Source organism: Schistocerca gregaria, chromosome X, assembly GCF_023897955.1.
Source record: "Schistocerca gregaria isolate iqSchGreg1 chromosome X, iqSchGreg1.2, whole genome shotgun sequence".
NCBI classification, from domain to species: domain Eukaryota; kingdom Metazoa; phylum Arthropoda; class Insecta; order Orthoptera; family Acrididae; genus Schistocerca; species Schistocerca gregaria.
In genome coordinates, this window is record NC_064931.1 from 226,888,463 (window position 1) to 227,032,641 (window position 144,179).

General features: G+C 40.4%; 1 protein-coding gene across 1 annotated transcript; it reads left to right on the forward strand.

Moving 5' to 3' along the window:
* The first annotated feature begins 90,594 nt into the window (after positions 1-90,594).
* On the forward strand, positions 90,595-91,260 carry LOC126297988 (uncharacterized). The gene has a single exon (XM_049989301.1). The coding sequence runs from the start codon at positions 90,595-90,597 to the stop codon at positions 91,258-91,260; it is 666 nt and encodes a 221-aa protein (XP_049845258.1).
* The last annotated feature ends 52,919 nt before the right edge of the window (positions 91,261-144,179 follow it).

Consider the following 144,179-nt stretch of genomic DNA (forward strand, 5'->3'; position numbering starts at 1 on the left):
ATCTTAGGATAAAGTTAGAGACTGAAAAATCTCCTTGCACTGTCTTTGACCAACCCGCCCTGCAGCGCCATTACCGATTTAATCTGCACCTGACCAGAAGTAGATCACTACATTCTGCGTCTCGTGAATGAACAGAGCCGAAGATTTCTCCAGATGCGCGAATGTCGAGTAGGTTAGCAGCCCTTATCGGTGTATAGTAGTAGATTTGAAAGTGCTGTGGTGTAATAACAGACGGTTAACAAGAACATGAAACGAGTGGTTTTTATGCGTGATGGAGCTCAGGACAGATGGACAGCACCCCTTATCGGTGTATAGTAGTAGATTTGAAAGTGGTGTGGTGTAATAACAGACGGTTAAGAAAAACAAGACGCGAGTGGTTTTTATGCGTGATGGAGCTCAGGACAGATGGAGTTCGAAGCATTTTACGTAAATCAACTACGCTATCAATTCTAAAGTATTGTTTTTGTGTCTGGAACCAGTACCAGGAAGACATTTGTAAGAGCGAACATAAACACATGCACTCCTAAGGCTACACGGTTCTGCACTTGAATTAGGCTATAATGTTAGATGACTGCAGTTTCTGACCTATAGTCATGTGGAATGCAACGCCGTTAATATTCCAGTGTAAGAAATATATTTCCAGGGCATGACACGCATCCTTCTTGCGGGATTCTCTACGATAACCTATGGTAAAAAACTGAAAAATGAAAAAAACTGCTTCCTTAAAACATCGATTCTGTGTGATACATGCACAATATATCTTTCCAGATATGTATAGCGTCCACTGCTCATATCCGATCACGGTTCAGAAATTACACTATGCCCACATAAGTTCTTTATAAAATGATGATTAGTAACGGAGAATACCTCTTACAAGGGAACAGATAAATGCAAAGCAGTGGCGTTTGACACGTCATGCCGCCACTAACTCTGTAAACAGGACATCTGTCAAGCAGATGTATGCGTGGGGATTCCAGTGCCTTACAAAAAGCTGTCGCTATATTTGAATCACCTTAGTTATGAAACTGAAGTCTCGATTTTATACCCAATATGAGACAGTTGAGCGGATTGCGTCACATAAATCTTCGTTCATGTAGAGGAACGTGTGGAAATAGGATGTTCACGTTTCATTACACATGAGATGGAAGTCCACTGCGGAGCGAGAGGTTTGCTGTTAACGATCGCAAGTAGAAAGTGCTCTGAGTCACGCACAGATCACATGCGCAAAGTTGTAGCGCTGGTGGTGCAGAGACTAAGGGGCAGTTGCAAGATGCATAGGGACTACCTTAAACCACGTTGGAATTTTACTGTAGTAGACAGGTTCGAAAAACGTGACTCGTTTCGAGATATGAGAGTGCCACAAATATAATTCACTAGTGGCAGTAATTATTAAAAGAGTTCTCCATAGGATCCAACGCAGGTATGTGGTTGAATGGAAAGACTTAACTCAAAATCGCAGACAGCATCTCTACCGGAAAGCGTAGCACTAGCGATCTGAAAAGCCTGTGTACATTTCTTACGACCTCAATCAGCACAGAATCTGCTGTGTGTGATCATTCTCAATCAACCATCGCCTATAACCCAGGGATGTGGCATCGAGATAGACTGCGTTACAAATACTGGAGGAATATCTAGCGGTGGCATTAGGGAGTTCCAAATACCGGCTCCACACCGCGTTCCTTAGCCAAATCACTTTCTAAATTCGGTGGTTTTATTACGAGCCTACACCGTCTATATTTAGTGTCGCAGTATTTGTGCGTAAAAACCACTTCATTCGGAGGTAATGCCTTACCAAGAATTATAAGGCTTGTATAGTTTTTAACATGGAATAGTTAGCGATACTTGTGAGCTCCTTAGAACCAAGACGGCTTGTGACAGTAACATAGTCGTTGCCATCGTATTTTTAACATCTGCGGGCTTGTAAGACAATTACGCCTCTCTTTCTAAGACACTGTGGTACTACTCACAAGAAAAACTTATGAGGCCTGTCGATCCATCCCTGATTTTCGCTCAGTGTTTTTTCGTATCGCCAGCCATCAGTTATTGGCGAAGTATTATACATAATAAGAGGGGACGCATGCCTTGAGCATCAGGTTTATAAAGTGTGTGTGTGTGTGTGTGTGTGTGTGTGTGTGTGTGTGTGTGTGTGTGTTTTCCGACATATGTAAAGAAAATCATTTATGTCCCGTCGTAAGGGAAGGTATGGATTTGACGTGGAATAATAAGATAGCCACAAAGGGAATGAAAGATTTTTTTTTACTTGGAAATATATGTCATGTCATAAGAATGGTACAGATATTTCTATTTCCAGAGCCACAGCCGTAAGCAGCGGGTTTTTTAGATACTTCGCTCATTGCCGAATGAGACCGCAATCGTAATACTTAATTGTAAGTGTAGTGATGGAATATGTATTTGGCTGATTTCATAGGACGAATCTGTCTGGGGGTGTGTGGCGCGCAGCGGCGGTGGCCTGTGGCGCTACAGTCTCGAACCGCACGACCGCTACGGTCGCAGGTTCGAATCCTGCCTAAGGCATGGATGTGTGTGATGTGCTCAGGTTAGTTGGGTTTAAGTAGTTCTACGTTCTAGGGGACTGACGACCTCAGAAGTTCAGTCCCATAGTGCTCAGAGCCATTTGAACCATTTTTGTCATTGGCTACTCGTTTCAGTTTCACATAATTACCACAACCTATACTCTGCTCGTTATCTTGCAAATAATTAATCCTAGACTGTCAGAAGATAAGTATTGGCGTTCTGGGAAACAGATCATTGTTGCCAGACTACTCCTCACTGTCCCACTATGATGTCATCGATGACATGCATTGTTCCCAGTTTCCTCCTAATCTCCCAAAAGTGCTATGTACAGAATGGCAGAAAATTCAATAATTCACAGGAAATTCAAACATATGCAGAAAATTAAAAAAAAATTGTCTGAATTTTCAAACCGTACAGTTGTGGTAGTGGGTTCCCCCTTTCCCCCCCCCCCCCCCCACCTCACCGCCCCTCGCATTCCTATGATGTCACTCTGAAACCAAGACTGTTGTCCTAAGTATAAATTGGTGCGACATTAAAGAATCCGACATGGAACATTGTGATATTGGTCTGCAATTCAAAAGTTGAGGATGGCGTTCCAAGATGGTGAAATTTGTGTACTAGCACAGGCTCCACGAGGTCAGAATCCAAGATGGCTGACCAAGGATGCTGACAGTCTGCGTTGTTGCCAAATTTCCTGAATTTTTCCCTGGTGTCACTAACATGCCTCCCAAGATTGCCCCCCTTCCTGTGTACCAGATATAGGACAAAGGGCATTGTCTTACTGAGGCAAAGGATCTCTTTCTGCAATGTACGAGGTGCATTCAAGTTCTAAGGCCTCTGATTTTTTTTTTCTCCGCACTGGAAAGAGATAGAAACATGCGCATTGTTTTAAAATGAGGCCACGTTCATTGTCAAATGCGTCCAAGAGATGACAGCACTGTACGGCATATGAAATTTTACCGCAGGCGGCCAGAATGAGAACGGTTTTAAATACTTAAAATGGCGACGTTTTCCTTACTTGAACAGCGTGCAGTCACTCGTTTTCTGAATTTGCGTGGTGTGAAAGCAATTGAAATTCATCGGCAGTTGAAGGAGACATGTGGTGATGGAGTTATGGATGTGTCGAAAGTGCGTTCGTGGGTGCGACAGTTTAATGAAGGCAGAACATCGTGTGACAACAAACCGAAACAACCTGAGGCTCGCACAAGCCGGTCCGACGACATGATCGAGAAAGTGGAGAGAATTGTTTTGGGGGATCGCCGAATGACTGTTGAACAGATCGCCTCCAGAGTTGGCATTTCTGTGGGTTCTGTGCACACAATCCTGCATGACGACGTGAAAATGCGAAAAGTGTCATCCAGGTGGGTGCCACGAAAGCTGACGGACGACCACATGGCTGCCCGTGTGGCATGTTGCCAAGCAATGTTGACGCACAACGACAGCATGAATGGGACTTCCTTTTCGTCGGTTGTGACAATGGATGAGACGTGGGTGCCGTTTTTCAATCCAGAAACATAGCGCCAGTCAGCTCAATGGAAGCACACAGATTCACCGCCACCAAAAAAATTTCGGGTAACCACCAGTGTTGAAAAAATGATGGTGCGTTCCAAAGTAACAGGTGCAGCCTACGAAAATGTTTTGAAGAAAAAATTCCTTCCTGCACTGCAACAAAAACGCCCGGGAAGGGCTGCGCGTGTGCTGTTTCACCAAGACAACGCACCCGCATATGGAGCTAACGTTACGCAACAGTTTCTTCCTGATAACAGCTTTGAAGTTATTCCTCATGCTCCCTACTCACATGACCTGGCTCCTAAAGAAGCCTTTGCCGCTGCCATGGAATCATGGCGTCAACGTTGTGAAAAATGTGTACGTTTGCAGGGCGATTACGTCGAGAAGTAACGCCAGATTCATCGATTTCGGGTGAGTAGTTAATTAAAAGAAATCGGAGGCCTTAGAACTTGAATGCACCTCGTAGGTCCCAGCTTGTCTACTGTTTACAGCCAGAATGAAAGATGTCTGTTTCCGCTGCAGGTACATGCCTGTCTGATAGAGTTAGACAACGGATGGCAGTCTGAATTTGTTGGCTACATAAGCGTGTTTTGCACGCAGCAGGTAGAAACCAACCTGAACTTAGTTGCTGATCTACTTACATTTCAATTCGAATTGGGTTCAGTTTCAATTCGCATTCTGTTCACTTCTAATTCAATTAAATTTCAAGTTAATTCTATAGAATTCAATTCATTTCAGTTCTCTTCCAGTTAAGTTTCAGTTTAGTTATAATTCAACTCAGTTTCAGTTCATTTCTAATTCAGTTCAATTTATATTTGAATTAAATTCAATTCTAACTCAATTTAATTTCAGCTCATTTCATTTCGAATTCAAATAGATTTCAGTTCAATTTCAATTCAATTCATTTCAAAATCTGAAGCAAAGTTTCCCTGAGTTTAACAACGTTCGTAGCCCAGCTGTCCTCAATTTAAACAATTGCTCTTCTGACTAAGTTTAATAAACTTCCCCCTGACATCGAAGTTTAAACAATTTCCCCCTTCCTGCTATGTCAAAATTTCAACAATTGTCAATATAAGTTTGGGTCTGACGTTTCCTACATTTAAATCCTCTTGCACTATGCATGGCAACCGTCAATCTGCCAATGGACCCTTGTTTCCAATAATCGCATAGAACACCATTGCAGGGAGGCTGATTCTACCTGTAGGTCTGGACTGTACTGCACCATCACTTAGAAATGTGGACAGTTCTTTACAGATATTGTGCTCTCAGGCAATGTACCCCTATCACAACTGATGACATTACTGCGCACTTAAACCTAGAAGTGTACTACCGGGTCACTTTGACCTTTGAGTTTTTTTGTTTGTTACTGTGCATGCACCACTGCACATACTTCTAATGGCCACAAACGCCAAATGTCACAAACGTAAATTCAGTAAGTATTGAGTGAGACCTAGTAGAGGATGGATGTTTGAAGTTTTGAGACATTGTTATTTACTTAATTTGACGGAAATATTTTCTGAAGGGCACTGTGACACTGGAGTACATATTGTGTAACTGTTCTGTTGCCGAGTGTGAAATACATTTAGGTGAATGTCGCACGCTGGAATGACATTTGGCTGACGGAAGATGGTATACGGGAAACACTGTCAGAAGAACTCAATAGTGAAAGTAATGTAAGTGACTTTCTCAATGAAAGTGATTCTGCAGACTATACTCCTGCAGCACTTATGGACAATGGCGAAAGTACCTAATTTTAGACAGGGATGAAGAAAATACAGTCGTCCACGGAAAGAATGGTCATTGTTGGAACATAGCTGTCCCTAGTGGAAGAGGCCTGCCAGTTGCCTATAACACTGTAATCCATATTCCAAAAGCGTGCAAGTAACGAATGAATCTATTTATGAATAACATGGAACACCTCGACATATTTGTGTAATATGTCCGTTTCATTAAATGAATAGCGCGTTCATCTAATTAAACTGCATATAAAGTATTTAGAAAAAGTGGACTTTAAGGTTTTACCGTTGAAAATTCTCCATGGCAGTATTTACTTACTCTCGAATTTTGGATGTATTAATACCAATACTGATTGGAAAAGTACATTACATAGGTGAAATAAAATGCATTCAGCATGTGAAGTTCAATTTCATTATAAAATATTCTATATTCAGACAATTTGTAAACCAAATAATTTAGGGACTCTGTGACCCTGATGTAAAGTTCATGTAACAATTTCAGAGATGTATACTGCTAGGATTAAGAATTGTAAGGAATCGTTTTGTGTTGTGTACCAGACCTCTTCTGCTACCATCGCAAGCGAGCTCGTTCACCGCGCTCCTGTTTCTGCCCACATACACCCAGCACAACACGGTGACAGCGTCTTTCTCTGGCGTTTAAGGGCATACAGGACCATACGGAAGCACACAATGGATAAGAAGTGCCAGGCATTTAAGTCACAGCCACAGTTCGTTATGCATGAGAATTTGTTGTGTAGAACGATGAGATGTGGACCACATGTGGTGGTTTCAGAGTGTTTTCTGAAAGAAGTTTTGCAGCACGCTTACGATCAAATGCTGTCAGGCTATGGTGGGCAACGTGCAACAGACAGATCTGTAGCAGAGAAGTTTTGGCGGAGGAACAGGAAGCATGACATGGAGCAGTATGTTAAGGACTGTGTGCCATGCGCGGAGAGAGTCGACTTACGCATCAGAAAACGCCGCTGCAGAGTTTACCATACGCGCCCAGTCAATTTTATATGTTAGGGTTGGATGTTCTCTGGCCATTTAATAAAACACCTGCAGGATATAGGTACGTTCCCACGATCATCGATCATTTCTCTCGATTATTGGCAATGGTACCGAGAGAGGTACTCAAGGTACCCTCCGCCACACACCGTCAGGTGGCTTGTGGAGTATAGATGTGGATGTAGATGTAGATGTAGATGCCGGACTAATGGGCTAGTACCGTTGCGCAGGCATTGGTAAACAATTGGACAGTAAAGCCTGAGGTGCCAGGGTACGAATTTTGTCTCAGATTTAATGAAACAACTATGCCATGTGTTACGTTTACAGAAGTTACGGACATATCCGTGTCATCAGCAGACCAGTGGGAGAACAGAACACGAACACTAGACAGTTTCAAAGATGTTGAGCTATTATGTAGGTTCCAGGCTCGACGATGGGGACGCCTATGTACTTTACGTACAGTGTGCCCATAATTCTAGAGTTCATACTGTTATGGGCTCGTCACCATTTGAGCTGGTGTACGGCAGTAAATTGCCATCTCGCTTTGACGTTTTGATTCTTAAATTAGGATCGGATGGTGAGTCGCCGAGGAAGTTTCCCAGAAGAAAAAAATGGCTCTGAGTACTATGGGACTTAACATCTACGGTCATCAGTCGCTAGAACTTAGAACTACTTAAACCTAACTAACCTAAGGACATCACACAACACCCAGCCATCACGAGGCTAGCATTTCCCAGAAGAATTAGGGAAGTTTGGATGAGTGTACAAAAGGCACTCACAAAGGCACTACAACACTAGGAATAACCGAAAGGATGCATGGGCAAATTGCTGCAATACCGCGTGGGGCAGTGGGTAATGGTCACTAGTCCCCATACGTCAAAGGGGAAAGCGAAGAAATATTTAACAAAGTATGTGAGACTATACCAGGTCGTGGAAAAGACCACTCAGGTCAACATGAAGACACAGTTCCCCACAAAAACATCTGTTATACGGGTCAGTCGCATAAAACCCTTTGAAGGAATGGTAGAGGGAATACCACAGTTATCAGCAACCAACAAGGGGGTGAAAGCTACAAAGGATAAAAAGAAGGAACCTAGAATAGGTAAGCAACGTAAGGTGCATAATGTGCCCTATAGGTTAAGGTCGCGTAAGTAAGATGTATAACTATAATTTGTTTTTTTGTTTGTTTAGCAAATCAGGGAGTATGTATTTTTATTGCCATACGAGTATTTGTCTTTTTTTGCGGATTTGTTAGTATTTCATGTTGTTATTACTGTTATTGTTTTTTGTGGTTTCTGCGTTCTCGGAAGGAGGGAGGGGGTAACAGAGTAATTTTGTTCTACAGGTGACGAATATGTACGGACATCTTGGAGAACGAGGATGGTCATGCTGTTGCTGTAGGTCTACAAGGCCGAGGCAGGACAGGTGACGGTCGTACAGCCTCTAGAGTCGGGTGTGATGTCCTCGAGACAGCCGAATGTGTGGCTTACTAGTCATAAATGTACGGTAAAAACAACAGTGGCGATCTGGGAGATTAGGAATGACGTGCGTAAGTTGGAGGCTTCATTTTCGCAACTATATAGGGAGGCACAGGGGAATGACCTACTTAGGGAAATAAAGGGAAAGTACCAGGAGCTGCAGTTCAATTACAGTAAATTAAAGCGCGGTTGTCGCAGTTGGATGTGGTTCCTCAAGCTAGGAGTAGGTGGAAGAGAGGCTGGGTAAACACTGGAGGAAAATTTTTAACGACGCTCTTTGGAACACTAGACGAAGAGGGAGTGCAGGAATTAATTAGCACAGTTGTTCACGTTCAGCGGATGGCAAGTTCTATAAAGGATGCAGTTATCGTACTTAGAACAAGGGGTGTTGAATAACATGAGAGTAGTTAGGAAATCAGCAAAAGGTAGCTGCTGAATAACGATTTGGAGAAAATACATAAGCAACACTGAGTGCGTTGTAGAACGAATTGAATGTAGCGAGGTTGCTGTGTGGGCTAGCGGACCAACTTGGATATAGTAAGAGAGAAGTGGCGATATCACAGGAGGCGATGTTCCATGTAGTGAATGGGCAGCTTAGTCCTGTATTGGATACACCGAGGATATTCATGACAGGATTGCAGCGGCGAGGAAGCCAGTTTCCCGCTCAGTTACAGCATATAGCTTAAGTGTCGCAGGAGAGTTTGGTACTGTTCTTTCATATAGCTAGGGTGTAGGTGGAAACAGATGGAGCCAGGGTGCACACAGCAATCCGTGTTGCACGGAGAAACTCGTAATTTCACTGCTACAGCATTCACCTGTGTCTATTGAAATGGGGGATATTAGGGAAGTGGATGTAAGTGAGAACATGGGAAGTATTACTAGCCTTGAAGGGTACGCAGGCTCACGTGGTAACGTCGCAGGCAGAGTAGGAAAGGTGTGTACAAGGCAAGGTTTTAATCTCTGGGTGGCCAACTACGGACTGATATGTGGACACGTGAAGTAAGTTTGTTCCTAGGGAAAGCAAATGGGACGAGTTGTGGGAAGAAGTTTCTGGCAGCCCGAACATACTTCCAGAGGATGGGTAGACATTAGGTATACTCCATATTCACAACGGACAGTATATGGTTGATCCGCTACAAAGGTGGCAGACCGGTAGGTCTGAAAAACCTTGAGCTCTGAAAAAGTGAAATGATCGTTAACGACACGACTTGTGAGGTAGTCCGGACAGATTTTCGTCTGCCGGCTATGCATACAGGCTGAACTGCTATGACATTGTCGCGGAATATATTATATTCGCGAGAAGGTTTTCTGAGGGTATTACCCATACAAAATTTAATTTATTTATATGGCACGCTCAGTACAGAGCTTTTGCAGTCCTTGGTCAGATTAATACACTCCCAGCAAATGGGAATTTCGACGGAACAAATGTGACAGCAAGTACAGCATTTCCAGGAGGAACAGGAGCACAAAGTATTTGTGGTGAGCGTATCAGCCACCAGTTGTGGCATCTTTCTAGCAGGCTTTTGCGTGCTGTATTTCTGGGAAAGATACAAGAGCGCAGAGGCAGTGAATATGCCAAACACAGCAATTACCGGTAGAATGGCTGACCAGCATTAGCTGTGGAAATAACTACTTTTAAGGTCTTAATGAGGGTATAAGGCTACCATAAGGAGTTCATGGTAGCAGTAAAGTGTGAGCGGAAGTCCTGTATGGTGAATCCTGGAGATTTTCCCCAATATGTAAATTATTAGAGTTACGGTATTAAAGTGGGAGCACAGTGTTAAATATTGGAAATGAACCTTCTTGAAAGGGAGGAGGTATGCTGCGCCACGAATAAGTACAGGTGTGGATTTGGGGATTTCTTGCAAATTTCGTACAGCTATGGCTGGAAGGTAGTAGCTAAGGAAGCGATTGTCACATCGTGTGGCAGTGTTGATATTTAACAAATGGTTCTGCTAGGCAGGTTGACGACACCACTTGCAAGCGAGAAGGCATAACCCAGCGGGCACTATATACAAGTGTGAAGTAATCAGGGCAGTACAAGGCACTAACGTGTGGTGAAGAACCCATACGTTGCAGTTACAACAGCACTTAGTGACCTGTGTGTAGGGGCCAAAGCTGGATGAGGATAGCTAACGATGTAATTATTAAAGGGTATTCCGCCAGTCCGCTCCACAGGAACTACGTCAGTGCCATAGGAAAAAGACGTATAAATGAGCGAGCCCGGAGGCTGAAATGGAGGGACAGTTATCTACATCTACATGGTTACTGTACAACCCACACTTAAGTGCCTGGCAGAGGGTTCATCGAACCATTTTCATTCCGCAGCTCGTGGTCGTGCGGTAGCGTTCACGCTTCCCGCGCCCGGATTCCCGGGTTCGATTCCCGGCGGGGTCAGGGATTTTCTCTGCCTCGTGATCACTGGGTGTTGTGTGATGTTCTTAGGTTAGTTAGGTTTAAGTAGTTCTAAGTTCTAGGGGACTGATGACCATAGATGTTAAGTCCCATAGCGCTCAGAGCCATTTTTGAACCATTTTCATACTACCTCTCTACAATTCCACTCTCGAATGGCGTGTGGGAAAAAGGAACACCTAAATCTTTCCTCTTATTTTATTATGCTGATCATTTCTCCCTACGTGTGTGGGTATCAACAAAATATTTTCGCATTCTGTAGAGAAAGTTGGTCATTGAAATTTTGTAAATAGATCTCGCTGCAAAGAAAACCGCCTTTGTTTCAGTGACTGCCACCCCAACTCGCGTGTCATATCAGTGACACTCTCACCCCCATTGCGCGATAACACGAAACGAGCTGCCCTTCTTTGCACTTTTTCGGTATCCTCCGTCAATCCTACCTGGTAAGGATCCCATACTGAGCAGCAATATTCCAGCAGAGGGCGGACAAGTGTAATGTAGGCTGTCTCTTTAGTGGGTTTGTCGCATCTTCTAAGTGTTTTGCCAATAAAGCGCAGTCTTTGTTTCGCCTTCCCTACATTTATTATCTATGTGGTCTTCCCAATTTAAGTTGCTCGTAATTGTAATTCCTAGGTATACAGTCGAATTGACAGCCCTTACATATGTGCGATTTATCGTATACCACGAATGTCGCCATTCTGTCCGCGTATACAGACAGAGAGAAAGACGATTGTTTAAGTTGCGACCAACCACCGCTGCACGGACACGCCTTAGCCTTGGTGGGGCGGGCCGCACCTTGGCGGTGCACCGGCGCAAGGAGCGATAGGGTTGCTAGCCTCCGCTCTCTGGATGACATCGTCCGGCGGACTGCAAGCTGCTGGACGAGTCGGGGGCGTGAACTTTCGGCCTTCCAGAGCTGTCTGCGGTCACCGACCGAGCTGTCCTCGGAAGACGGTAGGAGCCGCTAATTCAAACTACAGTGACGGGGGTCGGCTGTTTCCCTTCGGTACTCTACATATGATCCACAAGTTGTGCTTGAGGGAGCAGTGAGCCATGTCCCGGGCTACCAGCACAGCCAATACCCTTAGCGGCCACTTTGCAGTGGCGTGAGTAGTAGCAGTATATCTGCAAGGCTGGGCGGCCGGACGCTGACACTACAGATTTCTGCACTGGCATTTGCACTGACCCACACACGCACGCCGCGCGGCGCCACCACTGGAATCAGTGTAAGGCCCACTGTGTACCTCCGATGCGATAAGGTCAATGTCACACTTGTCGGTTTTTCTCAGCATACTTCAACGTGAGTCACGCCTCTCTCCCAAACTATATCTCTTGCTCTTTCTAAGCTTGGGAGGTTGTAACAGTTGTATATTTTCTTGGGTGTTTAGTCTCAGATTTTACAAATAAAAAATGAGTCTTTGTCTATAAGCCGAAACTCATTAAGTGAAGTATTCAATAGCTCTGCAGAAATCCGTGGTATATTAATCCGTTAATTTCACAAAAACATCAGTGACATTTACGTTACGCTTGGGAAAGCTGAACAGTTTGTTGTTAAATTTATCGAGTAAGGTAGCGTAATCAGAGGGTTTTGCCTGGGAAATGGTCATAAATCTGTTTAAAAGTTGTTTTCTATTCGGCGTTTAAGTTACAAGACAACGGTTAGTTCTCAGCATATTATTTATGACAAATTTCATTGAGGAATAAACATATTCTGAAGCAGCAGTTAGTACCCTGAAGTTCCTTTATTACTTTTCTAGTGGACATTCTTGAGTTCACACCACAATTACACTGACAGAAAAAAAGGTAGCAATACCAAGAAGGAGCTGTGCGGCATAAATGAAAGTTGGTAGGCAAGTTTCTACATCTGAAAGATGATGCCTATTCAAATTTCGCTCCAGTCGCATAACAGTGGCGCTAGTAGCCCCACTAGAAAGATGCAAATCGGGTTTGCTTTAAATACATCTGTTACGATCTTGAGTGGTATTTACCTTTGAGACTGGATGTGATGAGTTGGCGACAAAGACGCCATTGTCAATACCTCACTAAGTTTGAATGAGTCGTGTGAAGGCTACAAGAAGCTGGATGTTCTTTCTGCGATATTGCAAAAAGACTTGGTAAGAATGTAGCCACTGTACATGATTGCTGACAGTTGTGGTCACGAGAATGTACGTTCGCAGGGTGACTGGGCTCCGGAGGCCATGTACCATTACCAAGAGGGAATGCCATCGTGTTCAGCGTATGGCTCTGACGCATCGTACTGCATGTGCAGCTGAAATCTGAGCAGCAGTTGGCACCACAGTGACACAACGAACTGTCACAAGTCGGATACTTCAAGGACAGCTCCGAGCTAGACGCCCTGTGACGTGCATTCCACTGACCCCAAACCACCACCATTTTCTGCTTCAGTGATGGTGTAGCGAGAGCTCATTGGAGGGCAGGGCGGAGGCCCGTTGAGTTATCTGATGAAATCTGGTCTGCCTCGGTGCTAGTGATGACCGTGTGTTATGAGGAGGCTCACTGAGTATCTCAAAAAATAGTTCCAATGGCTCTAAGCACTATGGGACTTAACATCTGAGGTCATCAGTCCCCTAGACTTAGAACTACTGAAATCTAACTAACCTAAGGACATCACACACATCCATGCCCGAGGCAGGATACGAACCTGCGACGGTTCCGGGCTGAAGCTCCTAGAACCGTTCGGCCACAGTGGGCGGCGAGTATTTCAATTCAACCTGTCTGTGGCCTACACACACTGAACCTACGCCTGGAGGTACGGTCTGGGGAGCAATTTCGTATGACAGCAGGAGCCCTCTCGTGGTTATCACACACACCCTTACTGCAAATTAGCATCTCAGTCTGGTGATTCTACCTGTTGCGCTGCCATTTATGAACAGCACTCCAGGGGGCTTTCCAACAGGATAACGTTCTCTCAGTTACCGCTCTTGTAACCACACATCCTACAGAGAGTCGACACGTTGCTTTGGCCTGCTCGATCACCAAATCTGACATCAATCGCGTACATATGGGACATCATCGAACGACAACTCCAGCGTCATCCAAAACGTCATTAACCGTCAATGTATTAACCGACCAAGTGTAACAGGCGTGGAACTCTGTCTCACTGACATCCGGCACCTGTGCAACACAATGTATGCACGATTGCATGATTGCATTTAACATTTGGCAGTTACACCGTTTGTTAATGTACCAGTATTTCACATTTGCAATCGCTTATCTCGCGCTTACATTAACCTATGATCTTGTAGTTTTAATCACTTAAATATGTTACCTAGTCAGATGTATTCCGAAATTTCATTACTCTACATTAATTATTTCTTTGGTGTTGCGATTTAATTCTGTCAGTGTAATTAGTTTTACATGCTTTTGAACTCGGAAAATTTTAGCTTTGCTTGATGAGTTATTCGAAAGAATTGTATTGTACGATATTACTGACTGAAAGTAAGAGAAGTATGCTAGGTTCTTTATTTTTCTGTCACTTATATCTGACAACAAGGCCATTATAAATAACTATTTGTAGGGTGTTTCAGTGGTTTTGCGCTGTTGTCCTCCGAATTGAATTTATTATCTGTATCTTATTACAAGAATTTAACACTGTCATCGTCTTCTATTGCTTGCCGTTATATTTTATCCATGTACTAAATTGCATACAGTGTGTTTTTTCGAGGTTTAGAGAGAAAGAGTTGACTATGTGCCATTTAGTAATGTCCATGAAAATTTCATTAAGCTGTAAACTTTGCTGCTTTGTTGCTGTATGGTAAAAGAAATGACGGTACTATTTATTATATTGTCTATTCCTGATCCCCTATTAGCTGGAATAAAAGTCTCGCCTGTTAATTCACTGTTGTCTCGACCGTAATGGCACCAGACTTCATCTCTTCTAGCTGTGTATCCATGCAGTTAAGTTTAAATGTATGTAAGTCTACAAGGGAATACTACGGATCAGAAGTGAAACAGGTCCGATAAAAACTTGAACATATTATTCCATAAATACGATAAATGCGAGGTAGCCTGTTACATTTTGAATAGTGATTACTCCATACACAGAATTAGTACAAACGTGACATAGAAAATGTTTTATTGCACGTCAAGACAGATTCATTGAAATCAAGTTATTCTTAACAGGAAAATGAATAATTCCTCCAGCCCCTTTCTTGAGAGAGAGAATGCAAAATGAAAACTACGACGGAAAGAACTTCTAGCCAAGAGATTGACGTTGACTGAAGCCCTAAGCACAGGCGGCACAAGTTTACTTATCGAGTAAGCATGGAAAGCTTCATCAAGCTAGCTGAAGCTTCACTAAAAAATCACGATCGGTAATACGTATCGTGTACCAACGTGACCTGCACTGCTCACGGCACCTATCAAGCCCCGGAATCATGTATCAGACTTCGAAAATGGCAGCACTATTGCGCTATTGCGGATCACGAAATGCTTTGCCAAGAACTGATGGTAAGTGCGTCTCCCGTCACTTTTGTGAATTCGGAACCCAAACCACACAGTATACGTCCTCCAGCTGAAAGAAGACTCCGTGCTCAGCCTAACCTGCCTGGCAGTTAACGATTTGTTCCGGCCAGCGAAGCCAAGCCACAGAATTGGGTACTGGGGTGACGGCAATCCTGAGAAGAACAAGACCGTCTAGTGTCTATCTGTCGCGAAGTAGCAGAGGCATGAATTTCCAACAAACGGCCCACAAGCCAGTGTAGAAGTTCCCCATCTATCAAATTATTTGCAATAATCAAACCGAGTTTCGGAAAATTTCTGCTCTCCCAATAGACGAGTTCAGTGTTGAGGCAAGGCCATGGTGGACTCTGACTGCTTTCATTGAGTTTTGAAATATTACTCTTAGCCACCTGTGACGTAAATCATTTGGTTCTTAATTTCAAGGAAAGTCCAAATCCACGATCGGAACTGTTAACTGAATTTTATTTTATTATCCTCTCTTTGACAATTTCACGCCTTGTTATAGGCCAGAAAAAGTCCGTGCTCTACGAACAGGCCTTCCTAAAATGATACTTGTTTGCAGTTTATTGTAATGTTTGTATCACCCGCAAACAAAACAAATTGGCATGTGGCAATTTTACTGACGAAAAGTTATTAATATGCACAAGAAGAATTAAGGACCATAACATGAACCTTGTGATACACAAAATTTAATTTTTTCCCAGTTGAATGACACCTGATAACTTAATGCGGGACTCCTTTCTATTGTCATCCTTGATATCCTGTTAGAGAGATGCGAGTTGAACCAATTTGCAGCCGAATATTCCTATTTAGATAAAAGTATACTGCGATGTACACGGTCAAATGCCTTTCACGAGTCATAGAATATAACAGTAACCTACAATTATTTGAAGGTGTGGCATCAAGTAGGGCGTCTTACGGAAACCTATGTCTGTTCACCTGAATCTGTCTATGTTCTGCTTCAGAATGTACATGAACATGAACGAGCAATTCTTCCCTGTCTGCCAATACACTTCGGCCTGCTGTCATCCTCGCCGGCCAGTTGGATGACACCTGATAACTTAATGCGGGACTCCTTTCTATTGTCATCCTTGATATCCTATTAGAGAGATGTGAGTTGAACCAATTTGCAGCCGAATATTCCTATTTAGATAAAAGTATACTGCGATGTACACGGTCAAATGCCTTTCACGAGTCATAGAATATACCAGTAACCTACAATTATTTGAAGGTGTGGCATCAAGTAGGGCGTCTTACGGAAACCTATGTCTGTTCACCTGAATCTGTCTATGTTCTGCTTCAGAATGTACATGAACATGAACGAGCAATTCTTCCCTGTCTGCCAATACACTTTGGCCTGCTGTCATCCTCGCCGGCCGAAGTGGCCGAGCGGTTCTAGGAGCTACAGTCTGGAACCGCGCGACCGCTACGGTCGCAGGTTCGAATCCTGCCTCGTGCATGGATGTGTGTGATGTCCTTAGGTTAGTTAGGTTTAAGTAGTTCTAAGTTCTAGGGGACTGATGACTTGAGAAGTTAAATTCCATAGTGCTCAGAGCCATTTGAACCTTTTTTTGCAGTCATCCTCACAAACTATACAGGCAGTATTGGGTGAATGTTCGGATGACCTTCATGGCTGCGCAATACCTCTGTATGATCAATCCAACGATAGAGACAGAAAGCACTAGAAGGGATTCCTGAAGTTTTCGTAGTCCATCCTAGCTATTTCTTCCACTATGAGTAAAACTTTTCATACTAGCGTTGGTAGCAAAGTCCTGATGTCGACCGGGAAATGTTCACGATATGCGTGTGAACAATTCATAATTCACCAAAGTCTGACATACACAGATATGACGAAGATGTCACAAGCTTGGAGGGGTTTCTCATACGTTCTCTCTGCCAGTCGTTCCATGTTTCCTTTCGGCCTTTTGTCAAGTTTGACCGATTTTTGCAAGTTACCTTTCTGTACTCGTAATACTGGCTCACAGTAAACCTCGGTTATCCCTGTTGCTGACATTTAAAGTTCGTGCCAGGACGGGACGTCTCTCTGTTCCAAGGTCGTGACGCAGGCTGGCGTTGACGCTTTTGGCGATTCATTTCCAGCGAAGCTAAAATAGAAATCGCTACATCATATTCTGAGAACACGCACATCGTTATCAAAGTAATACGAAGTCTCCACCAAACTGGTTAAATCTGCTTTGAAAAATGTTTATGCTGTCGTACAGTTAGGACTCTTAGCCAAATGAATACATGCAACTTGTGAATGGCTTGCACAGGAAGTTTTTAACTAATCACAGAGCAGCATAACGTTTAGATTTGCCCAGACATGTCAAGAGACGAAACCTATGACGTACTTTCTCCTATAAAGCCGCCTACATATGTTTTATAATTCTGACGTCAGGTTGTAAACACTTAGGCCAGTCAATAGCTAACATAGGAGAAAAACTGCGCCGGACTGTCTGCTATAAAGCTAACTACAGAAATTTCATGTTGCCGATGAAACAGTTGGTGTCACAGTGTGGCTGTTACTTATTTATTTTACTTTTTGCAGAGTGTGCTGAATAGTTAAGTAGAGACTGAAGCCCTGAAGCATGAGTTGGAAATTGCATCACATGGCCCCGTATATCTTGTATGACAGATGATTAGCAAGATGTAAATGTGGACCCCAGAAGAAGCGAAGCAAATCACGGCACTTTCCTCGCCTATGTATAGATATTTTCTGGGCACCACACATCGCAGCTGCAGACATTTCATATCCATGTACCCGTACATCTACATCCATACTATGCACACCACTCTGAACTTCTGGTAGATGGTGCTACCCATTGTACCATATATCATCTCGTCCCATTCCTGCCGAGTACGTGGGAGGTTGCTTAAATGCTATTGTGCAAGCTATTAATTAGTCTAATTTTGCCTTCGCTGCCCCTACAGCAGCGATACATAGGGGGCGGAAGCATATTCATGGATTTTTTTACTTGAATTCGATTCGTGAAACTTCCGTGACACTCTCTCGTGAATATCGTAACCCGTGACTATTCGCGCTGTCTTTCTTTGTATGTACGTAGAAATTCTCTGTTAGTCATAATCTGTAAGGAATCTACACAAGTCAGCAGTATCCTGAAATGGGTCACACGACTGTTTTTTAATCATCTTCGTATACTGACAACTTGTCTCCAATGTGGTTCGGAGTAAAATGTTTTTTGAAGTCACGAAATACTGATGCCCCGATGTTTTGACCTTTTGATCTCAGGATGTCAAGTGAGAAATGCGTGAGTTGGAATTGTCATGGCCAATGTCTTTGCAAGGCTGGCATGGAAGAGGTCCTTATGTTCGACTTATCTCATTACTTTTGAGCTCAGAATACGTTATGAGGTTCCACAACAACTTAATGTCTATGATAGATGACCGTAGTTTTGTGGATCATTTCTGGTAGGTTTCTTGCAGATGATTGTTATCTGTCCTTTCTTCCAGACAGTGGCGACAGTTCTTATTGGAGGGATTGTGATTAAGAGAGAAACTGACTCAGCTGCGAATTCCACGTATAAAGCGTGGTTGAGGACCTCACCGATAAACTTCGAGGGATCAATCATTCATCACATAAAGGATCACATACGTTGTGATCCTCCGTTAATGAGGTACATAAGCATGGTCATGATGCGCATAGTTATCTATCGATCTGCTGCGCAGCTTATAAACATGTAGCCATTCCGTGGAGTCGTACAAGTCCTGTCACTCAGCTTGCTTTGTTGCAATACTGTGTCTTCTTTAGCGTGCCTCTCACTAGTGTTGAATTCATGTTTGATGTTGTTAGCACTCAATGAAACAGGGAGTATGGATATGATGAGCTCACAGAAATGATTATTTGTTACGTTGAGGTGAGGGAAAATGGAAAAGCAGCTCGGTTCCCTAACAGAAGACACCTACATCACAGTACGTTTGCTGCGATGCTTGGACGATTACGAGAAACATAGTTCGCGTGCTCAACATGTTGATGGTGATAGGCATGACATGAGAACGCCAGATTTTGAGGGTGACGTGATGCGTAGATTTAGCAATGAACCTTCAAGTAGCATGGGTGTTGTATTCCTGCAATGGTAACAGATCACGTATGCGTTTGCAAAATACTACAGGAGTACAACTTACACGTGTACCATCTTCGAAGGGTGCAGCTTTTAGGACCAGCTAATTACCCACATCGTTTGCAGTTTGTGCAGTGGTTTATACACCGAAGAGTGAATGATGTTGCGTTCCACATACATGTCCTGTTTACAGATGAGCCCTCCTTTACACATGACAGGTATCTTAATAGCGTGAACAGCCACAGCTGAGGCTGAGAGAAAACCGTATGCAGTTGCTGTTCTAGAGCACCAACATTACGTTCTCCGTAAACAAGTGGGCAGGACCTATGAATAATCATCTAGGACCTGTAATAGTGAAAGCTACTTTAACAGGAGCAACTTACGTACAGTTCATGCAGACCACTTTTCTGGATCTGTCGGATAATACACAGTGTGCTGAGCACTGTGGTCTCTGGTTCCAGCATGATGGAGCCCCAACACGATTTAACGTTGACGCTTGGGCACAGCTAACAGTCGATTTTGGGGAACATTAGATAGGACGATCAGGATCCAATGCGTGGCCAGTGCGTTCCGCTGACTTGACGCCCCTTGATTATTTCCTCTGCGAACATTTCTAGAGTATAGTTTACATTACTCCAATTGCCAATAGCCCCAATGACTGATGCATTCCACCAAATCCGTCCACCTGCTTAGCTGGGTGATAACATGCTCGCCTCCTATGCAAGTGAGCCCGTGTTCGATTCCCGGTCGGGTTGGAGATTTTCTCCTCCTGGGTGTTGTGTTGTCCTCGTCATCATTTCATCCTCATCACCGGGACGCAAGTCGCCCAATGTGGCGTCGACTGAAATAAGACTTGCACTTGGCGTCCGAACTTCCCCACATGGGGCCTTCCGGCCAATGATGCCATACGCTCATTTCTTTTCATTTCCACCAAATCCGATCCTAATGTATTTCCAGAGTTGGACGGCTATTGATACGAACATGTGCATCATGCACTAAGGCACTGGGTGGATTGTTTGAACCATCCCTGTAAATTAGTGAAGAATATGCCTAATAATAATAAACGATAATTTTTGTGCAGTTGTCGTTATTTATTCTTATAACATTAAGGAAGCGTTCAATGCTACACGTTCCTTCATATTAATGATCCTCTTTGGGTGATCCGTCTTTCTTCACAGTTTGTCGGTGAGATCCTGAAACACCATATGGAGTCTGGCAGTAATTCAGTCGGGCCCTGAAGCCTTGTTTAGTTTTAGCTATATGAGCTGTTTCTCAACGCCGCTGATACTATTAACTGTATCACTCGTCTTTGAAGTAATGACAGATTTGAACTGGGGCAATAGTCCTGAGGCAGTATTCCTTTGTAAAGGAACAGTTTTGAAAGACATTATCTGCTCAGACGTCATATTGTCATACCACTATTTTATTTATCAGCAGCTGGAAATATATCCTTTATAAACTGCCAGAATGGGCACGGAATGAAAAGAAGTTCATTAAAACAACTCATAACACACTGCGGCTGAGGTCAGAAATACCAACACACAATCGACATGGTCAAAAATTACCTTAAACTGTGCATAATTAGCAGTGTATACGTACAGATGTGTAAGTATTACTTAACTGTCGTATACTGTGTACTAAAGTATACGGCAGTGAAATCTAAGAACTGCTCGACAAGCCAATAATGAAGCACTAATAACGATTTGCCAGTGTGACACTAGGAAATCTGTCATGTTTTTAACAGCGTACGTTTATTTAGGACTACGTTGTATGCGAGTGAACTATAATCAAATAACGGCATTTTGCGTGTGCCGATGTGCACAATTCAGTAAAAAATAGACTTGTCAAGAAAGCAGATGATAAAACGTAGTGATACAACAAAGACCTGATCAGCTATCAACAACAGCTATAGAGAAATATGTGAAATTAGAAAATATAAGCCATGAATTTACGAAACAAATGCTTTCGCAAATCATTGAATTAACGCTGTTTGTGAATATTCAAGAGCTTCTGGCATCAGTTTGCAAGGTAGGCGCCTGTTCTGTGCTAGCACGTATCTCATATGCGTAACGTACCCTGTCGCATTGCTTGGCGATGTTCAATATAGGCGTGGCGTGTCATTACCAGTGGATTTCCCGTTCTGACAGCATTTGAGATAGCTGCAAAATCATTTTCTGCTCATGATTTCTGTTCTGAGCACTTGCAACAACACCGCATACATATATGTCGATGTTCTCCAAACTTTGTAACAGAACTTGATGTTACTTTGTCGCTGCAGTCCTCTGTGATTCTTTTTTGCATTAACTATAATAGATGTGATTGGAAAACAACAGACATCCACACATAGCCGGCTGCCGTGGCCGAGCGGTTCTAGGCGCTTCAGTCCGGAACCGTGCTGCTGCTACGGCCGCAGGTTCGAATCCTGCCTCGGGATGGATGTGTATGATGTCCTTAGGTTAGTTACGTTTAAGTAGTTCTAAGTCTAGGGGACTGATGATCTCAAATGTTAAATCTCATAGCACTTAGAGCCATTTGAACCACACTGATGACCCACAACTTTTAAACTCAATAAAGTAGTGATTCTGTGTGGCAAAGATTATACAAGTACACGGCAGGTTTCCAGAGCTGTGAGGCACCAAATATCTACGCACATGTCATGCAGTTCTCGTAAATTATGATCCGGTGGTTCGTGGGCGCAGAGCTGGCGCCAGATAGTTTGCTAGAATCATTCCATTGGTTTCAGATCGGGCTCATTTGGAGGCCAAGACATCACCGCGATTTTATTATCATGTTCCTCAAGCCACAATAGCACGATTCTGGTTTTGTTCTGCTGGAAGATGTCATTATCGTCGGGAAAGACATCAAGCATGAATGGATACAGATGCATACAATAATGTTTACGTAGACTGCAGCTGTCATGGTTACTTCGAGTATTACCACAAGCCTCAAGAAACCCAGGTGAACGTCTCATATAGCATTATAGCGCCGCAGCGATCTGTATCAGTCGTGCAGTGCACGTTTTGGGTATCTGTTCGCTTGGACGACAGCGCAATAGGATACAACCAATGATGTAGTGCAACAACAAACGTGATTCATTCGATCAAGTTACTCGTTTCCACTCATCCACGATTTAATCTTGATGATCCTGGGGCTACCGCAGTCGTAATTGACCATGTAGTTGGGCCAACATGGGAACACTCTTAGGTCGTCTGCTGCGGAGCCCCATGTCCACAAGGAGCACTGAACCACGTGCTCCAAAATAGTTGTGACTGCACAAGCACTGTAGTCTGTCGTCAGATCTGCCACCTGCTCATCGTTCCACTGTCCTGTAAAACACTTTACATAGATGACCACGACAGCGGCACCTGAGTAGCCTACCAGCTACGTCGTTCCCGATTTGCGTGTTCCCAGACCATAACAACCTGCCCATTGTGAAAGTCGCTCATGTCAGAGGATTACCCATTTACAGCTCACATCGTTCCAAAGATGATACCCATTCGTCTGTGGTTCTGTTATATACCTTCATTGCCGCATTACATACCTATAAAACTATCAATCAGCACTATATCTGTCGATGGGTTGCGGTATAAATGTTTTGGGTTATTAGTGTACAGAAGGTGGACAAGAATATGAAAACACGAAAGTACAACACATTACCATGCCTAATACTGTGTATGAAAACCGTTAGAACTCAAAACGGCTTTCCATCGCCTCATAATGGATTAATACAAGTCCTGTATGGTAGTCAAGGGAAGCGTATATCTTTATTCCTGCAAAACAGTGGCAAATTCAGGTAACAAAGACAAAAGGGGGGCTAGCGACCACACACCCTTCCCTCCAAATTCGGCTGCAAAGGTTCAATAAGACTGAGATCTGTTTATTGTAGTGGCCTGGGAAGATGAGCTAGTTCATCTCCGCGCTCAGAAAAGCCAGCTCTGCGAACTGTGTGAACAGGTACCCTGTCGTCCTGGAATACAACTATCGACACTGTGGAACAACAGTTGTGCCATGAGATGGACCTCATCAGTCAGAATGGTACCATAATCCTCTACGATATTGCAGAGTAACCGTGGGGACCATGGAATACTACGATACGCCTGTCCAGCTCATTCCCTAACTTCTGTCCTGTTTCACTCTTGGTGTAATGGTTGTAGTGTAAGTAGTACGTCTAGGTTGAGCTCTGAGCAAACATACGCTTCCAACTTTTTATTTAAGAACCACATAAAATCTCAGTTTACAAAATGTAGCTAAAGTAGCTCTAATTTTGAATTAATCACCTGGATACTAAAAAATTACAACAGGGATTTATTGACAAATATAACACTTCCTCACTAGAAGCCGGATGCTAAAGATAATAGCAAGTAATCTAACCTCACCCTGATTCTACAACCCTAAAGATTAAGAGCAATACTAATCAACAACATTAAAACCAGATAATGAATATACACTATAAAAATAAAAAGCCAGATGGAATTCCACTCTACAAAATTTTCCATAAGCAGACTAATAACTACAATATTAAAAGCAGATACTAGATGTACACTGTCAAACTTAATGTTATGGAAAGCAGAGAATCAAATAAAATTACCCTATAGAATACAAAGGAAGCTCAGCCACAGGAATAGAGAGTACGGTGTTGATGATTTATGCATTGCGTATTAATCAGAACTGTCACAATTCATGAAATATGTCAAACAGTACATTACATCTGCATCTACATTTATACTCCGCAGGCCACCCAACGGTGTGTGACGCAGGGCACTCTACGTGCCACTGTCATTGCCTCCCTTTCCAGTTCCAGTCGCTTATGGTTCGCGGGAAGAACGACTGCCGGAAAGCCTCCGTGCGCGCTCGAATCTCTCTAATTTTACATTCGTGATCTCCTTGGGAAGTATAAGTAGGGGGAAGCAATATATTCGATACCTCATCCAGAAACGCACCCTCTCGAAACCTGGACAGCAAGCTACACCGCGATGCAGAGCACCTCTCTTGCAGAGTCTGCCACCTGAGTTTGCTAAACATCTCCGTAACACTAATACGCATACCTAATAACCCTGTGACGAAACGCGCCGCTCTTCTTCGGATCTTCTCTATCTCCTCTGTCAACCCGACCTGGTACGGATCCCACACTGACAAGCAATACTCAAATATAGGCCGAACGAGTGTTTTGTAAGCCACCTCCTTTGTTGATGGACTACATTTTCTAAGGATTCTCCCAATGAATCTCATCCTGGTACCCGCCTTACCAACAATTAATTTTGTATGATCATTCCACTTCAAATCGTTCCGTACGCATACTCCCAGATATTTTACAAACGTAACTGCTACCAGTGTTTGTTCCGCTATCATATAACCATACAATAAAAGACCCTTCTTTCTATGTATTCGCAATACATTACATTTGTCTATGTTAAAAAAGTGCCTATCCTCTGCAGATCTTCGTGCATTTCGCTGCAGTTTTCTAATGCTCCAACTTCTCTGTATACTACAGCCGCATGGAATTTCCGACACTATCTGCTAGGTCATTTATATATATTGTGAAAAGCAATGGTCCCATAACACTCCCCAGTGGCACGCCAGAGGTTACTTTAATGTCTGTAGACGTCTCTCCATTGAGAAAAACATGCTGTGTTCTGTTTGCTAAAAACTCTTCAATTCAGCCACACAGCAGGTCTGATATTCCGTAGGTTCTTATTTTGTTTATCAGGCGACAGTGCGGAACTGTATCGAACGCCTTCCGGAAGTCAAGGAAAATGGCATCTATCTGGTAGCCTGTATCTAATATTTTCTGGGTCTCATGAACAAATAAAGCGAGTTGGGTCTCATACGATCGCTGTTTCCTGAATCCATTATGATTCCTACAGAGCAGATACTGGGTTTCCAGAAATGACATGATACGCGAGCAAAAAACATGTTCTAAATTCTACAACAGATCGATGTCAGAGATATAGTCCTATAGTTTTGCGCATCTGTTCGATGACCGTTCTTGAAAACTGGGACTATCTGTGCTCTTTTGCAATCTTTTGGAACCTTCCGTTCCTGTAGAGACTTGCGGTACACGACTGTTAGAAGGGGGGCAAGTTCTTTCACGTACGCGGTGTAGACTCGAATAGGTATCCCGTCAGTGGACACTTATTTCGATGTCAGCCATTTTTTCGTTCGTGCGAGGACTTAGAGAAGGAACTGCAGTGTGGCCTTCCTCTGTGAAAAAGCTTGGGAAAAAGGTGTTTAGTATTTCAGCTTTGCGCGTGTCATCCTCTGTTTCAATGTCATCATCATCCCAGAGTGTCTGGATATGTTGTTTCGATACACTTACTGATTTAACATAAGACCAGAACTTCCTAGGATTTTCTGTCAAGATTTTTACTTTCGAATTCACTGAGCGCTTCACGCATAGCCCTCCTTACGCTAACTTTGACATCGTTTCGCTTCTGTTTGTCTGACAGGTTTTGGCTGCGTTTAAGCTTGCAGTGAAGCTCTCTTTGCTTTCGCAGTAGTTTCCTAACTTTGTTGTTGAACCACGGTAGGTTTCTCCCGTCCCTCACAGTTTTACTCGACACGTACCTGTCTAAAACGCATTTTACGATTGCCTTGAACTTTTTCCGTAAACACTCAACATTGTCACCGTCGGAAGAGAAATTTTCGTTTTGCATCTGTCAGGTAGTCTGAAATCTGCCTCCTATTACTCTTGCTAAACAGATAAACCTTCCTCCCTTTTCTTATATTGCTATTTATTTCCATATTCAGGGATGCTGCAACGACCTCATGATCACTGATTCTCTGTTCTGCACTTACAGAGTCGAAAAGTTCGGGTCTGTTTGTTATCAGTAGGTCCCAGATGTTATCTCCACGAGTCGGTTCTCTGTTTAATTGCTCGAGCTAATTTTCGGATAGTACACTCAGTATAATGTCACTCGATTCTCTGTCCCTACCACCCGTCCTAAACATCTGAGTTTCCCAGTCTATATCTGGTAAATTGAGATTTCCACCTAAGACTGTAACATGCTGAGGAAATTTATGTGAAGTCTTTTCCAGATTTACTCTCAGTTGTTCTGCCACTAATGCTGCTGAGTTGGGAGGTCAGTAAAAGAAGCCAATTATTAACTCAGCTCGGTTATTGAGTATAACCTCCACCTATAATAATTCACAGGAAGTATCCACTTCTATTTCACTACAGGATAAACTACTGCTAACAGCGACAAACACGCCACCTCCGGTTGCATGCAGCCTATCCTTTCTAATCACTGTCTGTGCCTTTGTAAAAATTTCGGCAGAATTTATCTCTGGCTTCAGCCAGCTTTCCGTACATATAACGATTTCAACTTTGGTACTTTCTATCAGTGCTTAAAGTTCCGGTACTTTACCAAAGCAGCTTCGACAGTTTACAATTACAATACCGATTGCTGCTTGGTCCCCGCATGCCCTGACTTTGCCCCGCACCCTTTGAGGCTGTTGCCCTTTCTGTACTTGCCCGAGGCCATCTAACCTAAAAAACCGACCAGTCGACGCCACACAGCTCCTGCTACCCGTGTAGCCGACTCCTGGGTGTAGTGGACTCCTGACCTATCCAGCGGAACCCGAAACCCCACCACCCAAGGCGCAAGTCGAGGAATCTACATCCCACACGGTCGTAGAACCGCCTCAGCCTCTGATTCAGACCCTCCACTCAGCTCTGTACCAAAGGTCCGCTGTCAGTCCTGTCGACGATGCTGCAGATGGTGAGCTCTGCTTTCATCCAACTAGCGAGACTGGCAGTCTTCACCAAATCAGATAGCCACCGGAAGCCACCGACACACATCATTGGTGCCAACGTGAGATGGGTGCACCCTGTACCCTGCATAGCATCCGGAAGGACCCTTTCACATCTGGAATGACTCCCCCAGGTATGCATACGGAGTGCACATTGGTTTTCTTCCCCTGCCTTGCAGCCATATCCCTAAGGGGCCCCATTACGCGCCTGACGTTGGAGCTCCCAACTATCAGTAAGACCACACTCTGCGACGACCCAAATCTTTCAGACTAAGGGACAACCTCTGGAACAGGACAAGCTGCCATATCCGGCCGAGGATCAGTATCAGCCGGAGGCAGAGCCTGAAACTGGTTCGTCAAACAAACTGGAGAGGCCTTCCATTCAGCCCTCCGGAATGTCTTTTGCCCCTGCTACACCTCGAGACGACCTCCCACTCTACCACAGGTGAGGGGTCAGCCTCAATTAGGGCAGTATTCCGGGCAGCCACAGCCGTAGTCCGATCAGGGGATGCATAGGACGAGCTGGCCGTCCCCGACAAACACCCGTCCGGACCCCCACAGTGATGGCCACTGGCAACAGCCTCAAGCTGTGTGACCGAAGCCAACACTGCCTGAAGCTGGAAGCGAAGGGATGCCAACTCAGCCTGCATCTGAACACAGCAGTCGCAGTCCCTATCTATGCTAAGTACTGTTTGTGCAAAGAACGTCTGAATTAATCTACAGAGAGCACAAACAATTCGACACAAAGTTTAAACGGTTATTAAAATACTAGATTACCTAGTAAATGCAGTAATGCTGCTACTTGCGCACTGCTGACACACTGCTCGGCGGTAATAGGAGATTACGCGATTTTACACTATTCAGGTACTAAAACGCGATGCTACATCTCTCAAATACTATAATACGCCCAAAATTTTGAATTAAACAATGCAAGTACCCAAAGACAAGCAAAGAAATTAAGAATTAAAGTATGTAACAAATAAGTGAGCTAAGAGTATACGACTTGCTGCTGGCAGCTGCTTATCCAACGGCAGCAAGGATTAGTCAGATGTATATGCAATGGAAGGAAAAGCACACTTTAATTCACTGAGAACCGGTACGTAAATGTATAATTGCACTTGAATCAGTCACATAGGCATCTCACAACAGCATAAATTAGTATAGTCAAACTCGCACAGAGTGATTGCAAATATGTGCCACACTGTTCTACCGCCCGCTTGCTGTATTTGTGATATCGCCCATGCAATAGGTAGACTTAGGAATATACACCAGACGCTAGAGTGAGCTGCAGATAGAACACACACAAACACACACACACACACACACACACACACACACACACACACACACACACACACACACACAGGCAGAAGACTAACATTAGTTCTCACACTGCAGTAAGTGCACAGCACAGACTCATTTAATGAAACCACAATGGACGTGCTCTTCTTGCTTCCATCAAACAAAACGCTCCACGCTCTTCTTCCCAGCCACTCACCAGCCAACGGCTATCATTGTTTACCGTTTGATCACTCGACAACACTCTGCCATCTGTTCTTCTCTGTGGTACTCAGCATTCTCTTCCACCGTCACAGCTGGCTCCGAAAGTTGGTTCCAGCTGGTGTACCGTTGCTCTCACTGGCAGTGCAGTCATGCAATTATGCTGGCGGATCTGCAGCTCAGTTTGTACGGGCTTTCAAATAGCCATGGCCATGTCATGTCCTGTGACGACAACTCCCCACCACAAAGTTAAGGCTTGCATGAAGGAATGAGGCTGGAAACTCCCACACATCATTAAGCAACATGAAAGGCTGCCGTAATGTCCACAGTATAAACAGCTTTCAAATTATAAGAAAAAACAAACAAATTCCTATTGCAGATGTCATAATTTTTACTTAACTGTTGCACTAAGTATCAAAGATTATTGCAGTAGACGTCCGTTAGGTTGTATGTACAATAAGAACACTGCGGTTACATCTTACAACGGGAATTCTCCGGTGGTGGGATCTACTTTTTGAAACCAAATACATGGTGATGTAGGTTAACCCTCGCGGAACCAAAGGGAGGGGGGGGGGGGGAGAGATACTTTATGGTCACCTTTTGAAAATATTTAAATCTTTATATTTATTGTCTTTAATGATGCCTTCTTCCATATACTATGATTGTTACATTTCTCGTTTCAGCTTAATCGGAAAATGTGAGTTTAAGGAATGTGTTCATAAAGTCTCCCCCCCCCCCCCCCCGCCCCCTCTCCCTTGGTAGTAGATGCGACTTCCACAACATTCGTCTTACTCCACAAATAATAGCATTACGTAACCTTAGAACACGTGGACATTATATTTCTCTGGGTTGACAGTAACTATGCTCTCAACAACGATTCATTTCCTTTTGGTTCTTTATTGTTTCCTGTTCAGTGCCACTTAGTCCAATGTAAGATACAACTGTGATTGAAGTTTATCGACGGTCGCTTACTGACAGAGAAATATCACAGATTTTGGAAGATTCTCAAATTGAATTTGATGAATCTGATGATGTAGTGAGTGGACCTCAAGAGGAAGGTGTTGTGTGCGAGGATGTGGGCAGTGATAGAGTACCCACAGACGCTGAAGATGAACTCTGGGCACCTTAAACTGACGACGGCGCAACTTGCGAGGTTAGTGACAAGTATATTACAAGCACTCGAAAAATTTATATCTCCAAACATCCTCACATTAGAAGACGAGTAGCACAACACATATTGGCAGAAAGAGAAGGCATAAGAGAAGAGGGTAAAGTAGCAACAACAAGAGACTCATTTGAAAAGTTCTTGTCCAGAAATTATCAACATCGTAATAAAGCATACCAATGAAGAGGGATCGTGACAGAAAATACCCAAAACAGACAGACTTGAATTCATGGTATATATAGGGCTACTTATTATTTTGGGGAAGGAAAACGACAGTAAGTCATCTGTTACAGATTTATGGTGCAACGCTGCAGGAAGGTTTGTTTAAACCGCTACCATGAGTTGCACTAGATTCCAGTACCTTAGTAAATCAGTATTATTTGATAACAGAGAGTCGCGAAGCGATCGCAGGAAACGTGATAAGTCTGCTGCAATACAAGTTTTTCATAAAATAAGTGAGTTACTGCCAAAAAATTGTTCTGTTGGGATTCACACTGTTATTGATGAAATGTTGTCAATGTTCCGTGTCAGGTGTCTCTTCAAGATTTTTATGAAAGAAAAGCCTGATAAATACTGTATACTTATTCACATGCTCACAGACGCTAATACCAGATATGTTATCAGCATGGAGCTCTATGCTGGCAAAAGAAAGGATGGTACCCAACAATCAATTTCCGCTGCAGCTGCGGTCAAACGCTAGGTAAATGGTTCAAATGACTCTGAGCACTTCGGGACTTAACATCTGTGGTCATCAGTCCCCTAGAACTTAGAACTACTTAAACCTAACTAACCTAAGGACACCACACACATCCATGCCCGAAGCAGGATTCGAAACTGCGACCGTAGCGGTCACGCGGTTCCATACTGTAGCGCCTAGAACCGCAAGGTCACACCGGCCGGCCAAACGCCTGGTGGTTCCTGTACATAATTCAAGGTGAAATGTACCACAGGCAGATATTACACTTCAATTGATTTCACCGAAGATCTATGGAGGAATCACAAGCTAATTCTCGTGGGAACATTGAAAGATAATAGGGAAAATATACCTCAACAACTGAAAGATATCTCAAGACGAGAATTATTTTCTAGTAAATTTGCTTTCAGTGATACTAGTACTGCAAATATTCCAATCACAACTGTTTCTTATATCCCCTGTGAAAAACCCAAAAGAAATCTGTTGTTTCTATCAGTTGAACTTTATGACGCTGTAATAGCTTCACTTACTGACACTAAGAAGAAAAGAGTTATAAATTTATATCATAATGAGACTAAAGGTGGCATTGACACGAGAGATGAGATGGTGAGGAAATATTCGCCTACTACGAGGGTCAGTCAAAAAGTAATGCCTCCTATTTTTTTTCTACGTTTAATTGTCAGGAAATTTAAATGCAATTACATAGGTTGAAAACCACAACATTGAGGATCATTTTGTCATTTTTCAATGTAATCTCCGCCCATCTCTACAGTTTTGGTCCATCTTTGAACAAGGGCATGTATCCCAGCACGGTAAAAATCACAGCTCTGCTTCCTAAGCCATTGACGCACGGATGTTTTGACGGCCTCCTCATCTTCAAAATGAATCCCACGATGAGCTTCTTTTAGTGGCCCGAACAGATGGAAGTCTGATGGTGCCAGGTTAGGGCTGTATGGGGGATGAGGCAAAACTTCCCATCCAATTTTGACAATCTCGTCAGAGGTGTGACGACTGGTGTGTGGTCTTGCATTGTCATGCAAAAGAAGAACATCTGCCATTGATTTTGTTGGGCGAACTCGCTGAAGACGTGCTTTAAGTTTTTTGAGGGTTGTGACGTATTGAACAGAATTTATTGTGCATCCCTGCTCCAAAAAATCAACCAGAATCACACCCTCTGTATCCCAGAAAACTGTTGCCCTAACTTTCCCTGCCGATCGCACAGTTTTGAATTTTTTCTTCCTCGGCGAGCTTGTGTGACGCCACTCTATTGACTGCCTCTTTGATTCGAGTTCAAAAAAATGCACCCATGTTTCGTCCCCGGTCACAATTTTTTTCAGAAACTCATCTCCCTCCAAACGGAAGCACTGCAAGTGTTGGGAGGCTATTGTTTTCCTTGCCTCTTTATTCTGATCGGTTAACATTCTTGGAACCCACCGTGCACAAACTTTTGAGTACCCCAATTGTTTAATAATCGTGATCACACTGCCTTTACTAAGAGAAATAATGCGACACACTTCATCTGCAGTCACCCGACGGTCACCACGAATGATGTCATTAACTTGCTGAATGTTGTGTGGAGTCACTGCACTCACTGGCCTGCCGCTCCGCTTTTCGTCAGTCAACGGTGTTTGCCCTTCAGCTTCCTTACAACGACGAACCCATCGTCTAACAGTGCTGACATCCACTGTCACAACACCATACACCTTCTTCAGTCTTTCATGAATGCGTATGGGCGTTTCACCTTCTGCATTCAAGAATTCAATCACACAACGCTGTCTCAAACGAACATCGATGTCGGCCATCTTACAAGCTTCTGCTGTGCTGCCACCTGTTGACACAGAAAGTTACTACTGCAGTGGATTGCAGAAGAAGGTTTGAGGAATGGCGCCAAATTCAAATTTTTCACTTAACTTAATTTTTTAAGTAGAAAAAAAATGGGAGGCATTACTTTTTGACCGACCCTCGTAGGAGCGTCAGTCTTGACCCGCGCGACCACTACGGTCGCAGGTTCGAATCCTGCCTCGGGCATGGATGTGTGTGATCTCCTTAGGTTACTTAGGCTTAAGTAGTTCTAGGGGACGGATGACCTCAGATGTTAAGTCCCATAGTGCTCAGAGACATTTGAACCATTTTGAAATATTCACCTAAGAGAGCTACAATAAGATGGCCGCTGTCTGTTTCCTATACTCTCGTGGACATAGCAGCGGTAAAGAGTTATACACTATTTTTGTTGAACTTCCCGGCTGGAAAAAGAAAAAGCTTAATAAGCGGCGACTTTTTATTCGAAAACTGGGACTACAGTTCACGAAACCATACATTGAACAAATGGCTGCAAATATTGCAAGACTGCCAAAGGATGTAGTTTCAGGCATGAAGAGTATTCTTGGACGGAAAGTGGAGCAGAACTTTGGTACAAAGGAAGCTCATGGAGGTAAAGGAGCAATCATTTGTGTGTTAATGAAAGCCGTTCAAACGCAGAAAAGCATAGCAAAGTGAACAAAACAACAATAATCTGCAACAGTTGTAAGAGATACATATGTGGTAAACACAGAAAGAAACTATTATGTTCCAAGTGTGAAGTAGCTTCCGAAGAAAGGGGTGAATAATTCTTGTCACAAAACTATGTTATTTACCTCAGCTATTTGTACACTACCTGAAGTTTTTGTAATAATTTATAATTATAGTAAAGTGTACTTCAATAGCACTATAACAAGTTTTCCTACTAATTTTTCTCAAGATAATTAGACTTAGTAAACTCAAATGACGAAGTAAGTGAAAGATATAAAATGCCTTTTTAAAAACAGTTTTAAAAGAAATATTCAGGTTCTGGATCCTGATTATGCATCAATAGATCTTTCAAAGGTATGTTATTAATGTAATTCAAGAACAATTAAGGAATTTTATTTAGTTTCTAAATTTTTTATGGTGGGTACGAAGTACCCCCCTTGGTAATACACGTTACTGAAATTGGCTTGGTATTGAGAGGGTTAAGATCCCAGGTATCGCAGCCATTCACCCTGGTGAGCCCTCGTTTGCGAGCAATTGACGAAAAACACTTTGGATTTTTGCGTGATGCTCAATAACATTAAAAAGTCGAATTACATAGGTTGGTTGCATGGTGCAATTAATAGCGTAATAGCTTCACATGCAAAGAGGTTGTGGGCTCGAATCTCGCTGGGTGCAAAAAAAAATTTTTGTTTGTTTTAAATCTTTATCTAAATGACTCTGATCATTATTTTCGTTTAAGTAACTGGCTTCAATCAAACTTTTTATTTCTATTCCTTTGTTACATTATTTTAACCACAGAATGAACCTTATTCAATTGTTTTATTTTTTCTTTACATCATTCTTTTTCCAATCGTAATTTGTTTGGATATGAATTTAACTATATTTATCTGTTATAATATTCAATTTTTTGAAAATTCCCATTTATCAGTTAAAACGAAAGACCAATTAATCTATTTATATCGATTGCGCAGTGGCGTGAAAAATGTATTTTTCGTTATTAGATGTGCAGTTGGCTTTGCATGGTAATGGTCATACAAAAATTTAAAACATAATCTAAATATCTTTTGCTCCAGGGAAAACATAACGCAGATTAAGATTTAAATGAAAGAAGGGTTTAGAGTATAGCTATGTACAAACAAAATTAATAAACGCAATAGTGTGTGCGAAAAAACAGGGTTATAAAGCAAAAGAAATTAAATCGAAATTAATACATAAAATTAATTAATAGCACATGAAAATAAATTTGAAGTAGAAAAAGAATGATAGGAAAAAAATTAGAGCAAATGAAGAAGTTGATGTTATGATCAAAGGGATGTGACAAAGGAATGGAAATAAAAAATCACATTTAAACCAATTAAATGAAAACGATGATCAAAGTTATTTCGGCAAAGAATTAAAATTTAAAAAAAAATTATTGCATGTGAGGAGATTCGAACCCACAAACAACCTCGTGCAAATGAAACTACTATCCTATCCATGACACCACCCAATCAAACTCCATCACGTCATTATTTGAACTCTATTCAATGTCACACAGAATTACGAAATTTTTTCGTCAGTTATTCGCCAATGAGGGCCCACCAGGGTGAATGTCTTCAGTGTGTGACACCGGGGATCTTGACGTACATAACCCTATAGGTGGTTTCAAAAACTCGCTGTAGACCTCTCCTTGTTAGTGTCATCACGAAAAGGCCTCCCACACACATGACTTAATTAGGGACATACGGATCTTACGTCTGTCCTTTAAATCCCTTAGCTGTAAGGTAACTGGAGTGATGAACCAGATGATTTGGACAGGACCGTTGAAGTGGAAAAAAGCTTTGCCCATGACCTTATCAGTTCTCTTCCTCACCGCACCAAATATTTTGACAAATATCTAATCACCTGGCTTCAATGATGTGAACCGCCTCTCCACATTATGAATCTGAGCAACCATTTCATAATAAATTTTCAAATTTTTCGTATCTTGGTTCCACCTATTTCGAATTTGCTCAGCGTCAGTTTTCTCCGTCAACAAATTATTCAAAGACCACTGGTTGGAAAGTGACGAATTTTTGGACGAAGCATCAAATTTGCAAGTGTATCCTTGTGCACTTCACAGACAGCGGCGTGTAGCTCAACCAACACGAGGGCGTATCCACTTCTGTACGACACAATATTATCAAAAATTCCCTTCAGACCTTTTTTTAGTTGACAGAGCATTAACGTTCCTAGTGGGGTGTAACGAACCAAAATGTGTACACGCATGCACGCAAACCTGCATGAAGCCATTACACTCCTTTAACCGTTAAACAGACCTACAAAATCAATTCACCGTTTGTCCATCATGGATTGCATTTTCTCCATAGCCTACCATAGCACCTGTTCTAACTAGCCAGAACGTATCGGTATTAACAACTGGTAATAAGGCATACCAATGAAGAGGGATCGTGACAGAAAATACCTTTCCTTGATCATGTAGTCTGAGAAGGAGCAGTAGTGTATGTTCAGTGTCCTCACTACTTTTAACTGAAAGTATACCTCCTTCATGTAACAATCCTACCAAGTGATTAGGCAACTTAACAAATAGCTCAGACATATGCGCAACATACCTGGGAACCACTCCTTCGCTATACACGAAAGTTGTGAATACGGACAACCGTCAGCTGTGTAAGGGAATGACGACAATGATAATTTGTTCCAGACCAGGAATCAACCATGGATTTCTCACTTGACGCAAATGGTCGCCTTAAACACATTGGCTGTGACTCACGGCCAGACCCAAACTTTCATATGTCGTCGTTCCTGCCTCACAACCTGTGTTCATACACACATTATGTAATTAATTTTTTTTTTACAAGGGAGGACATTTGTAATAGAAAGTCGCTGCCTGGTGCATGTCCCAAGGGGACAGTGTATCATTCTTCTTAACAACACAGGCACTGCAATAGCCATCCAGGGTGGCAGAGCAGTTCTAGGCGCTACAGTCTGGAGCGGCGAGACCGCTATGGTCGCAGGTTCGAATCCTGCCTCGGGCATAGATGTATGTGATGTCCTTAGGTTAGTTAGGTTTAAGTAGTTCTAAATTCTATCGGACTGATGACCTCAGCAGTTAAGTCCCATACTGCTCAGAGCCATTTGAGCGATTTGAGCACTGCAATATCGTATCGCTGCTTCACTATTTCCCAACTCATTCTTATGATATTTTTGACTGTCCACAATACATATGTAATCTTACTAAAAGGCTCTTACGTATGGTCTTGTAACTCCGTCAGTTGAGTTTGTAACGAGGTGATAGATTCCTCAAATCTTCTGTTTCCTTGACGCTATGCTTGTCGTCATGTCTGTTCATAAAATGTAGTACTCACAACTGAACTCTACCAATATGATAAAGTGAGGTCTCACTGACATCTAACCCTGTGCCAACTGAAGCTAACTATGACTAAGCGAACTGTATATGGGAGACAAGTGGAGTCACCTCTGTCAGCAGCATGTCCGATGGGGCCACCGGTTGGTTAAATAACTCAAGAAGTTGTGGCTCCATTTCAACTGTGCTTTCTGTAATATCTGCGTTTCCCATTTATAATTTATATTTCAATCCGTCCTTGCGCAGTCCAACACTCTCGTCACCTCCCATCTGGCATTTCTGAAAATTACTGTAAGAAGAGTAATATACATCATGTTAGGCACCCAAAGCTCACCACGCCCACAACTACACTCTGGTACCACAGTGTAATGGTGACAGAGGGAGTTGTAGGACTGGGCTGACATGTGAGTGAACGCATGGCTTTGTATTTTTATTTCACAAGTATATTAAACCTCAGTTCAGCAAATTTCACTAAAAGAGGCTCTAATTTAGTATTAATGACTGAGCGTGATCACACAAACCCAAAGAATAAAAGCAATAATAATGAAAAATATTCAATTCAGGTAATGAAATCCAACTATGAAAAACAGAAAACCGAATAGAATTCCACTGTACAAAATATGCAAGAAATATACTAATAAGCAAAATATTAAAAGGGAGGGAATAAATATACACAATTTAGTTTCCTGAACACCAAACGTAAATCTTCAATTAAACTTGAAGCATCTGCTCAGAGTCAGTGACATAATTATCTCACAACAGTGTAAATTAGTATAGTGAAACCCACACAGAATGATTGCATATATCCGCCACACAATTAATTACACTGTCTGGTTGCTGTAAATATGATACCGTTCGTGCAACAGGCAGACTTACAATATGCACCAGACGCTGGAGCGAGCTGCAGTCAAGACAGACATACACGCACAGCTCAAGAGACTAACCCCAGTTCTCACACTGCCGTAAGTACACAACATAGACTGCTTTAACGAAACCACGCCGGAATTGCAGTCCTTGCTTCCATCAAAAAACAAGCTCTCCTTCCCAATCATGCTCCAGCCAACAGCTACCTAAGTGTGTCTATCAACGCTTCCGGTTTGACTACTCCACAACACTCTGCCTATTGGTGGTCAATGTTCTTTTCTGTGGTACTCAGCGTTGTCTTCCGCCGTTACAACTGCCTCTGTACGTTGACTCTGGCCGGCGCTGGTATAACGGTGCTCTTGATGGCAGCGCCCTCACGCTGTTGGCTGGTAGAGCCGCAGCTCAATTTGCACGGCCTTTCAAATTGACGCGGCCGTATAAAGTTATACGACGGCACATCCTCTCCGTCGCAAAGTTAAGGCCCAAGTCAAGAGTGAAGCTGGAAAATTCGGTCAGAAGTGGGAAACAGTGTGAAACAAAACTCGTCCGACCAAATGAAGTTCTCCTGTTGCTCCATAGTGCAGCTTTTATGACTTCGGCACAAAGTTATCCAATTACGGCTATTTCCATAATTGATGAGCTATATTGGAATTCCAGTTTGCCCTGCAATTTCCTGCTTCTGGAGGTTCCTTCATGTTTAATTTGATGCTGACAGGATTCACGAGCTGGGCATTCCATTCTGCAGTGACTTTTGCAGCTATCGTCCTCTAATTTTTCGTTATAATTCTTTTGAACGATCCTCCATCATGATCACTCGGCATACACTTTTTTCGACATTGTGACTTAGTGGATATCGTTTTTCGCGTTTTCCCTGTATGCGTTACAAATCTGGTGCGTCTTGAAACATTAAACACTTCAGCTGCCTCTATGCCGAAAACACTGACCACTGCGCATGAACAATCTGCCCATGTTCGAAGTCACTTAGCTCCGATATAATGCACTTACAACTAGATAAAACGCTTTTCTGACCACGACTGACACTTTTAACGTATTGAGTACATAGAATGTTAAATGCCATTTCTGGTCAAATATAACAGCGCAACCTGCAGGCTTGGATAGCAGCCGTGTTTACGTTGTAGCAAGAATTTCTCACGATATTTCCATATTTTTGTGCAACCGCTGTATATCTACATCCGTACTCTGTAAGCCTGCGTACGGCGCGTGTAGGAGGATACATACTGTAACCTATAGTTTCGTTTGCCACCCTTCCTTCCTTTTCCCTTCGTGTGAAGAAAGAATTTTATGGATGTCTGAAATGCGAGATTATGTTAATGTTCGCCAATATCTGTTGTGTTTTAGTACGTAGGCATATTTAACTTTAGTCGTTGTTATTGTGTATATATTCTTGTGTTAAGGGCTTATTGGATGGAGATCGTTGCTGACTTGCTCTCCTCAGCTCCGAAGTCCCGTATTGATACTACGGTTCCGCCGCAACCTCATTTGCAGAAGTTATCAATTCTCGTGAGCACAAATAAAGCTACCTTAGCCTCTGTAGTTTTCGTCCGCTGGCCAGCAAGCTTTGCTTAATGATAAAAAATCGCCAACTGGTCTTCGTCCAACCTACTGGCTCGTGGTAGACGAGTTTCCTTTCCAGTTCGGGTAAATATTTCTTCCTCCTGGTGGAGCCATCCTCTTTCCCGAGCCACGCTGGGGTAAGAGTTGCCCGAGTGTCTATTGCAGCTCAGTGTTCCAGGAGAGTGAAATAAGAGGTTAATTATATACTCCACCGTTATGCCCAGGAAAGGCGAATTAGAGTAGGTCTGGATAGCCTAAGTATTGTACACTTACGATAGTTCCAGGTTTGGAGAAATTGCTGTTTGTAAAATTTAGCCTTCTGTGTCGGTAATCCGGCGTATTCCACGATCCAATATTGTTATAGAACTGAAAGATTTGGTTTTGATACGTTTGCTGAGACGTGACTTAATTATTTGCTATTGATGTTAATTGCTTTAAATGAATTTTCTTTAATTTGTGGTTATAATTCTTAATGAGCGATCGTCCTTAATGGTGTAACATTTAATGTACGTGTGATTGTCCCCTATGTCACATACTGACTTCGTTCAGAGACTGAAAACGTGATCCTTGCTCAAGTTTATGGGACGTTATTAACCGTTGATATTTATTGTTTATGGTCTTAAAAAAGTTTGTGAAAAAGTAATAATTTTAGGTTCCTATTGTTTATTAAGTGATACTTAAGTTATATAGCCAATATTATGAGTGCAAATATTCTCTCACTGTTGCACTTGCTTGTTCTGTGGTTTACATTGAAGGGTGTGGCAATAAATGCAAAATCTAAAGTGAAGCGTTGGGTTGAAACAACCTTTTCCCTTATTACCGTTAAAGATAACTGAGTTTTTGTCGCTTGTTACTGAAATTCGATGCGAGGATAGTTTATTGATTGACCCCGTAGAAAGAGTATGTAAAGCATAAGCCAAAATTTGTATCATTCTGACGATGTGGTCGTTACGAGAAACACTTGTTGGATGAAATAGTGTCTCGTGACTGACTTTGGATTGTGGTCTTTGGAAATTTTATGAATAACATTTTCCGCGGTATGCAGCGTCTTTTGTTTGTAATGCCTTACATTGCAGATCGTTGTTTTAGCTACTACGTCCGGCTGACGAAACAGAGCCGTGACGAATCGTGTAGTTCCTCGTTTGAATCTTTCTCTCATCCGTTAATCCAACATAGAAGGCGTCACGCTAACGAACAACATCTCAAGAAGGGAGCGAACAAAGGTCTGATAAGCTATAATCGTGTGTGTGAATTACACTTACTTACAATTCTTCTACTAAATGTGAATGTGGAGTATGCCTTCCCAGCGACAAAATTTCTGTGGTCACTCTACCTTGATAGTTCCAGACACAAAATTCGATATACTTGAAGGTTGTGACGGATTAAATTTATTGATATTTAATGGTTTAATCAAACGATGTCACATTCAGATCCACTTATTGTTTATTTGAAATGAAATAACTACAAGCACCTACTAATAATGTGGAATTCCAAATCCACAACTCCCGTGGATATACTTAATTTGTAGTCGTATGTTGTCCAAGATTACAGATGCATATCTTCATATGTCGACTGAGATGTTTTTTTTTTTCATAATTAACAGGCAACAGTTACGATGTTTCTTATGAATTAAATTAAGTTTTATATAATTATAAGTTATGCTGATGTCAATTGTACAGGAAATTCATTGCACCCAAATGGCAGTGGGAGCCCCACACAAAGCGACAACTCTGATCACATGCAAATCCTGTTAATAACATATTGACCCAACCATATTGAAAGGGGGTGAAAGGGTCAAAAACATACAAAAGCAAAAATCATTAAAAAAAGGGCCTAAATAGAAGTGAAACAGAATATTTTAGTGATATATATTGAACGATTCCGTTTGATATGGGATTTACGTAACTGAAACGATTTTATTAAGGCAAGGAATTACAAGATTTATCGCTGTGTGTTGGTTCTTATTTCTGTTCATCGAACAGTTTTCCTCTAAAAACATCACATAATTTACTGCCTAATGTTCTTTGCTCGGTCGTAACTGCACCACTAACAAGGGAACATTCAGAGTATCAATAAACGACCTTGATGAAACTTGGTGGATGTGTAGAGCGCAATGCAATGCATATTTCTCGGTTTGTGCCCCATTTCACTTCTAAAAGGTGAAACATACCCCGAAAGATAATTTGACATATTAGGTTTGGAGAAAATGTCTTCAAACAGTGGTATTCAAAAAATGTTATTCATACCAAAATTCATAAGTAACTAACGTACTTGACAACTGTATAATCGAATTTTGTAAAAATTGGAAATTTTGCAAAATATCCCACCACTGCTAATTAATTTCGAAAAATGGAACCTTTTTTTACGACATACATCAATTGCTTGTAATGATGCTACTTTCTGAAATACCATTTTTGGAAAATAAGCTGCACAAAATGTGCTGTCGGAGTGTTTCCAACATACCTAATTAAAATATCTAAATATTCATTATTAGTCTATTTAAGTATTTTATGTACTTTTGTTTTATGTTTTAAATTGTTACTTTACGTTTTGCAATCATTTTTGTTTCTTTGTTTTGTTTTTTAGTTTTCCGTTTCACATACGTGCGTTTTGTTAAATGAAAATAATAAGTAACTCCTTATTATGATACAAAATCATTAAAATAATCTCTATACCGTTCTTTCACAATGATAGCCCCAAGAATCCCAACAATAACACAGATCTGTCTCCCTCACTGGGGGAGAAAACATCTTTCAAATGTCTTTTGACCTGGTCAGACGTTTGATTACTAGATTTAGATTGTGTCACAAGGACATTTGGAGCTTCAAAAAGAGACTCAGGAATTCTCGGTCCAGACTCACCATTAGTTTCTTTTAAAAACTATGACAAGGCGGGTGGTCAGTGCGAAAAACCGTTTTGACCATCATACCCGAAGACAAAGACCTTGTTCATCCGGAGATCCCAGAGGACTCCATGTCACAGGTATAGTCGTGAGATGCATACAGCTTTCGACGTTGGAAGAAAACTGTATGCAGCTGTAGCAAATCTACACTCCTGGAAATGGAAAAAGGAACACATTGACACCGGTGTGTCAGACCCACCATACTTGCTCCGGACACTGCGAGAGGGCTGTACAAGCAATGATCACACGCACGGCACAGCGGACACACCAGGAACCGCGGTGTTGGCCGTCGAATGGCGCTAGCTGCGCAGCATTTGTGCACCGCCGCCGTCAGTGTCAGCCAGTTTGCCGTGGCATACGGAGCTCCATCGCAGTCTTTAACACTGGTAGCATGCCGCGACAGCGTGGACGTGAACCGTATGTGCAGTTGACGGACTTTGAGCGAGGGCGTATAGTGGGCATGCGGGAGGCCGGGTGGACGTACCGCCGAATTGCTCAACACGTGGGGCGTGAGGTCTCCACAGTACATCGATGTTGTCGCCAGTGGTCGGCGGAAGGTGCACGTGCCCGTCGACCTGGGACCGGACCGCACAGACGCACGGATGCACGCAAAGACCGTAGGATCCTACGCAGTGCCGTAGGGGACCGCACCGCCACTTCCCACCAAATTAGGGACACTGTTGCTCCTGGGGTATCGGCGAGGACCATTCGCAACCGTCTCCATGAAGCTGGGCTACGGTCCCGCACACCGTTAGGCCGTCTTCCGCTCACACCCCAATATCGTGCAGCCCGCCTCCAGTGGTGTCGCGACAGGCGTGAATGGAGGGACGAATGGAGACGTGTCGTCTTCAGCGATGAGAGTCGCTTCTGCCTTGGTGCCAATGACGGTCGTATGCGTGTTTGGCGCCGTGCAGGTGAGCGCCACAAGCAGGACTGCATACGACCGAGGCACACAGGGCCAACACCCGGCATCATGGTGTGGGGAGCGATCTCCTACACTGGCCGTACACCTCTGGTGATCGTCGAGGGGACACTGAATAGTGCACGGTATATCCAAACCGTCATCGAACCCATCGTTCTACCATTCCTAGACTAGCAAGGGAACTTGCTGTTCCAACAGGACAATGCACGTCCACATGTATCCCGTGCCACCCAACGTGCTCTAGAAGGTGTAAGTCAACTACCCTGGCCAGCAATATCTCCGGATCTGTCCCCCATTGAGCATGTTTGGGACTGGATGAAGCGTCGTCTCACGCGGTCTGCACGTCAAGCACGAACGCTGGTCCAACTGAGGCGCCAGGTGGAAATGGCATGGCAAGCCGTTCCACAGGACTACATCCAGCATCTCTACGATCGTCTCCAAGGGAGAATAGCAGCCTGCATTGCTGCGGATGGTGGATATACACTGTACTAGTGCCGACATTGTGCATGCTCTGTTGCCTGTGTCTACAGGTATGTGCCTGTGGTTCTGTCAGTGTGATCATGTGATGTATCTGACCCCAGGAATGTGTCAATAAAGTTTCCCCTTCCTGGGACAATGAATTCACGGTGTTCTTATTTCAATTTCCAGGAGTGTAGTTCTGTTGAATGATTATCATATCAACCTCCACTTGAGAAGCAGTACACTGAGGCGACAAATGTCGTGCGATACCTCCTAATATCATTTCGGAATTGCTTTTGCCCGTCATAGTGCAGCAGTTTGATGTGGCATGGATGCAGAAAGACGTTGGGAGCCCCATGCACAAATATTTAGCCACGTTGTTTCTATAGCCACCCTTAATCGCGAAATTGTAGCCAGTGCGGGATTTTTAGCATGACCTCACACTGTCGAGCATGTCCTGTAACTGTTCCATGGGGTTCATGTCGGACTATCTGGGTGGCCAAATAATTCGCGCAAGCTGTCCAGAATGTTCTTCGAACCAATCGCAAAGAATTGTGGTCTACGGACACAGCGCATTATCATTCATAAAAACTCCGTCGTGTTTTGGAAAAAAAAGTCAATGAAATGCTGAAAATGGTCTCCAAGTAGCCGAACATAACTGAGGACCCAGTCCATTTCACGAAAACACAGCATAGATCCTTATGGAGCCAACACAGTGCTTTGTTGACAACCTGGATCCATGGCTTTGTGTAGTCCGCACCACACTCGCACCATCAACTGTTAACAACTGAAATTGGGACATACCTGACCAGGCCACACTTTTCCAGTCGTCTAGGATCAAAGCAATGTGGTCACGAGCCAAGGAGAGGCGCTGCACGCCGTGACGTCCTGTTAAAAAATACACTCGCATCGCTCATTTGTTACCATAGCCCTTTAACGACAAATTTCGCCGCACTGCGGTTATTTCACGCATTGTTGCTTGTCTGTTAGCATTGACCAAAAAAATTGTTCAAATGGCTTTGAGCACTATGCGACTTAACTTCTGAGGTCATCAGTCCCCTAGAACTTAGACTACTTAAACCTAACTAACCTAAAGACATCACACACAACCATGCCCGAGGCAGGATTCGAACCTGCGACGATACTGTAGCGCCTAGAACCGCTCAGCCACCCTGGCCGGCAGTTAGCATTGACAACTCTACACAAACTACACTGCTCTATCGTCGTGTGAAGGCCATTGGCCACTGCGTTGTGCTTGGTGAGAGGTAACGCCTGAAATTTGGTATTCTCGGGACACTTTTTACACTGTGGGTATCGTTATACTGAAATCACTAAAGAATTCCGAAATGGAGTGTTCAACGCGTCTAGGTCCCACTACCATTTCGCGTCCAAAGTCTGTTAATTCCCGTCGTGCGGCCGTAATTACGTTGGAAACTTTAAGAGTGATAGCTCCGTCAACGCACTGCGCTTTTATACCTTGTGTACGCGATACTAACGCCGTCCGTATATGTGCACATCGCTATCACATTACTTTGGTCACCTCAGTGTTATTACACATGGGTGCATGTAGCTTGAGGGTTCTTTGATTGGATTCTAAAGTTTTCAACAACCTTAATTACATATTAACTTTTATATGAGACACATTTTTTTAGGTGTGGCTTCGACGATGTTCCCTCCAAACCTAATACGCCAAGTTATATTTTTGGGTGTGTTTCACCCGTTGAAAGTGAAACTGAGCACAAACAAAACCATTGTATCGCATTGTTTTGCCCACTTTACACTCTCGCCAAGTTGTATCAAGATCGTTTTTGACACTTGGGAATGTTCCCTTGTAAGTAGACTACGCCTGTCAGTAGAAGCTAACTGTTTGGCAGCCATGCATCCACACATCTGACATCTGACCTGCTGCCAGGGGAAAATAAGGATTAATGGTTTTCTCTTGCCACATGTACTTGGAGGTACTAAGCAACCTAAAAACATACTACAGCTAATAGCTATAATTATTAGCCCACAAATGAAATAAATACTGATGTAAGGCCCCGGGAGTAGACAACAGTCCATTAGAACTGCTGACAGTCTTGGGAGAGCCAGCCCTGGCAAAATTCTACCAACTGGTAAGCAAGATAAATATGAGGCAGGCGAAATACCCTCAGAATTCAAGAAAAATATAATATAATTCCTATCTCAAAGGAAGTTGTCAGATGTGAAAATTACCGAACTATAAGTTTAAAAAGTCACGGCTGCAAAATACTAACATGAATTCTTTACAGACGAATGGAAAAGCTGGTAGAAGCCGACCTCGGGGAAGATCAGATTGGATTCCGTAGAAATGTTGCAACACGTGAGGCAATACTGACCCTACGACTTATCTTAGAAGATAGATTAAGGAAAGGCAAACCTACGTTCCTTGCATTTGTAGACTTCGAGAAAGCTTTTGACAATGTTGACTGGAATGATCTCTTTCAAATTCTGAAAGTGGCATGGGTAAAATACAGGGAGCGAAAGGCTATTTACGATTAGTACAGAAACCAGATGGCAGTTATAAGAGCCGAGGGACATGAAAGGGAAGCAGTGGTTGGGAAGGGAGTGAGACAGGGTTGTAGCCTTTCCCCGATGTTATTCAATCTGTATATTGAGCAAGCAGTAAAGGAAACAAAAGAAAAATTAGGAGTAGGTATTAAAATCCATGGAGAAAAAATAATAACTTTGAGGTTCGCGGATGACATTGTAATTCTATCAGAGACAGCAAAGGACCAGGAAGAGCAATTGAACGGAATGGACAGTGTCTTGAAAGGAGGATATAAGATGAACATCAACAAAAGCAAAACGAGGATAATGGAATGTAATCGAATTAAGTCGGGTGATGCTCAAGGAATTAGATTAGGAAGTGACACTTATAGTAGACGAGTTTTGCTATTTGGGGAGCAAAATAACTGATGATGGTCGAAGTAGAGAGGATATAAAATGTAGACTGGCAATAGCAAGGAAGCGTTTCTGAAGAAGAGAAATTTGTTAACATTGAGTATAGCTGTGTGTGAGGAAGCCGTTTCTGAAAGTATTTGTATGGAGTGTAGCCATGTATGGAAGTGAAACGCGCACGATATATAGTTTGGACTAGAAGAGAATAGAAGCTTTCGAAATGTGGTGCTACAGAAGAATGCTGAAGGATAGATAGTTATCTCACATAACTAATGAGGAGGTATTGAACAGAATTGGGGAGGAGAAGTTTGTGGCACAACTTGACTAGAAGAAGGGATCGGTTGGTAGGACATGTTCTGAGGCAACAAGGGATCACCAATTTAGCATTGGAGGGCAGCGTGGAGGATGTAAATCGTAGAGGGAGACCACGAGATGAATACACTAAGTAGATTCAGAAGGATTTTTGTTGCAGTAGGTACTGGGAGATGAATACGCTTGCACGGGAAAGAGTAGCATAGAGAGGTGCATAAAACCAGTCTCTGGACTGAAGACCACAACAACAACAACACAGTTTTCCACCCTAGAGAATAAATCATTAGTACGTACTACAATGTTATTCAGTACACTGTTCTGTCACCAGTAAATATATCTGCACTTATATCCGTTAACCTGTAGAAGTGAAACTATAGATATGGAAGCGACGGATAATTTTACGCAATTGTATGTTGTGGCCGAAAGCGTATTATGTTATATTAGAAGCAACATGTATTACGTAGAATTTTAAGCTATAATTTACAAGGCAGTTTTCATCTCAAGGAATCGATTTGGAATAGACTGAGTGGTCGCAGTTTCTCTCGTATTTATGTAAAGAGCGATGAGTTCAATAGAATTTCATCACAACGTCTTTGCATCTGATTTTGCGGATTACATTTATTCGTTTTGAGTGTCAGCTGCCGCTCTTCCTCCCCCCACGAACCATGGACCTTGCCGTTGGTGTGGAGGCTTGCGTGCCTCAGCGATACAGATAGCCGTACCGTAGGTGCCACCACAACGGAGGGGTATCTGTTCAGAGGCCAGACAAACGTGTGGTTCCTGAAGAGGGGCAGCGGCCTTTTCAGTAGTTGCAAGGGCAACAGTCCAGATGATTGACTGATCTGGCCTTGCAACAATAACCAAAACGGCCTTGCTGTGCTGGTACTGCGAACGGCTGAAAGCAAGGGGAAACTAAGGCCGTAATTTTTCCCGAGGGCATGCAGCTTTACTGTATGATTAAATGATGATGGCGTCCTCTTGGGTAATATATTCCGGAGGTAAAATAGTCCCCCATTCGGATCTGCAGGCGGGAACTACTCAAGAGGATGTCGTTATCAGGAGAAAGAAAACTGGCGTTCTACGGATCGGAGCGTGGAATGTCAGACCGCTTAATCGGGCAGGTAGGTCAGAAAATTTAAAAAGGGAAGTGGATAGGTTAAAGTTAGATATAGTGGGAATTAGTGAAGTTCGGTCGCAGGAGGAACTAGAATTCTGGACAGGTGACTACAGGGTTATAAACACAAAGTCAAATAGGGGTAATTCAGGAGTAGGTTTAATAATGAATAGGAAAATAGGAATGCGGGTAAACTACTACAAGCAGCATAGTGAACGCATTATTGTGACCAAGATAGATACGAAGCCCACACATACTACAGTAGTGCAAGTTTATATGCCAACTAGCTCTGCAGATGACGAAGAAATTGAAGAAATGTATGATGATATAAGAGAAATTATTCAGATAGTGAAGGGTGATGAAAATTTAATAGTCATGGGTGACTGGAATTCGGTAGTAGGAAAAGCGAGAGAAGGAAACGTAGTAGGTGAACATGGATTGGGGCTAATAAATGAAAGAGGAAGCCGCCTGGTAGAATTTAGAACAACTTAATCATAGCTAACACTTGGTTCAATTATCATAAACGAAGGCTGTATACATGGAAGAACCCTGGAGATACTAAAAGGTATGAGATAGATTATATAATGGTAAGACAGACATTTAGGAAACAGGTTTTAAATTGTAAGACATTTCCAGGCGCAGATTTGGACCCTGACCACAATATATTGATTATGACCTGTAGATTAAAACTGAAGAAACAGCAGAAAGGCGAGAATTTAAGGAGATGGGACCTGGATAAACTGAAAGAACCAGACGTTGTACAGAGTTTCAGGGAGAGCATAAGGGAAAAATTGACAGGAATGGGGGAAAGAAATACAGTAGAAGAAGAATGGGTAGCTCTGAGGGATGTAGTAGTGAAGGCAGCAGAGGATAAAGTAGGTACAAAGACGAGGGCTAGTAGAAATCCTTGGGTAACAGAAGAAATATTGAATTTAATTGATGAATGGAGAAAATATAAAAATGCAGTAAATGAAGCACTAACGTCTCAAAAAAGAGATCGACAGGAAGTGCAAAATGGCTAAACAGGGATGGCTAGAGGACAAATGTAAGGATGTAGGGGCTTATCCCACGAAGGGTAAGATAGATACTGCCTACAGGAAAATTAGAGAGACCTTTGGAGATAAGAGAACCACTTGTATGAACATCAAGTGCTCAGATGGAAACCCAGTTCTAAGCAAAGAAGGGAAAGCAGAAAGGTGGAAGGAGTATATAAAGGGTCTATACAAGGGCGATGTACTTGAGGACAATATTATGGAAATGGAAGGGGATGTAGATGAAGACAATATTATGGAAATGGAAGGGGATGTAGATGAAGATGAAATGGGAGATACGATACTGCATGAAGAGTTTGACAGAGCACTTAAAGACCTGAGTCGAAACAAAGCCCCCTGAATAGACAACATTCCATTGGAACTACTGACAGCCTTGGGAGAGCCAGTCCTGGTCGAAGTAGAGAGGATATAAAATGTAGACAGGCAATGGCAAGGAAGCGTTTCTGAAGAAGAGAAACTTGTTAACATCGAGTATAGCTGTGTGTGAGGAAGCCGTTTCTGAAAGTATTTGTATGGAGTGTGGCCATGTATGGAAGTGAAACGCGGACGATATATAGTTTGGACAAGAAGAGAATAGAAGCTTTTGAAATGAGTTGCTACAGAAGAATGCTGAAGGATAGATAGTTATATCACATAACTAACGAGGAGCTGCAAAATACTAACACGAATTCCTTACAGACGAATGGAAAAACTAGTAAATCCGACCTCGGGGAAGATCAGTTTACATTCCGTAGAAATACTGGAACGCGTGAAGCTATACTGACCTTACGACTTATCTTAGAAGAAAGAATAAGGAAATGCAAACCTACGTTTCTAGCATTTGTAGACTTAGAGAAAGCTTTTGACAATGTTGACTGGAATACTCTCTTTCAAATTCTAAAGGTGGCAGGGGTAAAATACAGGGAGCGAAAGGCTATTTACAATTTGTACAGAAACCAGATGGCAGTTATAAGAGTCGAGTGACATGAAAGGGAAGCAGTGGTTGGGAAGGGAGTGAGACAGGGTTGCAGCCTCTCCCCGATGTTATTCAATCTGTATATTGAGCAAGCAGTAAAGGAAACAAAAGAAAAATTAGGACTAGGTATTAAAATCCATGGAGAAGAAATCAAAAGTTTGAGGTTCTCTGATGACACTGTAATTCTGTCAGAGACAGCAAAGGACTTGGAAGAGCAGTTGAACGGAATGGACAGTGTCTTGAAAGGAGGCTATAAGATGAACATCAACAAAAGCAAAACGAGGATAATGGAATGTAGTCGGATTAAGTCGGGTGATGCTGAAGGAATTAGATTAGGAAATGAGACACTTAAAGTAGTAAAGGAGTTTTGCTATTTGGGGAGCAAAATAACTGATGATGGCCGAAGTAGAAAGGATATAATATGTAGATTGGCAATGCCCAGGAAAGCGTTTCTGAAGAAGAGAAATTTGTTAACATCGAGTATAGATTTAAGTGTCAGAAAGTCGTTTCTGAAAGTATTTGTATGAAGTATAGCCATGTATGGAAGTGAATCATAGACGATAAATAGTTTGGACAAGAATAGAATAGAAGCTTTCGAAATGTGGTGCTACAGAAGAATGCTGAAGATTAGATGGGTAGATCACATAACTAATGAGGAGGTATTGAACAGAACTGGAGAGAAGAGGAGTTTGTGGCACAACTTGACTAGAAGAAGGGATCGGTTGGTAGGACATGTTCTGAGGCATCAAGGGATCACCAATTTAGTATTGGAGGGCAGCGTGGAGGGTGAAAATCGTAGAGGGAGACTAAGAAATGAATATACTTCGCAGATTCAGAAGGATGTGGGTTGCAGTAAGTACTGGGAGATGAAGAAGCTTGCACAGGATAGAGGAGAATGGAGAGCTGCATCAAACTAGTCTCAGGACTGAAGACCACAACAACAACAACTGCCGCTCTTTGATTAACACGCTAGTCATCTGCAGTTCTCTCCACATTTCGTAATCATTCTGACTATCTCACTATCTTGTCTGTGAACAGCCTTATAGGACTTCTGACATTATCCGCCAGGTCATTTACATATATCGTGAACAGCAGATAATCACACTTCTCTGAGGTACGCCAGACGCAACCTTGGTTTCTGACAGTACGCAGTGATTCTTGACAGGTCTTACCACGTTAATGCACGCGTTTTCTAGCACATTGAGACTCAGAATTTTATAAAGTTTAGTATTTGTATTTGGATGCAAGCTGAGCTTGCCTATAAGTAACTGAGTCAGCAAGGTGACTAAGTCGTTCACAGAGGTATTTGAAAACACCTTCAAATAAGATGCCAATGTATCGGGTTACAAGAAGTCCCGAATGAATGTTGTGTATTTACCCTAATATGAATAACAGAAGAAATCTGGGAATTTCAAGCAGATATTCACATTCTCTTTGTGTATTTAAAACAAACGTTTATGAAAGCGTAAATTGTTGGACACTAACCAATATTTTTAAAAAAATTGAGTTCCATCAACATTAACACGTTAAGTGCAGATGTATTTACAAGGAACACTCTGCAGAAGTAAGAGAAATTGTGAAAGTTGGGAATGAACTCTATATTGAGACAAGCCCATGCCTCCTCACCTCTTCTATTTAACATCATACAGAAGATTGGCAGCAAATTTATGGAAACAGACTTCGTAGCGATTCAACACTTGCGAGTTAGCGTCACTAGACGCCTTTATTTAGTTGATGTGGACCTAATCAGCTGAATCATTTCTACTCCTTTCATTAACTCGCATATCCTTACAACATTCATGTATTAATAGTTGATGGATTTTCTTCTCGGTAAGCTAGGTGGCAAATATATCGTTGGTCGCTTGGGTGGACTAACTTACTTGAGGCAAGAGTCACGCAATGGTTCTGCAATGTTATGCGGTTTGTTTCTGGTCGCGGCTGAATGCGTTAGCGTGGGCACTCTACATCCTTGGTCACTCGAAGTTGGTTGGTGGAACATCGCATGGCATGCCGAGCCGCAAAAGTGCAAGATAGCAGCAAGTATCGACCCAAAGTCTCTTTACATTGTTCATTTTGCTATTTCTGGGTTGTTGCCAAAAACGTGTCTCTACGAACAACCTGTATGACTAACTAGGTTGTAATGGGGATCATACAGTGTGAATGAAAAATCCAAATGTATCAAGCCATGCTAGGTTTAAACCTTCCCCTACTCTGGTCTGATGGTTTTGTGTAAATAAAGCGGCCACCTTACGCCTCTCTGGCACACAAAATGTAACCTTTTCCCTTTTTTTGTGCGTGTCTGGCAACATACAGTGTGAATGAGAAATCCAAAAGTATCAAGCCATGCTAGGTTTAAACCTTCCCCTACTCTGGTCTGATGGTTTTGTGTAAATAAAGCGGCCACCTTACGCCTCTCTGGCACACAAAATGTAACCTTTTCCCTTTTTTTGTGCGTGTCTGGCAACTAATTTCTTCGGGCTGGTGAACAACTGGACGTGAGCTCAGAGTGTTCCAGATGAGTTTACGATGGATGCTGATATAAAAGCAGTAAAACTGGATGTACATTTCCTGAAGTAATGCGACACAGTTCTATGCAAAATGCAGATTCTTCTTACTTTCTGGATTACTCATTTTAGTAATATGGTCTCTACACCAAGCTAGAAGACAACTCAATAAACAGCCTTTGAAAGTATTTAGTGACGTACACTGGCGGAAAAAGAAAGAAAAATCGCAGTACCGCAGTACCAAGAAGGAGTAAACGAAAGATGGTAGCCGTGTTTATACATCAGAAAGGTGACGTCTATTCAGATTTCGCTCCAGTCGAATAAGAATGACACTAGTAGCTTCACTATGACAATGCACATCAGATTTGCTGTAAACACGCACTGTAACTGTAACAAGTGTTAGTTATCTTTGTGACTGGACGTGGTAAGTTGATGTTAGTAAAGAATTTCTTTAAGGCGACAAAGACGCCATTAGCAACACCTCACTGAGTCTGAACGAGGTCGTGTAATAGGGCTGCGAAAAGTTGGATGTTCCTTCTGCGATACAACAGATACACTTGGCACGAATGTATCCACTGCACATGATATACGGCAGCAGTGGTCACGAGAATGTACGGTCGCAAGATTATTGAGCTTCGGACGCCCACGTGGCATTATTGACATTACCGAGAGGGAACCCCATCGTGTTCGCCGTATGGCTCTGGCGCATCATACTGCATCTTCAGCTGCAATTTGAGCCACAGTAGTGACCGCTGTGAAACAATGAACTTTTGCAGATCAGCTACTTCAAGGGTAGCTCCGAGTGGAATGGCCTGTACGGTGCATTTCTCTGACCCAAACCACCACCAATTGTGGAATCAGTGATGTTAAGCTAGAGCTCATTGGAGGTGATGGTGGAGGTGGGTTGTGTTTGCTGAAGAAAGCTGTTTCTGGCACGGTGCCTCTGACGGCCGTGTGATGGTTAGAAGCACGCCAGTTGTGGGCCTTCAACTAACCTGTCTGCGTAATAGATAAACTGGACCTTCACGTGGAGCTATGGCGTGGGGTGTGATTTCGTTTGACAGCAGGGGCACTCTCGTGATTATCCTACGCGCCCTGACTGCAAATTTGTAGGGCAATCTGGTGATTCGACCTGTTGCGCTGCCATTCATGGACAGTTTTCCATCTCTTCAGAGTGTAGACATTTTGTCTTGTCCTGTTCGATCACCAGGTCTGTCTTCTATCGAGCACGTGTGGGACACCATTGGACGACAACTCCAGCGTCATCCGCTACCAATGCCAACCGTTCCGGTATTGACCAACCAAGTGCAACAGACATGGAGCTCCATCCCACAAACTGACATCCGTCACCTGTAAAACACAACGCACTGACGTTTGCATGCTTGCAATCAACATTTTGGCGGTGGCACCGTTCACTGATGTACTAACATTACACATTTGCTACGGTTTATTTCACTCATACTTTAAACTGTGGTCTTGCAACATTAATCATTTAAATATGTTCCCTAGACAGATGTATTCCAGAAATTTCATTACTCGACAGTCATTATTTTTTGATACTGTGATTTTTTTCGTCGGTGTATTTGCGCTTTGTGTCCTCTGACTATCCACAATACTCATATTTACCTCGTCACCCAACTTGTGGCCATTTCCAAGTGCATGTTCAAGACATAATAACTAAGAATATGTGTATGCCCAACATAGTGCAAAGTCCCCTAACAAGACTGTACGAAACAGCAAAATAGCTACAGAGGAAGTCTTTAAATGTCATGTTCACTTTTAGCTGTAACTTGTATTATACTATTGTAATTTCGCATTTTGAGAATTTTTCAAGCATCAACAAACACATAATACAAAGTAAAGTTGGTAAAGAGTGACAGCCCCACAAAGAATTATTCTTAACCTGTTTGTATGCCATAATTGGACATCAAATCTCTGCGTTTTATTATGTCTTTGTAAATGCTTGAAAAGAGCACAAAAGCCAAAATTGCAACAGCACAGTGAAACAGTTACAGGTAGAAGCGAACACGACGTCTTTAAAATAAATTATAGAAGCTATGGACACATGTTACAAGAAGTTCATACAGAAAATCAGAAATGAAGCAGATTAATTACAACATTCCCATGAAAGTTGATCCCCATGAAAGTGGAGAAATACAAAGAATATCTTTAATTAATGAAAGTAATAATTGAAATATTGTGTTAGTTGTAGATAATTGGACCTTGAATGGTGCTGGAACTTCCTGGCAGATTAAAACTGTCTACAGCATCGGACACGGGTTCGAGACCTCTATGTACGAAGATGAAGTACATTGATGAGTTGATGTCAATAAAGTATGCTCTGTCTTATCTTCCTCCACACATCAACATCTTCAGCAACATGGCATCTGTCATTAACATGGAGTTAAATCGAATTGGCTGTATAGTGCTGTATGGGTTTTAGTAGACAGTTTAAGTTGATGGCAAAAGTATGTCAACGCACTATTTGATGATGTTGTGAGTTATGTACTTAAATGTTATATGCATGAGGATTTAGAACAATGTACTAACATGTGGTTGTGTGCAGTACCAAAACCTGTTGGTATCACTCCTGTAGTCATTAAATACATACAAGTTGAAATTACAGATGGAATTCCTAAGTATATCATTGCTCCTAATAGTTTGCATACCATACAACTAGTATTTAATGTACATAAAAGTCAGTTATTAAAGCAATATTGTAGGATTAGAGGATAAATAATGAGAAATGTTTAAATAACATATATTCATTTCAGTATAAAGCAAATTTGTGATAATAAACAAAGTTATTTACAAAGCGTATTTTTTTATTGAAGAAGTTCCTTTGGCAATATGTTTATATAAAAAATTGTATGCCTGTTATGAATAGCAGCAGCGAACCTAAACCATATCACTCTAGCTAGAACATACAAATATATAGTGTGAAAGATACATATATAGCTATGACATTGAGGTCACACAATTCCACACACACACACACACACACACACACACACACACACACACACACACACACACACAGATAAATATATAGTGTGAAAGATACATATATAGCTATGACATTGAGGTCACACAATTCCACACACACACACACACACACACACACACACACACACACGCATGCACGTACGCACGCACACACAATAAATAAATTTATTTTTAAGCGAATATTGTGCGCAAGGTGGGGCAACAGTCTGATCCTCAGGTGCAATAAACTACACATCACATTCAAAACTGATTTGACACACAATATGAGGAGGAGGCAACAACATGATAGACACTTCAGGTAAGCTTCAACCATGAGATTCTTCGTGACCACGTGCTGCGCATCTTAATTCCATCTGAGGGCTGCACTTGTGCTGTATGGTATGCATTTTGGATTAGAGACCTACAAGCTCCTCAGTCTGATTCACTTGCCTTGTCTCTCATTAGACTAATGACCTTATTGTTTTCACGCTTTATGCCTTAAAGATTATCAGTCATATGTCCAAAAATGTCGAATTTGTCAGGATGCCACCTTACCACTTTATATGGATTGCAACCCTTCACCCAATAAGTGGAACTACCAGTATCTATTTAAAGTAACTTCATGTCTTCAAAATTAGATTTAACATACCCATAATGAAACTGGTATAAGTAAAATTTAGATAGGTGCAATACACACAAACAGATCTTGTGAACTGTGCTGAAAATATCCCCATCTACACAGCAGGAAGTTCTTTATTTAAGATTGTAGACCATTTAAAATTTGGTTTGGTGATCAACTCTATTCCACCACAACGGCCATCCCACACATTGATTAAACAAATATCATTGTGCTTGCGGACATTTTGCATGGTTTTCTCGAAAACTGCATTGTTCATTAGTTCTTAAAAATCTTTTTCAAATCAAGGCATCAGGGAAAACCTATTTTCAGTATTCCATCAATAGGGGGCTGATTCAATTAAATAGTGCCGCTGACTTTACTCAGTCTCATCCCCAACATCAGACATGACTGAAGGTTTCTATAATGTATCTTGTTTTACCCTTTATCATTCCCATCAGATTGGGTTGACAACAATTCCAAATCACTCATTGCTATAGACAAAGCGTCAAATCGCTGTGCTCTTCACGCAAACTATTAAGATATCTGAAGTCTGCCTAAAAGACATGCGCTACCTTAAATTCAGCCATCAGAGATGAGAAATTACCTAATATGACGGTTATTTCATCACTAGATAGACATTAAAATCCCCCAAAGGGTAGACACTGTTGTGTAGCATATTCATAAAAACTGTTAACATCCAGGTGTGGGATGTAACTTGAATCAACACGTTTTATTTGATGACTCACTCAGTCATGGATTATTTGCCTCTGCACATCTATCTACTCACCCCTTCACAAATTCATTGCTAAAAAATAACATGTCACTATCTTATATAGGTATACAGGCATGCCTGTATAATGTATGCACCAGACAGCATATCGATCTTCCAGTGCAGATCCACAACAAAGTATGACTTCTCTTGGGAATACTGTAGAGCTGCAAGTGCAGAGGCATAATGAACATAATGAACTCTGTAGTCTATGGCATATGACGATGGAGATATGGATCATATGGGAGGCATGCTCAGATAGCCAAAGGGGCTAAATCAACAACTTCCGTAAAGCATTAAATCTGGGGTCTAAATCCCGTCCAGCACAAATTTTCATCTATTGCTAATGAGTTGTTTCAATGCCCCATTGCAGCATGCAGATCGACACAATGGTGTCTCTTCTTTCAGCAATAAATTTACAAAAGAACAGACACAACAGTGTGTGCAGTGAATGTTCTCTGTCTTGAGTAAATTGCCACCTATTAACAACGAGTTATTGCAATTCTGCTTTGCATCAAAAGTCGGAAATTTCTTTCGTCCAGCATGTCAATATCTCTTAATTTCTGTCGTGTGACACGTCTCTTCTCCAGAACTGCAAACACATGAAAGCCCTAGTGCTGTGCAGGCACAATCCAACTCATCATGTTTCCATGCATACACTCCTGAATCGTTCGATGATGTCTGCAAAGATATGTACATCCATATTCATATAAAGGCATGCATAATCGCCCAAATGTTTGTATGGGAAATTTCCCTTCTTCCGTATGAGCAAAAATTTAGCTTCATTGAGTGGTGTGCATATCCCTCTAATGCATGGTTTGAGCAAGTTTCTGTCTGCCCCCAGTAGTTGAGTGGTCAGTGCAACAGCACCCCAGTCCTAAGGGCCCGGGTTCGATTCCCGGCTGGGTCGGAGATTTTCTCCGCTCAGGGACTGGGTGTTGTCCCAATCATCATCATTTCATCTCCATTGACGCGCAAGTCGCTGAAGTGGCGTCATATCGAAAGACCTGATCGCGGCAAATGGTCTATCCGATGGGGGACCCTAGTCACAAGACTTTTTTTAGCGAGTTTATGAAGTGGTGCCTAACTGAAGTTACCAATCTACGAAGTGCAGCATAATATTCTTCATTAACTTCTTTGAAAATTTAATGTATTTTTCAGTGCTCTTGGGTATAGTATTAACCTGAACATTACACAGTCAGCAGTCAAGGGTTTAATGAGGAAGTGAGCACCATATCTGCTCAAATTGTGGAAAAAACTGCTACGTGCCAGTGAATTTTATAATTGCAGTTGCACAAATAATGCACTGCACCTCAGAATGTACCTGTCATATGATAATGATACCTACAAGATGTTCCAGCTTTTCTAGCTAATGGCTGTTGGCAAATACAGCAATCAACTGCTTTCACGTACGATGATTGATCTTCTGACGTGTTGTCCATAGTAACGTTGGTACAGGACCGTTGGTCCAATAAATCACATCGACTTTCATTGCAAGGTCTTCAAACTCAGACAGCAGCCACCTTGCAGGACCTTCCCCAATGTATGGCCTAAAATAACTTCGAGTTGAGACGTATACACACACAACTTGGTGCGCAACAGGAAATGGTAAATATCATTCTGTGATGGCAGTACATGAAATAGTGTGGTAGCCCTCACAGTTCGCCACAGGACCACGAAGACATTCAATGTGGGCATATGCAGCAAATGGTACTCGTTCCCCGTGGAGAAAATTATTAAACTTCAAGATTTTATTTGACACTGTAAGCATACCTACACATGTGTCTAGCATACCAGATGATGCTCTGTTAATTTACCATTCGTATAAAACACATCCAGGAACCTAGGGCTAATGTGTCGTCATGCTGCACAAAGTGCTGTTAACTGGGATGAAATAAGCCATGACTTGTTCTTTAACCAGTAATAATGTTGCTTGTCACCATCAGAGGTGAGCAATAAATTTGCTTGTTTCTAACTGACATCTTTATGGACTGTCTTATTAACACTAATTTTGTGCTAATCCAATCCATAAACATGATTAGATATTTGTGTATTCTGCCACTCAAATTTACCTATGTACTGGAATTTCATGGGGATTTTTTCCTATCATGTTTGTAATATGTAGAAACATCACGTTAGCCATATTTAGTAGTACGCTCAGGATTTTTCTCAGTTTTTCTTGCAGGCGAGAAAGGGCCATCTGAAGTAAAATTAATCATCATTTTTAACATTAGCAACACCCATTTTAAAACTATATTACATGAAAGGAGAATATAAGAAGACCACGATTACATGGATTGTACACATATGTGAAGATGTCCAAGTACAGGACTCTGCTTAGAGCTTTTTCAGAATCTCTTTCTTTGGCCTCGTGGTTAGAGGTGCTATGTCATGGGTTGCGTGGCCCTTCATGCCAAAGGTTCGAGTCCTCCCTCGGGACTGGGTGTGTGTGTGTTGTCCTTAGCATAAGTTAGTTTAAGTAGTGTGTAAGTCCTGGGATCGATGACCTCAGCAGTTTGGTCCCTTAGGAATTCACACACACATTTTAACATTTTTTCACTTTCCTTGAATTCAGAGAATCGGGTCTGTAACTGGTTACAAATATGTTTTTCGAACCATTCAGTGAGTGAAATATCCTTAGTTTTGCTCCACATATGTACGAGGTGCGACAATAAAGTAATGAGACTGATTTTCTTTGCAAGATGTGGCAACCTGCGGGCTTGCGTAGGCACAATATCTTAGACCTTGGTCTATAAGCTGCTTGTAGTCCAAGTGGCACACTGATGCAACCGCCCAGTCATGAGTTGTGCTGTAATAATTTATCACATGTTTGTGTCTCTCGTCACGGAAATGGATCCACATAATATTGTGCAATGGTATACCACTTCTTTTTGCGTTGAATTGGGTGACAAAGCAACAACTTATACGGTAAGCTGCAGAAGGCTTCTGGAGAGGATCTTATCTCAAGAGCTCAAGTTTTTCGTTGCCACAAAATGTTTAGCGAACACAGAATGAATGTTGAAGATGAAGACTCCAGTGGATAACCATCAACATCACGGACGGACGTCAACTTGGCCTGGGTGCGTGAACTCATACAATCTGATCTAAGATTATGAAAATGATTGCAGAAGAACTGAACATCGATCGAGAAAAGGTTCGTCTAATAACAACTGAAGATCTTGGTATGAGAAAGATTTGTGCAAAAATGGTCCCCAAAAATTTCACACCACAACAGCGAGAAACACGGAAAATGTGGCAGCTGATCTGTTAGGGCAAACAGAAATCAATCCAGAATTGTTGAGCCACATTATCACTGGGGATGACAGTTGTTGTTTTCAGTAGGATCCAGAGACAAAATACCAAAGTTTGCAAAGGTGCTCAAAAGGATCACCTAGATCAAGAAAAGCTCGCATGTCAAAGTCAAAAGTGAAGTGCATGCTTGTGTGCTTCTTTGATTCCAAGGGAATTGTTCATAAAGAGTGGGTGCCTCCTGGACAAACAGTTAACCAATATTACTACAAAGAAATTTTAGGAACATTTCTTAAAAAGAGTTCTTCGTGTCCGTGCCAACATTGCTGATAATTTGATTCTGCTTCACAATAATGCGCCATCCCATACTGCTCTGTCAATACAGCAGTTATTAACCTGAAAACAAATTTCTGTACTACCATAGCCACCTTATTCACCAGGTATCGCTTCGTGCGACTTTTCTCTATTTTGAAGAGTCAAAACGGCGGTCAAGGGACACCATTTTCAAACAACACAAGATGTCCAAAAAGCTGTGATGAGGGTCTTGGAGGATATTACACAAGATGAGTTCCAGAAATGTTACCATCAATGGCATAAGCGCTGGAAAAAGTTTACTAAAAGTTTTAATAAAAATGTCCATGACCAGTCTTGAACCTACTATAGAGACCTCTAAATCAAGAGAATTTGGAGAACCATCATCGTCAACCTCCTCCTTAAGTTAAAAGCATGCACAAGTTTCTCAATATCAGGTGTGTTACCCCAAAAGGGTATGAAGATATCATTGCTGTATCTGCTATAAACAGTAATTTTTCTCCTTATATTCTGATGAGAATAAAGACATCTACTGTCCCAATAATTTATAAAAATCCCAGAGAGATTACCTGAAAGACTAGAACCCGTGGTGAGACCATCTTTTGCTAATAAGTATTGCCATAGAGAGCGAAGTAACTGAAAGACAAAGACAACTACATAAACTCTATAATCACAGTTTATTTAACCAGATATCAAAAGATTCCTCATAATTCCTACAGTCTCATCGATGGGGATATTAGTACACCTGGTCGTGATGTCAAGTACCACCCCTACAGGGACTTTGGCTTCTTCCGAATGCTTATATATTTTGAGTACTTTAAGACTGAGAGAATGTACAGATTTAATTCTCTTTAGCATTGCAAAACACAATAGTTCAAACTTAGGCACACTCTAAAAGTCAGACAGATAGCAATGCTTGTGTTGTCAAGCTTTACTTGATAGTGCAGTTTATTTTTGGGTTCTTCTTCTTCTTCTTCTCCTTCTTCTGCTTTTATGGCCTCATTTGACCATTTTAGTCAATAATTTACTGGTAAACTTTTTCATTAACTTTCCTTTCTAAATTGTCCAGTACCTATCCATTTGTTCTGATCTTTTTTTTTTGTTGTTCATCTACTGTAAATATCCCTTTTTATTGTGTCATTTGTCTATTTTAGATTTAAATTTTATTTTCATGTTTTTAGCTTCTTTATATTTTCTGTTTTGTTTTGTTAATCATCCAGGATTAATAATAGCTCTTCCATATCCTCCCTAACTTCCTGTATCCACCCTGCATGTTGCTGCATATTACAAAGATTCTCTGTAATTTTTCTTCGTAATCCCGTGGCCTCGTAATATGACCAAAAGTGAGATTCTTTTCTTTTATACAGTTATCTGTAACAGGCTCCAGTTCATTATACACCACATCATTTGTCCCTATCCACCATTGTCCATTATTTTGAAACATCTTATTTAAGCATGTTCTCGGTACTGTTCTCTGTGCTTCTAGGATTCCGTCGATTCTGTTTTTCTGACTGAATCTGAACACAGTTTCAGTTTCACATGTTGCTCCTGGTTGAACAACTGTCTTGTAATTTACTGACAGATGTTTTTATTGTATGTAAACCATAACAATTTCTGAGCTTCTGAAATTTTATTTGTTCTTTCTTGCAACGACGGTTTCTTGTCCAAGTTTGTTATAATTCCTCCTAAGTATTTAAATCGTTTCACCTATTTTTTTCCTGTTATTTAATATTATTTGGTTGATTCCTAGTAGGTGTGGTGCTATTGCTTCAGTCTTTTTGAATGATATGTGGTGTCCTGTTTTTTATGGCATACCTCATAGGCTTGTTTCTTTGATTTCTTGATTCTTGAATGTTATCTACAAATAATGCTGTCATCTGTGGATGTGAAGTAGTTTAAGCTTATTTGATCTTTTTTGGTACTAGTTCTTATGTTTACACAATTTTCCCTTGCACCACCCCCTCATCATGTACTCCACAGCACAGCTGAAAAGTAATGGCAACCCTGCTTCAATCATATGTGGCTTAGATAGTTCTCTCCTTAACTTTACTTTAGTTGGGGTGTCTTCTAAAGTTAATTCAATCATTTTTGTTAATTTGGGATGGAGTCAAAATTCCTTAGTATTTTCCTTATTGAAGGTCTGTGGATACAAGCATAAGCTTTGAGGAAGTCTACACATTTAATGGCTTGTTTCTTTCACTTTTTTCTTAGTAAACCATCACCAATTTCAAAATGATTATCTGTTCTGGGCAGCTTCTTCAGGGCCTAAATGCTCCTTGATGTTCTTCTAGTTTCAGTTCAAGTTGATTTTTATGGTGATTGTATAGAATTCTTGACATGAGTCTATATGTGATGTCCAAAAGGGAATAGATGTCTTGATTTGATTTCTATTCTTTTTTGTGTAATGCATTGATTCAAGATGTAGTTCTAGTATTTTTTCATTGTTCCAGAATTTGATTAACACTGGTGTAATGTTACCTTTACTAATTCAATCACGTGTTTCCAAAGTTCTGCAAATGTTTGATCTTATCCACTTCCTTTGCAGTTTTTGAGCTCTTCAAAGGTTTGTAGATTTCATGGATTGTGTGTGGGTTTATGTTTTCTTAATGTTTTAATATGGGAAGCTGTGTTTGTTTGAAGTAGTTCTGGGGGAACTTTGCAAATTAGTAATTTGTTAAATGTTTCTGGTAAGGTTTCTGTATTTTTCTATTGCTACAGGTCATCTTATTATTTTTATCCTTGAAAATTTATGTTTTAGGGTAATACCTTTGTAGTTGTCTCCTAAATATTTTGTACTTACCCTTGAGTTTGTCTTCTCACTGTTTGTTCCTATGATTAAAAGTATATCTTTTACTATTGGTGTTCAACCCTTCTTATTATCGTTTGGATTGTCATTCTTCATTTTGTTAGTTTGAGGTGTGACTCTGATCCCTTAAGCAGGACTGGTGTCTATCTACCACTGTTTTATCACACTCATCTTTTCACCATTGGTGTTTCTTCCTTGGATTTATTGGGGCTACTTGTTCCAATATTTGTTTCAATTCAGTTACTGTTTCCTCTAGATCATCTATTATTTTTATATTCATTGTCTTCTTTCTTCATATTTCTCATTATTTATCAGTTTATGAGAGTTGTTGGTCCTCTTAGTATTGAGGTGGGGTGTTTTTATTTGCTAGTGGGGCAAATTTCATTTTTATTTTTATCATATAATGATCTGATCCAATATCTGTCTTGCTCAGCATTTTCACACTGTAGAATTCTCTATGGTAATTTTTATGTGTACAGATATTCAAGACAATAAGAGGCCATTTAATAAAACAGAATCAAACACACAGAATTGTTAACTCATTTTCTACGTTATGACTGAATAATCACACATGCAGCTTTTAATCTGAACTATAGCATGATCACTAAAGAATTGCAAAGCTTTAGAAATATGTTCACAACTATGAATGTCGACTATAGTGTTACCCTTAGTCATTGAAATATTGTTCTCTTGAAACTTAATATTCAACTTTTTAACAGAGCCTTCAATAGGACTTGAATAATGTGTTTTACATACAGCTTGCCATGAAGCACTACACATTCTGACAGCACTGTCGACTTGTGAAAATTCAGTAGTTCTCATTTAGGCTGGCAAGGTCACACAGGTAAAAGACGGACATCAGGCAAGGAATGACTTTTTTGCTGATGTGACACGGATTGGAATTTATCCATAAACAGATATCTACAAAACAGAAAACAAATACAAAAATATTTTATAAAAAACAGAGGAAGAAGGGGTGGGGGAAGCAATTATATAAAAATTTAAAACAGAAATAGAAGTGTGGTACTAATGTCTGATTCTGACAAACATGTCTGTCTCCTTTTAATTTTATAATTTTTGTAAAATGCCTCATTTCCAGACCCTCAGGTTTTTGTAATCTGTGTTTTATTTTTTATGGATTGGGTGTATGATTATACTATGTATTTCATACTTTTAGTTTATATTTTTAGTAAAGTTCACACTTTTATATGGACATGATGTGCAATCTCCCAAGGCTGATTTATGTTTATTCTAAGATATTTGCTGTGTTTTATATAAAAAAATTGGTTGTACTTGTAGGAGAAAGTGGGTCCTCCATTTTTATGTCAACTCAGTGATATATTCTGAGCACTTTCTAGTACCAGATTTGGTTTGACAGATATTCTGTCCTGCTTTTAACAAAAATATTATATTCCACATTCCTGTTGTACTGCCTGTATTTAACTTTGAAGAGTATGTTTGTATTGCTGGTTCATATGTCAATTATTTCTCTCTTGCCATATTGCACAATTTCTGTGACTGCAGCTTTTGACAATGTTTGGCACTACATAATATTCCTGAATTGAAACAAATATTTTGTGTAACCTTTCATCATTACCATTTGTATAAAGAAAATATTTCTGTTCTATCTATTATAATAAGTTGGTTCACAGTCATCAGACACACAGCATAATAAATGTACATTAGTTGATGCAAATTAGCACCACTATGCATTTGTAACAACACTATCTGCAAAAGTATCGTCTTGGTCCACACTCTGCATAAATGTGTCTATAGTCTGCAAATATTTCTATCCAATATAATTTGAAGCATCATCTCTATCTGCAGCAATCTCTCCTGGTTAGGTTTAGTACAGTTTGTGCCAAGTGATTTCAATAAAGTGGAGCTCTATAGCTAACTATTACTGTATTTTATAAAATATTTTTGTATATATCTGATGAATACATTCCAAAATCCATTGTATGAGCAATAAAGTCATTATTTTCCTGATGTCTGATTTTTATCTGTGCAGTTCTCTTAGGTTGTTCACAGATGATGCCGTAATTTACTGTCTAGTAAGATCATCTGAAGACCAGTAGCAGTTGCAAAGTGATTTAGAAAAGATTGCTACATGGTGTGGCAGGTGGCAGTTGACGCTAAATAACGAAAAGTGTGAGGTGATCCACGTAAGTTCCAAAAGAAATCCGTTGGAATTCGATTACTCGATAAATAGTACAATTCTCAAGGCTGTCAATTCAACTAAGTACCTGGGTGTTAAAACTATGAACAACTTCAGTTGGAAGGACCACATAGATAATATTGTCGGGAAGGCGAGCCAAAGGTTGCGTTTCATTGGCAGGACACTTAGAAGATGCAACAAGTCCACTAAAGAGACAGCTTACTCTTCACTCGTTCGTCCTCTGTTAGAATATTGCTGTGTGGTGTGGGATTCTTACCAGGTGGGATTGACGGAGGACATCAAAAGGGTGCAAAAAAGGGCAGTTCATTTTGTATTATCACGTAATAGGGGAGAGAGTGTGGCAGATATGATACGGAGTTGGGATGGAAGTCATTAAAGCAAAAAACCTATTTACAAAATTTCAGTCACCAACTTTCTCTTCCGAATACAAAAATATTTTGTTGAGCCCAACCGACATAGGTAGGAATGATCATCAAAATAAAATAAGAGAAATCAGAGCTCGAACAGAAAGGTTTAGATGTTCGTTTTTCCCGCTCGCTGTTCGGGAGTGGAATGGTAGAGAGATAGTATGATTGTGGTTCGATGAACCCACTGCCAAGCACTTAAATGTGAATTGCAGAGTAGTCATGTAGATGTAGAGCCCAGTTAGCCTGAATGCAGAACTACTGGTTATTATAATAATGGTTGCCTGCTTCGTGCATGAGCTTATGTAACATTTATATTAAGAATTTTTTTCTGTTCACAGCCACTTTTCACCTCTGCAATTTCCTGTCCAACCATATGACATACCCTTATTTACAAAATACAGTTCATTCACCGAAATAGTGCACTCGGGTGTCGTCTGAAAAAGATTAATGACGATTATGATATCTTCCATGTTGAACATAAGGGTAGAGATCTTGGCATTTTTGAGGAGTTAGAAACTTATGTACATCACCAGTCTGATTAGAATGTTGCCATCAATAAACAAGTGAAAATAGTAGACATGGGTATTTTAATATTTATGATGATTTGCTGATTCATTAGTCTGTTTTCCATCCCTCTCTTTCCTTGTATCATATTTATCAGCAATTATTTCAGATTGATTTATTTTCTCCTTTTATTGTAAGACTTTTCTGTAATGTTATGATATTTTTAATAAAATGTCCACCCTACTTCTTCTTTTATTTGGGATTTTTTATTGTAATTACTGTCATTATTATTTCATTTGCTTTGTAACTGCATTATTCTACTATAGTGTTCTTTTACTTTAACTGAATTTGATGGTGTGCAGTCCATCAGTTGGTATGCTGAAATGCATTCCTGTGCATATGCAAAAACAATACATGGCTAAGTTTATTTATGTTGTAGGGAATTCAAGTTGTTTTCTCCACTTCTTTATTTTGTTTCACTTTCTATACAACATATATTCATATTTTATTCCTTGGAAGTAGGTTTCTCCATCTCCTGGCAGTGGCTTATATAATATTGCTTTAATTGTTATTCCAATACTTCTCTTATTTATTTATTTATACCTCTGACCCTTTGTATGTAAGTTTCGTTGGTGTCTTTGTTACCAATTATAGCACATTTGTAATTATAAATGTAAAAAAATGCATTGTGGGCATTGTACAGCATCACTTGCTTTCCATGCCATATGGTGTGTGTAAAGTTAATCCTAGTTTAGCATCCATCACTTTCTTTACTTGTATGCTGAAGTTGATGTTGATCATTTGGCACTATTACGTTATCATTGTGGATTTTTACTCTTGACACTGCTTGTGTCTAACATTTCTTAATCAAGTTTGTATATTTGTATGTATCATTCATACATCCCATATTGCCACGTGTTACATATTTTTGTATTACAACTTGGTGTGCATTACCTTCGTTGGGTAATAATATATGATCTGATGTTAACCTATGTCCAAAATTAGTAATGCAAAAAAGAAGTTCATCTAATATCCAGTGACTGTTACTAGCAACCTTTCAGCATTAGTTACAATTTTTATACGCACAGAAAAATCTTTTGGAGGAACACAAGCAGTCTAAATGGATATAATTTATTCTAAAAGCTATTATTAAACATGTTTGTGATATTAAGACTAGGGGATGCATGCTGAGTTTTTTTTCAGGGATCTAAATATTTTAACTATTCTGTGTATTTATATGCATTACCTATTTATCTTTGTATCTGGAAATCAACAGTTATTTATAGAGAATCATTTTCATCATATGTATAACACAAGAAACAAAAATAATTTCATGTTACCATTTCACAGATTTAAATGTTACTTCCAGTATCTTCAGTACATCACTAACAAAAGTTTTAATAAATTAAAAGTGAGAAACTTTCACAATGTGGAACTAGATTTACTGAAGGTAAAATTGCATGCCATGCTAGTGCAAAAATATTGTTATTCAGTCATGGAATTTGTAAATGATGATAAAAATTTCTTTGTAGAGTACTGTAATTGTTGTGATAGTGCCTCGACATTTAACAGTGCCGCCACGACAGTACGCACAAACGGCGATAGAGGCGCTCCGCAAATCGGCTGAGCGCGGGAGCGCCACCTAGCTACGAACGGCGCCGGCCGCATGTCACGGCACGGCAGTCGAATACGAGAGACTGAGTGTAATCATGTGATCAGCTATTGTTCCTAAGAGAGAGTGTGAATATCCACGCAATTATTGTGATTAAAGGTTATAACACTTTTTGGCGACGAGGTCGGGATATTTTCACTGCGTTGTGGATCTGCGTGTTCGTGACGGGGCAGACATGGAACAGCTTATGCAAGCGCTCATTGAACAACAAACACAGCTGACGGCTACTATTCAGGCTCAACAAACACAGCTGACGGCTGCGATTCAGGCGTTGTCGACGTCGCTTACTCATCTGTCTTCCTCTTCTCCGCCTCCATTCCCTCCTTACGACGAGGCCGCTGAAGACTGGGAGGATTATGAGAAGCGTTTGCGGCAACACTTCTTGGCTTTCGGCGTTGTCGACGCTCCTATGTGTAAGTCGTTATTTCTATCTTGGATTTCCCCTCGAGTCTATCAGCTGCTACCTCAGTTAGCCCCTCTGCGGGAACCTGCCTCCCTGTCCTTCCAAGAAATGTGTGACTTATTGTCTGACTATTATCGAAAAAACACCCACGTCGTTGCCGCCCGCGTGGTGTTCTACCGGTGTCGTGAACAGCCCCATCAATCTTACCGGGCTTTGGCGGCGGAACTACATGGTCTGAGTAGGAAATGTCAGTTTGTCACGGACACACATCACGAGTCTTATGCTGATTCAATGGTTAGGGGTGCTATTCTACGGCTTGCTCCTGATAAAGAAGTTCGGCAACGTGCCCTACAACTGCAAACCCGTCGTTGTCGGAAGTTCTAGGCATCGCTCAATCCTTTGAAGTGTCTCACGCTGCTGGCGCGCAAATAGACGCGTGGTGTGATGTAGGCGCTGTACAGTCAACTCTCGACAAGGACAATTTGCCTGTTGCACAGGAGAACGAAGATGTGGCGGCGGTTCACTCGCGTCAACAACGTCGCGTTGGGCCGCAACGCTCGCAGCGAAACCAGCAACCACAGAAGCACTTCCTTCTTGCCCCCGTTGTTTCGTACAGCACGACAGGGCAGCGTGTCCAAAACGTTGGGCCACGTGTAATTCATGTAGAAAAAAGGCCACATTGCTTCTGTGTGTCAGTCCCATAAAGTTCCTGTCGACGAGGACGAGGCGTCGGACATGGATGTTCACTGTGTGCTTTCTCAAACAAATAAGTTGTTTGTTACTGTTCGTGTCCTGGATAAAGACATCCACATGCAAGTGGACACTGGTTCTGCAGTAACTCTCATTAATTCTCGCACGTATTTGGCGTTGGGCTCCCCTCCTTTGTCTCCAGTTATACGAAATCTGAGGACTTACAATAAACAGAAAATTCCTATCATGGGCCAGTTTGATGCTTCCACTGCCTACTCTTAAACCTACAGCTCGCCCTAAGTTTTTCGGGGCACGCCCTATTCCGGTGGCGTTGCGTGCACCTGTCAAGGCTGAGCTACACAGGTTAACAGCTTCAGGGATTCTCCTTCAGGTTACCTCCAGCGAATGGGCATCGCCGATCGTGGTGGTTTCTAAACCAAACGGGAGTCTGCGATGGTGTGGTGACTTTAAAGCCACCGTCAACGCTCAGAGCCTCATTGACACTTATCCTCTTCCCCGTCCAGAGCAGCTGTTTACCAAGCTCGCTGGGGGCCAGTTCTTATCCAAACTTGACTTATCGGAGGCGTACCATCAGTTGCCGTTGGACGCTACTTCCAAGGAATTTCTCGTTATCAACACTCCTTGTGGGTTGTATCAGTACCAGCGATTACCATTTGGAGTCGCTAGCGCACCGGCCATTTTTCAGCGGTTTATGGAACAGCTCACGGCTTCCGTTCCCAGCTGCATAAACTATCTGGATGACATTGTTGTCACGGGAGCCTCCACTGAGGAGCACCTCCGTAATTTACGTTCACTGTTTCGGGTTTTGCATTCGGCTGGGTTGAGGTGCAATCTGGACAAGTCACAGTTCTTCCAACCCTCCACTGAGTATCTTGGTTTCCACTTGTCCCTTGAGAGTATACGTCCTCTCCGTCAGCACGTTGCGGCCATTAACGCTGTACCCCGGCCGTCTACGGTCAAAGAACTTCAGGCGTTTCTAGGCAAGATTGCTTATTATCACAAATTCATTCCATCCGCAGTGGCGGTAGCTTATCCTCTGCATCAGCTGTTACGCAAAAACGTCCCCTTCTGTTGGTCCGACGGGTGTGAGCAGGCTTTTGTCTGCCTGAAGGCTCATTTGCAGTCGGCACCTTATCTTGCCACATTCCGTCCGGGTCAGCACTTGGTTCTGGCGACTGACGCGTCACAGTATGGCCCAGGGGCTGTTCTCGCCCATCGGTATGAGGATGGGTCGGAACGACCCATCGCCTATGCTTCCAAGACCCTCAACGAGGCGCAACGGCGTTACTCTCAAATCGAAAAGGAGGCGCTCGCTATCATTTATGCTCTAAAAAAGTTCAGCGTTTTTTTGTATGGTTCTAAGTTTCACCTCATCACCGACCACAAACCGCTGGTCTCTCTGTTCAGCCCATCGGCGTCACTTCCGGATAAGGCAGCTCACCACCTGCAACGTTGGGCCTGATACTTGTCTCGTTTTCATTATGAGATTCACTATCGCCCCACGGCCCAGCACGCCAACGCTGACGCATTGTCGCGATTGCCGATGGGCCCCGACCCTGTTTTCGATCGTGATGAACTCCTCTGTTTCCACATTTATGAGGAAGAACGTCGTGCGGTCGAGGGCTTTCCACTTACAGGTTCGCAGGTCGCGTCAGCTACTGCGCGGGACCCGGTCCTGCGTCGGGTGATTGGTTTTGTTCAACGAGGTTGGCCGGACAGGACCAAGGGCCGGGCACCGAATCCCCTTCGCAACTACCATGCCTTGCGCCTTCGTCTGTCGGTTCATGATGGTGTTGTTCTTCTGGCCACGGATGGCGCATCTCCACGGGTCGTGGTGCCAGCCTCTCTTCGCAAAGATGTTCTCAAACTGTTGCACGAAGGCCATTGGGGTATTTCTCGGACTAAGTCCCTGGCCCGCAGGCACGTTTATTGGCCCGGTATTGATTCGGACATCGCCCATATGGTTGCTGCGTGTGGCCAGTGTGCTCAACAACTGGCGGCACCTTGTACAATGCCCTCTCCGTGGCCTGATCCAGCTCAGCCGTAGGAACGGGTGCACCCCGACTTTGCTGGCCCCTTCCTCGGTACTTATTGGCTACTGTTGATTGACGCCTTCTCGAAGTTTCCGTTTGTTGTTAGATGTCCGTCACCCTCCACTGCAGCGACGACGCTGGCTTTGTCCAAAATCTTTGCGCTAGAAGGTCTTCCATCCACGATTGTCACGGACAATGGCCCTCAGTTCTCTTCGCAGGCCTTCCGTGATTTTTGTACTGGACAGAGGATTCATCATGTTACAGCACCTCCCTTCCATCCGAAATCGAATGGGGAGGTCGATCGCCTTGTCCGCACTTTCAAATGCCAGATCAAAAAATTCCTTAGTGATTTTTCCACAGACGATGCCCTGCTGCAATTTCTGAGTTCTTATCGCTTCACGCCTCTGGGTGATCCCAGCCCTGCTGAACTCTTGCATGGCCGCCAACCGCGCACTCTACTGCACCTGCTTCACCCTGTCAGGCCTTGTACTGTGTCCCCAAGTGCGGGAAAATACTCGGTGGGCGCCGACGTGTGGGCACGAGGGTATGGATCTCGCCCTAAATGGATTCCAGGGGTGGTCAAGGCATCCGCGGCCACCGGCTTTATGAAATCCGTACAGGCGACGACACGGTTGTTCGCCATTACGACCAGATGCGCCCACGAGTGGTGGCCACGCTGGTGCCACCGCCCCATCCTTCACCTCCACCAGCCCGAGACACCAGTCCTGTCACTGCTGCCGATCTACCGTCCGCATTGATGCAGCCAACGTCGCTGCCGCTTCCGAGTATGCCGGAACCGGCCCCAGTCGCGACACCGCCTTCTCCGGGACCCATTTCGCTGGAGCACACTCCCAGGTCCATGACACCTATGGATACTGCTCCGGAGTTTTCACCCATCATCTCATCCAGGAGGCACGTTCCACGCATGAGCTTCCATCCCGGACATTTTCGACCATACTCTCGTGTCTCTGCGTGGGATCTCCTCAGGGCCTCACAAGAGGCCATGGATGTCTCCGCGCTGTCCATGTCTCCAAGGAAGTGAGTGTTTTTTTTTTCAAGGGGGGAAAAGTGTTGTTATAGCGCCACGACATTTAACAGTGCCGCCACGACAGTACGCTCAAATGGCGATAGAGGCACTCCGCAAATCGGCTGAGTGCGGGAGTGCCACTTAGCTACGAACACCGCCGGCCGCATGTCATGGCACGGCAGTCGAATACGAGAGACTGAGTTGTAATCATGTGATCAGCTATTGTTCCTAAGAGAGAGTGTGAATATCCACGCAATTATTGTGATTAAAGCTTATAGCAGTAATAAATTTTTAATTATATTTGTAAACGAAGATTAATTTTAGAGATTGTTAACACAGTGTACACATGTCAGTTGCATTATTTATACTGATGAATCTCCTAAACATTAAATCAGTGATTTATTTATGTATGGAATGAGATAATACAATACTGATTCTGATCTGTTACGGCTAGTGCCTGCAGATAAAGCTTCTTTCATGTTAACTGCATTCCACTTTATCAGGTCCATATTCTGGAACTTAAAACATCCAGCCTGCATTACTGATGTTGGTCAACAAGTTTATAAGGTATTCAAAGAGAAGTAGTCATAAATAAACTTTTTTTCAATATGAAAATCTTGAAAGAGGCTCCAACCAGAATACCATAGTACATACATACTGCAATATTTTCATTACTACCTTCCTCTGTCACTAAATGGTGTAATTGATTCAAAGTTGCAGCAATCATTTTCAGGTCAAATGGATAATAATTGCTCTGGTAGCTGATTCTTTAGTTATAAGGGAAATGAGAACTGCAAAATGAAATTTATGTCATATAGAGACACACCTTTCTGACAACACTTATGAGATATCTGGAGGAGGATTAACTTAAAAGAAAAAAAACACTGAAACATTTTGACAGACATCTAGGATACTGTTGAAGGTATTGGTAAATAAAAGCTTGTGTAGAGATTAGATGAAAACCTTGACATGGAAGATGTAGCAACAAACAAGAATACTGATTACATCTGGAAAACAAAGTACACTCCTTACCTCCTGTTTCAGTTGATGCTGAACTTTCCTCTTCTATATACAAATATTTACTGAATGATCACAGGTGCATTCTCATTCAAAAAAAGGAAGTTGAATGCTATTTATTACAACAGTTTCCTGTATGGGTGACTGATTAGGTCCTTACATTCAGTAATGTCTTCAGTGCTTGAGTGAATTCTTTCGAAGGGTTTGTGATTTAATGGCTTATATATGTATGCCATTATATATTACAAGATTTATAACTGAGTCTATTTTAACTAAAAGCCTAATATTTTTTGCACCTTTTTCATCATATTATTATACCCAGAAATCCTAGCTCTAGTAAGAACAACACAGTGGTGAGGGATTGTGAGACTTAAATGAAATGTGAAAATAGAGAAGAATTTTCTTAGGTAAGCAATAATGGTTAAATCTAAGAAGAAATTGTTTTAAATAATTTATTAAGCTATGTATCAAACACATTGAAACCTACGTTTTACTGGAAGCTATTCTTTTCTGTGTCATTGCTTGTAGCCAGTTGGCACAAATTTAGCAGAAATGATACAAATAATTTAGGATTGTTGGTTTCTGAAGAGAGGCAGCAGCCTTTTCAGCAGTTGCAGGGGCAGCAGTCTGGATGATTGACTGATCTGGCCTTGCAACAATAACCAAAACGGCCTTGCTGTGCTGGTACTGCGAACGGCTGAAAGCAAGGGGAAACTAAGGCCGTAATTTTTCCCGAGGGCATGCAGCTTTACTGTATGATTAAATGATGATGGCGTCCTCTTGGGTAATATATTCCGGAGGTAAAATAGTCCCCCATTCGGATCTCCTGGCGGGACTACTAAGGAGGAAGTTGTTATCAGGAGAAAGACAACTGGCATTCTACGGGTCAGAGTGTGGAATATCAGATTCTTTAATCGGGCAGGCACGTTAGCAAATTTAAAAAGGGAAATGGATAGGTTATGTTCAAAGTAGAGAGGATATAAAATGTTGACTGGCAATGAATGGCAAGGAAAGTGTTTCTGAAGAAGAGAAATTTGTTAACATCGAGTATAGATTTAAGTGTCAGGAAGTCATTTCTGAAAGTATTTGTATGGAGTGTAGCCATGTATGGAAGTGAAATATGGGTGGTAAATAGTTTGGACAAGAAGATAATAGAAGCTTTGGAAATGTGGTGCTACAGAAGACTGATGAAGGTTCGATGGGTAGATCACATAACTAATGAGAAGGTATTGCATAGAATTGGGGAGAAGAGAAATTTGTGGCACAACTTGCCTAGAAGAAGGGATCGGTTGGTAGGACATATTCTGAGGCATCAAGGGATAACCAATTTAGTATTTGAGGGCAGCACGGAGGGTACAAATCATAGGAGACCAAGAGATGAATACACTAAACAGATTCAGAAGGATATGGGTACTGAGAGATGAAGAAGCTTGCACAGGATAGAGGAGCATGGAGAGCTGCATCAAACCAGTCTCTGGACTGAAGACCACAACAACAACAACATATCATCACGTAAATAAATATGAAAATGTCATGTCTGTAGGCTAATATTATGGTTGTGTACACCAAAGGGTTACTTCAGTATTAAACTACCAGTACAGTGTATTAGTGAATGCCTGCAGTTGCATGAATAGTACATACCTAAACACTAACCAACGTACTCCACTTACATGTAGCTTTGCAACTTGGCAATGTCATATCAAAATTAAGCCAGTAGGGAAAACAAGACTTCATTGCAAAGTAAGGAATATCAGATCAAGGAAAAGATACAATCTAACAAGGACTGGGACAGCACAGTTGTTCTTGCTAAGTGGACTAAACAAAACTTAATGGACATATATTGAGCAGTGTTTCAGAGATACACAAGATGGGAGATTACATTTTTATTCTGTAATTTCTGGAAACTGTGTGCACATATTGCTGTCAGACAATAACAACATACATCTACAGTCTACCAAATAAATCTTACATTCAATACTCAAGACATTTATAACAATTAATTTAACATTTTATCTTGTACAAAAATATCAACTGAAAGTTACAGATATAAATAACAAAGGTAGATAAAGTATTTTATTAGTACTGGTGGAAATAACTATACAAAGAAAATGAATATACATAAAAAAAGCTCAGGTCATCAAACATGCTACTTTTAGGAAAATGGGGATAAAAATGAAGTTGTAACATGATGATAAAAAAGAAGAAATTACACTCAGAATAATGAAATAGAAGGCTGAGTGATGCATAAAAAATAAACCCCAAAAGGTTTTCAGCTGGCTGTTGTGCAGAGTGCTCTGTGTATTTGTAGAGACACAAACGGAAATGCGAGAAAAAATAGATTAAAATGTTCAGATGCAAAAAATACGAGCTATTAAAGAAAAGGCTAACAAATGTCAGAAGACCTGCATAAAATAAAAACACAAAGTAATAGTAGACACATAAAGAACATGATGTGTGTGTACACACACACACACACACACACACACACAAGAAAGCAGAAAGTACACACACACACACACACACACACACACACACACACACACACACACACACACACACACACAAGAAAGCAGAAAGTGAATTCAATCAAGCTTGTGAAGCACCTGCAGGAGAGGGAAGGCAAGTTGAGTAAAGAAGAGCAATCACCTGTCACTGTTAGAGATTACTGTGAACAAAGTGCAGTAATGAAATGCAAAGGAGTAAAATTACCTATTTGTGGATTAGGTAGATACTTAGTCAGGGCAATTCAGTTATGGAACTGAAACTGCATGATACTTGTACAACATTTCTTGTAAATTTGTATTACTAGTATAGACTGAGTGTGACTTTGAATATGTAAGATTTAGGTCAGCTGAACATGGCAAGATTGTAACAACAGACTATTCATGACAATAAGTGGTTTGGTGAGTAACTACTGTCATATTGTTACATATGAGAGGTGCTGAGTAAGTCCAAAATGAATTTTTTTTAGTTAAATCCATTTCCACACACATTTTGTGTTCTCGCCAGTGCTGTACTCAAGTACATCTAAAATGCATTTGTTACTTCATGGAGTGCAGGACTCTTCTGCTATGCTGAATTCATGTCTTTATTCAGAGAAGTAGCTAAGTAACTCCATGCTTGTTTGTTGTGTAAGGTTCCATATCAAACTGTGGGTGTAAACAGTGGCAATAGTGACATCAAGTGTTCAGAGGTTTCTGAATCTGTACCAAGCTATTATGATTCATCATCCAGAATGAATGAAATGAATGTAAATATATTTAAACTATAACTGTCATTGCAATTGTGTAGCATATCAAAGTTAAGGCTATAAAGCTTCCATTTGTCTAATCACATGTCTATTAGCCATCAGTAATATATAGTAGTATACTTAAAGAAGTTTCTACTGGAGAATCTCATCTACCCACTTATGAATTATCAGACTATCAGTTTGTAATATCACAGATGGGTGCAAAGAAATAGGAGTGTAGGTGTTGTAAGACGTATCACAGTTTTGGCAAACCTTACATTAATAAAACATGGGAATGATGTGTCTGGAAAAATATTTGTCGTTTTAGACTTCCAGTGTAGACTTAAGTGTTTTTCTAAAATTAACTGTGAACAAAGAGAATGCATTTTCAGCTCATTTTGGATATCTGATGATTTTTCAAAGCAGAACATATTTGTATGAGGACTCATTCAAACAAATTTGTTGATCATGTCTTACTTCACAAGAGTGCAAGACACAGCAGTGACAGTGAGTAAAAATATTTTCTAAATACACTGCAAATTAGTGACAGGTTTTTTTACAAGTGTTATGGGGTTCTTTACAAGCTCATATCAAAAAATTAAATGCATGCTGTCTCTGATGCTAGAGATCATCAGGTTCTTTGCAACAAAATTGATGTTGTTTAATGTATTTCATTACTTCCTTCCTACCAGAGTCACTACACCAGAGAAAGCAATCCCAATCAAAAGAACCTGCACCCTGGACTGAAAGTAACAAAGAACTGTATGATGTATATACTGCATGATGTAATGAAACTGGAGACATTGAACTTTAATCTTCATTTTAAACATCTATGTTCTAATACCTGTCAAAGGTGTGGCAAAGTACAACAGCTTATTTACCTGGATACAGATATTGTGAAAAGAAAGGAACATAAAGTTCAGAAAAAAAACTCCATTTGGAACTCGCAGAGAAAGCAAGAGAGAATTTCAAGCATGATAAACAATTAGCCAATGGCATATGTTATATGATGGTATGTGGTCTGGAAAAAGCATTGCAATTTCCTAAATTAATGACATCTGTGGGACATTGTAAAACAAATAGCCTATTTTTGTATACAATTTTGGGCATCACATATTTAACACTAACAAAGGGAACGAGAAAACTGCAGGAGGTAGAGGTGCCCAAGAATTGACTACATGTGCAGTGAAGCATCTTAAAACACAGGCAAAGATTCATGAAAGAATTACTTTGTATTCTGATTACTGTGTAGGGGCAGAACAGAAACATAATAATGGCTCCAATCCTCTTGAGTACTTTAACAGCCCTCAAAACACAACAGAAGTAACTGCTTATACATTTCTTGAATCTGGGCATTCACATATGCCAAATGACTCAGATTTTTGTTTAATTATGAAGAAAGTGTAGCTTCAATGGAAAATTTGTTCCTCTTGTAATGTGATAGGGGTAGCTCTGTAGCTAAAGAAAACTGCTCCAAGTGAGTGTAATGTAATATGGAGATTTCTTGTTGACTGAAGCCCTCAAAAACTGAGTAGTAAAATGAAGAAGCACTGTTGATGGAAAGGTTTGAACTAGTTCAAAATTAAGTGGTTGTTATTTGCAAGAGGGGTGCCAGTCACAATTAAGTTTAAAGAGTAACATAACTTTGACACTGCCCTTATTTGCGAGGACAGACCATATACCAACCAAAGGCCAGTAGTACTTCAGAAAAAGAATGACATGCTCTCTCTACAGATTTTTGTATCCCCAAACCTACATGCTTTCTTTAAGAAATTGCCTCTGATTTTTAATACACAACTTGGGAAAAAGAAGCATGTAGACACTCTAAGTGCACAGGAACAAATAGGCCAGCATTATGATGAACCAATTTATGATATGCAGCTTGTTATGCTAGTTGCAATTTAGTCTCTTTACCTCAGATTGTAATTCAAAGTTTTCATCTTCAGAGCAGGACCACTGGAAGTCCAGTTATTTTAGTGTTTTTCCATTTACAAAATAATGTGTACATACTAGTGCAATAATTTCTTTACCAACATGTGTGTTGGTTTATTGCGTATATGAAAACTTCAATAAAATACCTCTCACCTTAAACATTGTTTCAATTTCACTTTTTTTTTCAAGAGTCCCATTTTCTCAGCATAGTGTTTTTGAATTTAAAACATTTCAGATCTTCACCCCCTCTCCCCCCACCCCCCATATGATCTTACTTCAATAACAGTTGCAGCTAAATGACTGAATCATGTTTCATACCATGATCAGTTGCCTAGCTCTGTTAAGATGTTTAGGGATATAAAATAAGAAACCCTGAAAGCATAAATTGTATTGCAGTAATTAAAAGATTTTTCTGGATAATATATGTGTGGATTTGCTACAACAAATTAATTTTCCACCAAATCTGATGTATTGTATTCAATAACAGAAGTAAATATTTAAGACTATTTGACTCAAACAGATTTTGAAAAGTCTGATCCACAGGTGTGTACAAGTTCGCCCAAGGCCCCAAATGAAAGTATTTTTTAATTTAAAGTTTACAAAGAGGCCGCTTTTTTTGTTTGTAAATTTTCAGCTGATTTGAAAACAATTGACCAGCTCATGCCAGAATATTCCAAATCAGATCGAGGGTCACCTGACTTGTGAGACAGTATTATATAGATTTAGTGAAGAGGAGGACATGTCCGGTGTGGGCGTTTCAAAAGATGGTGGAAGATGACGATTGCGTGAGTAATATGTTGTGGACCGACGAAGCTCATTTCACGCTCTGAGGGTCTGTCAACGCCCACAACTGCAGAATTTGGGGTACCGAAAATCCTAGAACTGTAGTGGAAACTCCATTGCAAGGCGAGAAAGTCACGGTATGGGTTGGATTTACCACATCTACCGTTATTAGGCCTTTCTTCTTCGAGGAAATGCGTGATTCTGGTTTTGTAACTGCTACCGTGACAGGTGAGAGGTACGCCAACATGTTACAGAATCGCGTCATCCCCAGCCTGGCTGATAAACACCTGCTGGAACATACGATGTTTATGCAGGATGGTGCTTCACCCCATATTGCTAGACGTGTGAAAGATCTGTTGCGCATGTCATTTGGTGATGATCTTGTGCTCAGCCACCACTTTCATCATGCTTGGCCTCCCAGGTCCACAGACCTCAGTCTGTGCGATTATTGGCTTTGGGGTTACCTGAAGTCGCAAGTGTATCGTGATCGACCGACATCTCTAGGGATGCTGAATGACAACATCCAATGCGAATGACTTACCATAACTCTGGACATGCTGTACAGTGCTGTTCACAACATTATTCCTCGACTACAGTTATTGTTGAGGAACGATGATGGACATTTTGAGCATTTCCTGTAAAGATCATCATCTTTGCTTTGTTTTACATTGTTATGCTAATTATTGCTATTCTGATCAGATGAAGTGCCATCTGTGGCACATTTTTTTAACTTTTGTATATTTTTGGTTCTAGTAAAACCCCATGTCATTCCAAGCATGTGTGTCAATTTGTACCTCTGTATCTACGTCATTCCGTGATTTATTCAGTTTTCAAATTTATACTGACTTTTGATCACCCGGTATATGTTCCCATGTAATAATCCCACTCTTATCCCAAATACGTAACACATCACTAACTCAGGGTATTTTTACAGAAAGACTCAAATATGCTGTTGTTAAACCTCTCTATAAGAAAGGTGATTAGAGAGATCTCGATAACTACAGACCTGTTTCACTACTGAAATTATTCTTCAAAAATTTTTAGGTGATGTATTGTATAATAGTATTCACCTTAGCAATAATAGTATCCTCACCAAATCACCGTTTGGGTTTCAGAGGGGTTGCTCTGCCGAGAATGCCAGTTACATGTTCACTCACCAGATTTTGCAAGCATAAAATAGCAAAATGGCGCTGGCTGATATTTTTTGCAACATCTCTAAGGTGCTTGACTGTGTGAATCACAGTATATTCCTAGATAAATTGATGTTTTATGGGACTAATTTTTGTGGTTGGCAGGAGAGGCAACACCGTGTTACTAGAGGAGGCCGAAAGGCACGCAATTTATCTCACGCAGGCAGGCGTGAGGTCTGGAACAAGACAAGGAAATTGGAATTTAGAAACAATGGACGCAGCTGGTGGAATACTAAACTTTAATCCATTAATGATGAACGTCGCTCTTGACGGTACATAGTTCACAATATCAATAGTAACTGATAATGGTACCTTGCTAGGTTGTAGCAAATGATGTAGCTGAAGGCTATGCTAAACTATATTCTCGGCAAATGAGAAAGTAAGCAGGCAGAGAACCATCGCTAGCAAAGTCGGCTGTACTACTGGGGCGAGTGCTAGGAAGTCTCTATAGACCTGCCATGTGGTGGCGCTCAGTCTGCAATCACTGATAGTGGCGACACGTGGTTCCGACGTATACTACCAGACCGCGCAGTCGATTTAAAGGCTACCACCTAGCAAGTGTGGTGTCTGGCGGTGACACCACACTAATAGTATAGCCAACCAACAGATAATGTCGTATCTAACCAAAAGAAAGCAGAAAGTAGCACTTAGTAATTCCAGCAGCATAGTCCAGGGACATAATTCTAACTAGGGGGAAATCACGTATGGGGTTTCCCAAGGTCAGTCTTAGGTCTACTGCTGTTCTTCATATATGTAAATGATCTTCTGTATAGTATATGACAAGCAGAATTAGTTCTTTTTGCAGATGACACTAGTATTATAATCAGTCAAAGTATAATTACAGAAAGAGAAGAAATGGTAAACAAAGCTCATAAAAATATCATTGACTGGTTTTCTGCAAATGGTCTCACCCTCAATGCTAAATACACAACATATTCATTTCTGCACATCTAGAGGTACTACACCAGTCATAACTGTAATACCTTATTAGGAAATAATAAAGAGTGTGAAAACTTCAAAATTCTTAGGAGTTCACATTGATGAGAATTTAAATTGGGAAAAACACATTTTGGAACTCCTAAAGCAACTTAGTTCAGACACATTTTTGCTTAGAATCATTGTAAATCATGGGGAGATATAAATCTCTAAGCTGACATATTTTTCGTATTTTCGTTCAATAATGTCATATGGAATAATGTCCTGGGGTAACTCATCTTTAAGAAAGAAAGTCTTCATTGTGCAAAAACATGCTGTAAGAATAATATGTGGTAGTGATGCAGGATCATCTTGTAGACATCTATTTAAGGAGTTTGGCATCCTGCCTGAATAATCCTATTTATTGCATCAGAAGTATTATTCTTTGTATCATTCTTCTGAGCCTTCTTTAGAAGAAGACTAGCACCAACAATTGAGCTAGACTGCTTCACAGTATATTTATTCCCTCATGAAGTTTATTATGAATAACCTACTACAGTTCAAAAGGAACAATATTGTACATAGTTAGAATATGAGAAGGAAGAATGACAATGATTACTCCACATTAAGGTTCTCTTTATCACAAAAAGTGGAGCACAATGCTGCACCAAAAAATTTTCATCACTTACCTAGTGGTATAAAATTTCTGACAGACAGCAAAGTAAAATCTGAAAACAAAGTGAGAGAGTTCATCCTTGAAAACTCCTTCTATTTCATAGAAGTAGTTCTATTACTGTAATGTGTAAAAGGTGGTGGGTATGAATTACTAACTCATATCTGTAGATCTCTTTTTCTATTTGTAAAAAAGATCTTAGAAATGTTCAGAATGTGACCCTATATACAAATTAATTTGCAATGTGAATGTAGAATAACTTGTTCCACATCATTACCATCTATCGTGCAAAATGATCCATGGATCATGTAACTAACCCCCCACCGATTTTTAGCCCCTTCCCTCCTGCCTACCCCACCCCCCACCCACACTCCTCCCAGCTCCCCACCCCGCAATTACCTCTAGTACTAAATTGATGAGCCCTTGGTGTCTCAGAATGTGTCCTAACAACTTAACAATTGATCCCTTCTTCTAGTCAGATTATGCCACAAGTATCTTTGCTCCCCAGTCCTTTTCAGTACTTCCTCATTAGTTAAGTAATCCACCCACCTAATCTTCACCCTTCTCCCATGAACCATGGACCTTGCCGTTGGTGGGGAGGCTTGCGTGCCTCAGCGATACAGATAGCCGTACAATAGGTGCAACCACAACGGAGGGGTATCTGTTGAGAGGCCAGACAAACGTGTGGTTCCTGAAGAAGGGCAGCAGCCTTTTCAGTAGTTGCAGGGGCAACAGTCTGGATGATTGACTGATCTGGCATTGTAACAATAACCAAAACGGCCTTGCTGTGCTGGTACTGTGAATGGCTGAAAGCAAGGGGAAACTACGGCCGTGATTTTTCCCGAGGGCATGCAGCTTTACTGTATGATTAAATGATGATGGCGTCCTGTTGGGTAAAATATTCCGGAGGTAAAATAGTCCCTCATTCAGATCTCCGGGCGGGGACTACTCAAGAGGATGCCGTTATCAGGAGAAAGAAAACTGGCGTTCTACGGATCGGAGCGTGGAATGTCAAATCCCTTAATTGGGCAGGTAGGTTAGAAAATTTAAAAAGGAAAATGGATAGGTTAAAGTTAGATATAGTGGGAATTAGTGAAGTTTGGTGGCAGGAGGAACAAGACTTCTGGTCAGGTGACTGCAGGGTTATAAACACAAAATCAAATAGGGGCGATGCAGGAGTAGGTTTAATAATGAATAGGAAAATAGGATTGCAGGTAAGCTACTACAAACAGCATAGTGAATGCATTATTGTGGCCAAGATAGATACGAAGTCCACACCTACTACAGTAGTACAAGTTTATATGCCAAATAGCTCTGCAGATGACAAAGAAATTGAAGAAATGTATGATCAAATAAAAGAAATTATTCAGATAGTCAAGGGAGTTGAAAATTTAATAGTCCTGGCTGACTGGAATTTGGTAGTAGGAAAAGGGAGAGAAGGAAACGTAGTAGGTGAATATGGACTGGGGCAAAGAAATGAAAGAGGAAGGCGCCTGGTAGACTTTTGCACAGAGCACAACTTAATCATAGGTAATACTTGGTTCAAGAATCATAAAAGGAGACTGTATACATGGAAGAAGCCTGGAGATACTAAAAGGTATCAGATAGATTATATAATGGTAAGACAGAGATTTAGGAACCAGGTTTTAAACTGTAAGACATTTCCAGGGGCAAATGTGGACTCTGACCACAATCTATTGGTTATGACCTGTAGATTAAAACTGAAGAAACTGCAAATAGGTGAGAATTTAAGGAGATGGGACATGGATAAACTAAAAGAACCAGAGGTTACACAGAGTTTCAGGGAGAGCATAAGGGAACAATTGACAGGGATGGGGGAAAGAAATACAGTAGAAGAAGAATGGGTAGCGTTGAGGGATGAAATAGAGAAGCCAGCAGAGGATCAAGTAGGTAAAAAGACAAGGACTAGTAGAAATCCTTGGGTAACAGAAGAAATATTGAATTTAATTGATGAATGGAGAAAATATAAAAATGCAGTAAATGAAGCACTAACGTCTCAAAAAAGAGATCGACAGGAAGTGCAAAATGGCTAAGCAGGGATGGCTAGAGGACAAATGTAAGGATGTAGAGGCTTATCTCATTAGGGGTAAGATAGATACTGCCTACAGGAAAATTAAAGAGATCTTTGGAGATAAGAGAACCACTTGTATGAACATCAAAAGCTCAGATGGAAACCCATTTCTAAGCAAAGAAGGGAAAGCAGAAAGGTGGAAGGAGTATATAGAGGGTCTATACAAGGGCGATGTACTCGAGGACAATATTATGGAATTGGAAGAGGATGTAGATAAAGATGAAATGGGAGATACGATACTGCGTGTTTGCGAGTTTGACAGAGCACTGAAAGACCTGAGTAGAAACAAGGCCCCCGGAGTAGACAACATCGAAACAAGGCCCCCGTAGTAGACAACATTCCACTGGAACTACTGACGACCTTGGGAGAGCCAGTCCTGACAAAACTCTACCATCTGGTGAGCAAGACGTATGAGACAGGCGAAATACCCTCAGACTTCAAGAAGAATATAATAATTCCATTCCCAAAGAAAACAGGTGTTGACAGATGTGAAAATTACAAAACTATCAGTTTAATAAGTCACAGCTGCAAAATACTAACACGAATTCTTTACAGACGAATGGAAAAACTAGTAGAAGCCGACCTCGGGAAAGATCATTTGTAGAATTAGAGAAAGCTTTTGACAATGTTGACTGGAATACTCTCTTTCAGATTCTGAAGGTGGCAGTGGTAAAATACTGGGAGCGAAAGGCTATTTACAATTTGTACATAAACCAGATGGCAGTTATAAGAGTCGAGGGACATGAAAGGGAAGCAGTGGTTGGGAAGGGAATGAGACAGGTTTGTAGTCTCTCCCCGATGTTATTCAATCTGTATATTGAGCAAGCAGTAAAGGAAACAAAAGAAACATTCAGAGTAGCTATTAAAATCCATGGAGAAGAAATAAAAACTTTGAGGTTTGCCGATGACATCGTAATTCTGTCAGAGACAGCAAAGGACTTGGAAGAGCAGTTGAACGGAATGGATAGTGTCTTGAAAGGAGGATATAAAATGAACATCAACAAAAGCAAAACGAGGATAATGGAATGTAGTTGAATTAAGTCGGGTGATGCTGAAGGAATTAGATTAGGAAATGAGACACTTAAAGTAGTAAAGGAGTTTTGCTATTTGAGGAGCAAAATAACTGATGATGGTCGAAGTAGAGAGGATATAAAATGTAGACTGGCAATGGCAAGGAAAGCGTTTCTGAAGAAGAGAAATTTGTTAACATCGAGTATAGATTTAAGTGTCAGGAAGTCATTTCTGAAATTCTCTTCTTCAGAAACACTTTCCTTGCCATTGCCAGTCTACATTTTATATCCCCTCTACTTCAGCCATCATCAGTTATTTTGCTGCCCAAACAGCAAAACTCATCTCCTACTTTAAGTGTCTCATTCCTAATCTAACTCTCTTCTTTGTTTAGGACTGGTTTTCTGTCTGAGCACTTGGAATTCATACAAGTGATTTTCTTTTCTCCAAAGGCCTCTTTAATTTTCCTATTAGCTGTATATGTCTTTTACATTTGCCTTCTAGCCGTTCCTGCTTAGCCATTTTGCACTTGCTGTCAATCTCATTTTTTAGACATTTGAGTTCCCTTTTGCCTGCTTCATTTACTGTAATTTTATATTTTATCCTTTTAACAGTTAAATTCAATATCTCTTGCCTTATCCATGGATGTCTACTAGACCTTGTCTATTTACCAATTTGAGCTTCTCCCACCTTAACTGTTTCAAAGCTATTCATTTTCCTTCTACTGTATTCCTTTCCCCTGTTCTTGTCAATCACTCCCTAATGCTCCTTATGAAACTCTCACCAACTTCTAGTTCTTTCATGTTATCCAAGTTTTACCTCCTCGATTTCCTACATTTTTGCAGTCTTCAGTTTTAATCTACAGTTCAAAATCAATAAATTGTGTTCAGAATCCACATTTGCCCTGGAAATATCTTACAATTTCAAATCTGGTTCGAAAACCTCTGTCTTACCATTACACACATAAGTGCCAAAGAAACTGGCACAGGCATTCGTATTCAAATACAGAGATATGTAAATAGGCAGAATATGGCACTGCAGTTGGCAACACCTATATAAGACAGCAAGTGTCTGTCACAGATGTTACATCAGTTACTGCTGCTACATCACAATTTATGAAGATTTAAGCGAGTTAGAACATGGTGTTATAGTCGGTGCGTGAGCGATGGGACACATCATCTCTGAGGTAGTGAAGAAGTGGGGATTTCCCCACATGACTGTTTCACGAGTGTTCCATGAATATCAGGAATTTGGTAAAACATCAAATCTCTGACATCGCTGTGGCTGGAAAAAGATCCTGCAAGAATGGGACCAACAAAGACTGAAGAGAATCATGCATTGTGACAGAGGTGCAACTCTTCCCCAAATTGTTGAGTTCGAGTCTCGGTCCAGCACACAGTTTTAATCCACCAGGAAGTTTCATATCAGCACACACTCCACTGCAGAGTGAAAATCTTATTCTGGAGACATTCAAAACTGTCTCCCATGTGGGAAGAGAGCACAAGGACAAAGACTGAATATATTTATTCAAGCTCTACCTGGCAGCAGGATATTTTGAAATCATGGCACTCAATATCATCAGACCATTTCCCACAATAGCCCAAAATAATTGATTTGTTTTATCTATCACTGACCATTTCTTGTGCTATCTCATTATGATACCAGTTGAAGACATTACTGCAGAGACAGGTGTGAAAGCATTCATCACTCATTTAGGACTACCATATGGGAGCCCAGGGGTCATTATAGGTCAAGGCACCTGTTTTATATCCAGTCTTATGGTACAGACATGTTGACTAATTAACTCTTTGTGATACACTGTCCAACTGTATCCAACATTATGATTTTCCGATATAGCTTCGAAGTGGGATGACGTCTGACATGTTTCCATTATTGTGCCTTCCATTTGCACCGTTGTTGGAATTGATTAGGCACATGGCAGCACTTAGTACAAAGATGTTGCATTTGCATGTTTCTAGTAGGATACTGGACAGTAGATGAAGTAATGATGATGTTACCAGATGGCTTCTCAGAGACACTGAGGAGGAAGGAGAATTTAGTGATGAAAGTGATTGGGAAGAAACTTCCACCAAGTGTAGTGATGTGAGTTCCAGTGAATCAGAAACTACTGATGGAGTGGAAAGTGATAAGGCAAACAAGTGGAGAACTACACTATTTCACCCTAAGAGTAATGGCCATGTTGAAAACATCGATAAAACTGCTGTTAAAATGTTGTCTTATTATGTGAGCATTTCACACTCAGACTTCTATTTGTAATTTTTTTTACCAAGATACATGAAGCAACCGGACTGAGTCCTGTTGAGATCAGTTACATTTACCCAATGGGCTCCCCATTAGAACTTATAAAGTTGCAATCAGGAATAAATTTCAGCAATGTGAAGCACCTGGCTATAAGACTGAAGTTGGACGTTCTGCAGAACAATGCCGCCATTTAATGGAAGCAGCAACTCCACAGCTAAAAGAATGCTAGGTTACCACTATACCAAGTAGGAGATTATGTGATGTTATGACAAACTGCTGTAAAACCAGGTAGAACTAAGAAATGCAAACTGAGGTGACAAAAGTTATGGGATAGCAGCATGCACACATACTGATGGCAGTAGTACTGCATACACCAGGTTAAAAGGGCATGGCAATGACAGAGCCATCATTTATACTCAAGTCATTCATGTGAAAAGGTTTCAGCATGATTATGGCTGCATGATGGGAACTAACAGACTCTGAATGCGGAATGGTAGTTGGAGCTAGATGCAATGGACATTCCATTTGGAAATTGTTAGAGAATTCAATATTCTGAGATCTACAGTCTCAAGAGTGTGACTAGAAGACCAAATTTCAGTCATTACATGTCACCACGGACAACACAGTGGCTGACGGCTTTTATTTCATCACGAAGACCGGCAGTGTTCGTATAGAGTTGTCAGTGCTAACAGACAAGCAACTCTGTATGAAATAACTGCAGAAATCAATGTGGGACACATCCATTCGGATAGTGAGGCAAAATATGGCATTAATGAGCTACAGAAATAGATGACCTACAAGAGTGCCTTTGCTAACAGCATGATACCAACAGCAGCACCTCTCCTGGGCTGATGACGCTATGGCTTGGATCCTAGATGACTGGAAAACTGTGGTCTTGTCAGATGAGTTATGATTTCTGCTGATAAGAGCTGTTGGTATGGTTTTTGTGTGGTGAAGCCATGGATCCAAGCTGTCAAAAAGGCACTGTGCAAACTGGTGGTGGCTCACTAATGATTTGGGCTGTAGTTACTTGGAATGGACTGGGACTTCTGGTCTGCCTCAACTGATCATTGTCTGTAAATGGCTATGTTTTGCTACTTAGAAACAATTTGCTGCCAATCATGAACTTCATGTTCCCAAACGGGAATGGAACTTTTATGGATGACAGTGCAACATGTCACCAGGCCACAATTCTTGATGACTGTTCTGAAGAATGTTTTGAAAAATTCAAGCGAATGATTTTTACGTCCAGATTGACTAATATGGATCCCATTGAACATTTATTAGGCATAATCAAGTATTCAGTTTCTGAACAAAATGTGGCACTGGCTACACTTTTTCAATTATGGATGGCTATAGAGGAAGCATGGCTCAGTATTTTTGCAGGAGACTTCCCACAACTCTTTGAATCCATGCTATGTCTAGTTGCTGCACTAAACTGGGAAAAAGGATGTTCGACATGATATCAGGAGGTACCCATGACTTTTGTCATCTTATTGTATGAGCTCTGGCATGGACCATTTCACATATTGCATTTCATGTTGCCTTTCAGTGGCAGATTACAGTTTCTGTGTCAGTAGATTGTAGTTAATTTTGATTGCTTAACCAAGTATAAAGGTGTTGATACACCATTTGCTGTAGTGGATCCAGCAAAACTCAGGAAGAACCATGCAGAAGAGAGGCCAATGTGCACTAAAACTGTTACACAGCAGCCTATGAGTTCCTAGCACTATAATTTATGTTCCACCCCTATAAACAATTTACAGCCTAGAAATTAAGAACAAATCTTATCTTAAGTCTTAGGTTGGAGATAATCTCTGTATTTTATGTGTCACCCTATACTTTAGCTGTACTGATGATTCTGTTGTGTGCTTTTTCTCAGTCAGGCTCTGATTAGGTACAATATTTACCTTATATGTTGTATTTGTGCCACTCTTGTAAAGGTGTCTCTTGCTTCATGTTTTAAGCATGTTAGCCAGATATTACTAATGCCTGTACAGAACTTCTTCCCCACTGGATTATTGCTATGTCCATTGTGGACTTACTGCCTTCTTTAAATGACACCAGTCATACAGTTGAAGTCTTTTACTCTGCTCTGTGGCACTATTGTGTTTTAATGAGGTAGTAATTTGATTCCATTTGGTTAGAAAGCCCCTATGCTATTAATACATCATTACTTTTATATCTGTACATTACACCCTCCCTGTTATTCCAGAATTAACCAGCATATGGTTTCCAGCTTTGATTTGTTCATTTACTTATTCCTCTATATTTATTATGTGGCTCCATTACTGAATGGTTTTTGTCACATCATTGCTTTATTTTCGTATGTTGAGACATTGTTGCTAAGTGGTTTTCACTGTTATTTATATGGCAAAGTTAGCTTAAAAGCTTAAAAAATTTGAAAAATTGCATTGCAAAAGCACAGATCACATGCTGTTATCATGGAGAAGGCTGCCACATTGTTTTAAATTAATCTGTAGAAATAGCATCCCACTTTTCAGTGAACCAAACCATCTATTTTTCAATCACTGCTGAGTAAGCACAACCCAGCAGTACTCCAAGCGCCCACTCTTCTAGTAGGCATTAGTGATGCGATGCAGCATCTTTAATTGCACATGAGTGACACCATTCTGCAGCCTGTGTAGGATCTGGTTCCTCTTGGAGCATAGTGAAGACAGTTTATTGCCTCATATGCAGCAAATTCAATTCGTCTCTGACTGATAGTACAGTTAATGTGTGGCAACTATCAATCAAGTCGCATATAACATTTTTGTTTTGTGAGCTCTTTGTGAGCAGTCTGTGGTTGTGCACAAAATGGTGAACACATGTACCGAGACTCAAGAGATGTGTCTATCTGTATATGTGTGCTTTGGATCAATAAAACAGTGCTTATTACATGTGGTATAGTGTAGGGTAAAGTGAGGTTAACTGGTCATGCAGGTTAACTGAACCACTCTATTAAAAATTAACAAGGAGGGAAATTGTAGTCTACAACCGAGCGAGGTGGCGCAGTGGTTAGCATACAGGACTCGCATTTGGGAGGACGACGGTCAATCCCACGTCTGGCCATCCTGATTTAGGTTTTCCATGATTTCCCTAGATCACTTCATGCAAATGCCGGGATGGTTCCTTCGAAAGGGCACGGCCGATTTCCTTCCCCATCCTTCTCTAATCCGAGCTTGTGCTACATCTCTAATGACCTGTTGTCGACGGGACATTAAACACTAGTCTCCTCCAACTCCTCCTCCACCTCCTTTAGTCTACAGAAAATTTGGTATCTAAAGTTGGCAGCCTTCCATCACTTCATGTGATGTTTTGGTGCCTGAAGCTGGTTACTGCAGTGTTATTAACCATAGTTGTGTTTTCAAGATTCGAGGTAAATATTTTGCTATTTGTGTTTTTCTTCTGCCTGCAGTCATTGGGTACCAAATTAGTTCATGATGCTTTCATTTGAAAGTATGTTTTTAAAGATTTCATTACATATCTTATTACCAAACGTCCTTTTGGTTGAGGTTATGCTGTAGCACAATATACTGTATTTCATGAGTGCATGTGGGGTTAATTGCCCACACATTACGGGGTTAACTGGTCAGTGGTCCAATTAATTCCACTGAAAACGTGCCTTATTATTACACTTATACTTACTTCTGTATGTAAACAGAAGCATTCTTAAGCATAATAATTACACATTCTGTGAATCGCAAGGTGCATAATGCAAAGAATTAGGCAGTGAACTACCAATCACAGAGATTATCCACCAGAACTGCTGAAAGACACAGTCAGTCAGCATATCTATGAAGGAGCGTCTTTGCAAAAATTAGAAAGAAATGTGGATATTCCTTGATCAACCCTTAAATGATTCATAGAAAAGGCTGTTCATCTAGGAGCTGACAATATAAATTTTAGGCCATCAAATGAACATCTACGAAATTTCACAGAAGAGGAGGAAAAAACACTGGCTGACTATATTACTACTGCATGCAATATCCATAATGGCTTACAAAACAAAAACTGCAAGGGTTCTGGCTTATGAATATGCTAAGAGGAGTGGAAAATCTGTACCACAGAACTGGGAAAGAGAGAAAATGGCAGGACTGGAATGGCTCAGGGCATTTAGAAAATGAAAGACTTTCATTACGAACACGAGAACAGGTAAGTATATCAAGGGCCACTAGCTTCACAGAGGCAAATGTGGCAGTGTTCTTTTACAAGTTGATTTGCCTTAAAGCAAAATATAGTTTTGAACCACAAGACATACACAATCTGGATGAGGCTGCAGCAACCACTGTGCATAAACCACCTGAAATATTGGCACAGACTGTGTGCAGAACAGTTGGACAAGCTACATCTGCTGAAAGAGGATCACTTGTGACAATGGTTACAATAATCAGTGCATCTGGAACAGCTGTGCCACCATTCCTTGTGTTTCCTAGGGTGCATTTTAAAGATCACATGCTGCATAATGCCCCGCCAGGCTCTGGGGTTGGAGCCACTGCCTCAGGCTGGATGAACAGTGAACTATTTTTACCAGTCCGGCTGCACTTTGTAAAACATGAAAGTCCTACAAAGGAACATCCTAAGCTCATCATTCTTGACAATCATGAAAGCCACACAAGCATAGCAGCAATATCATATGGAAAAGGAAATGGAATTATTTTGCTTACTTTGCCTCCTCACACAAGCCATATGCTTGTTCTATAATATAGCATGTTGTGATCTTATGACAGATACAGGAACATCTATCATAATCTATAATGTTGCTGGACTGGTTGGTAGAGCTTTTCACCTTGCATTCACCAGCCGAAACATATGCAGTGGTTTTATTGCATGTGGTATTTAACCACTAAACAGAGACATTTTTCAACCTGAAGACTATCTCCCAAATTATTTAACTAATTAGCATTTGCCCACTGAATCTAACCAAAGAAATGATATGCCATCTACTTCCACTGTCGCTCTTTCTGACAAGACTATAAATACAGATTTAAATATTCCTCAGCCTTGTAAAGAAATCAAGATGAATGGCAAAAGAACAGAACCAATCTCTCCAGAAGACATTCAGTCTCATCCCAAAGCCCCTCTTCCAAGAACAAAACAAACCAAGAAATCAAGATCAATGTTTCTGACAGACATACTCACAAAAAAAAAAAATTCCCTAAGATGAAGCTAGATTAACAGAAGAAAAGAAAATGAAGAAATCTAATAGGATGATAAGAAGGAATTCTGATCAGAATAAGAGACCGAAGAGAAAGCTCTTTGAGTTGGAAGAATCTGAAGAGTTTGTACGATCTCTTCTCTATAACAACTCTTCTTCAGCAATGAGTCTGTCTTCAGATGAAGACAGTATGGTGTATTCTTCAAGAAACTTCGTGATTGTGAAAGTTTATGGTAAAGACTACTACTTTCAGACATTATGTTGCTAAGGTTCTTAAAGTCCTAAAAGATGGACCTGAAGAGTCATTTTACAAATCCTTGACTGGAACAATGAAATTTATGACAACAGACGAAAGAAGTTTTGTACCAGAGACTGATGTTGTATTGAAATTACCTAATACATTTCAATTAAAATCTGCTCGATATGCAAACATGTGTTCTTTCAGTTGTATTTGTCTAGCTTCACATTGTATCAGCTGTTTATCAGTCTTTTGTTGACTGTTTTGAGTATATAACTAAATATTTGCATTTGTTTATCCTGTATTACATAGTATGAAGCACTGGCTATCGTAATATATATTGTGTTTTTTCAGTGAATACCAATAAATGTCAGTAGTCCAGTTAACCACACTGAATGGCTCAGCTAACCTCCTCCAGGGGATTAAGTGGACCACTTGCAACTATGTTGTGTTTTGGTCTCTGCTTTTTAAAATATTTAGGGTGGGCTTTTAACGTTTATTTAAAACATTCAGTAAATATGAACAAAAATAATGGTGTGCTAAATGTTCACTTATTGTGTAAAATATAGATACAAAAAATTAAAACGTAAAAAAGTGGTCCAGTTAACCTAACTCTACCCATCATTGGATCCAGCAATCCTACAACACAAAACCCATACTCGTGACCCAAAATTTATTCACAGGTGCTACAATGAACTCTCGTTCCATTGAGCAGTACACAATGGATTGCCATCTGCCCACTACTCTGCACATCTGCCAACTAGGTTTTCCAATTGATGCTTTGGCATCGTTTTTCAATTATCCACCTTGTGTTCGCAATAGTTCGATGCAGTTTCCAAACACACTAGCCAGCTGTGCTCAACAGGACAGTGCTTCTACATTCCCACAACCACATGTGCCAGTATCAGGTACGCACAATAACTTTTTATTAGTTATGTACCAACAGAACTTTTTTGGGCACAAAACTTTGCATGTAAATATTTTACGTCAAATGTGAACTTTCCACGTGTTCTGAGTGCTCAACAATGCCCAACTCAATGGGCTGAAACCCCAGTGAATATGTTTACAAGTTTCCCAAGTGCCAGAGTGAACTTTCCACCCAAGTCTGTGGCTGTACAAATTGAGCCAGATGCTCAAGACAGGAAATTTCATGTTTATCCTGGAACTCCAGATTTTGCACCAGCCCCCTCTTCTCCCCCACAATACCAGTGTCTGCTTTACGAGTGTATCCGATGGCACACGCCATTCTGGCAACATCTGTTATGCGTGTCTCACAAATGTTGGAAGATTTTAACAATTTTAATGTACCTGTAGGAGAGGGGTCTGGAAACTGTACTCTGTCGTTTTCCGCACATTGGTCGACTACGGTCGACTCTACTGTGCTGGTCCATTCTACACCCGTTGATGTTACTCTGTCAAATGCCTGACTCGTTGATTTCTTGACCACGGTTGAGCCAGCCACGCCTACTGTGCAATGTGCCACTGACAGTGTCGTGAACTGGTACACCGCTACTGCACCCGATGCTGAGCTACGGAGAGGGAGTGACAGTTTCAGACAAACAGTTATAACAAGACTCCCCCATCCATTGGCCTAAGCTACCACCCCTTTGCAAGTCCTCTGACGCACATGGTTTGCCTTGGTTGACCATGTCCTGCTGCTACATGGTGTTGCTGATGACAACTCGAAATTCCTTTGCTTACTATGTCACCTCCTTTATGAACCCAACATGATCTGCAATATTGTGGCTTTGACTCCCCCTATGGACAAATATGCCTTCGTCCGACACACCATCTCATGTTCCTATCCAGACCTAAAAAGAAAGGTATCTGTCTCATCAACAGTCACTAGTCACTGGATCCCAGATCTCCATTGCAGCTCTGGCATCATCTCCATGCTATAATTGACACACATCACATTCTGGACATTGCACTTTGAACCATCTTGTTGCTCCAATTTCTTCCACAAGTTCAAATTCACCTTTTACATTTAACTTCGGCCCCACTGGAGACTAAACTGAAGATTGCAGACCAGGTTTGCAACATTCTGCCACCCCTGCATACTCCCCCGTGGGGCCCTCAGGACTCAGGGGTTGCCACACCTGCGTGGCTGTTTCCATCATTCAGTAAAGAGTGCACACGACTTGCTCCGCACATGTGCCGCATGGCAGCCGCCAACGTTACTCCTCTTCTACTGGCTCTACTGCAGCGCAGCTGTCGGAGGAATCTACAAACACAATGCCCTCCATTGCTGCTTTGGCCTAAGCCAGCTTGACGGACGATGCTACATGTCATTCTGCATGATGTTATTTCCATTCCTGCTATAGCAATGTGGCAAAGAAATGCCACTCCCCATGCTGCGTTCCCAAAATAATAGCATGACCTCACTCAGATGCTATGGGCTCTGTTGCATTGCACAGGCACCTGTCCCTTAATACTTCTTTACCTCACGTGCCAGGACACTTGTACGTGAAAGATGCAGTGTCTTGTCTTTCATTTCTAGTCGACATGGGGGCCAAGGTCAGTGTAAGTAGCATTTTGTTGTGTTCGTGAAGTGAACTGTAGTTGTTCTGACTTTTTGGTTGAATTCAGGAACGAATTCTTTTTGTACGAGGGAGGAATTGTAGAAGACAAGGGGTTATTTTTAGGAAATATCGTGCAAAATTGTGATTTAGTGTGTTTCAGTGCGCGATGTGCCAGCCTCACAGCAGACGGTGGACAAAGGCTGGCCGGCGCATTATGCAGGTAACACAGTTTTGTAGCAAGCGTCAGTATGTGTGTATGTGCGCAGCAGCCATCAACAGCCATAACGCAGCATTAGCAGAATTACGCAGGTGCGGGCCGCGTGTGGCGCAGTTGGATTAGAGAGCTCGTCAAGAATATTCTAATAAACACGGCGCTGCCTAACCGGCGGATTCAGCAGCTGTGTGCACTGTTTAAGGGCATCAGAGGTGGGTGTCAGCATTTGGTTTGACCAATTGGGCGTTCGGTCACTGTTACATTGTCGTCATCAGTGACGCTGTCCCAGAGGACCGACCAGCGGAGGGCATTGCCCGCTGCTGCACTAGCGACTCCTGGCATCGTGACGAGCTGCCGCATCTGCAGGAGGCGAGCTGGGTTGCTGAGTTGGGCCCCGTGATGCTAACCTCCTACTGCCTGCGCAGTCGCTGACCGAGCACAGTGTCGCATTTCTCGGGCTGGGTGCATCTGCACGTCTCCACCATGACATGAGTGGTGGGACTGAGCTATCAGAAAATGTATTGGAAGAACCAATAATAAAGAGGAAGATTGCTAAAAAGAGCCACCTTTTTCTGCCCAGCCACACCCTACAACCCGATCATGTCATCCGCTCCAGTCAGCCTATTACATATCTTTCCCCATAGGTATTAAATTCAAGCATCAGTCTTGACCCCGATTTGAGCTGCCACTAATTCTTTGATCCAGTCTCATGGCATAACTAATTTAAACTTTAAATTGCAGGACATTAACACCCCTTACAGTGGACTTTCATTATAACCAATGTGGATGAACCCGTGCTTGGTGTAGATTTTCTCTTAGCCCATGCTCATTCACCTAACCTAAAACAAGGTACTCTGACCTTCAAGTTGGGAGATCGTACCACCAGTTCTAATATTTCCTCCTTCTCATCTGAGAGCACCACTCTATTGCGTGAGCTAGCTGAAGCCAATTTTGCAGTGCTCTCCCTTAAATCACACAACGACGAGCTTCGGGACAGCAACGAATCCCTCCGCTTATGCATTGCTGCCATGCAAGCCAAGCTCACGTACACTCATAAGCAGACTGGCCAGCTGCCACACATGGCCTTGCCCCCAGTCTGCCTTTCCTCCTTGCACCCACTACCGAAACCGCATGACTTTTCTACTGCCAGACAGAATCTGTAAGTACCCTACCGAGCTCCACAACAAGGACTACCAGTGGATCACTGCCTTTCCTGCTAATCCACTGGCCTGGGACACACAAGTGTGTGCATTACAGGTTAGTCATACTGCATTTGGTATGGGTCCATCATCCCCGTTGGTGTTTGTGATCAACAATGGTACTGTCCATAGACACAATACCACAGAAATTCCACTGGTACACACAAAGGCTAGGCGTTAAAACCCGGAAAAACTTAATTGTGCCAAAGCTATTATTCAGAAACATTTTGACAGTAAGACTATTCACCCTTCTTCTCGTTGTTGGTTGTCACCCATTCATTTAGTGCCTAAGAAAGATGATACTTTCCGCCTCTGCAGTGACTATCAGATGCTCAACACCAGAACAGTTTTAGATAATTATCCAATTCCAAATATTTAATTTGTGTTTCCCAACTGCACTGGGCACAAATTTTCCGTGTAATCGACTGCCACAAGACCTACCACCAACTGACAATGGCATCCGAGGACACTGAAAAAACCGCCATCATCACGCCATCCGGATTGTTCGAATATCTGTTTATGTCGTTCGGCCTTAAAAATGCTGCACAGACGTGGCAACGGTTCACTGACTCATTGGTTGGAAAACTGGACTTAGTGTATGAGTACCAGAATGACTTTTTAATTTTTTCTTCCTCACTCGAGGAACATAAACTCCACCTAAATATAGTGTTTCAACTATTACAAACAAATGGTATCACAGTGAACAATGCTAAGTTACAACTCCACTGCACTAGTGTCACTTTTCTGGTTTCTGCTGACGGCATCTGCCGCCTACCCATACAGGTTGAAGCTATTATTATGGTGACTTTGCCCAAAGGGCCTCCGCTGCTTCCTAGGAATGGTAAATTACTACCAAAAACACATTCCCCATGCTGCTGACTTAGAAGCTCCTCTGACGGACGCTCTAGCAGGCAGCAACACTTCAGTGTCACGGGTAGTCATGTGGACTCCAGACATGCGATGGGCATTTGCTTATTTCAAGACAGCCTTACAGATGGCTGTTACGCTTGCTTATCCCATCCCTGATGCTCCCATCTCGCTTACTACAGACGCGAGTGATACAGCAGTGCAGGCAGTACTTTAGCAAGCTGTGGGTTCTGTTGTACAGTCACTCAAATTTTTCTCCCACAAACTGTCTGCTCCCAACGCAAATGGTCAACACTTGACCGGGAACTAATTGCCTCTGTCAAATATTTCCAAGACGATACCAAAGGTCGCCATCTAATGGTATATACTAACCACCAACCGCTCATATACTCTTTCTGCAACCCAGGCAAAGACTCAATTTACGAATGACATACGTTACGTCAGATGGGCAGACAATGTCGTTTTTTATCTCATGTGTCGGTATTATCTTCACAACTCAACCCCAGTGAACACCCTAGGTTCCAAACAGATGATCCTGAACTTGCTGCATTGTGCTCCTATACTGAAACAGAACTCAAACTCGGGTTATGGACACTTCCTGGGTTCTCATCACCCAACTCGTGTGACATTTCAGCAGGACTCATACGTCTGGTGATCCCTGCACCTCTCCGCTGGGACATTTTTAATAGTATTCGGGACTTTGCACACCCTGGAATATGCGTCACCATACATCTGGTAGCCGAACATTTTGTATAGTCCACGATGATAAAGCAATGTCGCAGTTAGGCGTGAGTTTGTGTGGCTTGTCGCACGCGAAAGCAGGACATCACACACAGCCCCCCAGGGGTACATTCAACATAGCAAAACGAAGATTTCAACACATACACTTAGATATCGTCAGGCCCTTAACCACCTCAGGCCCCTATCATTACATACTGTCTGCCATTGACAGGTTTAGCCACTGGGTAGAGGTTATTCCACTCACTCCTATCCCCTTTTATTAATGTGGATCTCTCGCTTTGGCTGCCCAGCTTCTATCACCACTGACCAGGGCCGCCAGTTTGAGTCTGCCCTCTTCCGGCAGCTTTGTGAACTGTGTGGGGTGAAACGATTTAGTACAACATACCACCCCCAGAGTAACGGGCTTGTTGAACGATGGCACTGAGCGCTTAAAGCATCACTGATATGCCATGGAGGTGAGAGGGCCGACACCTTACCGTGGGTAATGTTAGGAGTTTGGGCTGTGTACAAAAAGGACCTTGTTGCATCTCTGGTGGAAGAACTATATGGAGAACCCCTCACACTCCCAACAGAGCCAGTCAAACCTTCACTCCCTCTGGATCAAATCTGCAACTGGGCATTCATTGGGCATGTTAAGGAGCTAATCACTAACATTTGCGTGCCCCCTCTCGGCAGCACACACTTCCAACCATAATCGTGCATAAGGACATAGCATGGTGAACTCACATCATGGTGTGCAATGGCTCCATCTGACTGGTAATCAGCCCTCAATACTTCGGCCTGCACAGAGTAATATCATGGCATAACAACATGTTCAAAGTACTCATTAATGGCGCACCTCAAACAGTATTTGTCTACTGCCTCAAACCGGCATTGGCTCTGGGAGAACTGACCAATATCCTACCCAGTTGGCTCCAACCTCCTGCTACACCCACCTCACACAAGGAATTTACCAATGGTCCAAAGATAAGCAATGAGAATTCCCACACATGTGATGTTACCTATTCCCAGTTGTGTGACAATGCTACAGCTGCATGTGACATCCCCCTACATAGTTATGTGTGTGATGACTCCCCTTCCTACAGGCAGCCCCCTGCCTCTCCCCTGTTAGGATTTAGTGACACATCAGGGGCCACACTTGGAATGTGTGACGTCACCGATGATGACTCGTGTGGAGATTCTGTCAACCCAAAAATGGAACTGGTAGTTAATGTCGACACTGAGTTCATTTGCAGTTCTAAAGTGTTTTTTATTGAGCATCCAGATAATTTTCTATTCTATAAACAAGCCAACTTCCCATTGACAACTTGACTCACATTCCCCTTTTCCAGTCTGTCTCCTTGCCTGCTGGTACTGACCCATCAATGGTAAAAGTCCTTCATGTTGCGACAGACATTCAGGTTCGCCACCCCAGCTCCTCACAATCCACCATCTCCTTCCTGGATCCCTCCACTGCTGTATGGGGATTTGCCCAGTCTGGCAGAACCATCTGCCCCCCCCCCCCCCCCAATAGCTACTTATATGTTATCCCATACCCATTGTGGTTTAATTTGTTTGTTCTAGTCACAATTTCATTTCACATACATACTCAGTAATGCTACATGATAGTGGACTGCTATTCAAAGCATTCCATTACTATTTGCTGGGACCTGAATTCTGGTTCTCCACACAATTGCAAGAAACATTAAATGCCACTACAGAACCTTTCCTTTTTTCATTCCAGAATTTGACATCTCTCTCAGTACACACCCTGTCTTTTCAGTTCTTTCAAATGCTAACAATACTAAATTGTTCAAATCATAGGATTGGTTGATGGCACAAGTGTGCCATAAATCTCACTAGATTGAGCTACTGTTCACATTATGGCATTCCGCCAGCATGATATTTTACTTAACATAACCATTCCCTAGTGACTTCAACGCTGCTTGCTATTCTGACTCTGAGGGTGACTCTGTAACCTACTGTACACACACATTATATAGTACAATGAGTACAACCACCCAGATGACCACTGCAAAAGTTGATGATGAATTTTATTTTTCTACTACGACAAACTGTATTTTTGTAATTTCTGTATTTGTCTTGTGAACTACTTACTTTTGTTACTGTTTCAAACACTAGTCTTTTATTATTGTGCTCATTCATTCATTTGATGTTCAGTTCCACTGAGCTTAATTACCTTGCTTTTGCGAGCACATATATTTGGGGTGAAGGAATCATTCTTTAGGTTTTTGTTGTAAATGATGTATTATTTGTTTATAAGACTCATCAATGGGATGAGAATCATCATGTTTCAAGCTTGCATTTTAAAGGACACTGGTGTAATGGAACCACCTAAGGAAATTTTTACCATACACGTCTAATTTTAAAGCTATTTCTTCCAGACACTTCAAAGACAATAAGAATATAAGCATTTTTAAAAATATCATTAACATCTTTTAATTTTTCATATATTATTAAAATATATTTTTCAGAATTGTGTGTTTGACCGGCATTACCCCTGCTTGGGCTAGTGGCAGTCAGTATTTAAAAACATTGAAAACCACAGCAAAATAACTTATCAAGCGTAAAATTAGTACTAAAAAGACAGTTTTTGCTCATTTAACATTATTTTCTTTACAGTATACTAACATGAGAGCTACTATATTAGTATAAATCAAACTAAATAGATACATAAAGATATGAAACTTCCTGGCAGATTGAAACTGTGTAGAGCACTTGCCTGCGAAAGGCAAAGGTTCCGAGGTCAAGTCTCGGTCTGGCACACGGTTTTAATCTGCCAAGAAGTTTCATATCAGCACACACTCCACTGCAGAGAGAAAATCTCATTCTGGAAACATTCCCCAGGCTGTGGCTAAGCCATGTCTTCAGTATCCTTTCTTTCAAGAGTGCTAATTCTGCAAGGTTCGCAGGAGAGCCTCTGTAAAATTTGGAAGGTAGGAGACAAGGTACTGGCAGAAGTAAAGCTATGAGGACAGGGTGTGAGTCATGCTTGGGTAGTACAGTTGGTAGAGTACTTGCCTGTGAAAGGCAAAGGTCACCAGTTCGAGTCCCAGTCTGGCACAGAGTTTTATTAATCTGCTAGGAAGTTTCATATGAGTGCACACTCTACTGCACAGTGAAAATCTCATTCTGGATATAAAAATATGCTAGATAAAAATAGCCCACATTGTCTTTATTGGTGGCTGGGTGTTGTGTGTTGTCCTTAAGTTAGTTAGGTTTAAGTAGTTCTAAGTTCTAGGGGACTGATGACCATAGATGTTAAGTCCCTTAGTGCTCAGAGCCATTTGAAACATTTTTTTGTCTTTATTGGTGCAGAAGTCACATATGAAGCCCTTAGCACTACTATATTTTATTGACTATAAGATGCTGAGGACTATAAGAAACACTTTAATTTTAAAGATTTTTTTAATTACAATTTTACCATTTTTATTATTAGGTAGTGAAAATGGACTAAAAAAATTCTTCATTTATAAAACCAGAAAGTATACCTGAAAATCATACTCTGAGCTTCTTCTTCTTTCACTTCACCATCATCATTGTCCTCTTCATATATAAGATGGTCTTCAGTGCTATCAGAGCATTACATATGGTGCATTTCTTCAGAGGTTTACCAATAATGTTTTCCCTCACTCTAGAACATAACTGTTTTATCTAGTGCCACACTTGTTCGATTTTAGGTTGTTTTACAGCTGCCTTTGGCATCAATTCATGTTGAGTTTCATGCATCAGCCATTTATTCCATTTCTCTCTCATAAACTCTTTAAATGGTTTATTTATCAAGACATCAAGAGATTGAAACTGTAAACTAAGACATCTGGGAATAACAGCAAGCTCTGCATTTCTCTGTCTCAGTTCCTCTTTCACAGAATTTTTCAGGTGACTACTAACCTGATCTAGTACAGGAATAGAACTCTTCTTCAATTAAGCCCATTTGATTCTCTGCGCTTTGTTAACCCATTATTTCAAACTATAATTTTCCATCCAACCCTTGTCATTTACATGGACAACAATACCTGATGGTATTTCAGAAGATTTTGGCATTGTTTTGTGCTTAAAAATAATCATTGGATTAAGTTTAGTGATGTCAGCATAACATGAAGGGACAACAGTGTAGTGCATTTTTTCATGCCCACTTGTTTTTATAGTTATAGTTCTAGCACCTTTCATGGTAACAGTTCCATTACTCAACACATCAAATATCAGAGGATTTTTGTCCATGTTCTCTGTTTGGCTTAGTTCCACACTGGTTTTCTTTTGGTGCCGGTGATGGAAGGATAATATTTTCTCTTCATACTACTGTGGCATTTTCTGAGATATTACAAGTCCATTAATTTCATAAACCTGTAGCAACAACCATCTCCACTTTTAAAGTGTGTTAAATTCCACTGTACCACTAGCTTACAAGTGTGTATTTAATCAATTTTGTATTAATTCCAATGGTATTTTTACAGTGTCCTTGAATCAATGTCATTATGTCATCTTCTTTTTTGGCCATTTTGCATTCCGTCCTCTTTTTCCACATTCTTTTTAGTTCTTCTTTACTAGCTTGCCAATCGCAAATGGCTCTTTATGTTGATGGAGAGCCAAAATGCTGCTCAGCTGCTGTTTGTATGTTCTTCTGCTTATGCTGTCGCTTTTAATTTATAGCCCAGAGCATATGAATGCCTTTAATTTTTTTTTCCATTACGAAACTAGCTACTAACAAGAACATAGGGCTGTTACCAATAACACAAACCACTTTCAATTGAAGATCACTAGCATCGTAGACTGCAGTGACACATCATAGACTAGACAGTGTTCTGGGTTTGTAATGGCAGGCTGGGAGGGAAACAGTGTTAGCAAGCTTGTGAATCCCTGCAGCTCATGTTTGTTGTATTAGTGCAAAGCTGCTGCCAGTGATTCCAGATAGAGACAGTTTTCCCATGGCATCAAACATATGGCCATTTTTGAGAATGGCATGAATTTTAAATCAAATGCTGGATATTTTTATATTAATTTCAAGTATAAGATCCACCTGAAGTTTGGAGGCAATTTTTCAAAGAAAAAAGTGTGTCTTATAGTCCACAAAATATGGCATCCCGCCCCAAACATGCTTCATCAACCCATAGTCTATGAACTGTGCACTGCAGCTGAAGTTCATCACCATTCAAATTCTCCACAGTACAAGTTAACTTCTTCATTTCTTTCAATATCATCATTTTCAGATTCATCTTGACACAAACTTTTCCTCATTGGAATTATCAGAGTCAGAGTCAAAAAATTCTGTGGCGGTCATTTCTTAGGACTACTACTCCTGTACATTTTAGTTTTTGAGTGGAGTTCAACATTTTAAGGATTATTTGGTCCCTTCTCCTTAGCTTTCTGTGGTATTTTGTTTTGTTTTGTTTTCTTTTTTGCTTCAGTCTTTTTTTCAATGAGTTCGACATACCGATAAGAATTTCTGAGTGCTGTTTTTGTCTTGCTCTTTTGGAAGTCACATTATTCTGCCAAGTGCTGCAACCTGGTGAAGAAAGGAATTCATTTATTGGATCTATAATGCTTCTCTTCACAAGGCCTACTGTCATTCTGTTGTTGAATAATTGTTGAAGAAGACCCAGGTGCATGTGAATCGATGATCTAGTCACTGCGAATTGGTTCACTTGTACTCACCAGTGTGACATCTAATGCTGTGTTTAGGCCTATTGGATCGTCAGTTGCAACTGGTACATCAGCTGGCTTTTGGAAAACAGTTTCCACCACAAAGTCATCATATATAAATATCCCTGGATTGTGAGGATTGATTACAGTTGGTACAAAACTACTAGTCACTAGTTTCTAGCTTTAAAAAAAAAAAAAGATAACTTTCTCTATGATAATCAGTTCTCAGTGGTAAAAAAGTCACATATAAAGTCTGCAGACTGTGAGATGTGTTTGATGGCAGTGCCATGTTCTTTACAGAAATTGCAAGCCTCTGAAGTGCAGTGACTATTATGATTACCAGTGATCAAGAGCATTTTGCTTTCTGTACCTGCCTCAGAAAAATGCTGAAGCCAAATCGTAACTAGTTCCCCTTGATACATTTCAAGCTGGATCATTTGTAAACAGAGCCAGTTGGATCATTTTTTTTCTAACAAAGCAGACAAACATTTCAATGGGAAAATAAGCATGTGGGGTACATACTGTTCCCCAGAGCACATGGCACAAACAATTGTAACATTTTATCTCCTCTTCGTGCTAGTAATTGATTCTACTCACTTTTGCCCCTTTTAAGCAACAACTTTTTTTTCATAAATGTGTAAATTTAAATTTTTGTTTCCCAACTGCATGCTCAGTTAAAAATACTTTGCAGAAATATAAAGAGCAAGAAGGAGGCAAATTCATATAATGAATATGTACATTATGGAAACATTTTCTAGAGAAGAATGTAGCATGACTAGATAAGATTAGATTACATTATTTTTTCGTTCTATAGATGTGTGCTGAGGAGATCCTCATGGTTGTGGAACATGTCAAATTTTTTTTAAGCTGAAATAACAATACAAATAGTATGAATATATACATACATCATTTGTTTCTATTAAAAATTCATCAATGGAGTAAAAGGAATTGGCCACTAGTAAGTCTTTCAGGCTCCTTTTAAACTGATCTTTATTTGTAACTAAATTTTTTTTATGTTTGCTGGCAAATTATTAGAGATGAGTGTTCCTGAGTAGTGGACCCTTTTTGAACTAAAGTAAGTGCTTTTAAGTCCTTGTGCAGATCATTTTTGTTCCTGGTACTGTATGTATGAACTGAGCTGTTTGTTGGAAAAAGAGATGTATTATTTAGGACAAATTTCATTATGGAGTATACATACTGACAGGCAGTAGTTAGTATGCCCAGTTCTTTGAAAAGGTTTCTACATTACGTCCGTGAATTTACTCCACAAATAATGTGTATTACATGCTTTTGGACTCTGAAAACTTATGTTTGACTTGAAGAGTTATCCCAAAATATTATACCATACAACATTATGGAATGAAAGTAGGCAAAGTATGCAAGCTTTTTCATTTTTATGTCACCTATGCCTGCTTACACTAGAATTGCAAATACAGATTTGTTAAGGCGTTTCTGCAGTTCTGTGGTGTGCTCCTCCCAACTAATTTATTATCAAGTTGTAATCCCCAGAATTTAAGACTATCAACCTTTTCTATCTGCTCTTCTTAATACTTTATGCATATGCTGGGTGGAAACCTCTTACATTTTCTGAATTGCATATAGTGAGCCTTTTTGAAGTTTAATGTCAGTGAGTTGGCTTTAAACCATATATTAATATCCATGAAAATATCATTAGCAGATCTTTCTAGAACTACACTCAATATTCTGTTTATTGCAATACTTGCGTCATCTGCAAACAAAACTAACTCAGCTTCTGGCAGTGTAACTGATGAGAGATTATTAATGTACACAAGAAAAAGCAATGGCCCTAAGATGGATCCTTGTGGGACACCACATGTAATTCCTTCCCATTCTGATGATGACTGATGACTTAATTCACTAGTCCCTTGCACCGACGCCCCTTTGTTTCCTGTTAGCGAGGTATGACTTGAACCATTTTGCAGCACTGCCCATGACACCATAGAATTATAATTTATTTAAAAGGATATTGTGGTTCACACAATCGAATGCCTTTGACAAGTCACAGAAAATACCTGCTGCTTGAAACTTGTTATTTGATGTATTAAGTACATTTTCACTGTAGGTGCACATAGCCTTCTCGATATCAGAACCCTTCAGAAATCCAAACTGTGTTCTTGATAATATGTTATTTGTTGTCAGATGGTTGAGAAGCTGCCTGTACATTACTTTTTTTGAGAACGCTGGCAAACATGTGAAACATCGATACATAAAGCTATTACAGAATATATCAGCCAGTTGTAAGAGTTATGGACAGAAATGAGAGAGAGTGGACATGAACTGAACTAGATTTTTATATCACTGTTGGCAACAATCAGCAAGTTTCCTAGAACGCAGAAAAAGTGGCAGTCACCAAAAGAGAGTTTTTGATGCCAAATTCACAGTGCTGGTGATTACAGTCACTGGAAATTTAAATTACTATCACAAAATGAGTTAAAAATTGTGTGGCATTATGCTTTACTATACACTAACTTCATTTCATGTGTTTTTTCAACAAATCACAGTAATTTTCATTATATAAAATCTCTGTCTGAATATCACCTATTCTGGAAAGTTGAATCTTCATACCTATATACATTCTTGCCATCTGCAAAAAATCCTATCATAGTATGTCTTTAACTCTCATCACTCTCCACATTTCATTTTTGTATGTCGATTAAAGCTTCAAGCACTTACCGAAAGATCAAAATTTCCACAGGCCAAATTCTATGATATAATACTAAGGCATTTTCACTTTTACTGCTTTGTTAAGGATACACAAGCAGTAGTAACCTATAACCAAGGTCAAAAAAGCACAAGAATTACACTTCCAGCAGATACGATCCAGGACCTGGATGTGCTACATAGGGAACAAAGCAGCAGATTTTTAGGGATAAGTACAAAGAAGTCAAGAAAATCTTTCGAAAGGAACTCTGAAATTTGGAAAAAAGTACAGAAATAAAATAGCTCAGTCAGCCAATACATACGAGGCTTCATGGTAAATAAAAATACATTTCACAAAATCATCCTTAGCCAGGCACTGAAATTGTAAACATAAGACATGAAGGAAACATAACTGAAGAACCTAATAAAGTCTGCACCATTTTAAATAAATATATTGTATCTGCAGCTGTTGGTCCAGTTAATACCACAAATGTGAGTGATAAGGTAAAGCTCTGCCCACTGCAAGAGCGATCATTTTAATTCAAACAAGTGAGTGAACAGGAAATAGGTAGAATAACAAATAATCTAAAGAATAACTACTCATCAGATTGGAATAGTTTGCATTGTGTTGTGAATAAAATATGTAATAAATAATTAGTTAAAATTATTACTCATCTGATTAACTGTAGTATCAGACAATACAACTTTCCAAATACATTGAGGTGTGCACAGTTAAACCAGGGCATAAAAAAGTATCTAATAAAGAAACTGGGACAAACATATTGAACGCATTAATGATACACTGGATACAGGCTGCTGTCTTTTAAGGGCTCTAAGCGGAAGAATAAAGGCACAGGCACTAACGTGTGGCTACTACACATATTTAAATGCACATTTAAAATATAGACTCATATTCCGGGCCACATCACCAGCATATCCATGACCCTCCAGAATCCAAAAACGAGCCATTAGGAATTTTACATGGAGCAGATCTACACAGTCACATAAACCAATATGTAAAGCAATGAAAGTGCAACCACTACCTTGCATGTTTATTCTTGACATACTAAGGTATATTAAGAAATGTAATTGGAAGAAAAAATTGTGAGTTACATAATCACAACAGTAGACTAAAAGTTAACCTACATTTACCCCCAACCAATACAAGTTTGTATCAGAAAGATACATGCTAAATAGGAATAAAATTATCTAATAGGTTAAACATTGGAAAACTGAGGATGGAGTAGTGACAATATCATGAAAACGAGACTTGCTAATCACCAAAAAGTGGAGATGTTGAGTCACAAACAGGCCCAAAAAAATGACCCTCAAACAAAGCTTTCCTTCATCAGAATTAGAAAACATACACACACTAATACACATGCAAACACATCTCACACTCACATGACCACAGTCTCTGGCTATGAAGGCAGAGTAATCATGATTATCCATAAACTAGGATTCAGAGAACTTGCAAGGAAATCTTTGTATATCATAGTTGTCTGACAGTTTACTAAATGAATTTTTACAAATAAATTATATTTTTTGTGACACTTGAAAACAAAGAAACCAGTTTCTCTGATATGCATGTCTATAGCACAACAGGTAAAGACTGCATCTATATCCCATGCATTAATGGCCAGATGTGGCATAACACACTGCCAAGCTCTATAAAACATTAGCTACTTTCACATTTCATGGATCATTTTGTACCATACACTGCAATGACATGTATTGAGTCATTTTACATTCACATTACAAACTATTTTCTAAACATGGCTACACAGAATTGAATTGAATTTCATTTGATCCTCTAGCATTACATGGTGTACATTGAACATACATGTAATATATGACATTTCAAAATTCAAAAACCGTTAGTAGCACATACTTCCTAATTATTCTAATTTCATTGATTTTAATGAATAATATTTGCAAATTAATGTGAGCAGCACTCATCAACAATTGAAAATTCCTTTTCTACCAGATTTCCTTTTATGTACTTTGAAGACTTTGTGTCATGTATGTTGTCACACCTCCCCCCATGAACCATGGACCTTGCCGTTGGTGGGGAGGCTTGCATGCCTCAGCGATACAGATGGCTGTACCGTAGGTGCAACCACAACGGAGGGGTATCTGTTCAGAGGCCAGACAAATGTGTGGTTCCTGAAGAGGGGCAGCAGCCTTTTCAGTAGTTGCAGGGCAACAGTCTGGATGAATGAGTGATCTGGCCTTGCAACATTAACCAAAACGGCCTTGCTGTGCTGGTACTGCGAACGGCTGAAAGCAAGGGGAAACTACAGCCGTAATTTTTCCCGAGGACATGCAGCTTTACTGTATGATTAAATGATGATGGCATCCTCTTGGGTAAAATATTCCGGAGGTAAAATAGTCCCCCATTCGGATCTCCGGGCGGGGACTACTCAGGAGGATGTCATTATCAGGAGAAAGAAAACTGGCGTTCTATGGATCGGAGCGTGGAATGTCAGATCCCTTAATCGGGCAGGTAGGTTAGAAAATTTAAAAAAGGAAATTGATAGGTTAAAGTTAGATATAGTGGGAATTAGTGAAGTTCGGTGGCAGGAGGAACAAGACTTCTGGTCAGGTGACTACAGGGTTATAAACACAAAATCAAATAGGGGTAATGCAGGAGTAGTTTAATAATGAATAGGAAAATAGGAATGCGGGTAAGCTACTACAAACAGCATAGTGAACGCATTATTGTGGCCAAGATAGATACGAAGCCCACACCTACTACAGTAGTACAAGTTTATATGCCAAGTAGCTCTGCAGATGATGAAGAAATTGAAGAAATGTACGATGAAAAAAAAGAAATTATTCAGATAGTGAAGGGAGACGAAAATTTAATAGTAATGGGTGACTGGAATTCGAGTGTAGGAAAAGGGAGAGAAGGAAACATAGTAGGTGAATATGGATTGGGGCTAAGAAATGAAAGAGGAAGCCGCCTAGTAGAATTTTGCACAGAGCACAACTTAATCATAGCTAACACTTGGTTTAAGAATCATGAAAGAAGGTTGTATACGTGGAAGAACCCTGGAGATACTAAAAGGTATCAGATAGATTATATAATGGTAAGACAGAGATTTAGGAACCAGGTTTTAAGTTGTAAGACATTTCCAGGGGCAGATGTGGACTCTGACCACAATCTATTGGTTATGACCTGTAGATTAAAACTGAAGAAACTGCAAAAATGTGGGAAATTAAGGAGATGGGACCTGGATAAACTGAAAGAACCAGAGGTTGTACAGAGTTTCAGAGAGAGCATAAGGGAACAATTGACAGGAAGAGGGGAAAGAAATACAGTAGAAGAAGAATGGGTAGCTCTGAGGGATGTAGTAGTGAAGGCAGCAGAGGATAAAGTAGGTACAAAGACGAGGGCTGCTAGAAATCCTTGGGTAACAGAAGAAATATTGAATTTAATTGATGAAAGGAGAAAATATAAAAATGCAGTAAATGAAGCAGGCAAAAAGGAATACAAACGTCTCAAAAATGAGATCGACAGGAAGTGCAAAATGGCTAAACCGGGATGGCTAGAGGACAAACGTAAGGATGTAGAAGCTTATCTCACTAGGGGTAAGATAGATACTGCCTACAGAAAAATTAAAGAGACCTTTGGAGAGAAGAGAACCACGTGTATGAATATCAAGAGCTCAGATGGCAGCCCAGTTCTAAGCAAAGAAGGGAAGGCAGAAAGGTGGAAGGAGTATATAGAAGGTTTATACAAGGTCGATGTACTTGACGACAATATTATGGAAATGGAAGAGGATGTAGAGGAAGACGAAATGGGAGATATGATACTGCGTGAAGAGTTTGACAGAGCAGTGAAAGACCTGAGTCGAAACAAGGCCCCCGGAGTAGACAACATTCCATTAGAACTACTGACGGCCTTGGGACAACCAGTCCTGACAAAACTCTACCAGCTGGTGAGCAAGATGTATGAGACAGGCAAAATACCCTCAGACTTCAAAAAGAATATAATAATTCCAATCCCAAAGAAAGCACGTGCTGACAGATGTGAAAATTACCGAACTATCAGTTTAATAAGCCACGGCTGCAAAATACTAACGCGAATTCTTTACAGACGAATGGAAAAACTGGTAGATGCAGACCTCGGGGAGGATCAGTTTGGATTCTGTCGAAATGTTGGAACATGTGAGGCAATACTGACCTTACGACTTATCTTAGTAGAAAGATTAAGAAAAGGCAAACCTACGTTTCTAGCATTTGTAGACTTAGAGAAAGCTTTTGACAATGTTGATTGGAATACTCTTTTTCAAATTCTAAAGGTGGCAGGGGTAAAATACAGGGAGAGAAAGGCTATTTATAATTTGTACAGAAACCAGATGGCAGTCATAAGAGTCAAGGGGCATGAAAGGGAAGCAGTGGTTGGGAAAGGAGTGAGACAGGGTTGTAGCCTCTCCCCGATGTTATTCAATCTGTATATTGAGCAAGCAGTAAAGGAAACAAAACAAAAATTTGGAGTAGGTATTAAAATTCATGGAGACGAAGTAAAAACTTTGAGGTTCGAGGATGACATTGTAATTCTGTCAGAGACAGCAAAGGACTTGGAAGAGCAGTTGAACGGAATGGACAGTGTCTTGAAAGGAGGATATAAGATGAACATTAACAAAAGCAAAACGAGGATAATGGAATGTAGTCAAATTAAATCGGGTGATGCTGAGGGAATTAGATTAGGAAATGAGACACTGAAAGTAGTAAAGGAGTTTTGCTATTTAGGAAGTAAAATAACTGATGATGGTCGAAGTAGAGAGGATATAAAATGTAGACTGGCAATGGCAAGGAAAGCGTTTCTGAAGAAGAGAAATTTGTTAACATCGAATATAGATTTATGTATCAGGAAGTCGTTTCTGAAAGTATTTGTTTGGAGTGTAGCCATGTATGGAAGTGAAACATGGACGATAAATAGTTTGGACAAGAAGAGAATAGAAGCTTTCGAAATGTGGTGCTACAGAAGAATGCTGAAGACTAAATGGGTAGATCACATAACTAATGAGGAAGTATTGAATAGGATTGGAGAGAAGAGAAGTTAGTGGCACAACTTGACTAGAAGAAGGGATCGGTTGGTAGGACATGTTTTGAGGCATCAAGGGATCACAAATTTAGCATTGGAGGGCAGCGTGGAGGGTAAAAATTGTAGAGGGAGACCCAGAGATGAGTACACTAAGCAGATTCAGAAGGATGTAGGTTGCAGTAGGTATTGGGAGATGAAGCAGCTTGCACAGGATAGAGTAGCATGGAGAGCTGCATCAAACCAGTCTCAGGACTGAAGACAACAACAACAACAACAACATGTTGTCACACAGTTATTTAGGCAGACTTCTTAGTAATTTGATACCTGAGCACTCAGGCACTTTTTCAATTATTGTCAGATGGTGGGGTATGCTTCACATCTTATTCTTCCTCTATGTGTTGTGGGTGTGTAGACTAGTATTTGTAGTCCACTCTGCACTAGCTTTAGTGACATATAGTATAGATTTATAAATGTACAAGGAGGAAGCAGTGAAGATGCCTTGTCTTTTGAAGCATGTTTGTGTATGTTTCAGAAGTCTTTCTTCTTAATATGACTCTTCCTGCTTTTTAATGTAATGGGAACACCATTTTTATTTCTTGAATGTTTGAGTTTCCCCACACTACTACTCCACACTGCAGGTCTGGTTCGAAGAGCCCATGGTATACCATGCACAGAAGCTGTTTGTCTGCATACTGTGCCAGCTACCTCATCATAAAGATGATGGCGATGAGTTTCTTATAGACAGAATTAATATGTTCTTTCCATTTCAGCTTGTTATCCACAGTAATACCTAAGAATCTAGTGGATTCTACTTCTTCTAGTCTCATTTCAGCCACCTGTAAACCCATGTGCATAGCCTTCTCTTTATTTCTGGACACTTTTTAGGCTTATAACAAGTCTTTTTTCCAGGAGCCATTAAGTTGTGGCGTTCGCTGATATGTATGCTCATCTCTCTAGCTGTGGCACAGTTTGGTCACTGTTGAGTATTGTAATGTCATCTGCATACAATATTTTCTCCTCTTTCTCTTCAACACCTATGTCATTAACAAACAGATCAAACAGCAATGGTCACATTACCAATCTCTGCAGCAACCCATATTTAATGGTTTTGGTTTCTGATTGATAATCATCTGTTACTGGTGCCTATTGCTTTCTGTTGCATATGTATGATTCTATCCACTTCCCTGCTTGCCCTCCAATACCATAGTTTTCCAATTTTGGCATCAGAATTTCATGATCAAGGGCTGAAAGCTTTGGAGGGATCCAGAAACACTGCAGATACAACTTGTTTGTCATCTAAGGACTGTATATAGTATTCTGTCAGACTGGCGGTTGCTGATTCTATAGATCTACTCTTTCTGAAACTGTGCTGTGATGGTATGAGAATGTTGTATTTGTCCAGATAATCAACTAATCTATTATACATAAATATTTCCAGGATATTGGAGAAAACTGATATCAGTGAAACCAGCATGTAGTTGTTCTTATCCCCTTTCTTGTACACTGGTACCACCCTGCTTATCTTCAGTTTTTCTGGAAAAATTCCATCTCTGCCAGAGCTGTTTGCTATCTCCAGTAATTGTAAGATTATTTGCTCACTTACTTGCTTTATTACATGTTTCAATATTTTTCCACCACCAGCTGATTTCTTGGACTTCAGTTTCTGTATTGTTTTCTTCAGTTGATCTTCTGTGACTGGTCTCAAGAACATGGTTCTGCTTGATTTTTGTGATAACTTAGTAGCCTTCTTTTGTGGACTATTTCTTTCCAGTTTTAAGTTCTTTACCACATATATATTGTTATCAAGGAGCACGTTAGCTATTTCTCTACCATCTGTTACCACTGTGTTGTTTATTTTCATTGACCTGATATCTATTTCTTTGTTTGATCCAGTTTGTTCCTGTCTTCCATCATTAATGGTGTCTGAAGGTGCCTTTATCTTGTTTCTTGAGTTAATTATGGTTGCATTAATTGCTCTTGATTTTCCTCACATATTATTTTTCTATACTTATTTTGTACCATTCTACAATTTTTAGCTTCACACTGAACATGTAATCAAAGGAACTTATTCAAAGTGGAACTGAAATCATCCTTCACTGATAAGTTCTAAGGCTCTCTGAATAAATGTTAATATGAAACTAAAGTGAAGTCTTAGTGTATTTTGTTCTGTAAAATCTGAATATTTTTAATAATTGTGAAATAGTATACAAAACTTACAAAAAACTGTTAGGATGTTTTCAAAAGTTATCGGTTGATGACTCCATGTAAAAAAATACAACAAATACATAGCCAAAATAAACAAATAAATCTTACTTTTAACTGCACTTCTGTATATATTTAGCTAAAAACTCCCATCCAAATGGTTTTCTTCGTTTTCTGCACTCATGTTAAAGTATGTATGCTAGTCTGAAACTTAAGGAAACTGAACAGTGCATGTAATATGATATAAAAGTAACCCAATGAAACTGTTGATCAAACAGTAATCATTTATTAATAAAAATACAATCATATACATGACAAATAGTTTTTGTATAGTTATTGTAATACAAAGTCCACTGAATGACAGTATAATGGAATAAACATATTTTTAGGAACTTAGTCAATATCACACTGCACATCATCTCTGGAACTTCAAGCCATATGTATTTGTCTACATACAAACTTCTTCAAGAGATTTTCTCAATAAAACTTTATTTTACCTTCATGTTTTCCTGTATTTTCAATACTTGGAACTGCATGTGGCTTTTATGGTGCTACATTTGCACCAAATATTTTCTGGAAGCAATATAATTTTTATATTCATTATTATTGCTGGTATCAATATATTAAATAATATACTGCATTTATTACAATGGACATTTTCATTCTAAACTTAGGAATATGTACTAGACCCCAGAATCTTATTATGTTCTTTATGATAAAGACAGTACATATTCAATGGCCTTTATTCATCAGGTGGTTTGTCCTTTTACTTGGATATGAAACTAACTCTTGGAGTGGGCACCCAGTGTTCACTTCATTACATCATTTGTGCATATTAATTCTATCTTAATTTCCGCTCCACCATGACATCAACAGTGTGTTAATTGCCTACTAAAACCACAACAGTTAATTTCTGCTCTTATTGTTTAACATAACTTTGTAGCAGATTTCCAACTACTTAAACATTGTATCTACAAGTGCCAAGAGACTAATAAAGAAAAACTCATTTATATCCCTCATGGAGCTCCTTCTGTCCATTATAATGTAAAAGAGTTTTATCTCGTTATTATTTAGTGGTTTTCAGTTTTATAAAGTACAATTCTTTCAATCATGGGCACAGAGTAAAGCGTATTTGTTTTTTCTCCAAGCTTTGTGTATCAAGTTCCAAATATATACACTCCTGGAAATTGAAATAAGAACACCGTGAATTCATTGTCCCAGGAAGGGGAAACTTTATTGACACATTCCTGGGGTCGGATACATCACATGATCACACTGACAGAACCACAGGCACATAGACACAGGCAACAGAGCATGCACAATGTCAGCACTAGTACAGTGTATATCCACCTTTCGCAGCAATGCAGGCTGCTATTCTCCCATGGAGACAATCATAGAGATGCTGGATGTAGTCCTGTGGAACGGCTTGCCATGCTATTTCCACCTGGTGCCTCAGCTGGACCAGCGTTCGTGCTGGACGTGCAGACTGCGTGAGACGACGCTTCATCCAGTCCCAAACATGCTCAATGGGGAACAGATCCAGAGATCTTGCTGGCCAGGGTAGTTGACTTACACCTTCTAGAGCACGTTGGGTGGCACGGGATACATGCGGACGTGCATTGTCCTGTTGGAACAGCAAGTTCCCTTGCCGGTCTAGGAATGGTAGAACGATGGGTTCGATGATGGTTTGGATGCACCGTGCACTATTCAGTGTCCCCTCGACAATCACCAGAGGTGTATGGCCAGTGTAGGAGAGCGCTCCCCACACCATGATGCCAGGTGTTGGCCCTGTGTGCCTCGGTCGTATGCAGTCCTGACTGTGGCGCTCACCTGCACGGCGCCAAACACGCATACGACCATCATTGGCACCAAGGCAGAAGCGACTCTCATCGCTGAAGACGACACGTCTCCATTCGTCCCTCCATTCACTCCTGTCACGACACCACTGGAGGCGGGCTGCACGATGTTGGGGCGTGAGCGGAAGATGGCCTAACGGTGTGCGGGACCGTAGCCCAGCTCATTGGAGACGGTTGCGAATGGTCCTCGCCGATACCCCAGGAGCAACAGTGTCCCTAATTTGCTGGGAAGTGGCGGTGCGGTCCCCTACGGCACTGCGTAGGATCCTACGGTCTTGGCGTGCATCCGTGCTTCGCTGCGGTCCGGTCCCAGGTCGACGGGCACGTGCACCTTCCGCCGACCACTGGCGACAACATCAATGTACTGTGGAGACCTCACGCCCCACGTGTTGAGCAATTCGGCGGTACGTCCACCCAGCCTCCCACATGCCCACTATATGCCCTTGCTCAAAGTCCGTCAACTGCACATACGGTTCACGTCCATGCTGTCGCGGCATGCTACCAGTGTTAAAGACTGCAATGGAGCTCCGTATGCCACGGCAAACTGGCTGACACTGACGGCGGCGGTGCACAAATGCTGCGCCGCTAGCGCCATTCGACGGCCAACACCACAGTTCCTGGTGTGTCCGCTGTGTCGTGCGTGTGATCATTGCTTGTACAGCCCTCTCGCAGTGTCCGGAGCAAGTATGGTGGGTCTGACACACCGGTGTCAATGTGTTCTTTTTTCCATTTCCAGGAGTGTATATTTAATGTTTTACAGTCTGATATTTTGCAAGTTATTCTCTGAAATTTTATTAAGAATTTTCACTACACATGAAAACTCTTTATATCATATGTATACAAACTTTACTTGAAGAAATACAGTAATCTGCCAAAATTTTATAGAGTTCATTCAACTCAAGGGCAAATTTTTGGCTTTCACCCATTTTCAACTGTCACAGTAGGTTTGTATCTTCCTCAGTATAACCTTTTTATTGATCACATTTTGAATGCTGTAGTTGCCCTGTGCAAAATACAATGCACTTACCTACAACATTTCTCAAATTGTCTATTTATGTTTAATTCATAGTTACATGCACTAACCTTTGTTCTGTAATTTGTGGATCATTTCTTACACTTACATGTCTCAATGGCACTCAAGTCTGATTCCTGTTAGTGGCAGGAGATTACCCATGGTGGGAAGCTACTACTTGAGTGATAAGTAATGGCTCCTATGTCAAGAAAACATTCTGGCACAATTCCCTTTCATCCATATCTAAGAGAGCCATTGGCTGAGGATGACATGGCTCTTGGACTAGGACAGTTCTGACTGGCTCATCGGCCAGAAACACAGAGCTTTGTCTCCCCCCCCCCCCCCCCCCCTCCAAATGCATGCATGGCGTAAACATTATGCACTGTAACATTCACCAGGTGACCTATTAAAGCATTTGTTTGTATTGGAAGTTACATTTAAGGTCAAACTACAACTTTCTATACATTCAAAAACTACTTCTGAAGTCAGCCATGTTCATAAACTCAATCTTGATGCCCTTAAATTTTTAAAAATCTGTTCAAAATATAATATATGATGTAATGAAAAACACTTCCATTTTTAAATGCAGACTGATTATATTAGAGACAAACAGTAGCTAAATTATATTTAATATTATTAAGTTTCTTTGGAATAGCTTTTTTTCCGTACAGGTAGTGGTAACACTAATGTTACATACAGGTAACAGACTGACACATTTGACTAAAATTATATAATGAATACTCTGAGAAGTAAATGACTAATATTATACTTATGTTGTAATACATATACTTAATATTATATAAACAGTCCTCACACTGGGCAGAGAATAGAAAATTAAAAATGGTTCAAATGGCTCTGAGCAGTATGGGACTTAAATTCTAAGGTCATCAGTCCCCTAGAACTTAGAACTACTTAAACCTAACTAAGCTAAGGACATGTCACCCACCCATGCCCGAGGCAGGATTCAAACCTTTGAACATAGTGGTCGCGCTAATAGAAAATTATAATATTTTATTTATTTATTCATTATTGTTACAGTGTGGAAGTGAACATCTGTCTGACAGTAGCTATGTTACAGTATATTAAGCAAGTTTTGAACAACAAACCAGAATTGCCAAGGCAAACTGTGTGAATCAATTACTTACTTTTGCAAAAGATTGTAATTTTTGTGGAGGATTTTGAAGCATGCCCCTTCTATACTTCAAACTTGATCAAACTGATTAATATTTTGGCAAGAGTAGACAGATGAATAAATTAAAAAGCATTTTTTTACTCAATAGTCTCTATCCTTTGTTGAGACACAATGGTTTAAAGTCAAACTACAAATACTACATAAAATTCATTCTTACATGAATTCAATGTGCTGAAATTGTTTAAGGTGAATCAAATAAATAAAAAATGCATTCTTATGAGAAAACTGAAAACACACTTCCTAAAACTACCTTCATTCAGATTTACGAGCAAAGAGAAGGCTTTTTGTGTGTTTACACATGCCACTTCTATGATTCAAAATTGTGCAAATTGGTTAATATTTTGTAATAAGGTAGACAAATACATATAATTAATGTTCATCCTGTTGTTTTATGAAAACCTTATCTATTGACATTATATAGTTGCCTAAAAATGTACATAAAATACATTAATATCTAGTTTTACACAAATTGCTCATGCGGAGATGGTTTTAAGTGATACAGATAATCGTAAAAGATATATCTTCATGACAATTATAAGATGTGTTTGCAAAAATCTTTCATCATTCAGGTTTTATGTGCAATAAGTTGCATGCATGCCAATGAAAGTGTGTTTTGTAGAAGTGCACTGCATTTTAAGTGCTGCATATGGATATACTTTAAAAACTGTTTATTGCAATTAATTATTGTTTTGTTGTTTACATGTTAAAAATTTTGTTCACCAGTGGCTTAAAATCATTAAAAAAATTTTTGGATGTGTAAATCAATGCATGGCAAAACTAGAATTAGGCCCAGCCCTTTACAAAATCATATACAGAATGACTGAGCATTTAAAAATTTATAGATGACCATGCAGAAAATTAATCTATAAAAATAATTGGCAGAAAAAAGGTCATCTCATTTCTAACCTGTGGAAAATGTTTTACTGTGTTTTCTTCAAAAACTAAAATGGTATCTCATAAAAAATTTATTTTTAGACAAAAAATCTTGAGTTACTGTGAGTAGTAGTTTGACTATTTCCTTCTCAATTCCCATATTGTTGCTACAGCATGTATGCATGACCCACATCTTCAAGGGATTCTGAAATATATTAGGTCACATTTGTCTACCAAGCTTTGAGTTGCAGAACTACCAGGCCTTCACTTTTTTTCCATCAGCCAGACTTCAAGTGTGGCATAGAGAAGATAATGATAAGAGCTTAGTGGTGATGCCATTCTTCATGCCATACAGTGTGTCCCAACATTTACATCATTGTCATGGGGGATTTCCAGAATGATGTAATTGGCACACTGCTTGTGTGGGTGACACTGTTGTCACAGAAGAAGCTGAGTACCACAGTTACTTGTAGCATAGTGGTTATGATACTAGACTGTTGCATCGAGGGTTGTGAGTTTAAAAGTCCCCTGAACATTAAAATTTTAATTTCTATATTTGGTTCAAGTACATTCTAGAAGTATCTGCAAATGGCAAGAATCATTGTACTGGAATAATTTGTAGTGTTATCGATACTGTATGTGTTCTGGTCGGAGGCAGTTCGCTCTGCGCTCTTGTATGTGCAAGTGCTGAATAAACCTTTGTTAAGTGAACTTAGTATTCATCATTCATCTAATTACACCTTCTTTGTGACATTATTCTGGTGGAGACACTGGGTATCGGAACTTGTGATAGCACACATTATCGACGACATAGTGGGTCCCATCAGGCCATGACAGAGCTGCCGTTTACGTGGCGAGAATCCTGAGTTTGAGCCATATTCAACAGATCGCAATTTTTCGGAGATAGAAGAAGAATAGGATGTTACAATGATAGCAATTATGTACCACCACATGAGACATTCTTCCGGGTTCTCTGATGATGATGACCAAGATCCAAAGAAGTGGCTGAAGTAATATGAGTATGTAGCCAAATTTAATAAATGGGGTGACTCCGTGTGTTTGGGTAACATATTTTTCTACTTGGAGGGCACACCCAAGCAGTGGTATGAGATCAGTGAGGAGAAATTCAAAAGCTGGGAAGTATTTCAGGTGGAAATGCGCAAGTATTTTGGCGACACACAATGACAGAAGTGCAAGGCTGAAGATAAACTTAAGTGTAGGCCACAGTGTCCAGGAGAAACTACAACATCCTACATTCAGGACATCATGGAGCTGTGTAAAATAGTGGATCCTAGAATGGAGGAGGAAGATAAGGTTGCACATCTCACGAAGGGTGTTGCGGAGGACATGTATCAAGCCCAAGCCCAAAGGAAGTTTCGACAGCAGACGACTTTTTAAAATGGTGACAGTATATCAAGACAGTGCATCAAAAAATAATTACTAGCAAGAAGTTTTAACGGCCTCCAGACGTTGTATTAATGTCTGTGATGGAGGAAGCAACTGATTTCACAAGTGTTCTTCGTCAGATAGTGAGATAGAAAGTTCAGAAGGCACTTGGATTGCACAGCAAGCAAAAAGCCGAGAAACTTTGAGAGATCATAAGGGAAGAAGTCGAAAAGACATTGAACCCAATCTCTTGTAGTTCACTTCCTATTTCCCTTTAAAATGGTGAAAAAGTTGAGATCCAGGTGGAGCTATGTTCCTACAATGCGGCATGAGGAACCCGTTTGGGCACCAAGGAAGACGAACGTTTGGAGGACCCAGAATAACCAACCAGTATGTTTCCACTGTGGATGACCGGGACATGAGGTGCACTATTGTCGAGTTAGGTGGCGGATATTTGATGACACCTGCACCAGAAGACAGCACACCGATCTTAGCCAACGTCAACTCCGGGACGATGCAGGTCACCATCGCCACAAACTAGCCACTGGAAAGAGTGCTCCCCAACTCAATGATCAAGGTCTCCATCTCCGTACAGAAGCTCCAGCCGATCACCTAGCCACCGCAACCTGGAAAACAAAAGGGTGCCACTTTCCTTGGAGGTGAGGTTGCCGAAGAGGAAAAGCCTCCGAAGTCAATCACTACAAAAACGATAGGAAAGTACGTCGATATTCTCATGGATGGCTGACCAGCCCAAGCTCTTGTGGACTCTGGAGCATCATATTCAGTCACTTCAGAGAAGTACCATTGCCAGTTGCAGAAAACCATATTCGTCAACATCAAAATATCTCTGCTGAAGGTGGCTAATTAGAAATACGGTTCAAATGGCTCTGAGCACAATGGGATTTAACATCTGAAGTCATCAGTCCCCTAGTACTTAGAACTACTTAAACCTAATTAAACTAAGGACATCACTCACATTCATGCCTGAGGCAGGATTCAAACCTGTGACCGTAGCAGTCGTGCGTTTACAGACTGAAGGGCCTAGAACTGCTCAGCCAAACTGGCTGGCTGGGAAATATGTAAAACCACAGGAAGAGGTACCATCCATGTGGGTATAAACGATCTTACACAGTCCTTAGAATTCATCATCTTAAAAGAGTGTAGTCATGATGTCATTCTTGGATTGAACTTTTTGAAAGCTTCTCAGGCAATTATAGATTGTGGTTGCTTCAAGATTCTGCTAGACGAGATGAGATACTGTGGACACAGAGATGCACATCCGAGTGTGTAGAGACTATGTGTGCTGCACGAAGTGATCATTCCTGCAGTCAATGCTAGAAAGGTAACTGTCATGTGTCATGCCATGCAGGAACCCATGGATCTTGTAGTGGAATTTAAGAGAAGCATACCACTGGAGAATAACTTGGTCATCCCAGCCTCTATCACCTTGTTTAAGAATGGATTTGGTGAATTGTGGATAGTTAAATGTCAGCAAGAACTGCAAATGCTTCCAAGACGCATGTGTGTAGCAAACGCTGAGCCGTTAATTGTAGAACAGCTGAGTGTCATAGAATGCTGCCATGCCGAGTCTATGGGCAAAATTAGTGCTACCACTATGAGACAAGGTCTTCTAGCTTGACTATCACCAGATCTCACTAAGGAACAACAGAAGAAGCTACTCGCCATTCTTCAAGAGTTATCTGAATGCTTCAATCCACAGGTGAAGAGCAAATTAGACAAATTGACAGTGAAGCACCGGATTAGCACTGGAGACCATCAACCAATAAGCCAGAGAGCATACCGTGTGTCAGCAATGGAATGTCAAATAATTCACAACGAGGTAGAGAAAATGATGAAGAATGACATCATTCAGCCTTCGTAGAGCTCATGGTTGTCACCAGTGGTCCTCGTCAAGAAGAAGGATGGTAGTTGGTGCTTTTGTGTTGATTACAGGAAGCTTAATAAAATAACAAAAAAGGACATTTACCCTATTCCACGAATTGATGATATGCTAGATTGTCTGAAGGGGGATGAGTTTTTCTCAATGATGGACATGTACTTGAGATACTGGCAAACCAAAGCAGATGAGGCTGATCATGAGAAAACTGCATTCATCACCCTTGATGGCCTGTATGAGTTTAAGATAATGCTGTTTGGTTTGTGTAATGCACCAGCAACATTTGAACATATGATTGATAATCTTCTAAGGCACCTGAAGTGGACGATGTGTCATTGTTATTTAGATGACAGTACAGTGTTCTCAGAGACAGTTGATGAACATATAAAAAGACTGAGGGCCATTCTTAACGTCTCCAACAAGGCAGACTGAAACTTAATCCAAGAAAGTGTCACTTAACCATGCGGGATGAGCTGAGCAATCTAAGGTGGTGCAGTCAAGGACTGTGTGCCTGGTCCTGGAGGAGGTTCGAGTCCTCCCTCGGGCATTGGTGTATGTGTTTGTCCTTCAGATGATTTAGGTTAAGTAGTGTGTAAGCTTAGGGAATGATGACCTTAGCACTTAAACCTCTTAAGATTTCACACACATTTGAACAGTTTTGAACAAAGTGTCACTTAGGAGTAAAAGAAATTAAAATACTTGAACATCTTGCATCAAACAAAGGTGTGCGGCCAGACCCAGGAAAGGTGAGATCTATAACGGAATTTCCTATCCCTAAAAGTACTAGAGATGTGAGAAGCTTCCTCATATTATGTTCTTATTACCACTGTTTTATCAAAGACTTTTGTATCAAAGCCAGGCCACTCCATGAGTTGTTAAAAGTTGATGCTGAATTTATCTGGGGTGGTGCTCAAGAAGATTCCTTCGACGTGCTGTGAAAAGCTCTGATGACTGTCCCTGTGTGATGAGAGAACACCTCCAGAACTACACACAGATGCCAGCGTATATGGGATTGGTGCTGTTCTGCTGTAATTTTGGATGGAAAAGAGACGGTTATAGCCTATGGTTCTAGGACACTTACAAAACCTAAGAGAAACTACTCATCTACAGGAAGTGAATGTCTTGCTGTGATCAGGGTCATGTGAAGATTTCGACAGTATCTCTATGGAAGGCAATTCACAGTTGTTACAGACCATCATTCATTTTGTTGGGTGACAGGTCTTACGGATCCAACAGGACGACTTGCCAGATGGGCGCTACATCTTCAGGAATATGACATTACCATAGTGTACAAAAGTGGAAGGAAACACCAAGATGCAAACTGTCTCTCAAGAAACCTTGCACAAGAACATCAAGACTTTGATGAAGATAGTGACTGTCTCACTGCACTCCAGGATCTCTCTGTTCAGCAGAAGAAGGACGCCAAGATATCTCAAATTATCCTTGCCTTAAATCGGTCAGAGGATGTGAAAGGACAATTTAAGGTAGTTAATGGATTACTTTGCAAGAAAAACTTTGATCCAATTGGAAAGAGGTGGCTACCAGTGATTCCTAAACACATGAGCTTAAATGTTCTACAGAGATTCCATGACACACCTGAGGCCGGACATTTAGGATCTATTAAGATATACGATAGGATCCACAAGAGATTTTTCTGGCCAGGTTTATTTAGGAGTGTCCAATACTATGTGTTGCACTGTCAAAAGTGCCAGAGGAGAAAGGCAGTACCTCAGAAAGTACCTGGCCAACTCATACCAATTCCACCAGCCGAAACTCCTTTCCATGGTGTAGGAATTGACCTCCTCGGACGATTTCCAATGTCAGCTAGTGGCAATAAATGGATTATTGTTTGCACGGATTATCTGATACGCTATGCCATTAAAAAGCCGTGGACAAAACCGAAGCATTCGAGGTAGCCAAATTCATCATAGAAGACATAGTATTAAAACACGGTGACCCAAGGTCATTAATTATGAGTCAAAGGAAAGTTTTTCAATCGAATCTTGTGACAGAGATAAACCGTCAGTGCAACATGACTCATCATATGACGACTGCCTACCATCCGCAAACTAATGGGCTTACTAAATGCCTTAATAAGACCTTGGCCGGCATGCTATCAATGTTGAGCAGAGCAACTGGGATGAAGTGCTACCTTTTGTGACATTTGCCTACAACACCGCCAAACAAGACACCACAGGATTTACGCCATTTTCCTAATGTATGGGTGTGGGGCGACTACGACGATGGATACTGTGTTTCTGTTGCATCCTGATGACGTGGATGACGACTACATCAGCCAGGTGTTAACCAGAGCTGGAGAAGCTCGGCAGTTGGCTCGACTCTGCACACTGCAGGCTCAAGGAAACGATCGCCGAAGGTACGACACGCGCCACCACCCTGTTGTCTACCAGCCTGGTGACCTCGTCTGAATCTCAACTCTTGTTCTGAAGGTTGGTATCTGAGAAGCTCCTCAGGCACTACTTTGGACCTTATAAAATTGTAAGAGAGTTGTCTGATGTTACTTATGAAGTTGAAGATTTCGACCCCGACACAAGATGATGAAAGATCAGAGATGCAGTGCACATCCTTCTAATGAAGCCCTATAAGGATCCTGCAACCCAGGGTAAATTTGAAGCTCCAGCAACAGGGAACAAGCGGAAAGGTGACGGAGAGTGTGGTGGCAAAAGAAGTTCTAAGAAGATCACCATCAGGACGAGAATCAGTCATCGGGAGTCGGAGTACGCAGCACCGATGACTCATTGCCGGACTATGAGGATGTAACACTGAGATGCTGTCCTATTAAGGAGGGAGCGGTGTCACAGAAGACCCCAACTAGCACAGTTACTGTAGTGTAGTGGTTATGATAGAAGACTGTTGCATCGAGGGTCATGAGTTCAAAACTCACCTAAACTGCAAACTTTTAATATCTATATTCGGTTTGAGTACATTCTAGAAGTATCCGCAAATAGCAAGAATCATTGTACTGGAATGTTCTGTAGCTATACATATACTGTATGTGTTCTGGATGGAGGCATTTCACTCCACACTCTTGTATGTGCAAGTGCTGAATAAACCTTCGTTAAGTGAAGTTAGTGGTCATCATCAATCTAATTACACCTTCTTCTACCTGACAATATTATATGGAGAGTTTGACAGTGTGCCAATTGCTAGGCACATCAGTAAGCTCCACCCCAGTCTTCCTCACTGTAGTTTACAATGACATCGTGTGCCCTTTCTTGAGGATGATGTGGTTAACTGTTGAAATCTCCCTCTCCCTATTATTATACATCACCTGCCTACAGGAGAAAATAATGGCAGCTATGGTGGGAGCCTTGGAGAAGATCGTCTGAAAAGAGGGTGCACTGTGCACACTGGTGAATGGCAATGGTCCCCAGTCCATGGCAACAAATTTCAAAAGGTTTTTACTTGCATTTCAATTAACCAACATATCACACACTCTTTCAATTCAGCCTCAAATGGGCTGTCAGAATGGTTTGTTTGTACTTTCAAAGTACAAATGTTAATAGCCTTAGGGTTTAATAAACTGGCTTCAAAACAAGGGTATGGCCATAGTTAGTTAAACAACTCAGTTACATAAAAATAAACAGGCTTACACAAATTAAATTCAGGGATAAGGTTTCCCAACCCCCATAGTAGTCTCCCCATATATCTCACTGAGCATGAAGTTTCTTGACTTAGCTGATGCCACATCATTTCAGTCTGTCATGCATGTGAGGGAAAAGCTATTTCTATATCGTTAATCCATTTTCAACAAAAGTAATTGAACTTAAAATCCAACTATGATTCATGGTGACATGTAACAATATCTAATATAAACTATCTATCAGGTCTGAAGGATTTTTTCTTTTCTTTTTTTTGTCCGGCAGGCAAGACATGGAATAGATTTATAATAAACACCAAAATTTAATAACAATTAGAAAAAGTTATAATTTCAAATTCAGATACATTGGTTATAGTCCTAATATTGACTAGAAGAAATTACATCTTCAATTAAAAATAACTGAGTAAAATATAATTTTCTAAAATATGAAGCAGAATATGTTTCATTATGCATACAAAAAGTGTAAAACTGTGACACTGCACCAACAGTTCATCTGTTGAAGGGAGAAAAAGGACATGTGCAGAAACTTGAATTAAAACAATAATTATGAACAAAACACACACAACACTGTTGTACTATCCCACAAAACTGTATAATATTATATGAGTGTAGTGTGTGTTTCATTCATAACTTATAAAATATTCTATGATAAACAGATGCAAAAATCAATCAATAAAATAATAATAATTAGTGCAGATACATTCATGAGCAATTTCAGGAATTTACTTTCAGCTTTCTTTATAACTTTTCCCCACAAGTTCCAAAAGATCAAAACAAATGGCATTTATAAAACTAGTAACCTATTTTTCTTTGTTTGAATGATTACCTGTTTTTAGATATTCTGTTATTCTTGTTCTCAATCAGACGAATCTCTGCTTTAATCACTTATGGTAGGACTTTTGGCAGAAAATAGATTTCCCCTGGAACGATAACTGTCAGAACACATAATATGTATGGAATTATAGCAAGCAATAATTATTTTTAAGCAGGAACAGAAAATCATATCATTTGTATTCCTTGCCCCAGTCAAAGTTTTGATCATATACAAGGTGTACAACTTAGCTTCCGCCATTTTTCCCCAACATTTGAGGCCTTGAAGAAACAAATTGGTTACACATGTATTATTCAATGTATTTTCTATCACTGGCTCCTACTTTCACCTATCTGGGCAGGGTATGAACCCCGCGTCGAAAAAATGGTTCATCGTTTGAAGTGATCCATGAATCGATCCAATTTGTGACTTCTTCATGAGATTGGAAGTGTTGGGCAGCCAGGCCATGTGCCATTCATCTACGCAGGTGATAGTTAGAGATAGCAATGTCTGGAGAATACTGCGGGTGGGGTAGGACTTCCTATTTTTACATTTCCAAGTATGTTTCGACATCTTTTGCAATGTGGGGTCGAGCGTTGGCGTGCTGCAAAATCACTTTATTGTCTCTCTCACTATATTGTGGCCATTTGTCTTTTAATGCTCTGCTCAAACACATTAATTGCATTTGATAATGAGCAACTGTGATCGTTTCACTTGGTTTTAACACCTCATAGTACATGATGCCAAGGTAGTCCCGTAAATGCAGAGCATGATCTTTGGAGCCATGAATATTCAATTTGGCTGTCAATGTGGAAGCAGCCTCATGACTTTTTGCATTTAGGGTTATCATAATCAACCCATTTTTTATTCGCAGTCACAATGCAATGTACAAATCCCTTCCATTTTTGCCTCTGAAGCTAATGTTCCCCCACACACTAACGCCATTTAACACCTCTTGGATTCAGCTCACACCGGACCAAAGTTCCTTCTCTCTGAATCATGCCCATAGCCTTGAGACATTTTGAAATGGTTTACTGTGTCACTACCATGAATCATGCCATTTATTTTTGAGTTTTACGTGAGTCTTCACTCAGCATTTGCCTCCAATTCTGCATCTTTGAAAACATTCTCTCTTTCACCACTATGCCGGTCTACATCATTAAAATCGCCATTCTTGAAGCGTTGAAACCATTCACAACATGTTCTTTCACTAATAGCATCCTTACCATATGTACTTGAGAGCATTTGATGAGATCAGCCGCAGTTTTCTTCATATTGAAACAAAACAGTAACTCCACCCTCAAATCACAAGAATTAGGCTCATAAACTGACATTTTCAATCAAGAAAAACTTTATGATGCAGACACAAACTGACGAATGTTTGAATCATGTTATGTTGACTGAGGTCGAAGCTAACTCCCCGATGCCTGTGATCTATTTCTTTTGAGTGCTACTTACTGTTGTCGCTACCTATAAGCAAATGGTGGAAGCAAAGTTGTACACCTTGTAGCTGATGTGACCAGTGCAGTTACAAGTTTCAAACACTAAAAAAATGTTATTAGTTGTTAATTCACTTCTGACTATTAATTAACTAATTGTCTTTTTAAATTAAAATAAGTGACATGCAGGACACCATAATATTAATTATTATCATTAAAGAAAAATATTATGAAAAGACAGAAGATCTTTTGATAGAGGGAAGAGAAATGTTCAATTATTATTATGTGATGAGTGAAGGAAATGAAGGAGATATAGTAGAAAAATTTATACAAGGCACATAGAATCGTAGAAGGGAAAGGTTAATTAATTTTTGTAAATAGAACTCATTAGTTTTTGGTAACGTCTTGTACTAGAACCATAAAAGGGAGTGATATACATGGGTTTCTTTTTGAATGGAGAGAGGTGCCAACTGGACTACAAAAGGAAGAGATATGGTAACCTCCTCAAGAATGTTAATGCATACCCTGGAGCTGACACAGATTTTTACCATAACCTGGTGGTAGGGGAAATAAAAGCAAAGTTGAAGAAAGTATGGAGAGGAGAAGCTAAAGATACTCTAAAGGAGGCAATTAAATAACTAGAAGTGGAAAAAGAAGTTAGTACAAAAACTACAAAAAGAAATTAGTAACACAGCATAAATGATAAACGGATAAAAATGAGAGACAGACTCAGGGCAGCTTCAAATGAAGTTGCAAGAAACAAAAGTTTAAAAACACCAGGCAAAAATGAGTGAAAGAAAACATATTATTTAAATTGAAAGTGGAGGATGGAGAAAGGAGAGGGAGGAAACTATTGATGTCAGCTCTATTGGGACTTTATGCAGAATCAGAGATGATGTGGGAAAATGTGTGCCCACCTGGGATTTGAATCCAGGATCTCAGGCTTACTAGGCAGTTGTGTTAACCACAGCACCATCTGGACACAGCAACTGCAAGGTCTACCTCAACTACAAGGATTGTCTTGGCATGTCTCCCACCCGACCCACATTCCCACCTACTACCAACTCTGCACAGGTCCTGTCCATGTCCTCCGTGCTCACTACTTTGAGATTCCCACAGAAGGTCAAACAAAATTGTGCATCTGCACTGAAGATTGTGGATTCATTGCCCACTGAGGTAAATCAGTTATCTGAATGTGTGGTGTCTCTTCTTTTGGACATGTCCTTACATAGGTTCTACAAGGTCTGGAGACAAGAACATGAGGGCTCTACTTGAAGATGACTTGGAACACTGCTGCATTGTGTGTGGTTGTCAATGTTGAGAATATGACGCTTGTGTAATTACATTTCAAACAGATAGCAAGATCATATGCAAATGGCATCCAAATAATATGCTGATCTTCAAAATTTTTCTGTGGAGACTGGAACACTGTAAAATGAGAATAATTTTATAGTTGGTTGGTTTTAAATTAAAACATTATTTATCACTGCTCATTTATTTATATTTAAAATTTTGTACCTTTTTCATCATTTTGACAGTAATGATGCATATTGTTGCAGCCTGAGGTACTGGACTTTCAATTGCACAACTTAGCATATTGATAGCATGATTTGTTCATGAAAAGCTTAGTTTTACTAAGACTGCAGAACATATATTAAACAGTTCTCCATTCAATGTGGTATACCTCTTTGTTAGCAGTTCATAAAACCACGTCTGCTGATCATCTTCCACCTATAGTGTTGGAAAACTCTAAAAAATCAGGCTTTGGTATATTTGGGAAGAACAGACTTGAAAGTAAATACAAATGCATCTTACTTGTACAGTACTCCATCGACCTTTTATGTGATATTTTTTATGACAGTCACTCCATCAATGTCACATTCTTTGTTCAATTCACTAATGTCCTGGTCTGTTATGTCCACAAAAGTCATAACCCCTTTGCCACAATTTTGGATATTGTGCTCTCCAAGTGATAAATACTCTGCAGCTTTGTAACTCCACATGATACAGCTGCTTCTCCACTAATAATGCCTCAATGTGCACATGTTTTACCATATTCAGAATTCCTGCTATCCCATGCAAAGCTTTCTGACTGTAGAGATGTGACAGATTTTTCAGCATGCCTTATTCTCCTATTATGCTTATAACATATTCAGTAATTCGACCTGTATTCTGTTAATGCTTTATTATATCATCTTGACTAATGTTCAGCTGGACTGAACTCATTTCTCTTAAGAAGTTGGGAGATAATACTATCCAAATGCCCACTCAGACATATGGGGCTCTTTTCATTTCTTGTTGAATGATTCATGGACACACCACCCCACAGGTTGCCTGCTAAATGTTCGGTCTCAAGAATTGTTCACCCTATTGGCACAAAGCACACCTTCAGGTAGGCCAGTTCCAAATTTGTGGCAATTCAGACCCCTGCTAAGGGAGAAAGCACAAAAACACAGGAGGTGGATGGGGGGGGGGGGGGGGTTGCACAAAAAAAATGTGTCATTTCTACAGTGGCATTATGTCCTAGAAGCATCATCATAAACAGCTGACTACTGCCTAACAGACCTCTCCCATTCAGGTGGTTTATGTTGCAACAGTGCACTCAGTTCCCACAGCTGTTGCCTACACAACTCCCTTATCTACCACAACAGAGTTGTTGGTGCTACTTTGTCAGAGTATAGCAGGATCTCAAATGCTGACTAGTGGGTGCTAAGCTAACATGATATTTAACTGAAGGCTTCTGATTTTTGGTAATTTTTGCCAAATGAATACCAAACATGATTTGACAGTGGAAAAGGCAGCCCATGTTTTGACTGGTATGATCAGCTGAGTAAATAAAAAATGATTCTAGAACAAGACTTCTGCAGCTGATGCATAACATTACAGGAGTTGTTACTTGTGCTTATAGATAGCTAAGCTCTATTAATCTATGTTGAACCTTTTTGTAAACAAATGAATACTCTAACAATGGTCATTGGCTACAGTACTCAAGCATCTGGTGTCATAAGGCGACTGAAAGTATGTCTTACTTGGTACTAGATATGCCATTTGATTTCAGTGTGCATTAAACTTCAAAACATTACAAAGTATCGGAAATGTTGAATGTTATGCATAAATAACTTTGCTAAAGTTTTAACCAATATATCTCTTGTATGAAATCTCAATGCTGTGGTTCATTTTCGTTAAATCTACACACAAAGTTAAAAATTAAAATTTGTTACATAACCATAGAAAAAATGGCAGAAAGTTACTTCATAAAGAGGACTGGGAGGGAGGGGGGGGGGTAGTTTTAGTAGTTTCGCTAAGAGCACAGGATTTCCTCAGCACTCGTATGGTTGTTATCTGTTTATTTTAATAGAGGTTTGTACCATATCCATGACCCAAGCAGTTAATGTAGGATCCATATCACCTATGACATAAAATTTTCCACTGCCATGCCACTGGTAGTCACTGTGGCAATCAGATAACTTTCAGTTACAGAGAACTGACAGAACTCATATGCTCCCACCTGCAGTGGGACATCATCTTCTAGGATTACGTTTTCTCAACAGGAATTGTGGGTACCAGTATTATTTTTCAAATTTTGGACAGGTCAGTATTATCTCAATTGCTTTTCTATAAACTTTCATGTAATTTTATACACAGTATTTTATATTTCAAGCTAAAATTTATGAAAAGGAATTATTTTATAAAATATTTTAGTTTTGATGTTGTAATTGACAAGTACTAGTTCCGAATGTAGAGTCAAAATTATTTTTTTAGAAACCTTTGAAATTGTGAATTATTGGCACACTTAAATTTCCTATTATTAATTATACAATCCTGTACTGTTTACTATATGTATTTCTGGATTCATTTACGAAATAATAATCGAAATTAATAATGTAACAGAAACTAGTAGAAATTCATTTGTGAAGAAAAATTGTAAACCCTTTACAATATGATTATTTCTGCACAGTGTGAAAGTCATGAGCATGCCTCTGATGTGATTGGATGTATTTTTGTATTTTGTGCGAACAATGTAATTTTTGCTTTGTTAATGTGAAAAATCAAAATACTGTACGATATACTAAAATGTGAGAAAATATATTTGTGTAAAACGGAAACCTCCAGCAACAATCTTAAGATTTATTTAGTTCAAACAAACTTTGAGCACCCAATGTGACATTTTCAGCTTCAAGAATCAGACCCCTCGACAAGGAGAACTGGAGCCAACTCAGCATGACAATCTAAGTAAACTAGAAAGTTCATTGTAATCTTCACTTCTCTCCAATCTTCATAAAAGACTTTGGTTATTAATTGTTTGTACTGTACATTGTTTAATGTGGACAACATATGGAAGTAGGGAGGTGGGGGGAGATTATAAGTGTGGATGTCAGCTGTGATTAATTGACTAATAATGAAATTTTGTCTATTACATGAACTGTTTTATTTCGTTGATTTTTGAAATTTATCCAAGAAAAAAATTTTGATCACATGGAGTGAAACTGAAGGCTTCCCAACAAAGGATATTTATACCAACAGTGACAATGTACTACGAACAATGATGGACTGGATCAACTGAAAGAGAGGAAGACTTAACAGCTACAACCAGGGGCATCAAAAAGGAAAGATAAGTACAAACTACTTATGAAGTTAATTTGTTTGTGGAATCTTGTGCTTGTTAACAAAATTAATTGGGATGAATGCAAAAGTGAGGTAGAAATAAAAGGTGCTCGATCCAGAGAGGACATGTTTGACCCAAGTGAAATCGTAAACAGTAAAGAAACTGTAAATAATGATGTTTTGCAGTTAATTTTGGCTAAACTAGAGGATATAAAGACAGATAATGATAGCAAATTTGGTTCACTACAAGGACAATTAAATAACTTGAAAACTGAAAACAAAAGTGAAATGGACAGGGTACAAGACCAGATAGGAAAACTTTGTAATCAAGTTTCAGAGTTAAGAAAATGGGTTGTCAGAGGAGTTAAAAATGTGAAAGAAAAAGTTTGTTTTAGAAAATAAATTTATTGTTTTAGAAAATGAGTTTGTAGCTGAGTGTGCAAAACAATCAAAGAATGTGGATGACATCACAGTTGAACAGAAGGCTGTAGTGGAAAGACTGTGTGAGTTGGGAGGTATCACCCAACTAAATGTCGCCAGTTTAAACCAAAACATTTTAAATGTAGGAAATAACATGCAAACTAATGTAACTCTTATAGGTCAACTAATTTCAGCAGTTCAGAAAAGTTGTATTAGCAAAAATCTGTGTGTAAACAAAGGTGTTGTGAGGTCCAAGACTTCTATAAAAATATTTTAAACAGATAATTTACATCCAGTGTATCTTCTGCACCACTGCAGAGATCGCTTTGTGTTCAGCATAAATAACAATCAAAAGATTAAATTTGTTGAAAGCTTTCTTGAAGGTGAAACTCTGTCATGGGTAACTTCAAATTTAAGTCAGTGGGAGACATACCAGAGTTTTGAGAGAAGATATTTAAATAAATTTTTGTTGGAAGCAGAAGAGGGGAGAATCAAAAGTGAATTTTTGAATGGTACAAATTATAAGAATAGGGATGGAACTTTGAAAGTGTTTTGTAAGAACTGGCTTAAAAAATTGGCACATCTTGACAAACCGTTTGACAAAATGACCTTGACTGATCCACTTAAAACGAGATTATCAGAAAGATTGCTGTAGGATTTGGTACACAGACCTGACAATTGTCTTGAATAGTTTTTACGATATGTTGACAGGCTGGGTAGGGCAGTAGAAATAATTATGTACTATAATACCATAATAACAGAAATTATAGAAATCACAATGGGAGTAATCAGAGAAACAGAGATAAAGGTAACTTCCATCAGGATCAAAGTGTCAATAGACAGAGAAATTCTGAACAGCAGCATGATAGGAATAATGGGAACAACCACAGGCATTTTAATAGAAGAAACAATCACAGAAGTAACTAATCAGGAAATGGCAGTTTGCCTCAATGAAGGTTCACAATTTTGGGGCAAGAAAGCATAACAAGCACAGGACCCCTATGTTTCTCTTGCAATTAGACAGCAATAACAGTGTTAATGACATGATGCTTGTATCTGAAATTGAACAGAAAGAGTAACAGATTTCTCATTTATGTTTTGATCAAAAATTTTGTGATACCATATTCAGTTATGGTGATGTAAGTGCTAATCACAAACCAGGATGTAAGATTAGTGAGAATTTTGGTGTAGTACGTACTAATGATTTATTCTCTAGGGTGGAAAACTGTGTTGTTGTTGTTGTTGTTGTGGTCTTCAGTCCAGAGACTGGTTTGATGCAGCTCTCTGTGTTGCTCTATCCTGTGCAAGCTGCTTCATCTCCCAGTACCTACTGCAGCCTACATCCTTCTGCATCTGCTTAGTGTATTAATCTCTGTCTCCCTCCACGATTTTTACCCTCGATGCTGCCCTCCAATACTAAAGTGGTGATCCCTTGATGCCTCAGAACATGTCCTACGAACCAATCCCTTCTTCTAGTCAAGTTGCGCCACAAACTCCTCTTCTCCCCAATTCTATTAAATACCTCCTCGTTAGTGATGTGATTTACCCATTTAATCTTCAGCATTCTTCTGTAGCACCATATTTCGAAAGATTCTATTCTCTTCTTGTCCAAACTATTTATCATCCATGTTTCACTTACATACATGGCTATACTCCATTCAAATACTTTCAGGAATGACTTCCTGACACTTAAATCAATACTCAGTGTCAACAAATTTCTCTTCTTCAGAAATGCTTTCGTTGCCATTGCCAGTCTACAATTTACATCCTCTCTACTTCGACCATCATCAGTTACTTTGCTCCCCTTTACTACTTTAAGTGTCTCATTTTTTAATCTAATTCTCTCAGCATCACCCAATTTAATTCAACTACATTCCATTATCCTCATTTTGCTTTTGTTGGTGTTCATCTTATATCCTCCTCTCAAGACATTATCCATTCTCTTCAACTGCTCTTCCAAGTCCTTTGCTGTCTATGACTGAATTACCCTGTCATTGGCAAACCTGAAAGTTTTTATTTCTTCTCCATGGATTTTAATATCTACTCCAAATTTTTCGTTTGTATCCTTTACTGCTTGCTCAACATAGAGATTGAATAACATCGGGGAGAGGCTACAACCCTTCCTCACTCCCCTCCCAACCACTGCTTCCCTTTCATGTCCCTCGACTCTTATAACTGCCATATGGTTTTGTACAAATTGTAAATAGCCTTTTGCTCCCTGTATTTTACCCCTTCCACCTTCAGAATTTGAAAGAGAGTATTTCAGTTAACATTGTCAAAAGCTTTCTCTAAGTCTACAAGTGCTAGAAACGTAGGTTTGCCTTTCCTTAATCTGGCTTCTGAGATAAGTCATAGGGTCAGTATTGCCTCACATGTTCCAATATTTCTATGGAATCCAAACTGATATTCCCCGAGGTTGGCTTCTACCAGTTTTTCCATTCGTCTGTAAAGAATTCGCGTTAGTATTTTGCAGCCGTGACTTATTAAACTGATAGTTTGGTAATTTTCACATTTGTCAATATCTGCTTTCTATGGAAATGGAATTATTATATTCTTTTTGAAGTCTGAGGGTATTTCGTCTGTCTAATTCACTTTGCTCACCAGATGGTATTGTTTTGTAAGGACTGGCTCTCCCAAGGCTGTCAGTAGTTCTAATGGAATGTTGTCTACTCCTGGGGCCTTGTTTCAACTTAGATGTTTCAGTGCTCTGTCAAATTCTTCATTCAGTATCATATCTCCAATTTCATCTTCATCTACATCCTCTTCCATTTCCATAGTATTGTCCTCAAGTAGATTGCCCTTGTATAGACCCTCTATATACTCCTTCCACCTTTCTGCTTTTCCTTCTTTGCTTAGAACTGGGTTTCCATCTGACCTCTTGATATTCATACAAGTGGTTCTCTTTTCTCCAAAGGTCTCTTTAATTTTCCTGTATGCAGCATCTATCTTACACGTAGTGAGATATGCCTCTACATCCTTACATTTGTCCTCTAGCCATGCCTGCTTAGCAATTTTGCACTTCCTGTCGATCTCATTTTTGTGATGTTTGTATCCCTTTTTGGATGCTTCATTTACTACATTTTTATATTTTCTCCTTTCATCAATTAAATTCAATATTTCTTCTGTTACCCAAGGATTTCTAGCAGCCCTCGTCTTTTTACCTACTTTATCCTCTGCTGCCTTCACTATTTCATCCCTCAAAGCTACCCATCGTTCTTCTACTGTATTTCTTTCCCACATTCCTGTCAATTGTTCCCTTATGCTCTCCGTGAAACTCTCTACAACCTCTCGTTTAGTAAGTTTATCCAGGTCCCATCTCCTTAAATTCCCACCTTTTTGCAGTTTCTTTCGTTTTCATCTGCAGTTCATAACCTATAGATTGTGCTCAGAGTCCACATCTGCCCCTGGAAATGTCTTACACTTTAAAACCTGGTTCCTAAATCTCTGTCTTACCATTATATAATCTATCTAATATCTTCTAGTATCTCCAGGCTTCTTCCATGTATACACTCTTCTTTCATGATTCTTGAACCAAGTATTAGCTATGATTAAGTTATGCTCTGTGCAAAAATTATACCAGGCGGCTTCCTCTTTCATTTCTTACTCTCAATCCATATTCACCTACTGTTTCCTTCTCTTCCTTTTTCTACTATCGAATTCCAGTCACCCACAACTATTAAACTTTCATCTCCCTTCACTATCTGAATAATTTATTTTATCTCATCATACATTTCTTCAATTTCATCATCATCTTCAGAGCTGGTTGGCATATCAACTTGTACTACTGTAGTAGGTGTTGGCTTCGTGTCTGTCTTGGCCTCAATAAGGCCTTCACTACGCTGTTTGTACTAGCTTACCTGCTCTCCTATTTTTTTTATTTATTATTAAACCTATTGCTGCATTATCCCTATTTGATTTTGTATTTATAACCTGTATTCACCTATTCACCTGACCAAAAGTCTTGTTTCTCCTGCCACCAAACTTCGCTAATTCCCACCTTATCTAACTTAACCTATCCATTTCCCTTTTTAAATTTTCTAACCTACCTGCCCGATTAAGGGATCTGATATTCCATGTTCCGATCTGTAGAATGCCAGTTTTCTTTCTCCTGATAATGACATCCTCTTGAATGGTCCCCGCCCGGAGATCTGAATGGGGAACTATTTTACTTCCGGAATATTTTACCCAAGAGGACGCCATCATCAGTTAACCATACAGTAAAGCTGCATGCCCTCGGGAAAAATTACAGCTGTAGTTTCCCCTTGCTTTCAGCCGTTCGCAGTACCAGCACGGCAAGGCCATTTTCGTTTGTGTTACAGGGCCAGATCAGTCAATCATCGAGACTGTTGTCCCTGCAACTACTGAAAAGGCTGCTGCCCCTCTTCAGGAACCACATGTTTGTCTGTCCTCTCAACAGATACCCCTCCATTGTGGTTGCAATCACAGTATGGCTATCTGTATCGCTGAGGCACACATGCCTCCCCACCAAAAGCAATATTCATTGTTGGGGTGATAATGTTGTTGATATATGTAAATCAGGTGATGGCTGTATTGGATCTGAACTAGGTGGTATTTTTGATGTAGATGTGAATGGGAGCTGTAAGGTAACTGAGGTTGGTAAGTCTCAGACTGGTGGCTTATTACAGATGAATGTAGGTAAGGTAAGTGACTTTGATGGAGATGAGACTTATATTGTCAGTGATGTTGTTGATGAAGTAGTTTTGTGGAAATATGATGATGGTGAGTATCAGGTATTTGTGGAGTTTAAGAATAATGAAGTTTCAGAGTGATTTGTAAGTGATGTTGACAATACAGGCAAAGTAGGTAATGTATATGATGTTTTAAGTGATGGTCATGGAACACCAGTCCAGTCAAAAAAGTTTTTCATTAATGTCATGCAGAGCAATGATCCAAACAGTAAATGTGAGGTATCTGTGAGCCTGGAGAATAAAGGTGAAAACTTTTTAAAGTTTGTTTGGGACCAGATTGATGATAACTTATATAAAGGTGCATTATGGAGTAAGTTAGTTGTGGTTGATCAGACTTTGTATCCCAGTTGGTGGAATGAAGTAAAAAGGGGATCTAAGCAGGAAGTGTAATTTTGACCATAATGTGTTTTGTGTTTCTTCTGTAACAAATGATGTTAGATGTGCCATGGAAGCTATTCTCTGTGTTCAATCTTTACCTGACAACACAAGTGATCAAAGTAATAGAGGATTGTTTTAGATTTTGGGTGTTCTTACACCAAAGTTAAGATTTATGGCAACTGCTTCATTGAAACAGGTAGCTTGATTTGTGGTATATCTTAACACTTTAGAGACAAAATCAAGTATAGTAAGAGTTTTGTGGAAATGCCCATTGTAGGTGTAAAGATAAGAGCAGCTACAGGTGAGCAGCACAAATTGGTAAAATCTCAGGTACTTTTAACTTTTAATATAGAAGAAAAGACCTTTGAACATGCATGCTTAGATATACATAGTCTTTAAGAAAATATGAATAAAAATCTCTCAGTGTACTTGCCACGTCAATTCAGGATAAAACTCCAAGCTTTCAACCACTACCTCAATGGTCGTCATCAGGGCTCAAACTGACTGTCATAATCTAGTGAGGCTCCCAGTTTTATATGCAAAGGATGGCCTCTGATTGGCTGGACTACATCATAGTAACAGCGATATGGTACATAGTGAAGTGGTGCCCTCTGCTTCCATAGATGTAGTTTCTATCCCGCGATGCTTGCAGCGCCATCCCTTGAATCAGGAGGTATAGTGCGGGAAGTTTTCCTCTGCGATTTTTCTTTATCCAGTGCACTCTTACAGGTGTTGCTAAGTGTATAGCCCATGTCTCTGTTCAAGTTACTATCACTAAGTCTTATTTCGATTGCTTCCTGGATCACAGAGTCCCAGTAATTCGATGCGTGGGCTGTTACTCCCGTTTCTTCAAATAAAATCTTATGCTTGTTAAAAAGGCTATGCTCAGCCACCACAGATTTTTCCAAATACCTTTATTTCAGTTAGCTCTGGTGCTTGATGCAGTGGTCAGCAACGGTTCTCACAGACTGGCCCACGTAATTCTTGCCGCATTCACAAGGAATACTATAAATTCCCGGCACCCTTAAGCTGAGACTAACTTTGACTGATTTCCACATTTCCTTAATTTTCCTAGGTGGTTGGAAAACTGGTTTTATTCCTTGCCTCTTTAGGACTCTGCCTATCTTGCTTGTTGTAGCACCGAAAAAAGGAAGCTACGCTATGTGTTGGTCCTCTTCTTGTTTATAGACAGCTTTGTGTCTCACTTTCTTGGACAATACTGATTTAATTTCTCTGGCAGAATAACCATTCCTCTTGAAAATAGTCATCAAATGGTTAATCTTGGGACCGAGGTGGTCCTTGTTGGAAATAGTCCTGGCTCTGTGTACTAAATAATTCAGCATAGCTCTCTTCTGAGACAGATGATGGAAGCTGTGGCTATGTAGATATAAGTCTGTATGCGTTGGCTTTCTGTACACAGAATTGCCCAGTCATCCATTTGGTTTTCACTACACCAACACATCTAAGAAGGGTAACTTCCCTTCCTGCTCTACCTTCACTGTAAATTTTATGTTTGGATGTACACCATTGAAATGTTCGATGAACTGCTGCAGCATGTCACTGCCATGTGGCCAGATTAAAAAAGTGTCGTCGACGTATCTGTAGAAGCATGATGGGCGGAGGTGAGCACTGCTCAATGCTCATTCTTCAAAGTCCTCCATGAAAAAATTCGCCATTGCTGGTGATAGTGGCGAGCCCATCGCTGTTCCATCCATCATTTCATAATAATTTCCACTCTATAAAAAGTAAGTGGTCGTCAAGGTATGGCGGAACAACTTCAAAATTTCTGAGGAAAAATGAGCAGCCAACAGTTGTAACGTGTCATCCACAGGTACTTTGGTGAACAGAGAAACCACATCGAGGCTGACCATGATATAATTTGGGCTTATCTTCATCTGCTTTATGATATCAACAAACATTTTTGAATTCTTAATTTGATGTGGGCAGTGACCAACTATAGGCGCCAACAATTTAGTTAAGTGCTTTGCAAGCCTGTAAGTAGGAGAGCCAACACCGCTAACAATTGGTCTCACCAGGGCATTCTCCTTATGAACCTTTTGCAAACTGTACAATCTTGGTGGTCTAGGTGCGCCATATCGCTGTTTCACATCCTTTGCATATAAAAGTGAAAGCCTCACTAGTTTACGACAGTCCGTTTTAGCCCTGATGATGACCGTGGAGATAGTGGTTGAAAGCTTGGACTTTTATCCTGAATTGATGCAGCAAATAGACCAAGAGATTTTTTATCAAGAAATACATCATGAAAGACTTCATAGCCATTTTAAGAAAATATAATTCTCATTATGGATTGGATAGTGAAAGTTGAGGATTGTTTTGGATGGAGTGCTAAAGAATTGTTTACTTTGGGATCTAAAAGTAATCCTTACATGAAAACTAATTACTGCATTTTAAAATGTGGGAAAAGTTATAACTATTTGCAAAACATTGTGAATCATGGTGAGTACCAGACATTTTATAACAACATAAATTTTTATGAGACTGAGGATCAGAATTCTGGAAGTGTAGTAGATTCTAAAGTGAGGGGAGCTAAAACTCTTAATGACCAACAAAAGGAACAACTTAGGAATTTGTTATTGGAGTTTAGAAATGTGTTCAGTGAAAGTCCAGGGAAAGTAAAAGGCTATCAGGCTATGATTTATCTTAGAGACCATCAACCTTTCTTTTTCAAACAATATAGTATACCATTTTCAAAAGGGAAAGATTTAGAGAAAGAAATTCAGAAAATGGAAATGTGGGGAGTGATTGAGAGAAGTAGGAGTCCTTACAATAATCCTTTGGTCATGGTAAGTAAGGGAAATGATGGAGTAGGAATTGTTTTTGACTCTAGACATCTTAATAAGTTTCGTATCAGAGGGAATGACCATCTTTAGAACATGGCTGAGTTGTTACACAATTCTGATTATGTAAAATACATGAGTAGTTTGGACTTGACATCTGGATTTCACCAGATTGCACTTGAAATTAATTTTAGAAAGTATACTGTATTTTTGCTTGGAGGTAAGTGTTTTCAACACTGTGTGGTGCCATTTGGGCTAAATGTATCTGTACCTGAATTAATAAGAGGGCTGGATCCTGTCTTGGCAAGCGATGTGCATTCAAACTTAATGGTGCATGTTGATGACATTTTGGTCACTGAAAAGACATGGGAACAACATTTGAACTTGTTAATAGATGTGTTTTCAAAATTTTAGTAGGAGGTATGACTTTGAAAATAGATAAGTGTAAATCTGGAGTGGAAGAAGTATAATTTTAGGACATTTTTCATCTGAGAAATTAATTGCACCTGATGAGAGAAACTTGATGCTATTGGTAATTTTCCTGCTCCTCACAACCAAAAACAGCTTAAATCATTTTTTGGGTTAACTGGATTCTATAGAAAACTTTGCAGCATCCAAGCTTTGAATGCTTCATGCCTGTGTGAACTTTTGAAGAGGAATACTGTTTGAAATTGGAATCAGGAATGTTAGGATGCTTTTGCTGAGATCAAAGGACAGTTGTGTAAAAGTCAGATATTGTTCAGACTGGATTTGACTCATCCTTTTTGTATTATGACAAACTGCAGTGATGTTGGTTTGGGTCCTCGTTTATTTCAGGAGGCTAAAACTGAAGGTGCTGCCAAACATAGACCACTTGCTTTCGTTAGAAGAGTATTGCAGAAGCATGAAAAGACAGACACTGTAACTGAGAAAGAACTTTTGGCTGTACATTGGGCATGCAACAAGTTTGAAAATTATTTGCTGGGTCACAAAGTCATCATCTATACTGATCACAAAGCATTATGTTATATCCCTGAGTGTAAGCTGTACCATAACAGAATTACTCATTGGGCCTTGTTATTACAGCAGTTCAATTATGAGATCAGATATATGAAGGGCACAGACAATGTAGTTGCTGATGCTCTGTCTAGGCTAACTTTAGGCAGTGAATCATCTAACAACATTGGAGAAGGAGAGAAAGAGTTTAAAATTAGGCATTTGAGAGGTGTAAAAGAGGAAACAGAGATCTTGAAAATTTGCAAAGACATCCATAGGTATAAAAATGGTGATCAAAATAGGAAATTGGTTAAGAGCATGTTGGGCAAGAAAGGAGGAGAGAAGACTGAACAATATTATAAGGTACACAAGGGTATTTTGTTCGGGAGACGTAATACTGACTCAAATGATTGGAACTATTTTGGCTGGAACAATGTACTGATACCTTAATATTTTTATAACATAAGAAGGAGAGTCAAGAAGAAGGATGCCAGCTGTGACAGATATCAAAGAGTGAAGGTAAGTAACCAAAGAAGTAGGGGTAAAATGCAAAACATATCACCTAATAGTAACCTAGACCTTGTGCCTGTGGATTTCTATAGCTATTTGCTTAAATCTAAGAAAGGATTTTGTTATGTTTAGTAAGGCTGTTTCCTCTTAAGAAAGCTACCACTAAGCAAATCATTTGTATGTTTGAAAACACATATCCTCATCAGGAGGGTATTCCTAAACCAGTTTTATCTGACAATGGTTCTCAGTTTACATCACAAGCTTGGAAAGCTTTTGTTTATCATGCAAAAATGAGGCACATTTCAACCTTTGTGCACCATCTGTCTAGTAATACTGCAGAAAGATATATGAGAGAAATTGGAAGACTGTTAAGAACATATTGTAGAAAGAATCATACCAGTTAGATAGATTATGTCAGTGATTTTGAGAATATTATGAACAGCTTAGAACATTCTTCAACAGGTTTTTCACTATCTGAAATCATGTTTGATCACAGACCAGATAACTTTATTTCTGAGAATGTTGAGTAACATAAAGAGAGAGAAGAGTGTGCCAGGGAGATGATGAAAAAGCAGGGAGATAGGAGAAAGCAGACGCATGATGGTAAAGGTAGATTTTCTAAGTTTGAGGTAGGAGATGTTGAGTTGGTAAAAGCCAAAGAGAAATCTAAAGTGTTGTGAGATAAAGAAATTCTTTGATATTTATGTAGGATCATTCAGAATTCTTGAAAATTTGCATCCTAATGCACACAGACTTGTGTACCATAAATCTAAGAAATTAGTTTGGATTATGCAATGTCACTGAAATGAAAGCTTAGAAACGTGATACATAAGTATCTCATTTTTTTCTTTCTCTGGACTGTCGTATGTAAGATGATGTGCTTTCTAAAGTTCTGTGTTATCTATTGACTGGGTTTAAATCTATGCCACACTATATTTGCAGGTTTATACAACTATATAATTCTGTTATGTAACAGATGTGTGCTTTAGATTTTAATACATATGTGCCATGTGACTAAATGGGTAGATCCTTTTACAAGTTTGAAATATGACAATGCCATTAAATATCTAGTGATAGGTAACTAAATTTAGAATGCTGTTAGTTCAAAATGGTTCAAATGGCTCTGAGCACTATGGGACACAACATCTTAGGTCATAAGTCCCCTAGAACTTAGAACTACTTAAACCTAACTAACCTAAGGACAGCACACACACCCATGCCCGAGGCAGGATTCAAATCTGCGACCTTAGCAGCCCCGTGGTTCCGGACTGCAGCGCCAGAATCGCACGGCCACCGTGGCCAGCTCAATGCTGTTAGTGTTAAATATTATTATTATTGTTTTGTACTCTGCAGAAAGTGATTTAATGTAATTCTCAGGAACTCTTTTGGGTAAAGTCATGGGTATTGTGTTAATTTTGAGTGAAAACTTATTTATGTTCTATTCATGTAAACTGTAAATATTAGGAATAGTATCTTGAAATTTCATATGTGCAAACCAAATACATGCATATGTTAAATACGGAATTCTTATGTCAGAACATCTTCGACTATGGTCCATGCCTCATTTTGTAGTCATTTGTCCAATGCTGTGTCAGTGCAGTCCAACTTGTCTTGCTTGTGCACATACTTTCTTTTAATGAATGTTACTTTGAAATACCTCTAGTATAGATGTGCATATTACCTTACTAATTCATTTTTTCATTCCATTTTGCTCTGTTTATTTATATGTGTGAACGATTTTTAATCCATTCTGAGGTACACCTTGAATACTTATTTTTTCAATACAGACAGGCAAAACGTATGCCATGTGATGTGAGGGAGGTATTGAACAGCATACACAGTGTATAAAACAGCGTGTCAGGATTTGATGTGAAAGCTAGATAGGGAGTGATGGGAGATCTAAGGAGGTGACTGAAAGATGTGGGTCGATCCACTCCTGTATGGCTGTGCCCTTGTTGGTCCAGTTGACTTTCAAGAGATCATAGGTGCTGGGTAATGTACTCAAATGTAGTCAAGCATCTGTCAACTACATCAGTCTTGTGACTGAAATTTGTAAATTGTTAGCCAAGAAATTATCCTATATGTAGAATTCTTGTAGTTATATAAATTTCAAAGAACTATTTGTTTAGAAAAGAAATCACTGCTTTGGACAGCTTTATTCCACACAAATGTATGTTTCTTCAAGTAGGGGGATTAACTTTCAAATATATTATGTAGCTTTAAATCTGGTTTGACTTTAGTATAACACTGCGGAAGTTTGATGTTCTATGACTGATGATTTGTTATGTTCAACACAGACATGTGAAAACTTAAAAAGTTTAGGACTATGTTGTATGAACCATATTGTAAATCATTATCAGAATCTGATAAAATGAGGCACTGTTCGGTTAGTAGTCATACATTTCAATGAATTTTCTTATCTGAATACTCAGTATGTATCGTTTTTTAAATTGTAAATGGATTTCCTAGGATTCTTTGGATGTAGGTTAGTTTGCATAAACAATTAGCAAATAGTGTGGAAGACATTTACGTTTGTAATCATTAATTGTGTACAGACTGTATAACAAGATGAATACATTTCTGATTTCACACACTGATTTTGGTCCTCATAATACTCTATTGTGTCATCATTCAAAGCTATTTAA

Excerpts from the sequence above, each read along its gene's own strand:
- LOC126297988 (XM_049989301.1), top strand. The coding sequence starts at position 90,595 with ATGCTAAGAGGAGTGGAAAATCTGTACCACAGAACTGGGAAAGAGAGA.